The following is a 142,748-nucleotide window of genomic DNA, read 5'->3' on the forward strand; positions in this document are numbered from 1 at the left end:
GGCCTGAGAACACACACACACACACACACAAACCCACTCAACTATACAAACACACGCATACACCTCATCTATATTGCATTCCATCTGATTCCTTCTGACAGCAAATCTGTATCCAACACCTCTTTTCTTCAGCTTTCAACAGGAATTTCAGGTTTTCTGCACTGATGTTCACGCATCCCACTACTGGTGTCTGACAACATTAACACTAATAGAAAAAGCTCTATTCTATGGCAGAGAAACAAGTCTGTGTTCTGTGAAATGCAACAAAACCCCTGTGTGACGCGTCTTAACGGGTATGCATACTCCACACAGCCATTTAAAATGAATCCACCTCTTTTGTGGCAACTGGAGTCTGATGACACTCCATTTCCTCTATTTTTCATGTCTTCTCCTCTGCTCCTCCACCTATTTTCCTCGCAGCTGGAAGCCAGGAGGCAAATTTGAGCGCTTGCAGAGTCAGGTTCCCTACAGCTTAAATAGGAGTTGTGCAAGCAAATTGTGTGCATGCGCGGGTGTGTGGGTGTGTGGGGGCGTGCGCGTGTGCGCGTCACCCACAGGTGCAGGTGCGGACTCCCACACCGCCCGGAAGGAATAGATGTAGGCAGCAAAATAGGGATCCCCACTAGCATATGAATGAGCAGAGAGTGCTTGAATGAGAGGGAGGGAAGGGAGTGGGGCTGTGTGTGTGTGTGTGTGTGTGTGTGTGTGTGTGTGTGTGTGTGTGTGTGTGTGTGTGTGTGTATGTGAGTACCAGCAGGGATGAAATCCAAACCAGGGAGACAGTGGCCTGCAGCAGGACCCAGGTGTTACATTCTACAGACACATCAGACACAGGGGGTAGAGAGAGAGAGAGAGAGAGAGAGAGAGAGAGAGAGAGAGAGAGAGAGAGAGAGAGAGAGAGAGAGAGAGAGAGAGAGAGAGAGAGAAAGCTGCCTGTCTTGGCACATTGGTATGATGGAATGACACCATCTGCCGACAGGCCAAACCACAAACTCCTCTTCTAAACAGCCAGGTAGGAAACAGTATGGTAAACAGAAAGAGACAGACACACAGAGACAAACACTTCTGTGTTAACCTCACTGCATAAAGACTTGAGAGAAATAAAAACTATCCCTGAATGTCCCAGTTTTTTAGAACACATCCACCAATCATCATTTATCATAATTCACTGTCAAGCAAGCAGTTTACAACAATGTCACTTGGTTTTCACTGGTGTTGATTGTGCTGCTAACTCCCAAAAAGTCAGAGTCGTCCTTAAAGGATGGAGTCCACATCCATTTCTTTCCAAGCAGGTGGATGTATTGAATCTGTGGACTTATCGATCAGAAACCGCTGAATAAATACGCCGAGGGTGGTCTCCAGACAGATCAGTATTGTAAAGTATCGGTGTGGATCCACTGCTGTCTCAGACTTTCAGGGCTGAGAAATTAAGTGTTGACACAGGCTTGACACAAGCTTGACACAGGCATGAAAATTCAAACGTGGACCAACTCCAAAGATTTCAGTCCAAACCCAGACCAAAGTGCAATAACTTTCTGTGAACCCAATTTTCACAAGAAATTGTGCTATAGTGGTATTTTTCATCTGTTTTTGAGCCTGAATCTGGCCAAAAAATGTACATTTAATGATCAGCTTTTGGTCCCAGCCCAATCCGAACATGTTGGATCCATCGGGTTAATTGGGCACACATGTGACCCAACATGGGAAAGCAGCTTTAAATTATTGAATCCACAAAGTACATTTTGATCAGACTTTTTTCTTCTGTTCATAGCACTTGGTCAAACCTACTCATACCTTTCTTCTGGACACACACAAGCATCACTTACAAGAACAAAAATCCCTTTCCTTTCCCTTCGCTCTCACAGAAGTAAGTGTAATGTTGACAGAATGCATTACACCTCTCTAAGCATCGACATAAGGAAACAGGGTCCATCTGAGCGGAAAGGGCGAGACACCGACAGCCCCCGCTGCGCCGGTCGTCCAGGTAAACACAGTTCCGGAGAATTCTTCTATTGGAGCGGCTTCCATTAACTTAACCCAGCTGAGCGAGGCCTTGACCTGCGCACGAGGCGAGTGCACCTCAATCTGATCTGAACAATAAGCAATAACCACTGCAGTCTGTGACGACTCCACTTTTACAGGGAGAACTCCGGCTTAACGGCGAGGACTTGTTTGTTGAAATGATTGGATGGCTTTTTATTCAGAGCACCAGCGAGCATTAAGGGCACTCAAAGAAAAACAAATTACTCTTCTATATGCCTCCACACACAGCGTATGTGTGCGTGTGCGTGTGCAGGTGTGTGTTTCGTGCTACAAGTGTGTGGGACGAAAACAAAGGCAAAATATAATCAGTGCCCATGCAATTTTCCTGAAGGAGGAAGACGGAGAGGGAGACAAGGAAAGAGAAAAAGAGACTAAGAGAGGGAGAAAGAGAAAGACGAAGAGATGCACAGAGAGAGAGAGAGAGAGAGAGAGAGAGAGAGAGAGAGGGAGAGAGAGAAAGAGGCTCTCGCCTGTCTTATCACGCTGCACTGACCCAGTCTGCAGACAGGCCAAACCACACAATCACTTCCTCCATCAGCTTTTTAAATGGCTAGGTAGGAAACTGTGTGGTAAACAGAAAATAGAACGCAAATAGTTTTCCCCTCTTCATTTACTCGCCGACGCATTCGAGGAACCCTGAGAGCGTTAACCTTGAGACCTTAAAAAGATAGCTGCCAAACTGCAAAATCATAGCAATATAAAACCACAATGGTATGTTTGGCTGGAAAGAAACACTAAAACATGATAGGGAGCTCCACACTATGTGGAGAATTAATAAAAAATGCAACTTTCACGTGATCCCATGCAGCCGTCACCGATACTGGTTGTGGAAGAGGTGTTAACATCGGTTGTGGAACAAATATTCTGCATTACTTTTAACAAAGAACACTGTGATAAGGGCGTTTGTGACAAGCTGCTGTAATAATCAACATTTACTTGGCGAGCAAAATTAACAGTTAATCTCAAGGCTAATTAATTTGGCACTTCAAATCACGGAAAATAAGTGAGTTACATGGGCACGCAGCGCAGCTCTAGTGATTGAGCTTGATTCTGTCTAATTGAAAGCAACAGAGTGGTTGGAGATAGCTGCGGCGGGGCCCGCCGATCGCAGCTCTCGCCACAAAGTGGATCATTTCAAAAAGAGGAATGAAAGCTAATGTGCAACGCTGCAGTCCACAGTGTGGCGCGAGGGAGATGAAAGTAGTCAGTGACTGTTTACTGCCAAGCACACGGGTATTATACAGGGAAACGCCATGAAGACTGAAGATCCAGCAGTGAAGACAGATACATTCTGCCGTGAAAAGGACGAGCACAAAGCCATTACAGCAGCCAGTGTCATCTATTTTTATTTCAGGCATTTAGCTAAATTGACCTACAATAGATGAGAAGTTAGGGGTTCAGTGTCTTGTCTCAGTGCCACAGAGGGTCGAAAGTCTGCAGGTTTTCGCTCCAACCAAACACTACAGCAGCTGATTTGACTGATTAGTTCCTCCTCTCTGGTTGAAGGTGCACTAATCAGTGAAATCACCGGTGTAATGTTTGTTCATGTGCAATATGTCATTATACCAATATGTAATTATGTTGTATACTAACTGGTAACTGTTTGATGTTGTTTTTATTGTCTTTTTAATGCCCTTAAATGTCTTTTTTTATTAAATTATTGTTTTATTGTTGTTTTTATTGTCTTGTTAATGCCCTTTAATATCTTTTTATGCAATGATTGTTTTATTGTTGCTTTTATAGTCTCTTCTAATGCAGGTGTAGTGCACCCAGCACTTTATTTTTCATGTGTATTTGCAGTATTTTTTAAGGGGAGAGAAGCAAGGCACACGCTTTTCACTGCATTGAAATGTACGGACTGTATTTTTTTTATGCACATTACAATAAACTTCTTGAATTTGTTTATTGTGTATCAAATGTGTTGTTGCTGTGGCGATTGAATTTCCCTCTGGCATAAATGTTGACTATCTATCCATCCATCCATCCATCCATCCATCCATCTATCTCAGTTGAGGCTGTGAAATATAAACAATGAACCTACGATGCCACACTATCTGTTTGTGTGCTCTAAAGTTAATATTTCTGCTGTTTCACTCGGCAACATCTCTCTAAATGCAATATCCCCTAGCACTGAAAAAGGCCTTGGCTGTTTTCTCTCCATTCTGAAACACTACAAGAGGCACGGGCAGACACGGTGCTAGACCAATGTATTATAACCGTCTGCTCATTGCCAGTCCTCCTATCCTACCCGGCCATGTAAAAACACCTCATTTCCACCGGTAGGGCCGGCAGCGGCGGCGTGTTTGACAGAGAGATAATAGAGTTGCATCGTCTCGCTTTGCTGAGGCAGGGGAATCTCCATGTCAAATGCAGCCAGAGTGAAAAGCTTGCATTTGCCCGGCATCTCATTTGTAGGCAAAAAAAAAAAAAGAAACAGATGGTGGAACGGAGGTGTCATTTTGTACCGAGGAGGAGGAGAAGAGGAGGAAGATAATGGGGCGGATGAAAGTGCGGTAACATTAGAAGTACAATACTCTGTCTGTCAGACCTGCTTTTAAGAATGTCCTCTGTCTGCCATCTTGTAAAGAAGCACGTAGGCGACCCAGACAGAGGTGTAAATCCACAGCGCTAAGTAAAACTGGAGACAGCAACAGCAGCAAGCATGACCCGCCCACACACATACATCTTCTCACCCTTCTGTCCTCTTTGAAAAAAAAACTTGCATCTACAGTATTTCCAGATAATTAGCCTCTGGTGCAGCTGTCACCTTTGTCATACGAGGTCAGCAGCAGCAACAAAGGTTTCTCTCTTCTCTCGTCGTTCACACACCTTCTCTCTCTCTCTCTCCCTCAGTCTTCGCCTTCCCTCGCTCTCTGAAGCCAGTTGCTACTGTTGCCATTGTTGTTGTCAGTGCAGCCTTCGCGCAAACAAGAGCAACGCTGCAGGTTGAGCAGCATCCAGAAACACACCAGTTCTCCCACAGCAGAGAGCGGGATCAGGGGTGGGGAGTGTTGGGAGCGTATGATCAGCCTGCAGGCGAAGGATTACAAAGAAGGGAATAGGAGGAGGGGGGGTATGGTAGTGTGGTGCTGATGTATAAAGTGGTGAAAAACAGTCGAATACTGTGTAGTGAGTTCATAAGTGAGAAATGCAGAAGTTTTCTTGAGGCACATGTCAAGGCAGACAGGCGGGAAAGATGGAGGACTTTAAGCTAGAGGGGGGTTTTCAGAGATGATACTGCACTAAGTTAGATGCGTTGGGCTTGGGGGATCAGTGGCCCATTTTGTCAGTAGGGGAAGAATTTCTAGCAGTGGCCCTGGCAGCAGACATCATTATTCCCTTATGTTTGGCGACTGGGCAGGTTTAGATTTACATGTGACAAAGGCAGCAGCAGCCGAGGGATTGGGTGTTGACATTTAAAAAGGGATACGTGATTCTCTTGGTGGTGATTTTGGCGGAAAGACACGAAATGACACTGATAGGAACAGGCCAAAACACAACTACATAATAGGTAGAGGTGGAGCCTGGAGGTGAGAGAAGAAGTCGCCATTTCAAATCCCTGAGCGGCTGGGATCTCGGTGTGGGAAGTTAATGAGAAATACCTTTGAGCTAAGTACCTAACCTTCAGCTGCTCATTTTGAACTGCTCACTTGAGACTGTATTTCCATATGTGACAGTGTGTATTGTAACTTTCCTTCTCCCTGCTACTATTCCCCGGGGCCATTGCTGTAAATAAAAAATAATAATAAAAAAAAAAGAAAAAATTGTGTATATTTAAGTTAAATAATAGTCGGCAGTAAAAGAAGAAGAATAAACAAACTAGGAAAAAATAATTTAGCAACAGAAAACTCAAACCTCACTTTCAAGTCAGAGCTGAACTTTCAAGACAACAACTATTAGTTTCTATCAGCTGTATTAGAGTGATGGGAACTCAGATGAGGCGCATAAACAAGAATGGAAGTTTGGCACAGTTAGCGCTAAAACAAGCTAGTCAATTATAGGAATGCCAAGTGATGTTAAAATTCAATGCACACTGGGCGGACTCCTCTCGAAGCGAGTGAGCACAACTATACACACACACACACACACACACACACACACAAACATACATACACAGCCCCAAAGTAAACTGTGAAAACTTTCCTCTCCTCTCGAATATCTTTCCTCATGACTGGCCACAATAGCGAGAAGGGAACAGTGTTTGACAGCCCTTAGAGAGCGTTGCCGCGCTCCTTCACAAACCAGCTCACATGGTAATCAACCCGGGGAGCAGGCCTTTGAAACACGAAACAAAAGAACGACAAAGTGCAGCTCTCGCCCTCTCTCTCTCTCGCTCTCTCTCTTTTTTCTCCCATGGATCCCGCCTTCTCCGTTCCTCCCACACTTCAACCAGAAAGATAAGATGGAGGAGGAGACAGTCAGATGTAAGTGGGAACTTGGATGATAGGTGAGATGGGACGAGTACAGATGGAATATGAGATGGAGACAAAAAGATACGCTGCGATGATACAAGGAAGAAGAAAAGAAGTCAAGAAGGGAGGATCCACCATGCAGCTCAACCAAACAAAGTGAGCAGACACTATTGCAGCTTCACAATGGGCCCGCTGTCTGCGGGGGACCCTGTCAGACCTGCTGTGGAACAGTGGGGAACCTTATCATCACCGCCATCACATCCTTGGTGTCTTTATCCTCTTAGATATAGCCAGATGTAAGGTTTATTTTTGTCTAAATGCCACCCAGACATGTTGGTAGAGGCCCTTAAATGTCATTGTGAAAAATCTGTCAAACTTTCTCTCTCTCTCTGCTCAACTTTACTTGGCAAGCTCTTATAAATGGAGATGAATTCATATCCCACCTCCAGAACTGGTTCCATGAATGTGTAAATATTCATCACACTGTGATGAATAGTAACAATGTGCATGATAGTAAATTCAAAAGAAAACGGGGGTGAAAGGAATGCGAGTGAAGACCGTGGCTACGTGGAGGGACGGGCATACAAAGTTACGGTCAATTTACTCTCTCATATCTAGTGTATCCATTTCCATGACATTTCCACAGAGCTGTAAAACATCGGCAAAGCTCCATTAGAATGCAACCGGCATCCCACGGCAAACCACCGCTCTTCTGTCTCCCAGTTTATCTGTCCCTCTCCTCTGATCCATTCTCTGGCTTTGCTGCAAGCCAGCACGGTTCTCGAGGAGAGGTGACCTTTTCCATTAACCGCCACTACAGAAAGCTCATTCAGAGCAGCGGGGAGCGCTCAGACACACACTCTTTGATGATTGATTGAAATCCTGCAAGGTCTGGATCACTTACGGTAAGGCAACACCAGAGCCGATACAGCCCAGCGCTGCATAGAAACCCTGTGTAAGGAAATCCTCCTGCAGAGGTGGGGAGTAAAGAGCAGAGCCGGGCGAGAGCGCGGGGAAACTGACAAATCTTATCATGACAAGGATCCTGACCGCCTACGGTCGATACTCCTACCTGACATCTGCCTCTCCTGCTCTGCGTCTTTATTTCTAATTCTCTATCTCTCACTCTCTGCCTGTTTCCCGTTAAATCTCACCAACTCACTCGCTCTTTCTTCAACTCTGTTTCTGATTCACGCTCCTCTCCTCCGTCTCTCCCAGCAGCGTCTCAGTAAACTGTCCAAACTGCGTGGGCTTTTATGAGAGTCTCTACTGAGGAAATTGGTCTTAATTAGGCCGTGATGGCATTGGTTAACAGTGTGATTGCTGCATTAGTAGACACCCCTGCTGCATAAGCCGGGCTCCACCTGAATTTCCGCAGAGTGAACTGTATCCGCCGTGTACACATCCGACTGTGAACCGCTGCTCCGTGTACAAACAGAACTAAATTGATGGTACATTGTGCACCGCCAAGGGTTCGGGTTCGGGGTACATTATTAGTCCCGGCCACATCTGCCCCCCGATGCATCCTGCTGCATGACCCACCTGTTGAGTGAGAAGGGTGTCCTTCTTCTGCCCCGTCCCTTCCCTCCCTCCCTCCCTCCCCTCCCCCCCCAACCCCGCCACGCTCCCCCCCCTCCCCCTCCCCCTCCCCCTCACCCCCATTCCTGGCGAGCGTGCCAGCAGCCAGACAGTGCCATCATTCAGCCGCTTCCTCCTCTGCTCGGCTAAACACTGGGGCTAAAGTGCAGACGGCAGCGAGATTGGGGAGGCGCGCAACTCGCAGACACATGCCCTCACACACTCAGAGACAAAACGCCCACACGCTCCCACACACACACACACAAACGCGTACACATTTACCTCTCTTTTACACTAAATCTCTCTGTTTCACTCACTCAGTCTCACACACACACGGACAAATCTCCTGCGGCAAAGCCATGGCAGTGGACCAGCACTCTCATTTGCATGGGGCAGAGCTGGTACCTTGATGGTGGCTTGTTAGGCAGGCCAACACAAATTTCATTAACCCCGGGGTTAACACACTCCGGGGTTCTGTTTTCCCTACCTTTCCTCTCCCCTTCCATCCGAGCCTCCCTTCATCCCTCTATCCCTAGTATCCCAATCTGTTATTCTTGCACGCAGTGCTGAGGAGTCTAAGCGAACGCACTGTGGCTGTGTGAATGTAATACGTCCTGGGGGGTGAGGTATTTTAGAGCCGTTATAAATTCTGTCCAATAGCGCTGTGCATTCGCTGGACCACCGGCAAGAAAGCAGAAAATGCTAAATTACCAAAGGGAGGATGAGAGCGCTTCTCATCTTAAGTGAGTGAGAGAGACAGACAGAGAGAGAGAGAGAAGTGAGTATGAGAAAGACTACACATGTTCCCAAATGCATTCATGTACATGAACATGAACAAATACGCCAACATGACATGCAATTGTATGTACGTCCAAATGTGAGTGGGTGTGCATCTGTGTACGCACAAAAGGAGAGATAGAGGAAGAACTGTTTTTAACTCAATTCTGCTGTTTGTCTCTACCACCACCCCCCGGCATCTAGGACACATTGAGGATGCTGTGTGAGTTCTTACGGGGACATCCTTCATCCTAGCAGTGGAATTACCAGGGAGAGAGATTTACTGGGTTGGTCAGATAAGCTGTGGGCAAATTCATGGCTGAGCCTCCGACAGTCCCCACCCCAGCTCCCCAGACACAGACCTGCGATGGACCGACCGCCACATGTATACGCTTTTATGGCATCGCTCCTTAAATGAAATAAGACGCGGAACACTGCTTCAAATGAAATGACTGTTTCATATCAGAGGCAGTTTCTCTATATTGGTATTGTATTATCAAAACATTTATAAAAGCACAGCAAAGACAAATGCTCCGATTATAAGATTACAGTATGACGTTTTATGATCACAGCAGTGAAAACGTCGAGGTTTCTGCAGCAATAACTTCCATCTGGAAATGGAATTATACTAGAAATATGACTTATCAGAAACATACCAGCCACACTAGACCGGCCGAACAGTAAAACACTAAACAATACAAATCACAGCATTAGCGCAGGTACACTTTCATAATTCACGCCTTTCAGATTTTCCCCTGTGATGAAAAGCTTCTTTCCATTTTCATCTAATTCACACAGCTCTCCCAGGGTGATATATAAGGCACAGCATTCCTAAATGGAGGCAATCTTTAAAAGCTGCACCACCCAGCTGGGTTCACGCGTGTCCCTGGTTTAACATGCCCAAACCACTTAGCCGCTGGAGATTGCACCCACGCTGGGCTCGCTGCTCCTGTAAGAGTGGCTGAATTCAACCCTGTCAGAAACACACCGAAGATATACAACATGACTGTCTTGGAAAATGCTTCTTACTGGGTATGTAGGTTCTTTCTTCCGTCTTTGTTGTCTTTTTTCCCCCATTAACATCTGTTCTGTTTCATCAAAGGTGCTGCAAAGCACAGAGTGGCTGAATTATTCACAAATCTGAAAAAGGTAATTGATGATACTCACCGTTGCATGAATAAATAACGATGTGAAAAGGTGTGGTGTGTGTGTGTGTGTGCGCGTGTGTGCGTGTGTGTGTGTGCGCTCTTACACACACCTAGGTGGTGTCCGTTACCGTTTTGCCAGCAGAGTGGTTCTGGCCGAGGTAAAGCTGACCGACCGTGAGAACCACGAGAGCTAAAATTAGGGAGAAGTGACATCGGAGGGCATGGTTACCATGACAGCAAGCCAGCCTGAGGGTGTTGCTGCCGAGATAGAACAACAAACCAAATCCAACTTGATACTGAACTGTAACTATATCCGAGTGGTTGTGTGTGTGTGTGTGTGTGTGTGCGCGTGTGCGTGTGTGTGTGTGTATGTGTGTTTCATTAAGGCCTTCTTACCCTTCTCTCAAGAGGTATTACCATAAGACAATGACCCCGCATCCACAAACATATATTGTACATCTCCCTTGTTATTTTTAGTCTCTCAGAGGATATTCAATGCACAGAACTGTGAACGCATCGGGCTTCATAAAGTGAGCTCCGGAACATCCCACCAACCCGACACTACGCGTTCCGCTCCCATATGTTGTCTCCCTGGGCAACCAAGCAGCCAATCTGTCGAGGCTCCTGAGACTTCCTCTCTCCGACTTCCTCCTCACCACTTTGGAGTGATCTCAAGCTAAATACTGGCTTATTTATCCTGCATGATATTATGTGTATGTGTGCGTACACGTACAGTATATATGTGTGTGTGTGTGTGTGTGTGTGTGCGCGCGTGTGTGTGTGCCTCCACATGTGTAAGCATGGTTAATCAATAGAGGCCTGTATGCAGCAGCCAGCCTCCTCCTCCTCAGTAGACCTGTTGATGCAGAGAAACAGGGGGGCTGTTGTACAACTGGGTGGCCGCATAAATGTGGCTCTCATCTAATATGCACCGCAGTGCTGCCTGCCAACACACTTCCTCATTGAAATTCTGATTAAATAAGGCCACTCCGGCCAGTGCGCAATCTGCAAACTATTTAATTACACCTTTTTGGCTTTTTCCCCATCATCAAAGCTACATGAGCCGCCTTGGTTTTCCAGAAAATAAAAATACATGCCATAAAGAAATAGTCCACGCGCGGGGCCCCGTTTGAATTGTTCATTGTGCCGTGATTACACTTCCTAGACTGGCCCATTCATGGACAAGTGCCACGCAGGCTGTGTAAATGATACAAAAGTGTATGCTTACATAGGCATGTGCACACAAAGCAAACAGAGATTGTTCTGTGATGTATGTTTGTATGTATGTGCCCAAAGATGATGTCAGTGAGGAAAAGCAGCCTCTCCACACGTACAATTTCCTCTTCACAGAGGAAAGCATAGAGATGTTTTATAGTCTGGGAAGTAAGTGCACATTTTAGAGACTGAAGAAACTCTGCAGTCTGCGCCCAGAGAGAGTCAAGTGTTTCAGTCCCTCGCCTCTGGAGCTACATGTGCGCCCTCACTGGCCTTCGACTGGATCCTGACAGCTTTCTCCCCGATCTGTTACCCTCTCTACTCTCCGTCTAAATAAAGAATAAAAATGCTAAAAGGTGAGTGAACTGCCCAGTCTCATCAGTCTATAGTACGGCTCCATGGCGTACGTGGATTGAATAATTCAGTTGAAAACGATGGCCCATTTCAATACAGCCGTGGCTGCGTTACTGCTCTGAATGGTTAATGACCTGAAGACGCTTTTTATTTGATTGATTTCTTCAACCACCAATCGTAGTGTGACGTTGTACTCTGGGTATCCGTCTATGTTATGAATCTATGTTAGGTGCCTGAGGTTTGTACTGTTTGTTGGTTTGTTTATACAAAAAGAAGCATCTGCAATGTCATTCCTGACAATGCTTCACAATAAAACACATTTGAAACAATCGTAGTGTGATATTATTATATATATAGTATTATATTACCAAGCACAGCTGTGAATAACTTTTTACCCATCCTTGTAAGTAATGATGAGTTAATTAACCCTCTCTAACCGACTTTACTGTAAGCGTTTAAACTGATGCTAATCCTCCTTAAGTTACAGTAGTCATTATCACATCGACTGATGAGTTAGGAATGTCACGGCTCTTCTAGACCTAGCAAAGCCCTTTCAACACCAGCATATAAATGTCACCGACCAGGCAAGCAGACTAAGGAAACGTTCCCATCTGCAGCAACGTTGTGTGTGAAAATACTTACAAAGGGGGAGGGAGGATTACAACGCACACACATTGGTACAAAGCAACTCCCACGTGAAGCCAGTGTTGTAGTGTTGGGCACTGTGAAGCTCCACTCCACTGAAGTACCTGCAGCATGAGCGCTTTGCTCAAGGCCACTCTGACACTGGCTGTTCAGAGTGTTTCTCATTCACTGCCACACCCAGATTTTCGTCAGCCAGTCCACAGGGTTGAACGAGAGACTTTCTGGTGAGAAGGCCTCCTCTCTAAGTTTCAGGCCACTGCTGCCGCCTCGCTGTGTCGACCCAGTCAGCTGACAGGCGAGCGGACTGAGGTGAGCAGACTGCCACACAGACTGACAGACACACAGACTGTGCATCAAGTCATCTGCTGTAAACCGTCTTCCCCACGCATATCAAGCGATTATTCACAATTAGACAGAGGCATTCTCAACAGGGCCCTTCGTGCCAAGATGTTTATATTGCTCATACGTCTGCTGGTCATATGCCAATAGGACATTATCTCGTGGATGAACCACTCGCAGCAAGCTGTCTTACACTGGAGCTTGTTCGGGGAAGAAGGGAAGATGTGGCCGGGATAAATCTAATTTAGCCCAAAATAGAGACAAGCGGAATGAAAATTCGACAAATTGTCATTTCATATTAGAATGAGAGAAGACCCGGGCCAAAAATGAAATTACATTATTTCTACCTGCCCAATCTCAGCACCAGGAATCAATAAAGATTCTTGCGTGGAGAGAATACTGCCAGCCTGATATGAATATTTACACACTTCATAGAGCCCCATTTTCAGTAATGGCTACATCTCACTTAGAAACCCTTGGTGCGAGAGGGGACATGTTATTCATAAGAGGTTAAGTGAGTTGACCTGCTCAAACGGCTGCTAAATGGAAGACAGTCAATTAGACACACAGCAAAGCACAGCACAGCACAGCACAGTACAACGGCTTGAAAGCAGCGGAGTCAGACAGACAGACTATTAGTGGAATTCTTAAAATGAGGAAGGGAGTCACAGCGAAAGAGAGACTTCTGTGATTTCAGAGAATGAAAGGGATTCTTCTGCTCTTGGCCAAGTGAACACAAAATCAGCCGCTGCATTGCTGACAGCACAATCACTAAGCCTGAAAGACAACACACTGCGAGCCGCTGATATCCAGTCACTCTACTTGTCCAGGAGCATTGTGTTCGAGAATGGAAAGCAACATTTCTCCATAACGCACGGTCAGACGGGAACAGGGGAGTCGATACAGGAGGAGCACCGAAAGCAAATCAAACAGTGGAGAGAAGAAGAAGACGAAAGGAGATGGAGAAGTGAAGCGCTGCCTGTCCTTCTCCAAGTCCAACTGTGTGTGTGTGTGTGTGTGTGTGTGTGTGTGAACCTCACGTTATCTCAACATACAGACATCGCCTTCCCTGAACATGTGGCAAGAGTGACAATACGAGACAAGATTGACTCACGCCATCATTTAGTCTAAACTGTGAACTGGTTTTCTCAAGAATCCCAACATACACTAATAACTGAGCTGTAGTTACCAACGGCAACAAGCCAGTCTGGTTCAGGACTCTCATCATCAGCAAACTAAATCTAGTCTGGAGCTGGGAAAACCCCACGGCTGAGATCAGAGAGAACGAAATGATCCCTGCGTGTGTGTGTGTGTGTGTGTATGTGTGTATGTGTGTGTGTGTGTGCACGCGCGGTGTACTACACACTTCAAGGACATCCTAATCGTTAGGTATCACTTTACAAAGACAGCTGCAGAAGACACAGTATACCATCAGCCCATGTTAAAGCTGTAGTAGGTGATGGCACCATAATATCAGTCAATAGCGTTATCAATGTTTTCTATTCAAAGCTGTCGTTCCTGTAACTCCCTGCGTCAGCCTCTGTCGTTCCCGGGCCGGTCCTGCTGCACGCCGGGGACGAACGCAATCAAGCCTTCCCAATATGAAGCTTACCACAGCAGCAGCAGCAGCAGCAGGTGGTGATGTGTCCCCACCCCACACACACACACACACAGTCACACGCACACTTTCCACGTACGACTGGCATCTCATGACCTCTGAAGCCACCTTCATGAATAACCCTTTGATTATTAATGTGCAGTAGGCTTCCTGGCTGTCGACCCGGCTGGAGAACGCGGCGCCTTACTGAGCCTAGAGAAGGAAACTATTGTTAATTTATGAGACGCGCTGCCTCTCTGTGCTACTTCATCTCATGGTGGATCTGGACCTATACCCATCACACTAACCAGCCAGGGTATGCGGGGGTAAAAAAATATATTTATGTGAAAGTCAGTGGGGACAGTTGTTATGGGGGATGCACCTTTCATAAATCCACCTCATCAATGTGTAGTACTGTAATATTCCTATAGGGACTTAGTGTATCTGTAGTGTGTATTCAGTGGTGGGTTTACAGTGACCTTATCACGCTTTATGGCATTTTTTATCTCCTATGGTAACACTATAATATTCCTACAGGGACTTACAGTGTATCTGTGATAGTCAGTGGTGCGTTTATAGCAGCCTTATTATGCTTGATGGCATTTTTTATCTCCTATGTTATCACAATAATATTCCTAGAATATTCCTATAGGGAGTTGTTGTGCATCCATGGTATTCAGTGGTGAGTTTATAGTGACCTTATCCCACTTTACGGTATTTTTATCTCCTGTGGTATCACTAGAATATCCCATAGAGACTATTGCTGTGATATTTGTATACTAGCTTTTTGACAACCATCAGTGAGTTCATTTGAAAGCAGCATTCCCACAGGACGGCCTACCTTTGCCGTAGTTGAAGTGGAGCTTGATGGTCTTGCCCTGGTTGATGTGCAGGTAGGTGAACCACACGGCGGAGGTGAGCAGCACCAGCAGCAGCAGGAGCTTGAACTGCTTCCGGATCTTCTTCACGGGGAAGCGCAGCATCCTGGCTCCAACATCCTCCGGTAGCCACACCGTAGAAAGTAAAACCGGGGCCGGAAAGTAGTAGTCGGGGAGTAGTTGTAGGGGGGGGTTCGGCTGTAGAAACGGACTGCCGCTCCAATCAGACTGATGGCATCCCGGGCAGACCGACGACCCTACAGCTCGCTTGGAAACGCGGAGTGTTACTACTGCGTTAAAGCGCGCCCCGTTCCTTTGGATCCATGGTCTGACAGCAGTGCCAAACTAGCCGTATCCTCAGATGTGGGTCCAACTACCTCTGTGGCAGTCATTGCAGCCCCGGCTCTCTGTTTCCCTGGGAATAGTGCGGCTTGTAAACAGGCTTTCCTCCTTGTGCCTCCAGCCGGCGGGGCAGGGAAAGGGCTGCAGATCAAATGCCGTTAAGTTCAGTTAAGAGTGTGACCGAGGGAACAAAATAGCAGTCCGGCGATAATCTACACAAATCCCCTCTAGCTCAAGCCTTTGCTGACACCGCGACGCTGATTATTTTATCGGCTACTCAAGGATCATCCCCTGCCAGGGTTTAGCGCAAAGTATCAAAGATCTAGGAGAGAAATTTAGTTCCCACGTAGAGACCCGATCGCAGCGAGCATCTCCACAGAGCCACAGCCTGTGCCACAACACTGGAGGATCCGTTCGCGCGTCATGGCAACGTCGGTCCTAGTGGAAAATAGACAGACAGATGTATCCTGCAGAAATGACAGATTTCTTGGTCTTAATTTTCTTAATCTTTCCAAATGAGAACAGCTGAATTTTCAGAAGGGCCTGCCATTAAAAAATACCACAGGCTAGTGCCGGTGAAACCTTTGAGAGACACTGCAGAAGAAGTGGCAATAAAGGCAACCTGATCGGGGGAGGTTCAATTGGCAATCAACCAAATGTCACAGCCCCTGCGCTCCATCAATTGTTAAACACAGCTGAAACCGGGATACTGGCGTCCAATCGACGGTAACGGATTTAGTTGGAGCGCGTTTTTATTTAAGTCCCGGGAGAGGAGGGGCGATCAGCTGTCATCCTCATACTCGGGCTGGTTTAAAGCCCCCAGAGGAGTACATTTTAAACCGATGTGAATCACTAACTGCGAATGCTCCATGGTGGGTACGGGCGTAAAAAAAAGGGAGGTTTTGATAAAACCTGTTCAAATGTTTCTGTCCGATGTGAGGTCCAGGGAAGGCTGTCCTGGCTCTCGGGTGTCCATGTGCTCCTATGCTGCTCCGTTATCTCACAGCAGGTGCATTTTACCCAATTCTTCCAAAGTACCTGCGTTGTCCGAGTCCACCGAGCGTGCGTAAAAACCGTAAGCAAAACCCCGCTGAAGAATCGCATCCACGTTAAACTAATAAATAGTGTTATACGGTGCTAGCGGCGATGCACTGCCCGTGTTGTTATTCTATCATGAGCTTTTTTTCCCATTAAAACGCCGCAATAGCATCGCCCGACCCGCTTGTCACAGTGCGCACCGTGTAAAAACAGATGGAAATCTCCAAGAAAGGTGCCACGGGAAAACCAGCAGCAGCCTGTGATATAACATGGTTTTGTTTTGCTACAATGAAACACATAAAGGTGTCTCCTTGCACGGCAAAGCTCTGTACGCCCATCAATTGAGCATCTTAACGGTGCTGAGCAACCGAACTTGAGAGGAGGGTAGGTGACAGGTCTGGCATCCAATCACAATCCTCCGTTCAGAGGAGGCGGGATGACGACATTGGGCTTGACCGTTGCTTGGTCCTAATTATACTGACCATAAAATATTGTAGTACTAGTATGATCCAGCATCAAATAGTTTAACATACGGACTAAAACTTGTTAATCTTTCATAGTTTGTCTTTTTTTTTCTGAATACAAAGCCTGTAGCCCCATGTTTATTAAATAACCAATGATTTGTCTTTTTTAGAGAATTAAAAAATACAACCCGAAGAATGAAATTAATGTGGCGATTAGCTGTTATTAAACATAGCCAGCGTACAATGTAATGAAACATCGTACATCGGAATAGTCGTTTTCTTACTTTATTAGTCTAGCACATTTCATACAAACAGCAAATTCAATGTGCAAAACACAACAAATACATAATTTGTCAAGTAAAATGACATATTAAAAAAGAAAGACAGAAAGAAAGATAAAAATCGGGAGCCTAAGGATAGAAATCACAACGATCAACTCATAAAATGACATATAAGAAAGAAAGAAAGAAAGGAAGGAAGAAAGAATAGGTAAGTAACGATAATAAAAATAGAAATAAATAGTAATAAAAATAATAACACCATGAGAAGTGAATTGGAGGATGGGGGTGGGATATAGTTTTTGTATAATTCAACTTCAATCTGATATTTAGAACGTGTGATATAAAGTAAGGACTTATTTTTGGATTGGTGACTGAAATAACATTACTGAAATTGAGATTGCAATTCATCACATTACTCTTTTAATGAGAAAAGTAATAACATTACTGTAATGCGTTACTGAGTTACTCGTTCCCACCCATCACTGTCCATTACACAGCCTGCTGTCTATCAGAGGCATTACCGACACCTTCAGACGCACTGGGGATGCGCGCTCGGCTGCCGCCTTCTGGTAAAACAGAAAAGAGCAACAGTCACAGCCAGTAGAATCCGTTACTAACCACACACTGTACAATCAAGGGTGTTAATGTCCAAACCTTGTGTGTACAATATGCATCTCCATGTGGAGGAATAAAGAGCGTAATTGCATTTATGTTCTGTTTATGCCCCCATTATAAATGATTAGCTGTGGCTATGGAGGCCACTACTGTCTCCCAGTTGTACTGTTTCTTTCAGAGTACACAGATTCCTATTCATATTTCCAGTGGTACCACACAGACAATTACAGGTAGCTTAGATAATTACTCATGTTATAACCCAATGACTATTGTAGCCAAGTAATAGCAATAGCAAGAATTGACCTCTTAATTAGAATTGATTGAAAATCAAATGCAGGAGAACAGAAAACATTAAAAGGAATGTGTAAGTGAAGTAAAAAACATCAGAGGCTTTTTAACATTAACCTGAGAAAAACACATAATCTTTTTTCATGTGCTGATATCATTCACTTTAGACTGGCACAATGTATAGAGCATTATGGTTCATCCGCAGCTTAAGTACATGTCCAATCAACTATAAGCATCTACTGCAGGCTGCTGATGGCATTATAAATCTAGATAAAGGATCAAAGGACATGAAACCTGGCCTATAAGAATATGACCTCGATTTAGTTCGTCCCAGCTGTGTTTTCCGAATCAGTCAGGCCACAAGCCGTAATCCCCTGTCTCCGTGGATTAATAATGTAATCTTCGGGGCAAACACTGAACGTAAATGAAATGCTTAGGTATTCATCTGGGCACTATTGAAATGAATCACCAGTGAATGACCTGAGACAAACGCCGTTCACGCTGAAACAAAAACTTTCACCTTGCATGTGCTGTTGCAGGAACAACTGCTGGTATTTCATCATGCGTACTGGTTTGGAAAGTCATCCAAAGTGGGTAATCATTTTGGTTCCTGTAGTGCAGTTTTTTTTTTTTTTGTACTTGGCTGCAGGACGATTTCCCGGGCCTTTTGGGGTCCTGATTCATTTCCTCCTTACGTTTGATCATCTGCCTTTTATTTCAAGACAAACAAGCCTCTCCTCTACCCGGCGTACCCAATATTCTGTCTGCTCCTCTCTGCTTCTGTTTCATCCGAGGGTGGGCAAGCATCCAGCGCACAGCGGGGGACCAGCGGGCTTTTAACTCACATTAAAGGTAGAAAGGAGGTTCGCACACTGTGTACGGCTCCATTTTATTGGTGAGCAGTACAAGCAGAGGGTGGAAATTGACTCAGAGTAAACTTTTATATGATATGAGGCACTTACACATAAAGGCATGCCTTTCTCTGGCTTTTTATAACTTTCTTGTCAAACACATCTCGTATTTCCCTTTTTTACAATCTCTACCCTTCTATACTGATGTTGTTTTTCCCTCTCAGCCTCCTCTCTCTCGCCTGTGGAGACATTTGGCATCTGGGTTACAACCTCCAGGGATCTCCGTGGATGGATGAATCCAGGAGGAGGCGGGTGTGCAGCGGAGTGATATGGAAAGAGAGGGTGCTCGCTGTGTGGGGGGGCCGATACAGGTAGAGGAGCCGCTGTCTCTGGAGGTATTATGGAGGCCAGGCCCACAGGGAGGAGTGTGTGCCCAGCTGGCTGTGACAGGTGCCACAGCGCGGCTCTGAGGTTGCCATATCGCTGAGCACGGCCGAGGGGGAAAGGCGCCGCTAGGGAGTCGGTATGCAGAGAGCATCCGTTCAGCTCAGAGTGTGACGGTGTTTGCATTTTGAGCGGAGGAGATGTCACGCAGACAAGCATGAGAGGAGAAACCGTCCCTCCTGTCGAGGCTGCCGCAGCTAGTGGTCTTGATCAGGGATTCGCATGATTCAAGACCTCTGGGGAAGATCAAGTCGGTCTCCAGCGTTTTTTCAGATTTCTCTCCTTTTTCTTTTTCTAATCTAACATCTGTCCTCCTGCCTGTCTGTCGCTGTCTATCTCTGCCTGTCTGTCTCTATCTCTCTCTCTGTCTCTCTCTCTTTCCTCCAACCTGCCTTTTTCCTGGGCAGCACAGCAGCTCACAGGCTTTGATGAGAGGTCTGAGCTGAAATGTCACAGGGATTAAGGGGTTTTGCCTCCTGCATCCTGCTGGATCAGTTCTGGCTGCCCTCTGCGCCGGTGCTTCCTCCTCGCCAAACAGGTGCCGAGTGGCATTTCTTTCTGCTCCTCTGTGTCCTATTGAATTACCTTCTGGGGAAATAACACTGCTCCGTGTTTACAGATGACTAAGGAGGGAAACGGGGGATGAGGGGAGACGGAGGGAGGAGACGAGATGAGGGGAGAGGAGTGGAGAGGAGGAGAGGTGATTGGACAGGAGCAGGGATGAGGGGAGAGGAGATGATCCCGGAGGGAAGAGGAGGAAATGGGGAAATGTGGTTCCTCCATTTGAGTTTAATAGGGATATTGCTCTTTATTAGCATAGCACAGGACTGTATATAAACCCCGACCATTAACAAATACACAAACTGACAGATAGGTAAATATACGCTTATGTTGAACCAGTTGAAAAAAAAATGTAATTTTCATAATTTAGATGTTTTTGGTTGTAGAGAAAAATCATTGCAATAATTCCTACTTCCAGCTTCTTAAAACCTCCTCACACACACACACACACACGCATACACGCACACGCACACACACTAACAAATACAAACGCATACACTCATCTGCAGCTGTTTCCTCCAAATCCGGTCAGACAGATTTGAAAATTAGACGTCTCCAGAGATGTGCAGCGCAGCAGAAGGAGCGTTTAACATCAGATAGATACAGTTGCTGCCATATTAACAGCATTTTGCAGTATTTCATTTGGAGTGTATCACAATGTCAAAGCCTTGAACACACCAAACCGCATTCCCCAGTCCGGCTTGACCTTTTCCCCCGAGGGCCGCAGCTACTGGAACGCTGCCTGCCGTTCCACAAAGATCTCTTCGCCGCTGCTGCTGTGCTGTAGAGGATTCCTGAATTACACTCACCCTCTAAACTGCATTCCCATCTGAACAGGTGATGCATCTAAACACAGCAACAGTAAAAATAGCTCCGCTGCCAGTGTTACATTAGCTGTGACCATGAAATCATTGGCTTCTTTAGTTTCAAAGCATTTCTTCTGAGGACACTGTAACACGGAAGCGTGGAATATCAAAAGACACCATGAGTCTGTGATTTTTGTTGACAATTCTCTGGCTCCTCTCTCAAAGCGCGGATTGTATTCATCACGAAGCCATTGCAAAAGCTCCAACAACTGAGACCAAAGTGACTATTGTAGCGATACCGTCTGTCTTTCATCAAGACTGAATATCCATGCCTGGCCTCTTTTTCAGATTCAATGGTGACAGAAGAAGAGCAGTGGCAGAAAATAAAATCCATCCAATTCATTCATTATGTTTTGGGCTGCGAGGATGAATGCGCTCAGAGAGAAATCTAGGTCATTTCTCCATCGTTAGTATGCCAGCCAGGTGTAGCGCAAAGAGGATTAGAGGGAAGTAATGCCAATGGGGCTCTCTATGTCTCTCTCTCTTTCTTTCTCTCCATCTCTCTCTCTCTATCTCCATCTCTCTCTGTCTCTCTCTCTCTCTCTCTCTCTCAAACCAAACAATCACACTTAAGTGCTCCTTGCCGTCACCTCCAAGAGGATATCCATTGAAATGACAAGTAGCCCAGTCTAGACTTGTGACAAAACGGTCATTTATTACTCGTCTCCAAGGATGAGCTTGTCTCAAGTCCATTAAATACTGAATATTTCCTGAATTTCAATCTTGTGCCTCTATGAGAAGGGCCAGCTGGTCAGTTAACAGGCACATGAATGGCTGAACCCTTTGCCCCCTGTCTACTCCACCCAATAACACTGTTTAAAGAGGAGTTTCTGTTCCTCACTTCAGTTGAAGGTGGTAGCGCTGTTCCAATGCTATCTATTTCTGGGTTCCAAACTGTGACTCAAAACAAACAAAATCTCCTTTGCATTTTTTTCTGAACCATGATACGTTTTGAAGAGACTTTGATGTTGTTGCTCACAGAACAAAGCCTAAACTAAAGAGAGAGTCTTGTTTGAAATATTGACAAAATGAACTCATCAGGGTGTCTGTGTACCCACAAGCCGAGGAGGGAGTATTGAACCAGAATGAGAGGTGGGTTTGGGTTCGGCAAAAATATTATGACTGACTGCTAGCAAATATAGAAGCTGCCTGTGTAATACAAAGATAGAAAACATAGCACAGCCACATGGCCACTCTTTGTTGTCTGCTGTACTGTGGGTATACTTTGAATTAAGGGTGATGTGTGGTGAGCGTTCTGGCGCAAACTGGCTGCCGTGCATCACCCAGGTGGGTGCTACACACCGGTGGTGGTTAAACAGCAATCCCTCAACAGCAAACAGCAAACTCTATTAAAAGAGTGGAGAAGGCAGATATTCCACAGTATGCAACTTTTCGGAAGTAATGTTAGTAATGTAAGTCTCATCTTCCTCCCCCAACACTTGTCAATCATCTTGATTAGCTGTCTACTTTGAAAAGGCGTCGACCCTGAGGCTGATGTAACCGGCATCCGTAAAGCTGCCACAGGTGCTGCAGGAGCAGACAACGAATATAGGCAATCTGCAATTTTTAAAAAAGCGATGTTGATGTTGACCGTGGTTTTGAATCGGTCTTGTCTGCTGAATGTTTAGCTTTGCTGTGCTTTCTTTTCTTGCTGCTTTTCACCATTGTTCTTGCTGTTATGACTTCCCTGCGCTGTGGCTGCTAGCCTCACCTTGATAGCCACAACCCAGCAAACCGCTGGCCACGCCCACACCCTAAAATGTGTACATTCTAAAATGTTCCAAACAACACTTAAAAAACATTTTCAGGCAAACAGCGGGGTTAAGGCAAGTACACACAGGGTCACAGACCGACACAGACTGTTAATGCATGATTTATTTATAGTTTTTTTAATGTCACAAAAGTAGCATATTGCAGCTTTAATGTTACATTGAGACGTCTGAAACTGAGACATATAGGGAGATGTACCTCACAGGCAGAGGCTGCTAGAACCGCTCCATCACCACATGCTCCTTGGAGAGTTGTGATGTTTTAGCATGCTGGCCTGGGATGGCCCACAGTGGCCAAATCTAACTGGCCTGCGGGAGATATTAGGATGATCTATTGGTCCAACCTAGGCCGGGACAGTCTGGTCCGGCGAGCTCAGAACAGATCAGAGCCTTATTTGTCCAGAGATGGGGCGCAACAGGTGTTAGTTAGCAAGATACTAAGCTGAGTGCCACAGCCTTGGCTCATCCACCAAAAAGGAATCAAGAAAGGAGTGGAGACCAAGCGGGCAGGGAACTGCTGTGTGGGGAGCAGAGTGTGGATTAAGAACATCATCAGAGGAGACACTGAAGCTGGAAGCAGTTGAACCAGGACCCCGTGGCTCAGGCTAAATCTCTGAGAAAGTAAAGGTTTCACTGTAACAAGTAAGTTTGTGAGGCTGGCTGTGTGTCTTGCTTAGGATGAAATAATGGAGCCAAAGAGAGGGAAAAATTCCTTTGCAATTTGCTGCACTGGATGCTGTAAGAGAGAGATCAAGGACACTGAACAAAGGCAGAGGGAGAGGAAGAAAAAGATGCTCTTGTGTTCCAGCTGCAGTAAGATGGCAACCTGTTTAGCACTTAGCTTCGAGTCATTTGCTACTCCCTTTGACTGTAGAGTTAGCATCAAAGAGTTCTCTGTGGCTCCTTATAAACAACTGGGTTCCTTTGGTAGGTATCAAAGCTTACAGGCTTAATTAGTTTATTAACCTCACCATGTAGCATACTTGCTGCAAGAGGCAAAATGCATGGTTATATTTTTTCACATTCCTATTTTCCATTCAAAGACTAATCTTGTACTTAATTGTTCCCTTGGCTTGTGAAGTGACACGTAGATGCTAAAAACAGACTGGCATTGGAAAAACAAGCACATCCATTCATTCCACTCCATTTCAATACAAATATAGGCATGCCCAAGCCAGTATCTGTTTTTCCTCCACACACAATGACACATATAAACACGCCCACACACAAACAGAGCCCTCTTCCATCTTTTTCTCAGTACTTAGGTGTGCCTGAGCGTTTGAAGGTAAGTACAGTGAATGACACTCAGCCGCATTCTTAATTTTTGGATGGAGCTTAACTCCCAGCCATGCTCAGCAGCCTAAGCTTCTTCCATCAGCCGAGGGTCAAAAGCATACTGACGCTGTTGGGTAAAAACCTTGTAACCCCAATTTTGGTGATGTTCATGTTTTAACTTCAATTAAAGGATTACATGCTCCTCTGTGGGTTGAGGAAATTATACAAATCTTGGGCGAACAAAACAATTTCAAAACCAATTAGATAAAAAATGCATCATTGTCATGCAAAAAAACAAGGCTTTTCTTAGGTCCGGGAAAGTTAACATTTTTGGAGATATAAGGCTTTCATCCATCATTATGTAAACATGCACATATACACATGTGCAGACACTCGTGCAGAAAGAAATGGGGAATGGGTGCGAGGGAGGAATCCAAAATTTCAAGTAGGAAGTGGGAAAGAGCACAGTTCATCAATGGCACAAACACAGTGCTTTATCTCACATAGCAGGTGTGTGGATTACCTTTTTAATTGGATCTTTGTTTGAGCCTGGCAAAGGCAAAGGACTATTGTAGTCACTGTTGAAAGCAGGATGAGAGAGCAAGGAAAGGGCAGGGTGAGAGCAGAGGATGGGAGGTGTGTTTCAATCATCTTTGGTGCGTGCTTCTGGAAACACAAACCCAATTACCGCCGAGACAGAGGGGCGAAGTGTGTGCAACGCAAGCACGCACACATGCTCAGATGCACACACACACAAGTACACGAACACAAGCGTCTGTCTGCCCTGAACATCCTCTTTTGCTATCTGAGTACACTATAGGGTATTAGTGACATCAGTGTGTGAATTTAGAGTACATAGTTAGGATTGTCCTCTCTCCTCTGGGGCCCATTTATCTATTGGAGGTAATATACGGGGAAGAAAAACAAGACCCAGTAGAATTCAGCCAAATGAATGTTGTCTGCTTCTATTCTTCTGCCGCCTGTAATGACAAAGTTTGTTAGTCGTCTCGAAGATATCCTTTCTCATCTCTCTCTCTCTCTCTCTCTCTCTCTCTCTCTCTCTCTCTCTCTCCATGCTATCTTTCAGTATTCAAACTCCAGCCGCCCCCAACCACGACTGCCAATCACAGATCAGCACCACCATCACCATGGCAGCAGAGCTCCTCCAGGCCACTGGGGGCAGGATGGAGCAGATGGAGCAGCAGATGGGTCAGATGAGGCAGATGTCCTCCTCCTCCTCCTCCTCCTCCACCTCCACCTTCTCCATGAGCTCCACCAAGCTGCGCAAGGTCTCCCAGGGCACGTCCAGGACCATGGAGGGTAGGGACCATCCCTCCCTCAAGATCATCTTTTGTGGCACAGTCGGCTTTTCTTCATGTGCTACTCTCTCTAATGAAACATATTTCATTCTGAAATATGTGATGAATGATGGGGGTTAACCTATATGTCTTTTGTCACAATGATCACCACCATGAGCAAAAGTAACAGACTTTGAACATAATTTATTCTGATAAAGGAATAGTTCACCCAAAGATTTGTCATTATCTACTCATCCTCATGCCAGCTGAAACACAGGTGGTTTGTTAGTGCATAAAACACACAGGTAGGTTGCCAGGGTAACTCTGTAGCAGCCTTCTCCAAAACAACTGAAGTCAGTAGGCTCCAGTTCTTTAGAGTTCCGAAAAGGGCTAAAAAATAACCAAAAAATTACACCGTACAGCTCGTGCAGCATAATCCAAGTCTTCTGAAGCCAAATGGTTTCACTGTGAGTTGAAAAGACCGATATTTACACTATTATTTAGCACAAATCTTCACTGTAGCCATTGTTTAAAAAAAAAAACGTTTATGCTTGCGTGCACCCAGACCTTGCACATTCATGTGAATCTTCCCCACTTCTGTGTTTACACTCCTATGCATAGGTCTTGTCATTTGAATGTTCTGCATTGAAATGTATTCATCTGCTCTTGCTTGTTGAGGTGAAGAAGAGACAGATCAACAGCTGGGTGGAGGTTACACTGTGGGGTCTGGGAAGACTTTGAGGGTAGCATGTGGGGCACCTGAACAAATGCCAACCAACGATTCAAGACATTAATCAAATTAATTACTTAAGTCAGTACTAGGGTGCAACAAAAACTACCAGGGAAACTCAGTGCCTGTGTTGATAACCATCACATTTGTATGCTAGGCTGCTGTAACCTAGTTTACCTATTTGTCTATGTTGTGATGCTGCATCTCCTGGTGCGTTTGCTCCCTCAGAACACTCTGTGGTGCAGCGGAAGACCTCAGCTGTGGTGGAGTCCTTCAGTCAGGTACAGAAATCCCCCCAGATCCCCGGGGGAGAGTCTGTCCCAGATTTTGAGGAGAAACTGCGCCCCATCACTGCCCAAGAGGGTGAGTTTAACTGCTCCTTTCATCTCACAACACCTTGAAATTTCAAGCAACACCTCCTGCATCCCCCCAGTATCTCCCTCCCCATTACCTTATAAACAACTGTGAGCCCCTGAGACTACGAGAACTGTGCGCCAGCTAATTTTAGATCCTTGCCCATGGCTTGCCTAGAAACTCCAGATGACACCAGATAAACTCCTCTGGGAAGTAAAAGTTTGCTGCAATGTGTAAACTTGAGATATCCATTTGTCTCTCTGGGCGAAGGTTTGACTTCTACTGTAAATCCACCCTGATCAAAGAACTGAGAAAGACCTCACAAAGCACAAAGATGCTGTGATGGAGTGTGTGTGACGCCCGTGACCTCCACAGAGGAAAATCTTGGCTGCTTTTGCTGAGTACTGCCGTCTGTTCTGCATAAACTGTAGGTGTTTGAGCCTTATTCACACTGGCTCTACCTGTGAATTATAGATTAAGAGACTTGCCTAACACAACCTGTCACAATATGCAGAACACTGCGGAGTAGCCTTAGCATTAGCATTCATGGATTGACCTTGCACCTGCTGGTCCCAAGGGGAGATGGGAAAAGGGGAGACAGAGGCAGTAAATGTGACGTACATTCATTGTCATTGTTAAGATACAATTTCCAAGTCATAATAAACTGTTTCCAAAAAAATCTGTGTTAATGCGGAAAAAAGAGAAGCCGCAGTGGTTATTCTACAGCTAATTATTCTCAGGCAAATAATGAAAGTTATCGTTATCTCAACCGCAGTGTAATGGGTTTCATGGTCTCACAGTATCGTCCTGTGCCTGATCTGTTATTCTTAGGTGACAAGGCAGTGTTCAAGGCCAAGGTGACAGGGAAACCTGCGCCCAGCGTCACCTGGGAAAGGGCCAGCGGGTGCCCCCTGTCTGAGGGGACCAAGACTTTCTATGACAACATCAACAAGCAGCATATACTCAAGGTTTGCCAGCACAACCTCACAGCTCATAGAGCACCTCATTTATAACAGGATCTCACTCATAAACATATTGTGTTTCTGACCAAATCCAACCCAAGGCTGGGATGTAGGAAAAACAAGAAAGATCTTGGCACTAAATTAGGTTTATATTGATTTAGGTCTATATTGATTCTCTCCAATTTTCAAAAGGTAGAACCATTTTGTTTATTTTTGAGTATGTTCTTTCACATAATTGTACAATGGAATCTAGAATAAAGTCAAGAAATATTTTATAGATTAAGCCCACTGTATAATTGTGTTATTTCAACTGCTTGTCCATCTTGGCAGGCACACAACCAGTGTTTGCAATAAAACTGCAGGCCAAAAATTATGGCAAGCATGGCAAATGGTCTGTATTTTTGTGCCTGCATGCAATATCATGATAATACTGCGAATAGATGCATGCACTGTATGTATCAATACAGCCCATTTTCTATAAGCTGCATTCTGCTTTTCTTGGCTACATCGATTGTTGTTACTTAACCATGCCTCATTCATTTATAAGACAAATCCATCATATTTATGCTCAGATGTCATTTGTATTTCATAAAATGCGTATGTTTCGTGAGCGCAAGTGCCTGCAAGTGTTCCTTTGATGAATACACTTGGATTTGAATCCGATTGCATGTGTCGGGGCATTTTCTTTTCCCTTTGACCAAGATAGATAGTCGAATTGCGTTGCGTGAAAAGGTGAGTGCGACCGTGACAGAAGGCTGCAGAATCCCAGTGTTTCTGTACAGGCTCCCATTAAGCCAGGGGCTCTGCCATCTTGGTGCTGTCAACTCAGACAGCACACCATGCATCATGTGGAAAAGTAGATAGAAAAAAAAAAAAACCTCTCTCTGATCCTTTTATCTATAACCACTCTGGAGTGGATTTAGCGCTGTCTCTGTACCAGCCGGGGAGCTTAAGTGAAGCTTAAATAGCTATTATAAAGCAATTAACTTGTGGGTGCTGACATATGCATCTCCCCTTGCCATCTGTTTCTCCGGTGAGGGATGACTGTTAAGTTGCAGTGCTAAATGTTTACAAGGGATTCCTAGCATGGCACTGCCTCCTTCTGATTGGACCAAGTACTGCAACAACATCTGAAGTGACCACAGCTATTGCATGAGGTTTCTTGCATACAAAGATTTGAATCAGCCTCATGACAACTGACACGTATCATTTGCTCTCTCTCCTATTGTTTGTGTAGCTCTCCTCTCAATACTATGTAACACAGCAGATAAGCCGTGAAAAGCATCTTTTATATACAGACATCTCTTGTTTTTCATCAGTGTTGCAACAGGCTTTTAGCACCCATTTTAATTCAATCTTTCTAACATGCAATTCATTTCCTCCACTTCAGATCAAAAGCCTGGCCCTGGAGGACGCTGACGTCTACAAGTGTATTGCTTCCAACGAGCATGGAGATGCCATCTACTCCATATCCCTCATCGTTACAGAAAGTAACTCTGACCATTTGATATAATACATTTGTTGTGTGAAACAGTGTAGTTGTCAAAGTAATCTCTGAGTAATCTAGAGGCTTTCAGTTTAGTTTACCCTCTGTTTTTTTTCCTGGTGCCTCTGGTGAAGATGATCTCTGTCTTTGTTTCTAGATCCAGCGATGGACTTCAAAAAGATGCTGAAGAAACGGTAGGAACACAAGCCTCTAACTCAGACTCAGAAAAAAAAACAATCTGTCAAGGTGTGGGGGGACTTTCTCTGATCCACACCCGGATCCTCCTGTACCACGTATCCACAAATATCGACAGGACAAAGATCTAAAGAGATCCATTGTGTGCCGGTGTTGCCGCAGGGCCGGAGGAAGATGCTTTGAGCCGTCATCAAACATACACATATACTGTCAGACATACATGCACACACCGGCACAGAGCTCTGTATGTGCACGTACACACGAACACGCGCATGCACTCTGGTTTCCCCACTGAGGTCTTTCTTCTTGTGCAGCAGTGTGGAGAAGAGAGAGGAGAAGAAGCCACCTACAGAAGAGGAGATGCTAAAGATCCTGTCTGGAGCTGACAAGAAGGACTACGAGAGGATTTGTGCCGAGCACGGCTTTACCGACTTCAGAGGAATCCTCAAGAAGCTCAAGGAGATGAAGAAGAAAGAGGAGGTGGAGGTGGGCCTGTCACACAGAGAGCTTGTTCACATACCGCAGGATCAGATAGGGAAGAATAGAGTTGGTTAGGATATGAACAACAGCTCAAAATAGAGCAGAACGGAAAGGAACAAAACAGAAAAGAAAGTTTAATGTCACGCAGCGCAGCCATGTCGGCGAAGGGACGTCACATAGCAGCAGCCAAGTCGACTAATGGAAAGTATGCCTAAGAAGCCGGTGGGGAAATAATTATTCTCCAGTGCCGTGCTGCCACTTCTTTTTTTTGTTTGTTCTGTTTATGTAAAATCTGTAAATAAATGTTTGATGAGGTGAATTTTCTCCAGATGGTGCGTGTGCTGAAGCCCCTGGAGGACATCACTGCCAAGCCCGACACCACCGTCGTCTTTGACACCATCCTGGAACTGAAAGATCCAAACACCAAGATGCACTGGTTCCTGGTAAAACTCAAACTGTCAGCAGTCTGTGTGTGTGACTGTGTGTACGTGTGTGCACATGTGCCTGTGTATGTATGTATGCATGTATGTATGCTCGCTGTGCATTTGCATACACAAACCGCTTGTGAGTTTCCCCTCTCATCTTTTTTTATTTATGATTCAGGGCACAGAGCTGCTGCGGATCCAGTATTCTCACGGGAAATACGAAGTGAAACAGATGGGGACCAAGCACATGCTGTGCGTCTCGAGCGTGAGCCTCGGTGACATGGGCACCTACACTCTGCAGGTTGGAGACAAGAACCTGTCAGCCAGGCTCACCGTCATAGGCAAGTGCAGAGCAGAGCTCAGCTCCTTCCCACTGCTTGTAACTCAGAATAACAATGTCATCACTGACTGTTTTACTTACACTCTCTGTCACTCTCTCTCTCTCTCTTTTATATGCTCTCTTTTGCATTTGCATCCCTCTACACCTGTGTGGTGTCTCCCTGTCAAGTGCTGTGCTTTGGACTTGATCCACTGTGTGAAAGATAATGTGATGGGATTGATGATTGATCTGTCATTATGAGTGATTGATGACTGGTCTTTGTCTGAGTTGAAATGTGGAATTAATTAGAGGAAAGCAATATCCTAAATGAGACCTCCTCTTCCTCTCATGTACTTCTCCTAGACATAGACAAGTTTTATTTCAAATCAGTGTGAGATTTTTAACATTTTCTCATCATTTTCTGAAGCTCCTGAGAAACAAGCCTTGGATTCTCTCACTCTGGTATATCATGCTTCTCTGAGCTTTTTCATTTTCTTCTTCTCACACGTCTTAACATGCACTCATTCTCTTCTCAGTCTCTAATGGGTCATTAGAGAGAAACATCTCAGAAATCTATCAGCAATCTGTGAGTGTAGCCATCTACAAATGAGATATGCTTCTCTTATTTGTCTCAAGCGCTTTCTTACGATGAATGCAGATGTATATTCTCTTGTGCATCTCTTTATTGCTCCTAAATTAATACTGTATTGAGATATGCTACATTTCTCCAGAGATAAAGAAAAGGTGATGTAAGCAACAGATCTTTCCGGTGTGAATCTGTGCATCTGCCTGACACTTTTTTTTTTTGTTTTTCCTTCTCCCCTCTCATTCCTTCCAGGCGCTGCCAGTCTCCTGTCATGCCTGCCATCTCTTACTCCATCTGCATGTCTTGATTTCTAACCCTTTCCTCGCTCTCCTTTCTCTGTCTCTCTCCTTCAGATGAACCTCTGAAGTTCCTGTCTGACTTCAAGCCCATGAGAGTGACGGAGCGCCAGACCGCCGTGTTTGAGGTCCGTCTCTCCAAGAAGACCGATGCGCCGCTCATCTGGAAGGTTAGAGAATGACTCAAATAGACATATTGAAGGACTTGCCCACACTTTCACATACATATACTGTACAGTTTACCTGTGATCCCACAAGGTGAGAGATTTTAAGCATTTGCTCTCTAGGAAATAGTTCTCAGCATACATGTAGCTCAGAAGGATAGGGTACTTACAACATTGTAAGTAGAAACCAGCTCATAACCTATTTCAACCTCTATCTCTGACATTATTCCTGTCATTCTCCACTGCATTCCTTTTAAGCAAAAGCACCAGAGAAAAAACTGAATATGTGTTTGTGTTTTGGCAGGTAAAGGGGAAGGAAGTAAAGAGAGATGAAAAGTTTGATGTGTCCCTGTCCGAGGACGGTCTGACCTACACCTTGAAGATTAAGGACGTGAAAGTCAGTGATACTGGAGACTACACCATCAGCATCGGAGACCTCACCGCCACCGCACCACTTTTCATCGAACGTATGGATGAGTGTTTCAGTCGACATTTTCATAAACTTTACTCACCATCATTAAAAACTTTTTTTTTTGCTCTATGTTTTGTTATGTTTTTGTTTTGTTTTTCCCCACAAGGGCTGCGTCTTTCTGTTTTAGTGGAGTTAGCATTTCCAAGGAAACAAACCTTCCCCCTTAGACTTAGAGATGAGCAGTTTCTGCCTTTTTCTCTCCCCTGAGATTAGAGGCTTCCTTCCTTCATAGCTATGCTAAACAACATCATCTTCCCTCTATCTTCCAAATGAAGACGAATGGGTAGCATAATAAATCCTCCCTCCTACTGCTGAGTTGAAAGTAATCCAACCAAATCCCTCCTCACAACAAGCTCATTTATTACGGCTCTGTCTAACAAGATGCTTACTAGCCCAAGGTGCAAGCCGGGGCATGTAAATATCTTCACAAGGACATGTGGCTGTCCTCTGGGGTTGGAGGAACACAGGCACAGTAATTGGGGTTGTGTTAATTAAAGTTATTCATCATTAGACTCTCTTTTTCTTGCTCTATAACTTCTTCTTCTTTGTGTCTATCTGTCTGTTTCTGGTGAAATGTCACAGCAGGGACAAGGCCAAGGCCTATGTGTAGTGACAACACTTTCAGAGGGCAAGTCAGTCTCTTACACTAATTCTCAACCTTTCACTCTTTGCCCAGGGATCCCCATCAAGTTCACCCGCCCCTTGAAGAACGTGCGCGTGACGGAGAAAGGCAAGGCCCGCCTGGAGTGTGAGATGAGCTCCAAGGACGTGCACGTGCGCTGGCTGAAGGACGGGCGCAACATCACGGGGAACCCTCGCTATATCTTCATGCGCGAGGGCAAGAGGGCCGAGGTCATCATGGAGGACTGTGAGCTGGAGGACGAGGGCGAGTACGCCATCGTCTGTACTCAGGACAACGACGAGCACGAATATGTCAGTTCTGCCAATCTGACCGTGGAGGGTAAGGCTATCGATTTATCTGTCTGTTCTCATTGTCACTCAACTGGTTTATAGTCTAATATTAACAATTGGCTTTAATATCTGGTCAGTAAACAGATTTATTGATCAGTAAATAAGAGCCTATAGTTAAACACATTCGCTCTTCTTTATGTGTTGCCAGAGCGTTTCGCCACAGTGAAGAGCGGTATGTCAGATGCTCAGTGTCCTACAGGCTCCCCGGCTGAGCTGTGTGTCGTCCTGAACGATGAGAAGGTGGATGGAGTGTGGCTGAAGGATGGAGTGGAGGTAAGAGACAACATGAGACAGGATGAAGAGGTTGGAATCCCCTTTTTAGCGCCCAAATGCATCCTCCTTCTTGACTAGGGGAGGGAAAACAAATCGATCGGTCTAACATAGCTACACCAATCTTGCCATTTGAACAAATTGCCCACTTGTAAACGCCATTTCAATTAATGAATTGATCCGATGTGGCGTATAGTTCCCAGGAAAACAAATGGAGTATTCACATGCACAAGTATGATAACATTTATGGGATCTTTATGTCTCTAAGCTTTCCAGTGACTTTACTCTGATGTGTTCAATGAATGATCAGCGCATTTTGCTCTCATTCATTCAATCATAATAAAAAACAGTGTCCTGCTTTGTCTTCTGTGCCACATTTGACAGATTTCAGATCTGAGTGGGGTTCAGGTGGTCAAACAGGGAGCGGTCCACAAGCTGCTCTTCAATGGGGTGACCGATGCCCACCAGGGTAAATACACCTTCAGAGCCAAGGGAGCCGAGAGTGAGGCTGTACTCACCATTGCAGGTCAGTGTGTGTGTGTGTGTGTGTGTGTGTGTGTGTGTGTGTGTGTGTGTGTGTGTGTGTGTGTGTGTGTGTGCTTGTTTAAATGCATGTATTCATAGCTGGGGGCACAGCCTTCTCCAGTGGGGCCTTCTCCCTTTCTACTGTAACAAGCTTCCTGCCATTGTCGGGGAATCAGACACTGTGTCAATATTTAAATCCAGACTCAAGACCCATTTATTCAGCCTACAACCTGCTTTAACTCTCAGCTGAAATCTGTGATTCAATTACTTCTCCTGTGGACTGACCTGGTATTGCCCAGTGCTCCCATATTCACACATACAGTGCATGTGTGTGTGTGTGTGTGTGTGTGTGCACATATACACACACACAGGCAAAGCTCTGGACTTATTTCTTAGAGTGTGTGATGTACTTGTTCTGTTGTTTGCTTTTATTATCTTTGTTTTCATCTCTTTTTATCTTGTTCTCTTTATAGCACTTGATGATAAAAGCGCTCTATAAATAATCTTTACTTTACTTGAGTTCTCAAAGCTTGATCAGCAACCCAGCTTCACATGATGTCATTCAACTATATGTTCCTACACATCCCCTCTTATCCCAGACTAAGGTTATTATAGCAAACTAAAACTAAGACGAAAACTAAGTGTTAATGAACACTTAGTTAAAAACTGAATTAAAACAAGACTTTGGGGAAAAATTTTAACTGAACTAAAACTATCTTGTCTACTTGTAAAAAACTAAAAATGCATGTGAAATGTTTTTCATTTTTGTCCTTTTAGTTTGTGAAGGGTAAAAAAGAGAATTTTGGGCAGAGAATTTTTGGCTCTAAACTTTAATATCCCTGCCCCAGACCCTCCGGAGATTGACTCCTCTGTGCTGGACATGCTGGGTTCCCAGCCGGTGACGGTGAAGGCCGGCCAGACGGCCACCATTAAGATCCCCTTCAAAGGCAGACCCCCTCCCAAGGTGACCTGGTACAAGGACGGCCTGGAGGTTATGGAGGATGAGCGGACCAAGGTGGAGCGGACAGCCGACTGCACCACACTGGTGCTCAGCAGGTAGGGAGCAGAGAATGCTGTCATCCGTAGTTCAGTGGTTCAGTGGTTTTTATTCCCATCATATATATAATAACAGCTCAAACACCAATAAAATCTACAGTTGAATGACACTCACATAGCTAGACTACTCATATATCTAAATATCTGCACTCACTCTGCCTGTTTACCAGATGTGTAAGAGAGGACAGCGGTGCAGTTATGCTCCGTCTGAAGAGTGACTGTGGCACTGCTGTTGCCAACCTGCACCTCAACGTGATTGGTGGGTGAAAACACATCTGGCAACAAATGTTAAAAAATATGTTTCCTCAACTCAGATAAGAAATACTTAACCCAATCCCTTTTGCCGCTTTCTCTAGACCATCCTAAGCCGCCTCAGGGGAAAGTGGAGTTCCTGGAGCGGTCGAGGAAGTGCATCAAGATGAAGTGGAAGGCTCCCCGGGACAACGGGGGCAAGCAGGTGACCAGCTTTGTGATCGAGCGGCGCGTGGCCAGCAAGAAGTCCTGGATCAGGGTGGGCGAGGTGGACAGCAGCACCACTGTCTTCAACAATGACAAGGTGGAGGAGGGCCAGGCGTACCAGTACCGCATCCGGGCCGTCAACTCAGAGGGAATGAGTGACCCTCTGGAGACAGAGGAGGTGTTCGCCGGAGAGCCCATAGGTGAGAACTAGTGAAAATATATCAGAAGACTGTTGCCATCATCATCATCATCGTGATCCTACATCATCTCCCCAATCTTCAACATTATTATAATTTACTGAATAAAGACATAAAAGAAACTTGTGAGAGTGAGGAGGTGTGTATGTTTTAGGCATCCAAAGGTGAGAACTGTAATTATTCTCCTCCACTTCATTGTCATCATCACCATAATCACTATGGTTGTCATTCTACTGTAGCAACATTCTTACTTCTTCGTTTCTGCATTTGGCTATGCTACTCCTGTTTAAATCCACCCACCCAGAGCCTCCAGGCATGGCGTCCCAGCCGCAGGTGTCTAACGTCACCCGGGACACCATGACAGTGAGCTGGACACCCCCAGCCCAGGATGGAGGAGCCCCTGTCCTGGGCTACAGCCTGGAGAGGAGAAAGAAGGGCAGCAGCATGTGGGTGCAGGTCAACAAGGAGCTGCTCACCGGTCAGACACTGGGCTGTGAAATAAGCTGTCATGTCTTTTTGTTTTCATTTCCTAGCTGCTGCAGATTTGAAATAGTGTTTCACTGTACAGTTTTGTCAAATGATTCTTCCCATTCTAGGTGTAGTACTGATATGTCCACATTAGAAATCAGTGTTTTCATACTTTCACACTTTATCCTCTGGGTTCAGACATGCATGTGTAAGGATATTTTTCCATGTATGGTTGTTTTTTGCTCAAATCAAATCAAATCAAATCAAATCAAATCAAATCAAATCAAATCAAATCAAATCAAATCAAATCAAATCAAATCAAATCAAATCAAATCAAATCAAATCAAATCAAATCAAGTCATGTCATGTCATGTCAAAAATGGCTATTGGGCACAGCATCCAAACTGTGTGGTAATCAGTTCTGTATTGACAATACCTACTCCTCTGTGGTTGTATTTTTTTCTTGTATTGTATTTGTATCTGTAATACTACTTCCAGATACTAAGTATGTGGTGGATGGGCTGATGGATGATGTGGAGTATGAGTTCAGAGTGACCAGTGTGAACCGGGCTGGAGCAGGCAATCCCAGTAGCATTTCTAATGCTGTCCTGGCCAAAGACCCCATACGTGAGTCCCTCACCGCCTCCTATATAATATTATCTCAAGTATGCTCTAGAACATTTATACCCCAATTAAAATCTTGCATATGACACCGTTAACACACGACAGCATTAAAGAGTGATGTCCTCATTCATATTTATTGCCCCTCCTAGGAGCTCCTGGCCTGGTGAGGAACCTGTGTGTGTCCGACTCCTCGAACTCCTCCGTTTCTCTGCGCTGGAGCCCCCCAGACCAGGGAGACGATCCGTCTGGCTACGTCCTGGAGGTCCGCCCCGAGGACGCCAAAGAGTGGATGAAAGCCACCAAGATCCCCATCGCAGGTACCGCCTTCACCGTGGGAGGGCTTCAGGAGCGCATGAAGTACCTCTTCCGCATCCGCGCTGTCAACGAGGGAGGGGTGGGGGAGCCCGTCGAGCTGTCCGAGGGCGTGTTGGCCATGCCCCCACCTGGTGAGATGACTGCATTCTCTTCTAGTTTTCTCTATTCTATTTGATCCTGAATTAGTGTCTGAAAAATGCGTCTCTGATTTCTTCCTGCACAGCGGCTCCCAGGTTCGACCTCCAGGGGAAGCTGACGAACCAGATGGTGGTCCGAGCCGGAGCGGTGCTGTGCCTTCACCTCAGCTTCAATGTAAGACCTCCATCAGCCTACCGCCAAATTTTCTAATCCCTTGCCCCCTTCCAGGGAGGACAGAGTGCAGGCTCAGCTCCAGAACAACACATCTGGATTCAGTGTTTTGTTCAAGGAAACTTCAGCAGGTGCAGATGCTTGCTGCTAAGGGGCTAGAACTCAGTTTGCCCGGTTCAAGGACGGTCTTCTGAACCACGAGACCAACTTCCCGCCCAAATAACTCCTATCTAAGACGTCCTCACCCTTTCTTCTTCCCCCTCTCTTCCCTGGCAGGGTTCCCCTCCTCCAGTGGTAACCTGGCTCAAGGATGGCATCCCCTCCCATGGCAAGGAGGTCATCACCAAGAGCAAGAATCACTCCCAGCTCCTCATCTCCTCCTCCCAGCGATCTGATTCCGGCGTCTACCGCGCCCACCTGAAGAACGACTATGGAGAGGCGCACTATGATGTCAGTGTCAGGGTTACAGGTAAGTGGTGAAGGCACTTCTATGCTCTCTCTTTGGACCAATCACGAACAATAAGGTCACTCAGAAAATTAGATGTTTTTTCAGAACCTGTTTTGATGACTTTGTGGAACTTTACAGATCCTGCAGGGACATATTTGGAGGTCTCAGTTTTTCATCTTCTCTTTACCACCCCCCTTCTCTACTCTCCTCCTTCCCCCAGACTTTCCGCGACCCCCGAAGAACCTTCGCCTGGTGGAGGAGGTTCCAGGCACGGTGACCCTGCAGTGGGATCACACCCCGGACCTGGCCGCCGACGAAGGAGCCCACTATATCATCCTCAAACGGGACACCAGTACCGCTTCCTGGTTCACCGCCGCCGAGCGCGTCTTCAGCAACAGGTACACCGTGACCGGACTGCTTCCCGGGAGGAAGTACTACTTCCGGGTCATCGCACGGAACTCTATCGGAGACAGTGACCCCCTGGACTCCAAGGAGCCTCTGATCATCGCCAAGGAGAAAGGTAGGCGGGGAGGCATTTGACTTCAGCGTTATGCCTTTGAAATGTATGTGAAAGGAATGTTTTTTCTCATTTTTGTGTGTGTTTGTGTGTGTGTATGTGTGTGTCCGGGTCCAAGAGTGCATCAGCAGCCTCCTGTTGAAGGAGTATGCTCCACCTTCACGCCAGGTGAAGCCCTCTTTCCTCCTGCCGCTGAAGGACCACGCTGTTCGCAGGGGCCATGACTGCACCATGAGCTGCGCCTATCAGGGCATGCCGACTCCACAGGTATGGTTGCCATAGTTACTGATGTCGACAGCTGATCAGCGGTATGTAGGCGATTTGCTGATATTTTAGCATTTTGGGTGGTCGTGTGTTCATGTGCTTTTTTCAAAATAGCAGTAATAATGAGACTTCCTTATAACCGTCATAATCAAACATCTCTGCACCATCTGTACCACCTTATGAATACCATGATATATTGTTTGCACCTTCCCTGTACAGGCGTGCTGGTATAAGGGAGACTCGAAGATCTCAGACTCCCCTCGGTTTTGGCAGAGCACAGCTAACGGAGTGTGTACCCTCGTTATCCCCACCTGTGGAGCCAAAGACGGGGGAGAATACACTCTGGCGCTGGAGAACCCACTGGGGATGGCCAAGTGCTCCTGCAAACTGGTGATCTTTGGTTAGTATTGAAGGAGGGCAGATGGGATGGATTAACGGGTTAATACGAAGAGGTGAGGGCGGAGGTTGATGAATGGATGGATGGAAGGAAATAAGGAAGGAGGTTGCTGACTAATGCTTTATCTGTGTGCCATCCTGTCTTCCAGATAAGGATGACAAAGGCCTTCTGGAGAGCCTGACCAACCGTGCAAACAAAGAGAAGCTCATCTTGTAAGATGACTGCATGAACTGCTGTCTACTAGACTGCCACTACAAAAATGACAGAATATGCAGTTTAATTGGCCAAAGACCTTATGTTATGTTAGTGCTGCCATTTTCAAGAGTTTTAGTTAGAGTTAGTCAGAGTTCATCAGATTCTGACTTGAATTCCTTTTTGATTGTCACTTGTTCTGAATGGTGCCTGTATTCAATTTTCTTGACTCTGGTAATACAACAAATGAACACCAGAGGTCAGACTTGCTGCCATCATTGGTATTGACATGCTGCTCCAGGAGCAGATTCATGTGTGGTGTGGTGTGCTGGGATCTCTTTTCATTATTCAACTCACTCAGTCAGAGAGCTGGTCCTTCTTTTCTTCTCTTCTTCTTCTTCTTCTTCTCTCTCTCTCTCTCTCTCGCTCTCTCTCTCTCTCTCCCATTTCTTCAAGTCTCCCATTTCTAGACTAGACTCAAAGTCCACAATACATGCGATGCCATGCCACTTGCAATGTTGACCAAGTTGAATGGAGTGTGTGTATTAAGTGATATTAAAAACAAAAATAACACACACTTACAGTACACACCATACAGTGCCCTTCATCTACACAGACACCTTGGTCAAAGGTCAAAGGTTATCTGAGTAAAGTAGCATGCATACTGCGACTACTCAAAATTTCACTTCCCTCAGGGCGTCCTGGTGGTTTAGTTTACTAAGGCTCACACCATGTCACCACAACCTCGGTTCAGATCCGGCCTTGGACCTTTGTTGCATGTCATCCTCCTCTCACTCTCCCTGTGGTTTCTGCCACTTTCCACTGTGGACTATCAAATATTTTTGGGTAAAAACACCCCCAAAAAAAAAAAGTTAAAACAAAATCAATTAATAAATTCACCTCCCATGAAGTGCCACAGTGCATGTGAACCCTTCCCTGACAGGCTCTGGACAGGCCGTGCTTTGGAGTGTGCTGCTGCTGCTAGAAGACAGTGAGTAGCGCTCCGGAGCTGCCAGACAGGCTGAGAGAGGCTACGACCCGTCTCCGTCCTGACGTCACTCGGCTGGCTCACACTAACTCCATTTCTATAGAGCCACCAGTGGACTAGCAGTGTGACACATCGGGTTGCCAGGTTCAAATCAATTAAGCACCAACAGGCACTAAACCTACGTCATTGGCACCTTCCGCCTCTTCACTGCTCAGCTGAGGCACAATGAGGTGGAAGTAGTTTGGAGTGAAAGCCTAAATAGCTTTTTTTTAATGTGAAGGTGCAGGAAGGTTACCAGTTGGTATTTCACAAAAAAATAAAGGCTGCCAGGTCCAATGGGAACCAAATGCTCTAGCATTTCAGATCAATTACCCAGAATTGCATTGTGTTTGCATAAATAAACCTGACAGAGAGACAGGGTGAAGAACTCATTTATGGGTTTCCTAATACATCTGCTCATCACTTGAATGGAGGGATGTTGACGGGAAATGGTACAGCAGTGGGATTTATTCTTCTTTCTTTCTTCTTTCTTTCACCTTTCACATCTGTTTGGAGGTTTCAGCGTCATTTCATGGGATTTCATCATTTCAGTGGAATGGCTGACTGCGGTCACAAAGCCTGTTTTTATAAATGCAATCACAGCGGTCCGTCGTTTTAGTAGAAGAGTGGAGTTCTTTGATGGCTGGACCTTGGCTGAGAATGAATGAGATGCATTGGGAAAGGACTGGCATGGTTCCTACAGGAGTAAACTACGTGTTGTGAGTGTGTGTGTGTGTGTGTGTGTGTGTGTGCATGCGTGTGCGTGTGTGTTTGTGCGCATGCATGGATGTTTGAGAAAAAGGGAAAGAGAAAAAAGCAGACAGGAAGAGAGAAGAAGGTGAGGGTAAGACAGAAAGAGGAAGAGAGAAATCTTTATTGGTAGGAAGCTGGATGCGTTCCCATAGGGCTAAAGGCTGCTGAAAGGAGATTTTCCACCATGGCTAAACAATGGAGTGTAATAGAGCAGTCAGTAGAACAGTGCTCTCTGTTGTCCTCCATTCATTTCTGCACTAATGGTACTCTAGCTGCTGAGGACCAACAGCTTCTCCAGAGACACAATAACACTGATTTCTCCAGGGAAATAAACATGATAAAAAGGACTATGTACTGCTATAGTTGTCTTGGGCTGACAGACGTACATAGGTAACCTAGGCATACATACGTACGTAATGTAGGCATACATACGTTTATTGTAAATGGGTAGAAGCAACTGCAATTATACATATAAAGCAATTTAAATGTATGGTGAAAATTGTTCCTCATTGAACACTAATCAACAATAGTTGACATTTTGAATCACTTAGATTTTAGGAGACCCACAAAGAGGACCAGAGGACACAATGGTGAAGTTGCATTGTAATTGCATTTATTTATCCAATAGATATTCACATTCATAGCAGTTTCACTACAGGAAAGTAACAATTTCATCTCTACAGTCATGAAAGAAATAAATCACCAAAGTGAAAGTCAAGGACGAGGTAAAGTAATGCAACACAGAATAAAAGCAAGGAAAAAAAAGTTTGTAAAATGATGTCAAATGATGGCGTATTGTAACGGGCCTTAAATAAAGATCAAAAGGTTTTTTTTGTGGAAAACAAAATCTGCTTTTCCCACAGTGACCATAAAAATGGGCATTTTGGGAAGCGTTTCTGAAAAAAGAATAACACTTTTAAGGAACTACACATAAAGGCTATGTAACACTTCAAAAGCAATTATTGCCATTAAAAGAAACACTAAATATGCTTATTCTCTCACGCAGTGAGGCCTCACTTTCTTGTGCTTAAACCACCAACATCAAAACAACACTGTCTTCAAACAGTCACTTCTGTTTTCTCTCTTTAAAAGAAAAAAGAAAATGAGGAGGTAAGGAAAGAGGAGCATATACTTGAAAGGATATACAGTACACAATAATCCTTTGATAGTGGCTGGTTTTTAAAGAAAGATTGTATTGACTGGCCTTAGTCGAGCAATAGAAAAGTGCAGCACACAGTAGGTTAAGTATTAATGTCAGAAAAGAAAGCATTGCTCTACTTTCTTCTCATGAGCTCATACAGAGGTTGGAGGACCGCAAAGAATACTTTGGGAAATACTTATCTTTCAACTGAAAGCAAAATCATGGGGTCAGTTTGTTGCTGTGATGAAAACACTTGGGTGCAGTTTTCCACCTCTGTAGATAAATATTGACATGGAGGATTAATTCAAACCTACTGGTCATGCATAAATAATGACACAAACTTTACAGCTCTATGTATGAACGTCAGCCACTGCATGGTAATGGGCACGGCACATTAACAGCAAAGGCCAAACTCAAGATCACAATAAACAACGGCAAAAAAGGTATAGAGAGAAAACTTTCAATCAAGGAAAAGTGCCAACTTATTAAGAGGAGCAAGTGAAACCACGGCCCTCTTTACAACAACAACAGCTACTGGTTCCAGCTCATCACTCACAGTGTCCCGGCCTCCCACGGCCCTCTCAGGTCCCTTTGTCTGCACGCACAAAGCCCAGAACAACAGGGCTGTTGACAGGCTGAGGTAAAGTGATGCGCCTGCTGGCCTGCCATCTGTGGGGGACAGGATAGCAGCTAGCGGGCTGGATGGAAAGGGAGTCTTCCCCTGTGTGTCATATTTCACCTCCTCACCTACTTTCAGCTACAGTTTCTCCCATAACCTCCTTCCTAAGTGGGAATCCAAAAGCACACCTGCTCGTACGACAGGGATCTGTCTCTTCTGAAAAACTAAAAGTTGCTTGATACACAAGAAGAAGGCTCTAATGCTAACAAGTCTCCGGGTATTTAAACCGGCATCAGTGAAATGAGTTCAATTTTCTTTTCTTTCTTTTACTTTGAGCTTTGGTTATCTGTGCCCAAATAAAGACAAAGAGGGACGAAAAAATAAAGGGAGGCAAACTGCTTAGCCTTTTACAAGCCAGCCTAAGTATGAAAAAGATAATAACTGGTGGCTGGTTGGCCAAATCTGGGATTTGAGTTTGTTTATTGTTTGCCTACCAGGCTTCTTCCACACATCTGTCACTCTCATAAAACCAACTCCAGTTTCCAAAGTCATGGAGATTTCCCAGAGTCTGGGTTGGCCAACAAAAATAATCTCTTTTATAAATACTTGAAAATGAAGCCTGTCTTTTGGCGTGTAGCCATTAGGACATAGTAACGAAAGCTATTTTTGTGACAAGGGACAAAGAAAGTAGTGCTTGACCAATGACCACACAACGAGGATGACCTAGACAACTCCGGAGGAGACTCATTCTCGTCATTCCCTCATGCTTTCACTTGAGGCTACATACTAGGGTCGCATCTCAATCATGTTAACTGGCATCTCTCCTTTTTGCACTCCGCTAAACCCTGAATTAAGATAGTATATCAGACTAATACACATCTCCTGAAGTTAGTCGTAGGACTTCACTTCCCTCATAGTGCTGCAGTGCTGTGAGGACAAGTGGAAATATGGAACACAAGACAAATGGTCAAACAGACAGACTGACAGAACATTTCTGCCTGACTAAGCAGAAATATCGTGCTGACCAGCATGCTGCCAAAGCCAAAAGGAGAATGGGGAACTGTCTGGCAAAGCAATATTCAGGAATAGACCACTTGGGCTAACTGTCCACACGTTCCCCGGTCAACCTGAGACTGTGCGGTGTTGATGTTTTCAAAACCTTGATGAGTGTCAACACCATGGTCTGCCTGCAGATCTGACATGGTGGCTGATGTGATGCATAAACACATTTTGATGTGTGTGTGTGTGTGTGTGTGTGTGTGTGTGTGTGTATGTGTGTGTGTATATGTGTTACTGACAGCTCCAGGGGTCATTGACCCAGCGGAACGAACACATAACAGCGCTTCTGTTTCTTTTTCCATGCCCGTTTGTTTTCATCTCATTCACCTATCCAGGAATCACAATGTCACAGTAATCCCCTCAGCAGCTCCGCCTAAGACCAAGACACATACAGTACAGTTCAGTACAGTACAGTAATCATATTTGGGTGCGTTTTGACTGACAACACAGGACAATAAACATCTGCCCAAACAACAGAATGTGTCCCTTTGCTAAACTTAAGCGATTAAGCAATACAAGTACTTTCCATAGCTAGTATACATTTGTAATAATGTATACTATCTAAAAATACTTTTTTTCAGTACACTAATTGTTAGTGGCGTTATGTCCAGCAATGGAAATGCTCAGGATTAACGTGAAAGAAAACATGAATATCAATATTTGTGTGGCAATAGAAAATCCCCAGTTTGCCTCTTTTGCCAACTTAAAGAGTTAAATATCGTTATCCTTAATTGGCCACAGCTGAGCATTCAGGGGACATGATCAAACAAAGATTGTTTTGTCAAGTAAAGAGGTCACACAGTTCTGAGAAAGAGACAGGTATGAGGAATGATCTCAGAGGATTGTGAGAATACATTACAGATATCTAGTAGTAGTGTGTATGTGATGAACGTCGACTCCATACAGACTATGATGATTCACAGCATTTCTGGCCTTGAGTTGGTTTTGACTTGTCTCAAGTACACACAGACGCTCGCTCAAACATAAACAGCAGAGACAAAGGCAGTACACACACTCTCACGCACACACACTCAACGCGACACGCACACATGTAGACATGTGATGAGTTATAACTCTTAAATATTCAGTAAAAGACACTTAATTCTTAATTCTAACACAAACATGACAAAAGTGTGTCGATGGCAGAACAAATGAAAGGCGAGAGGAGAAAAGTGTGATAGAAGATAAGAGAAAAATATCTACCAAACTGTCAGGGATTAGCTGCAATGGATTTTGCTGGATTAAAGATAATGAAGTCCCCTATGAGAAGGAATATTCGGAATAATGGGATAACTGTTCCCTTCATTTGACGAGCCAGTTCCCTTGTCTCCCTTCTTCTTTTGAGTTTGTAGCAACACTTAAGAGTCGGTGCACTAGGGCAATGTGTATGTGTATGTATGTGTGCGTGTGTATGTATGTGTATGTATCAGTGAGTGCATGATTCCAGCCAATAACACAGCACTTTAAACACAACAACACAACATGGTCCCAGGCCGATGACAGCATGGGTTGAGTGAACTATTCCAGCAATAAGAACCCCATCAAATCTTTCCTAATAACCAAGGTGTAAGATGTGTGTGCATGTACGCATTTGCATGTGTGTACACTGTAAAACGCCTGAAAGCACCGGCGGGAGTAGCATGTTTCCTTTTCTAACCACATACCAGGTAACCACTCTAATGTCTACAGTGTGCTGCTGCGACTGTAATGTCTACTGTGTCCTCTGTGTGACAGCAGGAGGGGGTCAATAATAATATCTCAGCAGGAAGAATCCAGCTCCCCCGTTAAATAGCCTCCATCTCTTACCGAACATAAATGGGGTGTTCAAGTACTATAGCTACAATACAGTTTCTGCTCAGTAGCGGTTATGGCAGTCACATGACCTTTCCTCTCTGCGTTCCCACTTTATTGCCTCATTTCTTGCTTCAGTCTCTGTCAGTCTTCCACCATCCAAGGACATCCTAATACAAAAAGTTAATTTCATCCAGAGGGACCGGGTGTGAAGTTGTTGGGGGTGATAAACAGTGAGTGAAGGCAGTGTGGTTGTTGTGAGTGAAATGGAAGGGACTACACACAGTAAAACAGGTGTGGATATGCTCCTGACTTTGAGAATAGCACCCTTAATTCAGGGGAACACCTAGCAACAGAGAGTGAATAGCTGGACATGGGACAGTCACTTCACTAAAAACAACTCCCTTTTTAACAAGGTGACAGAGAATACAACAAAATAACCAACAAGAGTTGTGAAAGTAAAAAAAAAAATGGAAATTGCATTATTGGACCACGTGAAGGGGATGTGGGATGGGTCAATGTAGTGACTTGAGTCTGATAGGACTGTATGGAAAGTGGGGCAAGAGAGCACTTAATCAAACACACACACACACACACACGCACGCACGCACACACGCACACACACACACACACACACACACACTCCTTGAGGGTCCCCATGCTCCCCTTAAATTAAAACATAACAGTAAAAAGTAAAATAATCTACACTCTATAGCAGGTTAATAGCAGTATACTTGTCTCCATAGTAACTAGGTTGTGAGACTGCCATACTAGGATCAGGAGAGGCAGGTAGGACTGTTGTCAGGGGAGGTCGTAGATAATACTACCATATCTCCATGGTAAGAAGTGTGTGAGACTACCATACTAGTAGCGGGGCTGTGGGGTCGTAGGGCGATAGCCGTGTGGGGCTGCAGTGGACCGCTCGCCATGGTAACGACGACGTGGGGGTGCCACACTGAGATGAGGGCTGGGGGTTGGGGATCTGGCAGTGAGATGTGTCCATGATCACACTGGGCCGGAGGGGGAGCGGCTACCACCTTCCCAGCCTCGCGGGCCGTCGCCGTGGAGACCGCGGTACCTCACCACCTCTTCCTGGCCACCTCCGCGTCCTGGCACTCGACGGCGGACAGCGCGATGAGCATCTGGGCGGCGTAGTAGGTGGCCATGATGATGGCGCGCGAGTGGGGCACGGGGAAGCAGAACTTGTTGACCGCGATGGTGAGGTCAGACACCATGAAGAGCATGGCGCCCAGGCAGGCCGACAGCTTGGTCCAGGTCCACAGGTCGTTGGTCAGCTGCACGCCGGCGATGGCCCTCCAGCCCATGAAGCCGATCAGGCCGATGTAGACGGCCACCAGGTAGGTGAAGGGGCCGGACAGGTAGGGGTAGAGCAGGATGTAGCTCAGGGCAGAGACGGCGGAAATCACCAGGCCGGCACGCAGGTTGAGGGGCTTCATGCCAAAGGCAGACGAGTAGAGGATGTGGGTGATGGCGAACATCAGGAGGCCTGTGGGACACGGCATACGGATTATAAAGGCTACATGCACTCACACCAAGCAGCCTTCCTATAGATAAGAATGACAATGATGTGGCAAAAAGCCCACACCTGGAAAGTGCAGTAAAAGTGTGAAATTCAATTTCTATGAGCAAAACAATAAATTGACATTTTACGTGGTTGCTTTTTCTGTGTTCCAATAACTTATGTGAAATGTATATGGTGTAAATAATTTGTCGTTACCTTTTCATGGAGCATGATCATGAAAATGTTTTTTTCTTGACTCCTAACATGCCTCTTGACATGACTCCTCTCTTGCACAGAAGTTTGCTAGCTTGTCAGCATTTTGTAACTTCCAGATAATTAAATTCTAATGATCATGCAGTTGTTTGACAATGTGAAAACGTTAAGGGTAATTAACAACACCACATATATATTTCACAGAAATTATTAGAACACAGAAAAAGCAACCATAGAAAATGTCAATTTATTGTTTTGCTCATAGAAATTCAATAGGGTTTCGCACGCCATTCTTATCTATCTGTCATATAAACTATTCTGACAATGCTAGACTGAGGGATGAAGCATGACATCTGGTAGTAATAGATGGTGCATTTAATATATAAGTCACTGAGATCAGCACAAGCCAGATAAAACAAATGAGGAGAGGATAGTATGGTAGATGAGACAAAAACTTTAACTTTAAACATGAATAACTCAGAGAGTGAGGTCTATCCTCACCGTGGCTGAAGTAGCCCTGCTCCTGCCAGATGAGAAAGGCATCCCCCAGGGCAGAGAAGATGAGGCCAGCCAAGATCTTACGGGCGCTGGAATGGGCACCCAGGAAGCTGAAGCCGTGTGCCAGCAGAAACACCCACAGGCAGAAGATGGGCAGACATTTGATGAGGGCGCTAAACCAGGATGGGCTGGAGGTGGGCAGCCACAGGACAAAGTACACACAGGTTGCCTTGAAGAAGGGCACCAGCTTAGGGCCCTCGCTCTTCACCTGCAAAACAGATAAAATAATTAGATAGGTTTCAATTATCGATTGCTGGTTTAAACTTTTATCAAGTGATTCATCGGCGAGTCAGTAAAATCCTACAGTATCGTCATTCTGTCTTTAACGTCAATTTCTAGAACATTAAATATCTCTGAGGAAGCAAAAAACCTACAACAGTCAGTATTTTGTGTGCTTGATTTTTTTGTGCAATATCTCACATCTGTAATCAAGAAAGGGAACATAAGCCGCAAACTTGGTGTCCTTTGATTTGGCAATGAGGTTTGGGGTGTTGGGGCTTGATGAGAGACTCTGGCCTGTTATGTGTGGTGTGCATGACTCTGCATCTGCATCAGACATGCACGTGCTCTGCGGCTGAAGCAAAACTCGGCCCACAGGAGACACAGTAAGAAGAAGTAGGGGAAAGGCAAAAAGTTCCTACGCTGTGTGTTTGACTCCTTGTAACCTCTCTCTTTTCAACTTCTTTTTTCTGCCTCTCTCCACATCTTGTTTTTGTTTCTCTGCTCCTCCCCAGCCCCTTGCACTTCACCTTCTTCACCGTATCTCATATTCCTTGGGAACTGTCTCAGCACATGCGAGTCTCCCTTTCTCCCTCCCCACTGCGTTACCGGTCACTCATTTTCTGTCCAAATAGATGAGGCCCATCGGGGTAAAGAAAAGATGAAAACAGAACCAGAGAGAGGTTTCACAACACTCCTGGGATGATCACCTCCTATGGCTTCGAGAATCACAAGGGTTGAGGTAGAGGGGCCGTGGGGTCAGTGAGGGGAGACGAAGGGAGAGGGGACCGACTGGGGTGGGAGGTAAAGGGAGGGGTGAGGAGAGAGAGGGAGTGAGGAAGCAAGTGAGGGTTCACTGGAGCTCAGGCCACTGGTGCAGAGGTGAGGAGGGTGAGAGTGAGACAGGGAGAGAGGAAGAAGTATGGGGTCATAAGGCACGAGGGAAGGGGTTGAGAAGACTGAGCGAGAGCTTTCACTTGACGTCCCAATAGCCGTCTGAAGCCATTTTGCATCCCTCATGGACACTGTGGGGATACAAAATGGCACAAGTGAAAGCGACGCGCAATTCAGATTGTACTGCCCACTAGAGGATAAGTAAGAAGAAAGGAAGTGGGAGGGAGTGTGAGGAAGCAGAGCTTTAAGGGGGGGGGGGAGTGAGATAAGGGTTACCACCATTCAGTTGACAGTTGAATTTAGGAGGGGACAGAGGGGAGAGAGGACAAGTGGGAGGGAGAGGAGGTGAGAGAGAATGAGGGGTCACTCTAGTTCATATAGTTTATGCTCCTGGAGGAGGAGGGAAGGAAGGGGAGGCCCCTGATTGCACAACTGCTCAATAAAATAGCAGGCCAAGTTACAGTGCAGGATCAGGCACAAGGTTTCAGTGACCTCTAGCCTGCCCCGGCCTCCCTTACCAAACTGCAGGAACAATTATTTGATTTTATACACACATACATACACACACATACAAACAGTCTATTAATCTCCAAGCAGATACAGCATCACTTAATGGTCCAGTGGGCAGATGGGCTTTACTGTTTGAGAACAACCATATACACGCCCTCTTTCCTCCATACCCAGTTTGTGTGTGTGTGTGTGTGTGTCTCATTCTCTCATTGACCTTCTGATGCTTGAGCTGCCTAACCAAAGGGGCCAAAAGTCTCCTTAAAGCCTAATGTCTACTTTAGCATGTCCATTCAGTTTGACAACCTTGAGATAAGTATCAAACCAAGCTGGTTTAGCTAGGCAGACTTTACTGAAGAAAGAAGCTTCTGCTTACTTCCCTGTTCGTTAAAGATCATATCAGTCTCTTCCAGATGTGAGTAGCATGAGAGGCATTTTGCAAATGAGGCAAAACTACAACTAGGTCTATAATGTGCGCTAATGCACTCTTCTCTCCATTATGTGCTTTGACTGCTTTTATAAAGACAAATGAAGACATAAATAAAGATTAAAAAGAATCTTATGGCATAAATGTGTGTGTGTGTGTGTGTGTGTACATGGGAGTCTATCCATCCTATTAATGCCAAGTGGGTGCCAAGCGGAGGAGGCAGAGATAGTGGTTGCTGGCTCTGGCAGCACTCCCGGACTAGCCAATATCATAACTCTGTTTATCAGGCCACTGGTGGCTACTTAGGCACGGGACACAAGAAAACACATACTGACATATTTATACAGTGCTGTCAAGGATGGGCCCAAGCATTGTCATTACACAGGCTAGGGCTTATACCAGTTTAATTCTAAAATGCAGCGAAAAAATACTTTTCCTGAGATCTGGAGGCCTAGGCCAAATACCTAGAAATGATGTGAAATTGCGAATGGCTTGATTGTTAATTGTTGAAAAAAATCTCAAAAGATATGAGGATGTTCAGGTTCTGGACGGAGGGGGCGCTGGGGAATATGGATTCTAGGAAGGTGGGAGGAAGTTAATGGCTCTCATAACCTGCTGTCCTATTCATGCTGCGCTTGAGCAATAGCCTTTAATGTTATTGTTCAGCTGAAGTTTCCCTTTCCGTTGTTTCTCATGTAAACATATCTACACAATGAGAACAGCGGCTCAATGGGAGAGAGAGGGAGAGAGTTACACGCAGCATAGGTTACGACCAACCCCAGTCCCAACCATTTCACATCTTCCAAGTGGAGTTTCTCATTACTTTATCACAGATGTTAAAAGGCAGAAGTAGCGTTAAACTTGACTGAATGCTGCAGCAATGTTAAAACCAAAAATACGCCAATGCCATATGTCTCAACTTAGTTAAAGCCTCAATAAAAGGGTTTACCTTGGGTGTCTTGGACTTTAATCTAAATGATATGGATAATGCCTGCTGACAGAATATTCCTCTTTTTGTCATATCTCCTACCATCACGCCTGTATTATCTCAGCGTAATTGTTCTCCTCTCATAGATGGCTCTCTATCCAATTAAGCTCAAACCTGATACCATCAAATTGTTCCATCAAGCAGGCCTAATTGCCCTGAAATCCTAGATTTCATATACTGGCGTACAGTACATGTACTGGTTTTTATTTCTCTCAGACTCAGCCTAGTTCTGTCGTTCCATGTCTTGTAGCTGAATGAGAATGTCGGTATGTTGCGGCATGGTATCGTCGCAGCTGAAACCGACTCCGCTCACATTGATTGAGGCGTCGGTTTGTCTGAGGGACACTGAAGGAGACATTAACGATGGCTATGAGCCCTGTGTGACAGGCAGACGCTGCTGGCACAGAAGAACAGAACATACTCCCTCATTTGGGAGGCAAATGAAACTACTGATCAACCCGTTTTGATGACCGCATTACAAGTAACGTCTGTTTGCAAAAGCACCGTGGAGCACACAGTTGACAGGTTGTAAAACAGTTGCTTCTGTTCCCGGTTAAAGTATATGGTTAATGATTGATTGGATTTTGCATGGTCACTAACCAGCAATTGTTTTTCTCTTGGTGGAATGAAAAACAGGATGGAATGACTCCTTTTTCTGAATTATTCGCCTACTTAAAATCAAAGAAACCAGGGTATAAATGATTCTCAGTTGCTTTGAAGGACAGAGATGCACTGCTTCTTTAACTGTGTTAAGATACAACCCAATATAAGCTTATGACCCAGCAAATGGAGAAGAACCACTTCACAGTGTTAGCTATCACCCGCCATTTTGGAAAACAACACCACATAACGGGTGATGAATATCCTGTATTGCTTACAGCTCTGTACACCTTTGTAATAGGCCAAACTATCAGCAACTTATTTGAGATGGGACCCAGCTTGGAGCTGCATTCCAGGAAGGAATAAACAGTAATGGAAAAACTAATGGTTTCACACCAACCAGGAGCAAACAAAAGCACTGCATGCTTGATCTAATAACACCCAGCCATGACGACATCTCCTCTAGTATTCTGGGTAATATGGTAACCGAGCGTCTGAAACATGACACATGTAAGCACATAAGCATGAGCAGTCTCATCTACTCAGTTTGGCAAAGGGGCACAACAGGAATATAAACATGGCCCTGGCAGGCGTAGCTGGCATGCGAGTCATATGACAATGTTATGTGAATATAGTACACCATTTCTCACTGTCCTACAGCTGCCGTGTCTCCGAGGATAACTTAGGGTGAGCCAAGGACAAGCAGTACAGTACAACACACGCAGGGGTTCCTCCACATAAAGGAGTCCTGTTGAATCAATATAATTTCATCTCAACTGGACTGAACTCGCGTTGCCGTACAGTTTAAAGTTTTAAAAGGTGAGGGATACCGCATGCAGTAAAAATATTTTGACTCAGAGCAAATAACAGTGGTCAAAAGCCGCTCTACCATTCCATCAAAAAGCCAGCAGGAAAGTGAAATTCCCTCTGTATCTGTGGGTTACAGCAGGCCCCTAACAACAGGTTCACAGTCAGCAGCAGTTCTGGACACACTGCGGTCTGAGACTGCAGCGTGTGCTCTAGGTGGAGGGACAGAAGATGAGAACATTCACTTGCAAAACAAACAGACTAACTCTTCATCAAGTGACACAGCGACACACTGTTTATCAGATAATGTAACCCAAAACCTAGTCTAAAGTTAAGCCTGAAAAGAACCTGAATAAGGTTAAAGGATACATTTTAACCTTAACCTACTGTAATAATTACATTGAGTTGGCATCTAATGTGGGGTGATAATCACTCTTATAAAATATATTCAACTACTGAGCAGGGATGGAGGGTAAACCAACTAATTTTAGGTGGGTTCTCATCTTTTCATTTGCAGAATAGGGTTTACCTTCCTTTTTAGGCTGACCTATGATACTTTATGATACTATCAGACTGTTGAGAATAGGGTATTTTAAAAGGGAAAGATACATAGATACAATGATTTCTGTTTATAATGGTGGTTGTGATGCCTTTTGACGATCACAGGCAGCAGTCATACTTTGCCCATCTGTTTATTTACCACTACATCACTGCTACTGAGGGTGACAAGACAGCAGACAATGAATGTGTCCTCATTGCCCAACAGTTAATGGTCTCTAATGGGACGTTCCTCTATTCCATTCCATCCCATTCATGCCCATACTGGGGCCTGGACCTCGTAGAAGTTACTCTCTTATGAAACCCCAAGAGCTGCACAGCATAGTCAGTCACCAAGGCAACCTGTCTGGAAAACATTCCTCTATGCAAGCTCCTCTCACAGCAACCACATGGGCCAGACTTCAGATTATACAGGCCAAGTTACACACACCATCCGTCACCCCACTTGTAAAAAGGGTACAATTTCATAGCAGCACTGTCAAAGTAAGAGGATGCTGGGGCAGGTTAAATTATTCACTTGTCACATTCACCAAAATTGGTCTTTCAGAGGGGCTTGGGTCAAGCAGCTGACTGCCATAAAACACTGCAGCCTATGTAAAGCACAGCTACAGCAAAAGAGGTGGAAAGAAAGCCAGCCACCGCAGGACACCGCTCGGCGCATGCGTTACTGGAGGGTACAGGAAAGGAAAAAAAAAAGACAAAAAGGTCGTCACATGACAGATTTTTCTTTTTGTCAGGGGCTGCTTTTGGAAATGTGTGGAAACGTCCTGCCATCTATGGAGTATCGAGAAGGAAGAATACGATTTGCTATTGTTGCAGTATGCGAACATGTCAAGTGAACGTCTATGATGAAAATAAAAGTTCCCGTTTGTGTGTCCCCAAGATTGGATCCATTTGCATAGTGCCAAATAACAAAGCAACACGCTGAGAAAGCGTGGGTGTCCAAGGACATTTGTCTGCAGCTTTTCAAATTATCAAACAGACGTGCCTATTCATTTAAAAATAGGTCTGTAACAGCAATTTAATTCCCCCTAAAGAACATGCACTGTCCTCGAAGACACTAAAAACACAGTATGCTAAGCTAAGAACAAAAAGACACACTAAGCCTCAAACGCTGAAGCGAATAACTTGTGTACTATGTCGATAAGGACAGTCACCGACACAAACACTAAAGATGGATTATCTGTCTACCTTCGGAAGCGCACCGTTTCATTACAATGCCATTGTTGTTATTTTTGTTGAGTGTGTGGAAAACGTCAAAGCGGGCACGGACCAGATACTCACCACTGTTACCGGAGAAACCATTTTCTCATTCGGTCCGCCAAGCTGTGGCTGAAAAGGTTTGATACCTCAATCCGGTAAAAGCTTTCCTGTTTGTACTGTATCTGTCTGTGAGATGCCGATTGTTTTTGTCCTCTCTCCGGCGGGCGGTCCGACGTCAAGTGGGAGGTGAAAGGCCAACCGTAGCGTGGGCGTGGCTTCGCCGTCTGACCAATAAGCGCAGGGATTGTTCGCCGAGGTGGGCGGGGACCGACCTCGGGAACGCCCGGATAGGAGGAGTCAGCCTGCTGTTTACATATTGGAGCAGATGGCCTTTATTTACATTTTGGGGAAAAGGATCTACTTGGTTACATTTGTATCGAGACAATTTTCAGCTGTGCCCAAACAGTCCTGCATCAATGGCTCAGATCAGACCCCTAAATAGATAAACATCACCCCCACCTCCCAAAACATCCCTATAATACTAGATATTATAGGAATGGTACTCAAAAGGGAATTTATAGTGACCTTATAAGACTTTAAGGTATTTTTGTTTATATCCTATGGTATCACAATAATATTCCTATAATATTCCTATGTCATATCATATAGTTTAGCTGTGGAATTTATTTAGCATCCTCCTGAAATTTACTGTAAGATTATAGTTTTTCTTTTTACTGTTTTGTCTGATGGACCTCCATTTGAGATTATTTCTGTTAACTGGGACTCTGAGAACTGGGCAGCTGTTTGTACTGTAGATGTGTGTGTGTAGGGGGGCAACAATGGGGAGAGTGAAAGCTCTGATCAAACCAGACATTTCAATATCAATCTCTCACTGTCCTAACTTCAAATGAATGAACTAGGCTAATAGTTAAGTTAACTATTCCTGTGACCTATTCCTTATGACCCCCTGGACCCCTAAAAAGTGCTCGGACCCCACTTTGGGAGCCCCAGCCTTGAATTGAAGGAAGCGCGACAGCTGCAGTTTTTTCCTCCCTCGGATTACTACACATACAACAGATATCACATGTGGGCAAAATGAAAAAATGATCAAGTTCAATTGATGTTGAATTAATAAAAAAAGTAATAAAACTGAAGTGACAACGGCACTTCATTTCTGTACTTCTCAAAATGTAATCCTCCTTTATAGGCACAATTGTAGCGACATCTTGTGGTGAACAAACGACAAAATGTATACATTTTTTACGGATATTGCGTAGCAAGCCGGGGCCGCAGGGGTTTAGCACGAAGATGCAGGTAAAACCCGGAATGAGTTGAAAAAACGGAATGGGTTCAGATTAAACTGCTGTGCCAAAGTAAACCAATAGTCATTAACAGTACTTGTACAATTGAAACATGTCTAGCACATGTTTTTTGCAAGTTTTAGCACATTTAGACTACTACACTGCAGGCATACTTTGCATTATCGACCATTTAAGCATATACCATACTCATTCATATGTTTGAATCTGGTTTGAATGTGTTTCTCCTCCAAAACAGCCACTTGTTTCCATTAATTTCCTCATTGTACGAAAAGCATCTTGCAGAAACTTGAAATTTGCTTGAGATCGGTAATCCTTCAGTGAAGATCCTGCCCCGGGTTTACTTTTGTCAGTTACTTTGCGTGATAATTTAGTTGAAACCGCACATTGATTTGAAAAGGCTCCAGGTCTTCTGGTGCGTTCACGTGCTGAAGGGAAGCTCCGACGTCCGGGACTGCAGCCAGTATTTACCGGTAATTACCACTTTGTTGGCGCATTCATGTGCGCTCTACTGGTAATTACGATTAGACAGGATTACTGAAATTGGAACAGTAGTGCCTTACTTTGCTCCGTTTCCGTTACAGGAAAAAGTAATGTCATTACGCCCAACACTGGTTGGCACATTTGGATTGGAATCTTTCAAAGTAATTGGAATAAGGTTATGGAATGCCTTTTAGTCATTTGTATTAAAGATCAAAGAATTGTGCAAGAGAGGACAGAGGCAGGAGGCTTGTGTGAGAGATCTTAGTAATACAGCGGAGGAGGTAAAAATATAAGACAAAGCAAGTTAATTGTACACAAGAAAGACTTACATATGATCTGAGAAAAACAAAACAAAACAAAAATCTGTTGAAAATAAAAGAAAGCTAAAAAGATTAGAGATTTGGTCCAAGGGTTTTGTTTGTTTGTGTGTGTATGTGTGTGTGTGTGTGTGTGTGTGTGTGTGTGTGTGTGAGAGAGAGAGAGAGAGTGTGTGTGAGAGAAAGAGAGAGAGAGCATGAATGTGCAGATGAAAATACAAATTTTACCTGTGTTATTAATATAAGATTTTAGAATCTTGTGAGTCGATGCCTTTTGTTTTTCTAGAGGTAGCCATAAGGCCATAAGGACAAGTTTGTTCATTGAGTAGGCCTACAGTCTATGTTATCTGATTATTTGCCAGCATAGGGGGGCTCCCAGTAATGTTCTTTAGGGCCCCCAAAACTCAAGACTCGCCACTGGTCACTCTACTCAATACTGAGTTTATAGCGACTTTATTGAACTTCATGGTATTTTTTTTATTTTATTTTATTTTTTATCTCTAACGGCATTTCTATAATATAATATTTCTATAACACTGTAGAGACTACTACTGTGTCTGTCCAGAAAATACAAGAATTTATTTATGTTTATTTTAGGTGGCGCTCCCTTTTGCCAGAGATTAGAAGGCGCAATCCGGACTCCACTCCGCTAGATGGTTCAGACCTGGTTTAGACAACACTGTATTTATAAGATCAAAGTTAAATCCACCCCTCATTCATAATCAAGATATTCCTTTCCAGCCTACGGAAACCGTCGTCCGCTAGACCGGAACAGCATCTCGCACATGCGTACAAATGTATAAAACTGGATCAGCTAGCATAGCAGCTAGCTAATGCCTACAACAGCTTCACAGGAATCTTCATAAATATCCATTACTGACATCGACAGATGTAAGGCCTAATACTTCCATGATATCACCACACTAGTCATGCACAAAACAGGAGTACCTGTTATTCATTTTTGTTTACTAATTTAAAAATGTATAGGTCTCACAATGTCATCAGCAGATTACTAATAAATTAAACCTTATGGTGCTTGGTTAAATTAAATCAATCTAATACAGAAAAAAAAGACATTGGACTGGATTTGAGGCACTGTCGCTGACTCTTTTGCCAAATGGCAAAGACGGAAGTACGCGGAAGTGAACCATCTCACTTCACGTGGATACTCTCTGGTTGCCTTTAATTTTTCAGTCTTTCTCGCTGTTAACGTTAGTCATTATAATTGCCAGTTTGTTTTGGCTTTGTTTGTCTTTAAGTAGGCATCAACTAGATAGTTATTTTGAGGGGTCTGGTCTTAGTTTGGTGTTGTATGTTATTACAACAGTGCCAGTTTGTCACTCGGGCTGAGTCTTGTCGGCTGGCTGGCAAACGTTAGCTTAGCTAACGTTAGCTAACTTGGCTAGCCTTAACGTTAGCTGACACTAGCTAACGAGTTCTTACTTTGCTTGTAGAAAGCAAGCTATATGTTTTTTGCTGATAACAGCTCACGAACTTAGCTAGCTCATCTGTGACTTTTTCTTCTCACGGGCTATGTTTGAAGTGGTTTCTTTGTATCTAACGTTAACGATAAACCCGTAGCTACGCTGTTAGTCAGCTAACGTTAACTTCAGCACTCTTGGCTGAGTTTTGTTCGATCGAAACTGGCACCACCTGCTGCCAAAATGATGGACTTCGACAATATCTTGTCCATTGCCTCCCAAAACCAGGGCGTCAGCAGTATACAGGTGAGTTAAAGACTGTCTTTTCAGCGACTGACATGTTAACGCTATCTAAATTTGGCAAGATGGGGATTCGTGGACATCGTTGTGAGCACACGAATGCCAGCTCATCTGTTAGAGCGGATCTAGCTAGCTGCTAACCTGTCCCTGCATTATCCCCTTAGCTAGGCTTTGAAAACGTCTCATAATAACTTGTGTCTGCATTTCAAACAATAGCAGGATTGTGGAACAAACTTTACTTTATCAACGGTAACTTCGGAGTTTTTTAATTAACTTTTGCCTACGCCTGAGCTATTATTTGATCCTCTGTTGTCATCAAGGCCTTTATGAACTGTGGATAGTCAAGGGAACTGGGTAAGTGCTCCTCATTCAACAAGCACTGTCACTTACTTCCCTTATCTTGCCTCTCTCAGACAAAGAGATATAGCTTACAAACTGGACCACCCAAAAAGGACCCAAGGGTCAAAGGTGTGAATTCTTCGGCTGTGCAGGCGTTTCTTAAGAAGCAAGCATTGGAGAACAGACAGAAAGGTAACAGTGACAAAATTACAGTTTATGCAAATCATTCATTAATTATGCATATACTGTACAAAACACCAAAGGAATGTTTGAGTTATTGTGATTTTAATCAATCTAACTGGGTGTTTTATTCAGAAATGCAAATGAGGAAACAGAAGGATGAACTTACAGCCAAGAGGGTTGAGTTGAAGTCGGACCGTAAGGCACGTGCAATGGCTTCCAGAACTAAGGACAATTTCAGAGGCTACAATGGCATTCCAGTAGTACAAGAAGAACCTAAGAAGAGGAGATCGAAAGGAGAGAAGGTAGACGAAAAATCTAGGTATGACTCATTTGACCCAGAGGATGATGAGGACAATTTTGAGTATGAACAGACAGATTCCGAGCCGGAACCAGAGCCAGAGCCACTGAGACCGGGAAAAAGCATAAGTATTAGTGGGAGCAGTAGTAGCAAGTCCTCTATCAAAAAACTTGGTGGGCCACCCAAGCCCGCTCCACCACCCCTGAACTTTGCAGACTTACTCAAGTTGGCAGAGAAGAAGCAGTTTGAGCCAGTCGAGCTAAAAGCCAAGCCAGTGAAGAACGACGAAAGACTCCGCACAGCTGACGAGATAAGGGAATTGGAGCTGGAGCGCAAGGCCAAGAGACTGGACAAAGGGAGAGACTCAAGGCCAGAGAGAGAGAGAGACAGCAAGGCCCAATCTAGCTCTAGCTCATTCAGAAAAAGCACTGTAGAGAAGGAACAGAAGAATGGGAAGCCACAAAAAAACTCCACAGAAAAGCCCAGTCTGCCTAGTGGGTCAGGAAAGAAGTCAAAGCCAACATTGCCAAGTGATAAAGGCCACAGTTCTTCTAAGCTCTCTGTTAGTGACAGAGAAAGAGATAGACCGAAGACCTCTCATAGTGATCGAGACAGACCCAGGACAGGCATGTCTAGTTCTTCAGGTGCCTTAAGCAGTAAAGTCCCTTCCAAAGGGGCGTCCTCTCAGGTTCCAGCCAAGCAAGTGGCTCCCAGGCCCTCATCTGGCCACAAATCCAGCACCACAAGTGACCTTAGCTCCAAGAAGGGGAACTCATCATTACTTCAAGGAAGACCCGGAGGTATGTCTGGGGCAAGGCCTCCTAGCACGTCTGCAACAGGCCAAAAATGTCAGCAGGGGAGCTCCAGACAGCCCAGGCCCATTCAGGGCAGCTCACTGAAGGGAGTACCTACAGTTGGAGGCCACAAACCTGTAAAGGGAGAACCACTAAGGCCTGGAAGTAACTCCATAGTGAAATCAGGTAGTAATGGACAGATGAGACCTTCATCAAGTGGCCCACCCAAACCAGGGAGCCAACCTCAGGCAAGGCCCGGGGGTTCATTCCAGGCAAAAGCTGGTGGTGTCCCGCAGGCCAGGCCTGGTGGGAGCGGCCTCCCAGGTCGCTCTGGAGGTGGAGGAGTCCGGCCCCCAGGGAGCGCACCTGCTCGACCTGGGAATGGGGGACCAGTACCTGGACGGCCAGGCGGCAGCATTGGCTCAGGACCTGGGAGACCCAAGTGCACTGTGGTGTCCGAGACCATCTCATCCAAGAACTTTGGGGGACCCAGACCAGGAGTCCCTCCCCGGCCAGGCATGCCACAGAGACCTGGGATGGCTCCCAGACCAGGAATGCCACCCAGACCAGGAATGCCACCCAGACCAGGAATGCCACCCAGACCTATGATGAGACCGCCAGGTACAAACGAGAGAGAGGATAATGATATTACTAAGAAACTAAATATGAAACTAGGATGTGGACCTTGAGTACAAATTGCAATAATAATAATCTTTATGTATGTAGCACTTTTCAAAACAAAGTTTTTGAAGTCCTTCAAAATCAAAGACAAATTGCATAGAGCAATAAAACAGAAAGAACAATGAGGTAAAGCAATACAAATATAAAAAATAAATAGTCCCAGCCACAGGGATACAATAAGCAAATAATAGGCAAGGCAACAAGGATAAAAATTAGTAAAAGCCAAAGATTTAAAAAGGTCTTACGATAAAGGTAAGGCCTTACAAGTTTGGTATTTGGCTGAAGCTCTTATCCAGAGAGACTTACAATAAATGTGCAGATTCAGTGTCTTGCTGAAGGAGACTTTGGCTACGTTCAGACTGCAGGCAAAAGTGGCCCAAATCTGATTTTTTTGCTCATATGTGACTCAGATCTGTTTTTTTCATAACAGTGTGAACAGCACAAATCACATAGAATCTGATCTTTTCAATTCTGATTTGAGCCACTTTCATATGTGGTCCTAAATCAGATACAAGTCTGATTTTTTGCAATGCGACCTCAGTCTGAACAGTCATATCGGAATTCATGCGACTTTTACGTCACTCTAGATTGACATTCGTCACAAATCTGCGCTGGCGGGACTCTGTGAATACAAACATGGAAGACAGCTGCGATGGAGGTAGTCAGTGGAGAGACAGTGAGGTGTTAGGTGGGTTTATTATGGGTTTATTGTTAGGTGTAATTCTGTACGAGCAAAACTTGAGGGGTCATATCGTAACCGGTCTGTGTTTGAAAGCATATCGAAACAAATGGCCGAACGGGGCCACAGAAGAACATCAACTTATAAATGAAACCGTAAACGCTGACTTCAGTGGCCTCCATGTTTACTTCCGTACGACAGCGTGCTGCGTGTGACGTCTTTGTTATTGTTCTTTTGTGCATGTGGGTCAGTTCAGGACCGTGACCAGTTCACACTGGAATCTGATATTGGCCACATTTAAAAAATAAGCCAAACAAAAAAATCGGATCTGAGCAATAAATCCGAATTGAGCACTAAGGCTTGCAGTGTGAACGTAGCCTTTGACAGGACACATGGTGGTTGCGTGGACTGAGCCTGCAACCTTTCCGTTAGGGGATGGTCTCTAATCAGTAGGCCACTCACTTGATATTATCACTTCATATTATCATTATGGTATATTCTACATCCTACAAATAATTCTTTATCGTCGCTGAGTAACAAAACAAAGATGACTGAATGTGGACTGCATTTTATGTGATTTGAGATGTCATGGTAGTCAGTGAGTAGACAGCTCTACTTGAAGATGTTAAGCAACAGTCTGTATTTTGTGTGGCTAACAGCTGTTGGCATTTTGCAAGTAGCCCGAAACAACCGTGCCAGTAACACGGGGCAAAGGGTTTGTTTGCCAGACCGAATGAAGTGTGTCAGCAACACTCCACAGCCTTTGTAATCGCTCTTGGTTCAGTTCCATGTTGGAGGGGGAACAAGTTTTACGTTCAGATAAACAAAATGTAATTTCGGTGTCATTAACCTTCTAGTATTAAATAGACTTATTTTGTGTAAATTGTGTGATGCGATTAAGGCGGTAATTCTCAACACTGGCTTGCTCGCTGAACCATTCATATTTCCTACTTCCCTAAACTTAACCTCTTCATGATACGTGTTCATATAGGCATTAAAAAAATCACATGTGGACTAAAGGGCAAAGGCTTGCTCAGCATATTAAATAGTCCATCTCCAAAGTTAATTCCTGTATTTGTCGTCCAGGTACAATGCTACCGCCAATCACCTCGGCATACAAGAGGAAATATGAGGATGAGGAGGAGTACGACTCAGAGATGGACGATTTCATTGATGACGGAGGGGACGACCAAGATGAAATCTCCAGACACATCAAGGAAATCTTCGGCTATGATCGGTCCAGGTAAGGGGTTTGCCACAGTATATTCTAGTCACATTTAATTCACACAAGAGTCATCTTATTTCAGTGTATTGTAAACCAACCTCAATTCACATGAAAATAATAAGGTGTTTATGCTCTCTACCTCAGATACAAGGAAGAGAGTGACTATGCATTAAGATTCATGGAGAGCAGCTGGAAAGACATGCAGAAAGAAGAAGCCAGGAGGTAAGACAGGAGTACACCTCACACCTCGCATTACCATTCACTGTATGTCTGAGAAGATGAATTATGTCCCTTGTTTATATGAAACATCTCTCCATTTCCCAAACATACACCTATAGTATGTACTGTAGCCCAAGACCTCCTTGAGTTTAGAGTTTAGATACTGTTTTTAGGGACAAACATGGCATTAGAATTACACGCACACTACAAATACTGTGGTGGGGACTTCCAAAGCACTGATATACCTGATTCATTTTATAATGGAGTTTGGTAAAATCAGTATAATTTAGGTTCATAGTTAACCCCCCCCGTCCCAATTTTCTACCCTGCCGTTTGTGTGATTGGAATTTCTGCTAATTGATTCTGCATATGTAATTGGGAAGATGAAACACAAACACAAGTGAAAAACCATTCACATCATCATTTCGAGGCAAAGTTACATTCAAACTTTGTCACTTGTGGAATTGTTCCTGCGTAGTTCATGACCTGCCATTTTGCCTTTGGAATGACAGTGTATCAGAAGTGAAATGGGCCTCGACCGTCGTCTCATGTTGTGTCTCTCTGTGTGTTTGTGCTCTTTTCTGTGTCCCTGTGCTCTGCTGCGTCAGCCTGAGAATGGCTGTGCAAGAAGATCTGGAGGAGGAGAAACGAGACGAAGAGGAGCTGAAACAGAAGACTGCCAAGAGGAAAAAAACAAAGTGAACCCCGTTTACGTTTGAATTTAGAAATGGGGTTCCCGTGTTGACGCATGCAGGCCAGTCACTGTGTCCACCTCGTCTCGCATCTTTTGTTTTGTTCCTGCTTCTCTCCGTACTTGCTTGGGTAACAAGGAGGATGAGCGACACATGACATCGGAGGAAGAGGAAATGAAAAGGAAATACTACAGTGACAGCAAAATGGAAAAAATCAAATGACACAATGCACACAAATGATCCTACAGAAGAACATGTAGGATACAGTTAACAGTTCTCAGTTTTGCCCTGTTGCGCTATTTATTTCCCCGCCATTGAGTGTAAGGTTTGCACTATCAACAACACTTTTCTAAAAAAAAGCAGAGCTGCAAACAGAAATGTAAATATGCCACAGTGTGATTTTTTTTTTTAGACTGTAACAGCCACATACAATGTGAAATGTTGATGACATGCTATTTTTTGAGCAGAAATCAGTGCATTATTGCATATTTATCATAGTACAAATACTCTTAAGTTTTGATTGTAAATTTATTTAATTATGGAGAAGACATTACCGCTTGATGTGTTGTGTTTTTCTCTTTAAAATTATTTGACAGAAATGATTGGCTAATGGCTTTTATTTGCTTTTTATCGATTAGTTTTACATTTGTTTTCTCTGAGTATGACAATCTTGTGGGAAATTGTGACTACAAGGAAATGGAAACCACAGAAACTATATTCTACAATTTTACACTTGTAGAGAACAGTGTGACTTTGATTCATGATGAGCCATAAACTGTGGACTATATTGTTTACCTTGACCCTTAGTGACTATGTGTAACTGTTTTTGTCGCACATAGCCTCTACTAATCTCAAAATAACACTGTTTGAGTTTACTGTTACTGTGTTGCGTGGTCTGTGTTCCCCCTCGGCTTGCCGTACCTGGTGTTTCCAGTGGGCGGGGCCTGTCATTTGTCCACACCCCCCTTACTTCACAAAGTTTGCGGAAGTTTGTGTCGTTTATGAAATCATCTGTCAAGAGGACCGATTCAGAACTTACAGAAGTGTTTTGTCGTAGCGTTACTTCAATAGATGGACCTCAGCTCGGAGAAAATACAGCGGATCCTCTCAAAGGTTTGTTATTTAATTAAGGGCCGACTTTGGAAACTGAGATTTACTAGTACCGACTTATGCCGGCTAGCATAGCAGGCTAGTCCATGTTAGTGTCAGACTTCACCAACTGGCTCAACCAGATCTGTTCAGGACACTTGGCTTACTTAGCCTGTCCCGGAGAAACTTGAAAAACATGATAACATGCTACACCAAAGGTCGAAGATAAAACTGTAGTGGTTAGCTTAGTTTTCAAACCTAATTCAGTAATTGTAAGTCATGACATTGAGTTAAAAGTTACCTCAATGAGTGTAGCGACTGTACAAAATCATTGCCTTGGGCCGTGTGCTTCTTTCGTACGGTGCTGAAAAAATATTCCAAAGAGTATCCGTAGAAAGCGAATGAGTTACCTCTGCTACCCCATGCCTCAACTACTGCCAACCTGCCTTTGAGCAAGGTACTAAACACCAAGTTTAGCAGCTCACTGTGTGAACACGTGACTGTATGTGAGGCAGGGTACTGCAGAAAAAAAAATCCCTCCATACATTGACAGTTTTCATGAATTGGGCCTTCATTCATCTCAACAGTCACAGATGAGTCTTCTTCCCTCCTTGTTGGATTTAGAGAGCCTTGGACATTGTGCGTTCAGCTCAGTTTTAGAGCTAGTACCTCAGTTTTCTACAGATTTGATTCCTGTTCCCAATGAGCACCTATAAACCTAAGGACTTCGCTACTTTTTCTTAATCCACAAGAGCACTGTTACTTCTGTCTGAGTCTTATTTGCCTCTTTTATGATATCAGTACAAATTCCACGATGTTGCTGTTGAAGAGCTGCAGAAGATCCATCGCATCTACCCTGGGATGAAACCAGTCACAGGCACTTACAGTAAGTTTTCCTTGAAGAACCTGTCTGTGTTTTTGTTTCCAGTGTTTTAAATCAGTGCTTAAATCATTGCTTTCACTGAGACACGTTGGGACCTTCTTTGCAGACCTTCATATTTCCTTTACACAAGTCTAATTAGAATCTGTGTCCTGCTTTGACCTAACTGCTCCCATTGCCCATTTCAGCGTTCAGTGATGGCACCCAAAAAGATCTCCTAAAACTGGTTGGTAACATTCCTGTCAAATATGAAGGTAAGACTGACCAAAACACATCAGCTGTGAGTGTACTCCAGCTGGTTGAAAGGGCTTCGTCATCAGATGAAGCATGACAGATGATAAACACCACCTGGAACATGTCAATGTGGGATTATTGTTGTTATGTACTGACAGCAGCCTGTCTGTCCCCAGGCCGCTCCTACAACCTTCCCATTCAGCTGTGGCTGATGGACTCCTTTCCCTTCACGCCTCCCATATGCTTGCTGAGACCCACCTCCAACATGGTCGTCAGAGAGGGCAAGCACGTCGACGCCGGAGGACGGATCTACCTGCCGGGACTGCACAACTGGGACTATGTAAGGTTTTTAGGCCAGATGAGTCCGATTTTTAGAGTAACGTGGAAGCTGTTCAGCGGCGTTCTCATCCGTTTTGCTGCTGATTTTAACAGCCCAAGTCGTCCGTGGTGGGTCTGCTGAATGAGATGATCTCCAAGTTTGAGGAGGAACCTCCGCTGTCCTCAAAGAGCACAGGAGACAGCAAAGACCCCCATGCGCTTCTGGCCTTCGTCTCCAATCTCCAGATCAATGAAGGTGCGTCGCTTGATGGACAGCTGTGTAGTTGGTGATCAGTAATGGCATTAGTGGCTTCCTATTTGTAAATGAAATGTCCTTTTCAGGTGGGGTCAGACATCACGATCAACCGATCAACAAAGTCTCGGTTATTGGGGGAGGAGACTTAGGAATGGCGTCAGTGTTGAGCATTTTGGCGAAGGCAAGTCACACCGTACGTTGTTATTCAGGTATTTAGAGACATAAATACATTTAAACACCTTGCTGTTTCTCTTTTTCTAATGTTGACAGTTCACTTTTTCTCTTAATTGCTGTGTAGGGCAAAGTGGATAAACTTGTTTTCATTGATGTCGCCGAGAGTTCTACCAAGGGCGGCAGTACAGATCTGGAGATTTTCAATCTGCCAAAGGTTGAGGTGTCCAAAGGTGCGTCCTCTTTCTACACCGACACTGTAATGTTGCAGTGCATCCCAGCTGAGTCTAGCCTGGTGTCCAGCCCCTAGTCTTCAGCACTCTTTGAATTTGCATGCCGATTCAAAGAGTGCTGAGAGTACTTGAAGAGAGCTGAGTCATCACTGACGTTCGAGAGTTAAAGATTATTATAAAGGTGTCAGGATGGCATAGTGATTAGGGAGACGGTCCTTCAGCCCAAAGTCCTGGACTCAAGCCCCTGTGACTGAGGGGTTTCTGTTCTGTTCTTTTCTGAAGAAGAGGGCAAGCAAAAAAGAAAAGTCACAAAGTTGAAGCTGCTGTTTGTGGTTAGAAACAACCAACTGCCCAGGTTTTGGCTCTTTTTCTATGTGGTTTGTTGCTGCGAGGTGACTTGAGTCTAAACGCTGAACACGTGTCAGATCTCTGATCCCTGTTGACACTGTTGTCTCTCTGCTAGATTTGTCGGCCTCTGCAGGTTCCAAGGTCATCGTGGTCACGGCGAACGCGTGGAGCAACGAGCAGTCGTACGTGAGCGTGGTGCAGACTAACGTAGAGCTGTACCGGGGAATCATCCCGGGCCTGGCACGCCTCAGCCCCAACGCCGTGATGCTCATCGCCTCACAGCCAGGTCGGTCATGACGGCAAACACACTCACTGTGTAAATAAACATCCGCTGTCCTTATTACGCTTCGGTACCATCGTCTCTCTCTCTCTCTCTCCCGTTCCAGTGGACATCATGACCCATGTTGCCTGGAGACAGAGCGGCCTGCCCCCGACTCGGGTGATCGGGGCAGGATGTAACCTGGACTCGGAGCGACTTTGTCACGTCCTGGATATCAACTTGAACACTCACAAACAGGCCTGGGTCATAGGAGAGCTTTCAGACAACAAAGGTGAGCCGGATAGGAGCGATGACATATTTAGACGGATGCCTTGTCTTTGGATTAGTAGTCATGGTCAATGTCTGTCTTAAATGTCTGTCTGTAGTGCATTGCATGATTTATGTCTCTCTCACTCTCCCTCCCTCTCACTCTGTTCTTTTTTTTCACTCTTGTACATTGTTTACTTGTCCGTCTTCATTTGTTTTGAATCGTATTGGCAGAACCAGTAACGCCGCATTCTTTGCTTATCTCGTATGTTCTTTCCATTCTCAAGAAGGCTTGTAAATGCTGTGACTCATGCGCTTGTGCTTGTCTTTGTGTTGCAGTTGCTGTGATGAGTAACATTGGGCTGAGCTCTAGTCAGCAGCCAGAGATCGCTTCAGGCACCAGCTCTACCAAGCCACTGTTGGACAGGTACGGCCAGGGATTAGTTTCACTTTTGAAGTAATACTCGATTGAAGGATCGCAGTTGCATAAACTGCAGTTATGAAACATTTCTAGATGACTCGGCTGGATGCAAAATTGTGAGGGACAGCGTGGAGGTAAGTAAATGTTAGGAATTTAGAGCATTAGATGGATTAGAAAATGTACATGCCCACAATAAGGAAATAGATAAAAACCTTATGCATTGCATCTAACATTTACATGGAAGTTAATTCACAAAAGCATTACATTAACATTACTGAACAAGGTAAGGCACAAATATCAGTGTCGTGTTCTCACTGTACACAGTATCAGCACTGTAAAGTGTGTAAATTGAAAAACGGCCTGTTCGTGTGATGTTTTTGGTACATGCTACGAGTTTTTGATACTGAAAACGGTGTCCTGATGTAAATGTTTCTGTGCATTTAGAGGGTTTGAAATGATGAAGACTCGAGGCCAGCGGTCATGGTCCGTGGGTCTGTCCATTGCTGACATCGCCTGCAGTGTCCTGACAGACAAGAAGAAGACCCACTCCGTCTCCACACTGGCTCAGGTAGCACATCCCATGTCTGATTAGCAAAACAACCGTTCTCATCTGCTGGTATTCTCACCATGAGCCTCACCTCCATCATATGTCATGCGTTATATTTCACTTATTTCCCTATTTACATACAGTCAGGATTAGGTCTTAAGTACTGCTATCTCTATGTTTAACTGTATTAAGACAATAACACCAACAAAACAAAAAAAGCAATTTGTTCCTTTTGTGTAGATGACATACTATATGTACATTCAGGTGTTTAAAGGACATTTTCATGGACAACAGATTATGGAAGACATGCATTAACAGTGTGTGTGTGTGTGTGTGTGTGTGTGTGTGTGCGCTGTAGGGCTGGGGGGGCATCAGCTCAGAGGTGTTCCTCAGCCTGCCCTGCATCCTGGGAACAAACGGTTCCACACGTCTAGCCGGAGTGTCTTTGGGACAGGAGGAAGACTCCAAACTGAGGGAAAGTATCGCCTCCCTCTCTAACCTCATGGCTCAGCTTAGGATATGATCACACTCCTACAGCCCAACTGACTAACCTGGACAAGGCTGTTACGGACTGACAAGGTTCTCCAGTCAACACACCCTCAGCAGATGGACTGTGCCTAGGAAATTAAAAGTAGCTTCAGTTAGTTGCCTTTGAAAAGTTGAAAGCAGGGTTGGACAAGAGTGTATCTCAAATATGTGTGATGCAATCTTTCAGATTTGTTCCTCAATTGTCAGCTGATTTTGTGTATTCACCGTGGGTAAAATATTCAGAAACAACCATGTAGCGATTGCATTTTTGCATTTCTTGAAATTCCCATGCCTATGAAAAGTTAGTCATTTTGCATTAGTCACCTTGCATTACACAAAATCTGTAAGTCAGAACATGTTACATGAAGGAAAAAAAAAAAAAACTAAACTAAATGTACTGGTAGAATAATCATTTATGACAGCCATGAAATATTTTTTTAGAACTCTCCAAATAATACTGGTGTTTTTGGTTTTAAACATAACACTACTGCTAATATCACTAAACAATAACACCTTCTTATTTTTGTCAGTGAGAAATCAAAATGACAAAATTTACCTAAAATCTTCTTTTGCCAAAGATAAAGTTTTGTGTATGTGATCATGTAATTATGTTTATGCAGCTTTTCACGTTGGATCTTTACCTTTAATACCTCTGACCAAAACCAGGGTGTTGGTTGAAATGAAGTAAGTGGCATGTATATTTTATATGGTACAGGGTACTGGTGGCTGCATTGTCTGATTGATGGAGTACAGCTCATAATGGCCTTATCCTACTGGCTTAATGCTATTTCCATATTTTTAATGACGGTATGAAAAAGCTTATTACATGCCTTTATATTTAAAATGCCTTTGCCATCGTTTTTGTTTACTTTCTTGTGTAAAAAGACATTGCACTGCTGGAAATGAAGTGATGTACAGTATGTAATACTAAACAATTTTGTGGGTGTGCAATAAATATCTGAGACTAGATTTGTTTTGTTGTCTCTGTGGGGAGGAAAGACAACAGACACTCAAGGTTTATCTCTTTATAAAACTCAAGTAAATAGTTGCATACATGTTCATGAACTTTGGTCTGAGGCCCAACCACACCAGTGACAACACGCATGTTAGTTATTATAATATGAACAGTGATGTAGAACTGGTGATAAGGTCACATGACCGTAGGACTTGACGAGTTGATACTGATCCAGCACTGCAAAGACGCTTACATACAGGCCCAGATCCAAGTTCTTGAGTAAGACAGACCATGAATCTATGCAGCCGCCAGACCAAAGTTCATGAACAAACCATATTACAACATCTGTTAATATCACTCCCAAAATGAAAACATTTTTTTTGGCAGTAGTCTTCAGCCCCATTAGAAAAGGAACAGAATATTTGAAGAGAATTGCGAAACCTCTTGGTAATGGTGAGTGCAAAAACAACAACATAAAACTGATGTTCATACACAGTAAATATTGTAATATATAATTGAATGAAGCAACAACAGATATAAACATGTCTGACTACAGGTCCTTGTATTGTACAGTATGGCTCAACTTCCATTTCTCTTTTAAATTTTTGTTATAGATAAATTGACAGTAACTTCACTACAATGGCTCCAAAAATATGGCTGTGCATATGAATCCAACTTGCTTCCATTCATTCACTTCTCTCTCCTGTCTGCAACAATCTAGAGACTTCCTATGGCAAAGTACTGTAAGCACTGTGTAATATGGCATTTGTCCTTTTACTCTAAAGTCTGGCTAACTTGGTCATTTGACAGGTCAGTCTAGATGTAGAAATGGCACTGACAATGTACACTTGGTCAAAATAGGCATTTTAGGTAGCATGTGGATCATGTTCAGAGCTAGTTTCCCCAAAAGTATCTCATCACTGGACATGGGTGCTAAAATGCTTTTGAGAACCTCAGCCAAGAATGACTTCCACCTCCACTGTCAATCTTCCATACTGTCAATGTGTACCAGTTCTGACCACTAGATGGTGCTACTCTTCATAAATATTTCTCACAATGTTTCTCATCCCTGTCTGCATTCAGTCTATACTGTTAATAATCCTGCATGCATCAAATCCTTATATTAGTCTTACATTTTCACCTTGTTCAGCCTTTATACATGCATGTACATAAATCCTAATAAAATATATACAGTACATTATTGCTGTGAAGTCACAGAAGTGTCAAGACAAATGGATGTAACTGATACCACTGCTTTGAAATGCAAAGGGTATTAACAAATGAATAAAAACAAAAAACACAAGCAGCCCAATTCCCGCAAAGTACCCACTGCTGCTTGCGTGGAACACAAATGACTGGACCGGGCTCCACATGAATCAGCCATGCTTCAGTATTTACACCAGTGACTTATTGCACCATGACTTCATAAAAAGAGAGATAAAAGTTTCCCTGCTGGTGACAGTAACTACTTTAGCAAACTCATAAACGTCTGCATGCAAACTGCTTTGGCCTCAAGCATACCAATCCAATTTACTAACAGTGGTCCTATGTTGTCAAGTATCAGCTTAAAGATACATACAGTAAAGAAACAGTGTTGCATTAAAGGTTTCTTATGAGTTTTCACATACTGTTGTGTTAAGATGTGTGAGCCTGCTCACAGTTCACCATAAATGCAGTATTGGTATAAATGTATAGGCTTTGGGTGCTTTAGCAAAGACTAGCTTATATAACGACCTCAAAAGCCCTTGAGTTAGAGTTGCTACCCTCAGTGCACTGGGATCAGGTTAAGACACTTTGTTGTAACAGGAGAAAAAAACAGAGATTAGAGATGAAGCAATGGTGAAACGCTCGGCTGGTATTAAGATCACCTCACTTCATCTGTGTGAATGTATGACACTATCCATCACCTTGAAAATCAAATCTGGTCTCGCACACTAAAAAGAGCAGACGAGTTAATATACTCGCGATTTGTGCAGCAAACAGTAACAGACAGCAGTTTTAAATACTATAAGGTCAACACTTACAAAAAGTTAACTGCCCTTAGAAAAAAGGTGCAAGCATCACAAAAGTCTGTACATGTCAATGAAAAAAGTCCTTTCACACAAAAAACCTTTGACAGATTGAATATCTACTGGCCATGGCGAAGGCCTTTCTCCTTCACTTAATAACTGGCTTTGAATAGTAATCCAGCATAATAGAAAAGCTGGATTTTCATACTAGAACATTTCCTGGCCATAGGAAGGACTTCAAAAAGTCACCGATTTGGGCAGCTGCTGTCCCCCTGAGTGCATCCTGTAAAAATCTGGGCTGGATTGGACCAAGGGCACCCCTACTGGTGACTGTCCTGAGGGCCTGGAGTGGCCCGGGGGAGACCCGGTGTATAACAGTGGGGCTGGGAAGGCAGAATGGTCCCTGGGGCCCCTAGAGAAAGGCTGAGAGTAGCTGGATGAGGTGGCTGTGTGTGTGTCTGAATGGTTGGGGGAACTACACTGGAAGGGAGCGAGTCTGTCGGCGAAACAAGGCGGAGGAGGGGGGATGATGGAGTCCTCCACCCAGTTGTCCTCTCCTTCATATTCCGGCTCCTGAGGCAAACTGGGGAGAGCACAAAGCGAGCGAGGAAGAGCAGGGGATGGTGGGATAAATACAGGGGGTGGAGGGAGGGGGTACAGAGCGGGGTCGTAGTCTCTATCCATGGGAGGCGACGGGGGGTTGCCGTACATGCCGGGAATTTCCTCAGGCGTGGAGCCCAACCCTGGGCTGTGAGGAAGCGTAGCTGCCAGATCCATCAGCCTCTCCTGGTAGCGGTCCTCGTCTTCGGCCTCAGAGAGGTTGTCATACTGGGACGTGTTGGAGGGCCGTCTGTCTCCCACAGGCACCGGGACACAGAGAGAGACTGGGAACTTGGTTGGCTTGGGAGGAGGAACTCTGGAGGAGGAGGAAGTGAAAGCATGGGGAGGGACGGGCTTGGAGGAACGAGGTTCCTTCTGCATGAGGTCAAGGGATGTGGGCGGTTTTGGGCGTCGTTTTGGAGATGGCTTCACCGGAGTAGGACGCTCCAACCTCAGTGAAGGAGCAGAGCAGGGGGAGAGTGAGCGTTGCTGTGTCTCTGGGCCAGTCCCATCCTCTAGGCAGGGTGTTTCAGTGTCCTGGGGTGTTTGGTCGCTCTGCTCAGGGTAGCAGAATGGCGGAGGAGGTAGATCGGGAAGATCCAGAATCTCCTCCTCAGTCTGCATGACAAGAGCATCCAAAGATGGGGGCTCATAGGGTGGAGGCCAGTCCACAGGCTCCTCCTGGCTCTCTGGGTCTCCAGGCTGGGTGTCCTCTTTTCTCCTCTCCTCAGCCTGGCTAACCTGTGGGAACCTCTCCTTCACGTTACTGACCGCTGCTACTTCAGAACGGGGCTTGTCCACTGCTTTTGGTGGCAATGGAGGTGGTCTGCAGGGAGATGGTGGTGCTTGTGTGTGTACTACAACTGGGTCTGGGGAAGGCATAGAAGGGGTGTGTGCCCCAGAGAGGTTTCTGGAGTCCTGGGGGTCCCCAGGTGAAGGGGTCTGGTCTTGGGTGATGGTGTCTGGCTGTTGGGCCTCTGTATGGGGCTGGTTGTGGGGTTGTAGATTCATCTTGGCCTCCAGAGGAGAGTCAGGCTGCAGGGGCAGTAGAAGAACTGGTCTCTCTTGACCCAGAGGTTTCTTTGGCAGCTCTTCTGACTTGGCTAAAAAGAGAAGTGGGAGATAGGGGATGTATCAACAATGGAAAAAACGCAACTATGAAGTACATCAAACAGAGGGTTGAGTTTTGAAATATGTGGTTTTGGACTAGAAACTAGAGGAAACGAAAATAGAAACAAATTTTCATTAGTGAGGATGCAAAACAGATTTTTCTCCCCTTGGCAATTCATTATTGTTATATTAAACAGTCCCCACCTGGAGGAGGCAGGTTCAGCTTCTTACTGCGCAGCTCAGACATGGCAGCCTGTAGCTGCTCCACCACCACATCATCAGGCAGGAAGAAAGACGCAGCCAGATGCTCCTGAAGAAACTCCCTAATGTCCTCTAACTGAAACTTCAGCAGACGCTCTGAATGGACACACATAAGACAAACAAGAGGACAGCCAATTAACTCATGGGATGGATGTGACAGTAATCTGTGAGGTTAGAGGTCAATTGATGGGAGGTTAAAAGCTGAAACAGCTGTCAGGTAACTTCTGTGATAAGGTGAACCAAAAAAATACAAACAAGTCAATCATATTTAGTGCTTCAATAGGTGGTGTAACACGGAGGCGCCAAACCTTTCCTACTTAATTAACTTAATGATACCAACGAAAGAAGCAGCCCAACAAGTGACTTGTTTTGAGAGCAATCAACCAATCTGGTGAGGCACTCCTTGAGCGAGCATCCAATGAAAAGTAAGCATTCCATTCTTCTCCACAGCAACCCGCCACTTGCATTATGTAAGCCATCCACTTATGAGGCAGCCAACCGAGAGGCAGCGTGCGATGTAATCCACACGGTAATACTCACTGGTATAGCAACAGCAGCTATGGCTGTATCTGGGCATAAAGCTGGTTTCCCTGACTCATTTAGAGCACACGGCACAGCACGGCATGGAGGATGATGTCATCAGCCTCATCCTCATACTCACTCTTGTGTAATTTCAGGGTTGTGTAAGCCATGGCGGTCAGTATCTTCTCCCCCTCCAATATGTAGATGTCCCATAAACGCAGGGTGAGGGTGAAAGGGGTCTGTTATACAAGACACACAGCGGCACAAAGTCAATGTCATTAAAAAAAGAATAACACAACCCCAGATGTTTTTCTATTTGGGCATCAAAGGAAACGAGGGAAATGCGTCGTGATGTATTGATATTTTAAATGCAGGACCACATCTGGGACTACAGATGAACAGGAAGGGGTCCAGAGATCCAAAAGTCATGCAATTCATGTTCTGAAAGCAGCTGAGGAAATACAATGGAGACTCACTCTGTCAATGAAGCACTGCAGAAACCATTTGGTGGTGTAAATCCCGGTTGTCATCTGCTCCTTGTCCTGTGGGGGGGTTTTAATGAGAAATGGTCTCTATGGGAAGTCACTCTTCATAATCTGTTTTCAGTTTTAAGTTCCGCTCTCCAAATGGTTCTGACACTTGGACTCTTCCGTTGCAGTAATGTTTTGAACATGTGGCCTTTTGCAACAGAGATTAATCCAATTATGAGTAATGACTCGATTACATCAACTACAATTCACAACCTTCTAAGAAGTAATCAAGCCTCTCCCATTGACAGCACCATCAGTCATGCAGATGTATCTCACCAGGTGCTTCTTCAGCTTAGGCAGCATTTTGGAGAGGATCTGCTCATGGTGGGCCTGGAAACGCTGCAGCTTGGGAAACCCTGGGATGAAGAACCCTAGTAGAGTGAAAGAACAGATCAGCATGCCATAAATAATGTGTGGTGCAGGTAGAGAAATAACACATTTGAATTCATAAGCTGAGCAAGGGCAACATGAGAAAACATGAGAACAAGGTTAATGATGTCCTTTGCAGTTCAGCACCAAACAGAAAAAACAATTTACTTTTACTAAAGTGAAGGCTATGGTCTGATGTGATATCAATTTTTGCTTGTCAACCAACATGCATTAGACAGGCATCTTCCTCCACACTACCATCCTCCTTGAATAGTTTCCTCCTTCATCCTCTTTAACATGAAGTTTTTTGGTCTTTCAAATCACCCCACACTAATCAACCCTCCCCTCATCTGCCTCACCGTGCATGGCATGCTTGCTGTTGGTGAGGAGCTGGGAAAGGGCCCAGAAAGCATCTTCCTCGTTCAGGTACATGAGCAGGATGGCAGCGATCTGACTCATCCCCTGGCAGTAGCTCACCTCCTGGGGGAACACAGGAGAGCAGACAGGTTCAATTAAAACAGCACGGGGCAAATGAAGAGGAATTATTCATAACTTAATGTAGCACACAAACAGGACCAGAGACGAGGGGAGGAGGACACCTGCATGTCTGATGTGGTCTGAAGGCAGACAGTGGATGTCTGATGAGGTTCAGCTGTGCACACAGAGGAGCTATAGGCCTACGTGCTGCTACACTGTCATTAATTTAATTTACCAAAGGTTGTACAACAATTTACTGCAGTCAAAACATAAATTCTCAATAATGTCTATCATGTCTAAACCCTGTATTACTGCCAAATCTGACTCCATAATGATCTACACTAAACAAATCACCCTTGGCGCACACAGTGTACACAAACCCAAATACACATATTTGCTATTTGTCCATATTAAGCCAGATTTATTGCGCAACTAAGAATGAGCACTCACAAGTATCCTTTCATGGAAACAGTAAATTTCATTAGGGTTACAATGAGGTTAAACTAGACATTCTCCACATTCTTTCTCTACCATCACATATGGGGAAGGACAAACACCGTTTCCCCCCCTCTCCCTCCCTCTTTCTCTCTCTCTCTATCTCGCTCCCTCCCTCTCTCTCCTACTGACCCAGTTTCTGATAAGCAGTGTGAGTAGAGGGGAAAACGGAAAAGGGGAACAGCACATGGCCATTTCCTCTGGCTCAAACACCTCTACCACACAGGAACCAACTACACTCCCAAATCAGAAAAACAGGACTGGATTGTGTTTGTGTGTGTGTATATGTGTGTGTGGGGCAAAGTACATAAGCATGAGGTCTGTATTTATGTCTGTATTAAGTCAAGAAACATAATGATAATAGCTTTGTAATATATAATATGTAATAATATTTCCATCCTCTCCATTCCCCATCTCTACCTCGAAGAGACATGGGCTGATATGGAAGAGCTTGGCGGCAGCAATCTGACCTTGTAAAAATATTGATAAATACATATTGAGATATGTTAGAAATATGATGGCATGTATGGATGCATATACAGATTTACGGTATTTTAGTAAATACATGTTGACACAGATAATGCCTGCTCAGTCACAGCAGCCTCAACCCTGTCAACCACGCTGAGACAAACTCTAGCTTATGGTGGAGAAAGTACAGTGGGACACAGAGGCAGTTTCGCAGAAAAGAGATGCAGTAAAACAGAATCGTCGTCATCATCCTCATCATTGCTGGCCTCAGTATCCACAGCTGCAGTCCAAATAGATAAGAAGTCCAGAGTCATCATAAAGGGAACAGAGTTTAACGATATAAAAGGTGGTGATGAAGATAACAATGAAAATGGCTTGAAGGGTCATGAGGAATGAGGAATTGAGATATACAAAATGTCATACGCTTGCCATTTCTCTGACAGTGTATCTGAGGTAAAGAAAACCAGAACTGTACTATAGCTATATTATATTGTACCTTGCCTAGCTAGTTAAAGTAAAGTTTTATTATCAAAGGGGACAAACCGTCTCAAGGACCTGAACACTGAGTATAAAGGGTTACTGCTGGTCTGACTGCTACATTGTGTTTCTGTACATTCAGGCTGAGCCACACTTATAAATAAAAGATCTCACCCAAAGCTCTAAACGAGGATGAGAATGGATGGGTTTAGAGTGCTTGTCCTGTTCTCATCCCACTGTTTGGCCAAGCAACACACTCTAGCGCTTCTCCACATTATGTAACACACACACTTAGATATGCACACACACACACACACACACACACACACACACACTTACTGTGTTGTAGACAGAGTAGGCTGCTAGTACATGAAACAGCGCCTGCTGCCTATAGAGAAAATAGAGAAACCAACAATTCAGCTTTAAACTAGAAAAACAAGGATACAGTTCCTTAGAAAATAAGGTAACACAGCAAGCTGAAACAGAGAAAGAGTATGGGAGTTTAATAGATGAAAATTCCCCAAAGCCACATGAGCGATGATTACTCATGCATAAACCATCTCATCTCTAAACGAATCCCATCAATTAGCACAGACAGTTACATTCAAAACAGCCGCAAATAGCTCTGGAGAGGCTGTCAAACCCTGGCTAAGTCCCAACATCCTGTTAGCCTATGTATCAATGTGTGTGTGCGGATATCCTTTACTTCTATCGAATGGTCCTCTGTCTGAGCTCTCCAGCTTTGCCCATCGCAGCAACGTTTAAGTATTAATGAAGGGTGTGTGTGTGTGTGTGTGTGTGTGTGTGTAGACAGCGGATATGCCAGACCTTCCAGAGGCCTGTGATCTATTAGTCTCCCAGTGACACTAAAGCATTTCAGGGATGTGCAATAATAATTCCACATCTTGCAGTGAATGTGAACATGTGCCATGCGTATGTTTGGGTGCTGCATGCAGGGGAGTGTGTGATGGCATATTTGCAGGCATTAAAACACTCTTATAGCGGTGCAGTGGGCAGACATGCACGGTTGTGTGCTGTGCGGCTGATTAAATTTGGTGCCTCAACAGTTTCTGACAGTGAACACAAGGCAGCCAATGTGTGTGTGTGTGTGTGTGTGGTGAGGGGTAGGGTGGAGGGTGGACTCCCGAGCTGAGTGAGCTTTTTCAGGGCATTAACAGATATAATGTAGACAATTAGAGGAGATCCCCCACCCCCGAGGCCTACATAGTAAATACATGCCTTATAGACACTGACAGAGACAGGAAAGGGGCCTTAAACAGCTCTCAGTGTGTCTGTGTGAACAAGACAGCTGTTGACTTGCAGGGAAGGAGTGGGCAGCCAAGCAGGATGGAACTGTGTTTAGGTCTGTTTGGATTCAGAGGCTTTGAATTGAAGGGGACGTATGTTACCAAGGGCATGGAGAGAGAGCACTCAATCACACACTCAAAGTTAAACTGCCCGTGAAAGACCAGAATCACCAACCTAGGTGCAAATGCAATAATACATTAAAGTGTGCGCGTGTGCTTGAGGCCAAATCATGTATGTTTGATAGTTTTTTTTTTTGCTTCTTTCTATTAGCGTTATATGTATGAATGCGTTTTCTCACAGCATGTGAACGGTGTTTTTCTGTGAGCATTTCATTTATATGTACAGTGTTACTCGCACCATTTCCTGTGGGGCCTCACTCACTGACAGGAAGGCTAACAGAACACTGAGAGGGAGGAAACCACTCTTGCTTTGGTTTTGTGTGTGTGTGTGTGTGTGGGTGTGTGTGTGTGTGTGTGTGGATGGTCCTGGGAGGTTAGAGCCAGAGTTCACGCCCTGCAGGAGACTTAGCAAGGGCAGACCTGAACGCGAGAGGTCGATGAACAAAAAACAACCGGAGCTTTGGAGACCCCCCAAGCAAAACAAACCAATGAGTTGAAGACACGTTATGAAAGCTGAGCAACCCATATATCACTTACTTAACGGTGGCTAAAGGTCAGAGGAGTATTCGCATGATCCATAGGAACACCAGAAGTGTGTTTGCTGTGGGTTGCTACTGTGATTCTTAAGGGCGGCGGTGACATAACCGTGTAAAAGGAGCAATGGTGAAATCATCACATCACATCAGTAATGATTATAGATCTATTAATCATCACTCATGCACTTAAAACCCAATTTAGATGTCACAATTAACGCAATCCAAATGTGACGTGTTCTAATATTACTGTGGCATTACCTGACACAGTAATGAATGTTGTTGAATGTACATTTACTATTCAAATTCAAAATTCACAGCCTTCTGCTGACCGAAGCTGGGGACTCACTTGACTCCAAAGCGGTCCATGAACATGATGTGGTTCCTGAAGGTCCTGTTGACGTCCAAGTCTATTTGCTTGATCTCTGTGGAGAAGCTACGAGCCTGCTGCTTCATTTTCTGGAGGAAAGAGAACGGGGGAAAAATAATAATTAGAAATTGTAGACAAATGCCAGAATTGATCATTTCACAGTATCCACATTGTTGAAGGGAAACCTCAGACTGCTAAATAGTGAGCTTCATTTATAAGATTCATACCTCATATTTTCCGGCGTTGTCTTGTTTGACCTTCTCTATGTCCAGGAGCAAGGCCCAGGCTTGCCCTCTTAGCTGGAGAGGGATGCCCTTATACACACGCTTCACCATCTGAAATACACGGGACAGAGACATATGTGCAGATGGATGGATAGGTATACCCTTAAAAACAAAGAAACAAAGAAACACACACACAACCAACCAGAGGAGAGAGAGAAGGGCAGAAGGTCACTTATAAATGCTGCTTTATTTTTTTAGCACTTATGTACATGTTTCAACTGTCTAGACCAAAGAGGAGGAAGGAATAAGAGAAGGAGCTGTGGTTAAAAGGGGAATGGAAAATTATGAGAAAAGGAAATACTACATCAAATAATAGACAAATGGGAAGCGAGGGCTAAATTGAGACAGTATGACTGACAAGAATGTACTGTATGTGTGTGTGTGTCTGGGTGTATGATGGGAATCACAACTAAGTTGCGCACCTTATCACTATTCCTGTACTTGTCCCACTTCTTCACCATCTTCAGCCATTTCTCCACCCGCTCTATCTCCTGCTGTTTTTGCTGGGGAGGGGAAAAACACACATAATTTAGGCACCCTGCATATGTCATGGAGCTTAAACGTGATATGCAATGCCAAAATACAGATGCAGCAATGCTGAAAAAAAACAACAACAACATCCCCAAAGCAAATACCTTCTCCTCAACAGCACTGGGTGTTGGCAGCTCTTCCTCACTGGAGCGGAAATACACAAATACATAATGATAAGAACTGTGAGAGGATGATCTAAGTTTAACAGTAGTGTAACACATCATCATAATGTGGGAGAGAGACAGGAGAGAGAGATATAGAGAGACAGAGAGATAGACAGACAGAGAGGGAGGGAGAGGAAGAGGGGGAGAGAGAGAGAGAGAGAGAGAGAGAGAGAGAGAGAGAGAGAGAGAGAGAGAGAGAGAGAGAGAGAGATTCCAGATATGAATGAAAGGTATTCTCCAAGAATTCAAGCCACTAAATCTCCAGTGGAGGAAGCTCCAGAGTGTCAGGTAAACTTACTGCAGGAAGCCAAAGCGGTCAGTGACCTTGTAGATGCTGTAGTCAGCATCCTCCCAGGGGTCAATGCTGACGCCCTCCTGCCTGCCCTGAAACATGTATATAACCCCCATTAGAAAATACTGTAAGTACAATACATAGCGTACTTAAAAGGCAACTTAAAGAGTCTCTTGTCTGCGCTGAAAATATACAATGAAGCAGTGGGTGATGCAGACAGAACAAGTAGGATAAATGAACACACCAGGTTGAATGTTGTGATGGTCATGATGAGGCACAAATGTACACAGTCACACAGTTAAGTTGTTGTTTTTGCGCCCGTCTGCCACTACAGTCTTTAAAACTAGTTTCATATGTGGTGCTCTAGTTTGCCTATTCCTAATGGGTGCATTTGAAAGTGTTTTAACCCTCATCTGTGAAGGGGTAAAACACACAAACTCAGTCACAGGCATGCAGCTATGAGTTCATAGGTTTCAGCCACCACTCGCCAGAGCATCGACTTGCTTTGATGTGCGAGATATGCCTGGGCTACCCTTGTTTGAGGAGACATTAAGCCACCTCAAAAAGAGCTGTACAAATCAAGCTTTTACTTTCTTTTTGTGAGAGAGACGTACAGGAGCTGTCATGAACTGCCTGCCCTCCCTGACATTTGGCAATAGTGGCTTGGTACAATCTGTCCCTGAGCTCAGCTGTTCAGCTCAGGGCAATCCTCTGCTGTCTAGTCTCTTCCAAATGTCCCGTGGCAATTCATCAATTTATAAGCTACACAACCTCACATGTATCATCTCTGGATATCTGACTAGTCCTGAGTACAAATCAATGGTTAGTGAGGCCAATGTCATCAAATGGAGTTAGGTGATGATATTATCACACACACACACACACACGCGCGCGCGCACACACACACACACTTACCTTGTCATATTTAGAGATGATGTCAGCCCGTTCCTCTGCTATCAATGTCTCTATGTCCTTCTTCATGTCAAAATCTGGAAGGTAACCATAAGAATTAGCCCAAACCATAGAAAATATGCCAGCATATTAACTTTTTAACATATTGTGGCTCAGTCATTATTGATCACTTATTGAGTCACTTATTCATAAGAATAAAATAAGATGAATTCTGTTTTCATGTGATACTTAATTGATCCCCCATAGGAAAATTTAATTTTCGCTTGCCCCCCTCTACAGGGAGAAGACGACAGATGTTTAGTCCCATCTCTTATGCCACTGGATGATTAGTCGACAGTGGATGGTCAGCCAAAAGACACCCTGGCTCTGCAGTCGGACAAGCTTGGGCCTTGCCCTCATTCAACCCTGCTAACCTCATACAGCACAATCCCATACCGTAACTAGTCCACTGTAGCTCTGTGCTGTCTGTATTACCAACCTAGTCCTGTCCTACACTGCCCTACATTACCTAGCCCTGCTCTGTTCTGTGGACTCAAACAACTCACCCACACAATACTAATGTAATACTTTGTTTTGTCTCCCTCAACAGGGAGGTGAGAGTGCAGGGCGAGCTTCAGAACAAACTGTGGAGCTGGTAACGGTTTAGTGTCTTGCTCAAGGACACTTCTTGCTCAAGAAGCCATTTCACTACTCCACCCTGCTGGTGGGTTAGATTTGTTTGAGTTGCATCTACCCTAACAACGGGACTTCTGCGCAAGCCACAGAACAGACATCATATGAGGTGTTGAAACCACGGCCAACTCAAACCTTGACAGACCACAAACCATGCTGTAGCTTCTTTCCGCATTTCTCATCGCATCAACTTGCTACCCTATAACACCATGCACAGACACTATCCATCACCAAACCCAGTGGCAGCACTAACAATTTGAAACATCATATGCAAAAGCCAGAACTTAAGCTAATGGAGTAGTACTGTGTACAGTTCAACAGGTTCAAAAGGCCTACATCAATTTGGATAGTGTCTTTTACAGCTGAAGCTTAGTTTAACATTAATGCAGCCACATTAAAAGAAAAGAAGAACATTATTTATTTAAATAACATTATAATTTTAAATATCACAATTGGGCAGGTCCTTCAGAAGTGAGCTATGCAAATGTATGCATGATTTAGGCCTAGTTGTAAAGCTTTTGTAAAATCTCAAATGGTACACCAAGTGGACAGATGTAGAATGGTTACTGAGCTAACAGTGACTGTGGTTTTGAGAGATTAAATTATATTTGAAACTATAACCTATGAATCCCCATTGCGTAGTATAAGAATAGAGCACCGAGAATAGCACAAATGCATGAGAAAACAGAACTGTGAGTCATGAGTAACCAGGGTAAGGCCCTACATACTCAGGTTATGTAGGGTCTCTAAGGCTGGGGACAAAACTAGAAGACTTAATCCTAACCGATTTTGAAAACACACCTCATCACACACATAACGTATTTCACTGTTTCTTTTGTCTTTCAGTCATAAATATGCTACACTAAAAGATTGGGCAAAGACCGAGCATCACACACTTAACGATATCCTGCTGACTCCTGAAACATCGCTGACCTCAGGAACTCTAATCTTGTGGGAACTTGTGCAATCAACCATGAGTCAATGTGTATTGACATTAATGCAACATGCATCAATATGCACTGAAAAAAAACATGGAAAAAAACAAAAAGGGAATTTGGGTTAGGGTTGTCGATGCAGTCGACATGGGCTGTACACTTTTCAACAGGAGCTGGAGGTGAGTAGCCTCCATCAGAAAAAAGGTAATGCTAGTTAGGCTAGACACACATTTTAGGACCCATCCAGATGTAAGGTTGTTGTATCAAACAAGTTTGATGTGATCGGCATGGCTCAGAGTCGATTGGGATGGTTAAGACTGGATGTGTAGGCTTAAACCCCTCACACTACCAGATCATCTGTGCAGACCACATTACTTGCGACCAATTGGGAGTTTCCACTGAATGTCGGGATGGACTAGTATGGTGTCTGATAATCCTCTAGTGTGTGTTACACAGATCTATCACTCTGTGATGAAGAACCAGTCTTAGATCCTTTGGAAAAAGTGAACTGACATTGTAATGCTAGGAAAAGACAGAAATAGATTTTTTTATGAGCTTGGAGAAAAACTTGAGTCTAAATATGAACATGGGGTTATAGTACTTGACCAAGACCTAAAGCAAGTAGGGTAGATTGTGCAGACTAGTCAACTCAATAATTGTTGAAGCAAACATTTGATATATGGGCCTGAGACTGTGTGCTATTCCTGGGCTAATTGAATTGAGGGTTAATCACAAGCAGAGGGTTGAGACTACAGCAGGCCAGTGGGTCAGGACCGGGGGATATGAAGTGTGTAACAGACTCACAGTCATGGAAATTTATGTTTCTAGTTTGTGTGCATGTGTACAAGTTTTTGCCTATGTCTGCATGCACATGCAGGGGCATCGGTGCTCACTCTCAGCAGTCTGTCACATGAAAGTGACAGACTGGCCCCAGCCCGTGGGAAAAGGCCGGACGATGGAGGCCGGAGCCCTTGGCGAGACCAGAGCTCAGCTGCTCCGAGGGCCTCCTCCCCCTCCCTCCCTCTCACAGTGTCACCCCTGCCTCACCCCGGTCGTCCACTCTAAGCCTGCCGCTAGCCTTCGCTGGCCTGATGTGCTCTGGCAGCCTGGCTCGGCTGCTCAGCATTTGTCAGGGCTGAGGAGCCACCCGAGAGAGAGAACAGCCTCACCGCTCATATGCCAGATCAGCATCTCAGAATGCTGTTTGGATATGAAGAATATGCTGGCTATGCCTGGCAGGCACCCTGGACTCTGGTGTAAGACTTGCTTCATAAACTAGGGTAGTCACACCCATTGTATGTAGGCTTTACAGTATCAAGGTTAAATACCACTCTGCTATTGTCTGATGCATTACCAAAGCAGTGAGTAGGATGGCATCATTGGACAGAGATATGACAAACTTCATTGTATAGGCTAAGTCCGAAATCACATTTGAATTACTATGGAACTGCTCAGTGACCCCTGAGCCCTCTCTAAAGTACACTGGTCTATCTTTTGTCAGGTAAGGTGACACTATAGGGAAACCTACACAGACCAGCCCATTGCTTCAAATGCGGTGTGACAGCAAGGGATGCATTCACTGATGCTTGACAGCATGTGTGGCCAGCTGAGGGCTCAGGCGGTGTTCAGTATGTCTGGCATGCCTTGCCAACAACAGGTGTGGAGGCACCTGCCCCTTCAAACAAAGACCCTCTAAGTTTCCCCTACAGACCCCAACCAAACCTTACTATAGCCTCTAGTGGCAAGTCATACTCTACTCTCCTCACACCTCAAGGTTACACAATATTACAGCAGGAGTGGTTATCTGAGACCAGTTCATAAGTTAATGTAACATCCAGGAATGTAGTGGAGGATAAACCCACCTAAATTCACCTTTTTATTTACAGTTTATCCAGCTTTAGACTGACATAAATCTTAATAACGTATAGTATACATCATGGTAAGTAGTATAAAAATCTAAAGTTACATGAAGATAGGGTTTCTTTTAAAGAAAAAAAAACAAATTATGCTTTTCTGAATGTATAATTCAGTTGTTTATATTGGTGGTTGCCTTATTATGATCACAGACTGGGGGACATAGTTTGCCCACCTTTTTATATACCACTACATCACTGTACATCCTAGATCTGTTCTGTTCACCTATTTATCTATCTTAAGCTTAAGGGCCTGGTCTCTACACTGTCCGTTGGACAGAAAGCCAGCACCTGATTCGTTGATTGCTTCTGCCTCTCCTAGCTTCTAAAATATTCATGAAATTATTATTATATTATCATTAAAAAACAGTGTAGCCTTGGTAAGTCATTTCCCTTCATCAGATACCCAAGCCCTCAACCATATAGCCTACCTTATCTCCCAAAATCCATACACAGCCTCAGCAGTTCAGTCTCCTCCATCAAAACAACAGCTGAACTTCCTCTCTCCCCTTCTCTTCTCTAACAGGTGGGCAGTCAAACAGAACCATTAAACAAATGGACTCTGCTGTTCTTTTCTGTCCTTTCATTTTGTCAACTTCCCCTTTCTCCTCCATTTCAGGTCGCACTATTTTAGGTTTTTGGAGGCGTCAGCAAATTCTCCTGAACAGTTGAGTAGGCCGTCTGCGAGGTGGAGCTATTAACCCTGCCCTAACCTCGCCCATATCATAGGCTCAGGGAAAACTGCCTGACATATATGCAGGATGTATTTAAAAGGCTAGGATGTCAAGGCTAAAAAAACTGAACTTTAGCTTAAATGAGGACAAAGCAGACAAAACATTAACAATGGCAACAGATCCAGACAAAAACAGCAATCAGGCTATTTTGTTTGTTTAGACTATTGATCATCAACAACACTCTATCCCTGGCAACACATCTCATTTCACAGCTGGATGATCTCACACAAGTCAAGACTTGGGTACACAGTCTGTCTTACAGAAATTGGCAGAAATTGCCAAGACAAGAGTGACTAACTTCAAGGCCCATCCTAAAGCAAAACTGTGAGACACATTATTCTGGTTCCAGACTGGGGGTTATGAGCTGTTTTTATCATGGCAAGTAAGTCAATCAGTGTAAAAGATCTACTATGCTTCATCTCTAGGTTCCCGCTGCTTACTTCCTGTGTTGAGCCTCCAGACTGCTGATAATATTGTGTGGCGGTCAGGAAGAGAAGGAAACCAGTCACCGCCACTCCTTTAACAGCAGGCTCAACGAGGACTGTGGTGTCTAACCCTAATATACGGAACATAAGCAAAAGATGGGTCTTCGTCCAACCAAGGAAAAGGATTTCTGTCCGAAAAAGGCTCAAATTTTCCAGACTAGGCATTTGTAGTCAGCAAGAAGGCCATGAGTAATACCGCAGGGCGGGCAGGTCACATTAACACTGTTCTTATTTTGCCAGTGACTCACTAACACAGCTGAGGCCCTCCTCGATTGAGGTTTAGTCAAAGCATGACGTCTCATGGTCGGTTCAAAGAAATTTACTTTGAATGGCTCTTTTCAAGTGGTGGCTAGAAAGGTGGCTAGTTGTGGTGGGGAACAGTGTGTCAAACAGATGGAAGCTGGGGGAAAAACTGAATCAGCAGCAGAGAAGGCCACTGAGTGGGAGAGAGATCACGTCGTTAATACAGTAAAGCATCCCACCTGGAAGGAGCAGGGGGGACGGAGGGGGGGAGAGAGAGAGAAAGAGAGAGAGAAAGAAAGAGAGAGAGAGAGAGAGAGAGACAGAGAGAGAGAGAGAGAGAGAGAGGTATGATACAGTGTGAAAATGTGAGCTGGGGATTAAGTGGAGGGGCACAGTATTAGGTATTCACATTTTTTACAGAAAGAATAGGCTAATACTTAATCTACATTTTGTGGGATGTGTGAAAGCACAGGACGAGTGAAGCAGTGAGAAAGTGGTAGGTGGGGCAGCATGACAGTAGGTGGAGGGGAGTGCTAGAGGAGACAGAAGAAACTCTAGGGGAAAAAAACACTTCCCTGTATGGCCACATTTTTATAACCTGGTTGCTTGCAGGATGTAAGACTGTAAGCCTAGGGCCTAGATTACATCATTTCCTGTTATGACATAGAGCTCTAAATCTAGCTGCATATATAAGCTCTCAATCTACTGTCATAACCACAGACAGCACGCAAAGCATTCTGAGTCACATCTAGCTAAATACATGGTTTAAAACATACAGGAGATGCAGCAACTAGATCTTGTCTCACTGATTTATCACCAAAATGTCCTACTCCTGACAATGTTCAGCCACAGTATGAGCCAGATGCCCCCAAGGGACTGTAGGTCCCTCGGGGGCCCTTGCTACCCTTCCTGTATCGTGGGTATAACTCATGAATAATCAGCCTTTGATCAAGTAGCATTAGTAGGACAAGTAGTTCTATCACAGAGGCTTATTGGAAAGCAAGATTGTATGTCCATCTCTGCATGCGTACCCAGGCAGGCCATGTTACCCTGTGTTGGGTTTTGGCAGGAAGTAAACAATGGTGCAACAGACTGAGGAAAGAGAAGAATGAGATGTCAAAAACAGAGAGATTCAGATCTGCCTGCAATGTCAACGCTATACACTAGCAGTGATTCATACAGAAATGTCATCTGATGACATTAAATCCAAGTGAGATTATGTTAAATTGATACATGAAATATAAATGTACTGTTAGCATACAGAGAAGTAGCCTATTAATGGGGGTCTGGCTGGATGTTGGAGAAGCCTTTCCAAGTTTAGTCACAGGTTTGATTCCTGCAACAGCCACAGTCCATCCTTGTCAAAGTGTCCTTGAGCAAGGCACTGAAGCAGGACTTCTGGCTGCATCCTGAACGCTCCAAACTAGCAAACTCTTTCAACATTCTACAAAGAATATTCTTATACCAAACAATATGAAAAAACAGCAGACCTGTTTTTCTTCCCCAAAAATATTTTTTGTTTATTTTTTTAGCCTACTTCATTGGTCCACTTTTTACAAGTCCATTTTTGCATAACAGAGACTTTGGACGTCTTATTTCTTTTCTTATTACTTTTCCTTGATCATCTCTCTTTTGGTCTATACTTAATCTTAATCTGAGTAGCAGTCAGATTTAAAACAGAGGATTAGACCAGAGTGGAGTGATAATGAAAGGCTGAGATTATAAAGAGTCTGGCAGTAGGCGACTGGAGAGAAATACTGGCTGTAGGCTACAGTGTATGATGAAGCGGGTCATGTCAGGTGTGGATGCAGTCTTGTTTATTTTTGTGTGTGTGTGTGTGTGTGTGTGTGTGTGTGTGTGTGTGTGTGTATCTCAGTGCGCTGACTTCCTGAGCTGACATCGGTACACTAGATCAGGGTGTGTAAAGGTTATACCAGCATGAGTGTTATTGGGCAGAGGCAAGCTGAGCAGGCACTGTGCTCACCCTACCAATGTGTTGCTTGCTGTTGTTCAGAGAAAACACAAACCAAAACAGAGGCTTTCTAGGGAGATTCAGCTGCAACCCCAAGGCACAGATTTATCCAACACTGAGAATTGACCTTGATCAACTTAGTACCGACTCTTCCTTCATGGCTGACAAACAAACAAACACACACACACACAAACACACAAACCATCTCCACAAACGGCTGATTGCGTGATGAGGGAGAAGACGACAGATGTTTACTTCTATCTCTTATGCCACTGGATGATTAGTCGATGCCGGATGGTCAGCCAACCTGGCTCTGCAGTCGGACAAGCTTGGGCCTTGCCCTCATTCAACCCTGCCAACCTCATCCAGCACACTCCCTTACTGTTCCCAGTGTCATCTGTATTATCATCATCTTTATTATAAACCTGTGCACTGTCTTTGGTCTTTGCCTATTTTCAAACCTTCTCTGTATCAAAGAGATCTCCTGCCTGTTACGCTGGCTCTACAGAAAGCAGTAGTGTCAAAACTTCTGCAAACTTTTCCTTCTGTTACTCTGCTGTCTGGATGTTAACTAGCCTAATATTAGCTGAAACTTCATGTTATTCTCATGCGCTGACACATGGCACATGTGAGGCCACCAAAAAGAAAAACTGAAGATGGAGACAAAACCATCTTGTAAATGAGCAAGTTTTAAATTAAAACTCTAAATCTACTTTTCTCTTTTTTGCATGTTTCACCTAGCACCATATTCTATACACAAAATATCATTGAAACGGTTAGGGTGACATGATATACTGTAACTATCTATCCCGACTCAATACATCATTCTGTTGCCCCAGATCACCACCGCTGTCCGGACAAGACCAGCTTGCCTTGATGGTGCCTTGCCTTGTGTTTAGGTTAATAAAGGTCCTGAAATTGTGAATGTATGCTATTAAGGGAGTGGCACCCAGTGCTACATCAAGGGGTTTCACCTAATCTATCAGTTAGCCTATGGAAAGCCTTATCACATGGCCTTCATTTGTGTGAGTGAGTCTTTCTCTGGCTCTGTCTGTCTCCAGTATGACGAGTTTCCATGAGATCCACTTTTCTGAATGTGGTTGCAATGCTCAATAATATAGCAACTGTAGATGACTAAGATATAATATCACATGCTAAATTTACTACTCTTGCATTTATGGTGGGTTTCTACCAGAACTCATGACTACAGGATTCAAAGCATGGGAATAAGCACACGCTAATCATTTGAGTAATTACTGCAGTCATTACTAATACAATTTACAACAATAATCTTTAAAATTAATGCCTTGAAATGTAGTCTATTTATATTATTATCATCCCTGTCATTACATGACCTTGATGCTGCAGGCCTATGGTGATGGTTGAGATGAACAAGCATATCATTCCAGTTCAGCAAAGGAAGGAGCCTAACAAGCGACCACATGGCTCTAATTTCCACATGAAAAAGTGTGGAAGTCCCAGATGGCTACAGAGCTCCAGTTTTTAATGGGTGTCAGACACACAGTGCGTGTATGCAAGCATGCACGTGTCCAAAAGAGGCAGTAAATGAAAGAAAGCAGAGGGAGAGATAGACAGAGGTAGATATAGCTTTGGAGGTTGTTACCCCATTTACAGCAGGGGCAGTATAGATGTGAAAATACATTAGGAATTTCTCACTGGAGTTCCAGATCTCCTTCTGCTCCAGACAGACAGGGAAGCTTCTGTGCTCATGGTACAGTAGCTCCTGTTTCAGGTTCAGATAAGAGGATATTATTCCTGCTGCCACAGACTTCAGTCAAGTTCGCCCTCAACAGATCTTTTGTTCATTTCCTCTCAATACGACGTTGGTCTGGCTGTTGAAAACAAAGCCATGTTATAAAAAGGGGAGCCCCCCAGAGACTGGGAATGTCACTGTAAGTCACCCCACAGGAAATCCAAGAAGGCTGGTAAGGGATGTTTAACAGCCGTCCCATTCTTTAAGGGAAGGTATGGAATCCAGATGGGACTTCAGAGATACAGTGAAGTTGCCCAAACTTGATCACTAGAGGCTTGAGGCTCTGGATCCAGCAATAGTGATTTAGACGCAACTACGAGTGAGTGGTATAGACAAGCTTTGTAATACTGGGGAAGACGGGAGGAGGGGGGGATCAAGGCAAAGGCCTAATCTCTGCCTTGTGTGTTTGCCATCTTCAAACATGTTGCACTCAATGACCAATCGCTGAACTCGAAGCATAAACCCCAGACGCTTCAATTCCCACTGTGCCCTCCAGAGCCATAACATAACAATGATGCAAATGTCAGAGCCCCATGCTAACATGTGTTCTGCAGGTGTGGACAATAGCCAATTGTTTACCCTTGCTCCAGTGCTTCCTCTCAGGGCTTGCACTAAGTGGTCATTGACTGAGAAGAAGAACAAAGCACGACAACAGTGTGTAATTTAATCCACTGATGAATAGGGAGCAGAATGATATCAAATTAGGCCAATGTGAAAATATATCACTGCTCTGTGTGTCGCCTTGATGGCCAGCCACTAAGTTTCCTTAACAAGAAATTCCTTGTCTTTGTTGCCGTCTGTGCCTCTCTTTCCTCTGTCCCCCTCTGTTTCTCTTGTATGGATGTAGTGTTTGTGTTTATGTGTTGAAAATAGCAGCGACACAGAGACTGTGTGACCCAGGGGCGAAACATCCAGAACACAGGGACTGGGGGAAAGCACAAGGCTCAGAATAGCCTGTTGTCCCCAAGAGGCTTTTCTATGCTGCTCCGCTCTGTACCGCCACTGTCACTCTGCCTTATCGTTTTCCCAAAGCTGAGGACACAGGCCGTAGAAACTCACCACTAACACTCATCATCCCATATTCCAAAACTACCTCACCTCCTCCCCTATCTTAAAAATAGGAAATAACAAGACGGACCCCCCCCCCCTCCCCATGCAACTGACCCAGCCTGAGAACCTAGCACCAGAGTCTCCGGTCCTTGCCTTTGCCTCTCCGCTACCTAGGGGGAAAAAATGTCTAAATATAACAATGACAGCACAATCTTTTAGATGCAGGAGTGGCTGGCCAGCCAGAGAGAGGCCTCGTTTCCCAGAGTGGCAGCACGTTTTGAAGGGGTGGTAGGGGAGGACAGGAATGTCAAGGGAAAAGTATTCATAAACACTGAACCACAGGACCCCGCTGAGAAAGCCACATTCTCATAAATGGATCCTCTTCCTGACATGGATGGAGTCATAATACCAGCATCTAACAATAAAGCCAGAGGAAAACTCTCATACAGAATTTAAATAACTGAGAATAGAGGCTTTGTAAATCCTTTTTGGAGTTGAACAGTCATTAATACCTGATAAGGAAATACTCTAGGAAAACACACACTACACATAACAACTAGGCCAAAGTGATTGCTGAGGGAAGTAAGGCAACCCCATGATGATTGTCATGTTGCAATTTTCAACTTCCATTCAACTGTTTTCAAAACTATTCTCATGACAGCTCATGCCTTTCCACATCTGGATACCAAACCTTCACCACATCACCTCGGTGGAAGTACTCAGGTCATCAAGAAGTCACCCACACCAAAATGACATCTGCTACAACATCCACTGTTTGGAGACCACTACAATGCCCTCATCACACCACACAGTGCACTGCAGGTCTCTTGTAATGCCAAACAGATTAAATAATTCAACAAGGCGAAGGCACAGAGCACATGTTACCCAGGGAGAAAGGACCAGGACCAACTGAGCTGGCCTTGAGCCAAAAGCTCAGCAGAAAGACTGCTAGGTTCACTGATCCGCACTCCACTGCTTATTTGGTTATTCAGTTGGTTGTCATGCTAAAATTATGTTTGCAGCAAAGTACAGTAACAGAGGATTATGAAACATGGAAGGAGAACAGCCTTACATTGGCAGAAAACTATAATTTCACCATGATTCAACAACAGAGGAGGGGGGTTAAGTATTTGGAGCAAACTCAAATTTGAAGAGGCATCTAAGAAAGACATGAACTAGGGACAATCATGGTAGAAGGGAAATTCCAAGAAAGCCTAATTTAGCCTCTTGTACAAGTGCCCAAAGCAAAACAACTACACTATTTAGGCTATTATCCCAGTGAGCTATCACTCATCACTTCAGTTAGCGGTCTAGCAGCTTTCAGCCTGACTGACAATCTATTTACAGCAGTAGTCTGACCTCCATTTCACTAACAGAGTGTGGGGAATAGGCTTGGCTAATTTGCAGACAAGTCTGGCAAATCAAGCGCGTACAAATGTCATACAGGCTTCTGGCAGAGGCACACTAACCAGACCAAATTCAGATAACCTACACACGACAGTGCTGTACTATTTCACTTTGTGTGGCAATACTAATCACCTTCCACACACAACAAACGTGCACAAACAACATCACATAGCCTATATTCATTATCTGGTCCTATAGCCTATAATGTCACTTTTAGACTTTACCCACAACATCAAACTTACAATCTATGCATCTACTCTATGGCAGATCTTTTACAAATGTGTTCCTCTATATGAGTCAGTGACCTGAAACTGCTTGAGAAATTCTTCAGATGTGCTAAATTTGACATAGACTATGCTTGACCAAGTCCCCTGAACAGAAATCTGAAAAGACATGTTGTTTGAGAGTCACACAGCAGGCCTAAAGCCTCTCTGTCTTCTTTTTGGCTTCACTATCTGGTGCGTTTTGTGACACCCAGCATTGGGCCTTTGACGTCCATCATAAGGCAGCCATTCAGGCAGACAAAAGGGCCATTTATGCCTCTTCAGTGAAATAATATTATCAGAGCGCAGAATATCTTCAGCTTGTGAATACAAAGTACTAGCTACTGACTGCAGAGAATTGTGACAGAACGATAGCTAGTCAATTATGTCTCAGAGTAAAACATCAACATTTGGTTAGTTACAACTGAGTTCATAAGGGCTGCCATTGTTAGAACCCAAAACTTGAATTGATATGTTTTTCATCAGTGGAGCAGGCTACATAAAAGACTACAGTTCTGTTTACCTAATCCTGCCTGAACTGATTATTTTCAATGTTGTGTTTTCCCTTTTATCTGGGAAAAATCTACTTCAACACCCTCTGATACCTCTAAGTGAAATGTTTTACAGTAAAACAAGAAAAAACACAAAGTAATCACTGCCTTTGGATATACTTAAAAAGGCTAGTGATGGTGACTGAGGCAACCCATTCACAGGCATGACAACAACAGAAGGACCCCATGCTCTGCCATACACGTGGCTCATGTCCTGTTGGCATTAGGGAGGGTATTAAGCTCATTGTTTATAAAGCACATTCAAGCCTCTGTGAGCTTTCCACAAATACAAGTCTAGTTCGCACCCTTTTCTGAATGCCAAACTGCTGCTAGATCCAGCTTTTAAAAGAGCTAGCCTATCCTGCACAGCACCACATTGGGGCTTTTCCTTGAGTTGGTGATGCTGAAAGCATATAGATTAAGAAGACCATACTTAGTCTAGAAAAGAAAAGATGATGAAACTGCAGGCAACACACCGTAATCCAATGCATGCATATGAGAGGACATATCTGTATATCTGACAAACAATTTTGAACAATGTTTTGATCTGTGCCAAAAGGTATCTTGTACCATTAGTAGGGTAGAGGCAAGTGGTTGAGTCATGGGGACTTTTATCTCAATAGCTTCTCTCATCTGAAAAGATTCTTGGTTTGAATAGAAACAACAAAACTACGCGATGAGAAAACTGCCTCAGGGAGGACACTGACAGAGAGAAGATGCACAGACACGATGAAAATAAAACTGAGATGAGAGAGAAAGAAATGATAAGAAGGGTGGCTCACACTTTACACAGCTTGCCACAGCATGGGAACAGTGCAGTCACATTTCTGATGTGGGGCTTCCTCCTCAAGCTGCAAACACAGTCAAGTGTCACAGAAAGTGAACAGCTTTAGGTCTACACTAAGGCCAAACAGTAAAGAAAAACTTTAGGTCTAGCTAGGCTATAGGCTTGTGACCATAGTTTCCTAGGTCTTTAACAAAGATGGAAATCACTATACTGAGATACTGTCATTGTCATGAGAATCTTCTTGGACAGTAGTCTGCAGATCCAGGTTATTGAGTATAGACTGTAAAATTAAATGCTGCTGTGCAATTCTAACAATTACACCCAGTCACAAAACCTGATGAAAGATCTGTCTCCAGTAACTTGCAATGCCTCCACAAACAAGAATGTAGTACAATACAACTGTTCAAAAAGAGTGAGTAGGCAGCACATCCAAAATTGGGTAAACAATGACTGGATACAATACTCATACTCGTACTCATGCGTACGCTCTGACTCACCTCCATTAACGCTCCAGGCTGCTACATTGCATTCAAACACAAAAAACACAATGAGGTGGCAAATGACAGTAAAACAATGGACACCAGACAGTCAGAGGATATGATGAGAGCTAGATCCTGTTAGAGGTCTCTCACTCACACACACAATTTGTAACCTCCCCCACTCCATAAATATGAAGTGAGCCAGTGAGACGCCCAGTTAACCTTCCAAAGGGGACCACGCATGGCATGGCATGACATGCAGACCAGTTACTGGCCTACTTCTGGATACTGGAGCATCTGTGTGTGTGTGTGTGTGTGTGTGTGTGTGTGTGTGTGTGTGTGTGTGTGTGTGTGTAGGGGGCTAGTAGGGGAGGATCCTGGCTCTCATGAAGAGAACATCTATTTTTCACACTGATAGAATTAAATGCTCTTGCTCAATGACCTCCAGCAAAACTATGGTTCCTGTTGAGATACCTTCAAGATGTTAACATTTACTTTTTAGACAAATTAATTAAAATGGACAACCTTGACCAGTGGTATAGTTCTGGTTGAAGTAAACTTAATTCACTAAATGCAAGAGGGGGAAGCAGTGTTAACCTTTTGGGAAACCACTAATGCTTCCTGTGCGAAACTTCAGTGCAGTAAGTTGTAGAGACTGAAAACGGACGGGACTAGTCTTTATGAACAGACACTTCTCGCAACCAAACAACAGCTAACTTAATGTCATTTGCAATGGTTAATGAAATAAGATAGGCAGACCCCACCACATACACCTTTCTCAATATGCTAGACACAGTGTTACATGCCATTTGACCGCATAGGAAATCCCGTGCAGGGTGAGGCAAAAACAGAAATTCCCTAAAACGCTGTTTCACTATTGGACTAATGGACTGGTTCTAACCACAGTGGGCTTGCTAGGCTGCTCATCTACTCCCATAGTAAGAAGTAGATGCTCTCAGAAGCAGAGTATAATTCTCCCTTTCTACAATCACGTGTACCATGGACCACAATGTACTCACAGCTGTGCAAGCACGGCAAAGTATACAAGAATTTGATGATATTTCGTTAGATGGCTAAACACTGGTGGCCGACGGGATCTTGTTACTGCGCTCTTCTTTTATTGATTTGCTCTTGTAGTGGATTAGGCAAGTTGTAACAAACACAAAAGGAGCAGTCACAGAGACACCGGCGGCAAGCCTTTTGTGGCCACCCACAGACGTTTTCCACTGCTAATAAGTCGAAAGAGAGCCGAGACTAATCAGGAAAGGATGGGGATGCCAGCTAGCTTGCTAGCAAACTGTCGTAGCTGCTTACCTTTTGGTGTGACTTCCCTTCTGCTGCGCTGTAGAAGCAGAAAGAAAATCCACTATTCTCATTCTCTCCTTCGCTATCCAGGGGAGCTGTCACCCAGACAACTGTGAGTTTGCTGAGGGCTTTTTCCAGTCAGCTGGCTAGTTAAAAATCGATGCTGGTCAGACACATTCACTCCCCACTCTCTCTATCGGAGTCTGAGACATGCCGCGAGCTGCAGCTGTCTGGCAGCACACCAGTGACAGTACGATGCACGCGCACGAACAACCGAAGGCGCGCATCGCACGGGAAGTTTAGCATGTGTTCTGTGGTTGCTATGCAGCAGCTGACGGTGCTAAGACTTTAGAGAAGGTAAGAGACCAAGACCATCTGGACTTTTTTTGCAAAAACGCTACAAAAGCCAAAACTATGAGGCCGTTACACCACTTCCTTCTTGTTTTGCTCACCGCGGCTTAATAACAGACAAACAATTTGCTCATATTGCCAAAAGTAAGCTACATACAGCGGTTGTAAACCTAGTTGCTATTTTGACACACTAATGTAATTTAATGACTGTAAGACATACATACTAGGTAACCTAGCACGTTTGCTGTTACTTAAACCGAAGACAAAACATGATGTCTGCTACTCTTGAAAAATCTGGATGAATAAACTGTAACAAAAACTTGGTCTTCACGCGCCCTCTGTCGGTAAATAGTGGACACACACGTTTTAACATTGTGTGACTACATAGTTACAGTAGAATAAGCTTGAATTCATTGATTACCAACATTATAAGCAAACAGTAGTAAGGAGTACGAAGGACAGAGCATGTAACAAACTGTGTGTTGCATGAGAAGTGCTTAGGGAAATAAACGACCCAAGAGTCGAGGAAAAGGATAGAGTTGATTTTTGGCACGTAGTTAGGGGAATACACTCACCGGCCACTTCATTAGGTACACCTTACTAATACTGGGTAGGTATCAGCTTTCAGCTCAGTGTCAACCGGCTACCAAAGTGACATCTGCCTCAAGGTTCGACGTGTTGCATTCTGAGATGCTTTTCTGCTCACCACAGTTGTAAAGAGGTTATCTGAGTTACTGTTGCCTTTCTATCAGCTCGAACCAGTCTGGCCATTCTCCTCTGACCTCTGCCATCAACAAGGCATTTTCGCCCAGAGAACTGCCGCTCACTGGATATTTTCTCTTTTTCGGACCATTCTCTGTAAACCCTAGAGATGGTTGTGCGTGAAAATCCCAGTAGATCAGCAGTTTCTGAATTACTCAAACCAGCCCGTCTGGCACCAACAACCATGCCACGTTCAAAGTCACTTAAATCACCTTTTTTCCCCATTCTGATGCTTGGTTTGAACTTCAGCAGATCGTCTTGACCATGTCTACATGCCTAAATGCATTGAGTTGCTGCCACATGATTGGCTGATTAGATATTTGTGTTAACAAGCAGTTGAACAGATGTACCTAATGAAGTGGCCGGTGAGTGTATATGGGAATGTGGTGTGATTCAGTCGGTAGAGGGGGACGTTTACATTTAAACATACTACAGTCACTTGTGTCATTCACACCACTATCACTAGTAAGAGAGAAAATCCACTTACTAAAATAAATGTTACACTTAGGGTCGGAAAGTAACTTTTTTTACCCACAGTGATTGGTGGATTCCAAAAGTCATTTTCATCATTTTATTAGCCATAACAGATGTTTAGATTAGGCGACACTCTACTGTGGCATTCCTCTTTTTTATTGAAATGAATGAAAATAAGATACATTTACACAGTGTGACAACAGGATATGCAGTGGCGCTTAGAACAGTGACAACCCCAGATATAGGCCTACTTCATGTCATACTAAAAATAACTCAACACGGCTGCACAAATTTAAACAAGCTTTGGGGTGAGTGCAATTTTGGTAGTTGGTTTTAATTAATTTAGTAACAACAAGTTGTATGTGCAAAACAGCTACAACTTAAACGAGTAAAAATTGAACCATACAACTATGCTAATTATTTACACAAAATGTCAAACAATGACATATAATAACATCCCTTTTACCATCAATTGTTAACACAGCTTCCATGCTGTGACCCCTTAATGTCAAATCTTTGTATCTCAGAAAATCATATAAAATCCCCACTTTCCCAGGCGTTTGTGCCGCTTTATTGGGTCGTTCAACATGTAATTTAGGTATTTCATACAGCACTTGAAGGTAACAATGGGCGTCACCATCAGTTTTGTGGCAGCATAGCAATCTGAAGACTGACTACAAGAGACCTCACAGAGGCAACAGTAGGACAGTCTCATTTCATTTATTAAGTCCAGGCTGAGCCAGAGATACTCAGCCTGGTAGGATAGAATAGTCCCAAGAGCTGCTCACACATTTCCTTTATTTGTGCAGAAACTTCAAAAAGGTTCATTTGCCATCCCCTCTAAATAGCGCTTGAACCCACTGAACTCATGTAGATCCAATTTGTGGATATGAGGGTCATCAGTCAATGGTGGGGCTGATTAATATTCTAGGGAGGTTTGGAACTGCATACAGATAACTAACTCTTCGGTGCCTGGATACTTTTACTAAATAGTGATAAGTGACATCCATTTGGTGGTTTGACAATCTTCTTTTTCACTGTGCTGTGGGTTAGAGTCAGGGCCGGCCCTAGGCTTTTGGTAGCCCTAAATGAGATTGTGTTTGTGATCCCAAAACACTCCAACCATAACCACCAAATTTCTCCCACCATTAACAAAAATAACTAGAAAGGTGCATTTTCTGGAGAAAATGCGTGTGATTGCTGAGAGTGCAAATTGTGGCACTGGTGCAGTTTAGTGTGGGTACAGCTCACCCTTTCTGTTGGCTGTCTGTGACTGGTCTATCACTCTCCTCTTTCCCTCTTTCTTATCCTATGGCTGTATCTATGTCACATATTTCTGTCTGTGTGTGTATGTGTGTGTGTGTGTGTGTGTGTGTGTGTGTGTGTGCATGCGGGTGGATGTGTACGTACCAGCAGATGTATGTGTGTGTGTGTGTGTGTGTGTGTGTGCGCGTGTTTTTGAACATGACTGTGGATCGTCTGTTCAAACTGAAACGGCTGAAGCAAAGTATAATATGTGTATGTAATGTTAAAACTGTGAGAAATGTGGCAGTTTAAAACACTTCTGTGAAGGAGCTGTAATGAGTGTCAAAGTGATAAGTAATAATGTTAGAAATGTACTAAAATTTCATAATAGTAACAAGTACAAAAGTAAGAAAATATGTTGGAAGGCTTATGTGTAAAATGTGGAAGGAGATAGTAGTATTTTGTAAAATCTGAAAGGTACAAGGAGTATGAATAGCAGGTATGAAAAGTAGGTATATATTCAGTGGAAAAAAACAGAAAATATGAAAGTGACAAGTAATGTTAGAAATGTACTAAAATGTAACAGTACTAAGAAGTAAAAAGGTATAAAAATATGTAGTTGGTAGGAAGACTACGAAGGCTAACAAACTATCTGTTAGTAGGAAGGCTTATGTGAAAAGCTGGAAGGTACTAGTAGTATGAACAGTAGGAAAAGTAGGAAGGCTTATATATAAAAGCTGAAAGGTACAAGAAGTATGAATAGTATGAAGAGTAGGTATATATTCAGTAGAAAAAAACAGAAAGTAAGAAAGTGACAAGTAATAATGTTAGAAAAGTACTAAAATGTAAAAATACTAAGAAGTAAACAGGTATGAAAATATGTAGTTGGTAGGAAGACTATGAAGGCTAACAAACTATCTGTTAGTAGGCTTATGTGAAAAGCTGGAAGGTACTAGTAGTATGAAGAGTAGGAAGGCAGTGACAAGTAATAATGTTAGAAATGTACTAAAATGTAATAATACTAAGAAGTAAAAAAGGTATGAAAATATGTAAAAGACATGTTGAAATGGAGAAGAGTGAAATACGCAGAAGAGCTGCATGTGTAAGAGAGCAGCAGTGCAGCAGCAACTACTGTGAAAAAGAGTGGAACACTAGTGTCAAACAAACGTTAATATCTCAAAAACTATAAATCGCATTGCTTATATATTGACATTGTGAGTGAGAGCAGAAGTAGCTGAAGGGTTTGATGTATAATATGTGTATGTAGTATTAAAGTTGTATGAACTGTCACAGTTTAAATATGTGTGAATTTAGTAAAAAGTACAGCCTGTAAAGTCTGCTAGAGTGAATTGTGACATCACGCACTCTAGCGTAGCTCCATAGGCTGCCATTATAAAGGTTAAAAAAAGTATAAAACGTAAACTGCGATTACTCAAGTATTCAGTCGAAAAAAACAGAAAATATGAAAGTGACAAGTAATGTTAGAAATGTACTAAAATGTAACAGTACTAAGAAGTAAAAAGGTATAAAAATATGCAGTTGATAGGAAGAGTAGGAAGGCCTATGTGAAAAGCTGGAAGGTACTAGTAGTATGAAGAGTAAGAAGGCAGTGACAAGTAATGTTAGAAATGTACTAAAATGTAATAATACTAATAAGTAAAAAAGGTATAAAAATGTGCAGTTGGTAGGAAGAGTAGGAAGGCTTATGTGAAAAGCTGGAAGGTACAAGAAGTATGAATAGTATGAAGAGTAGGTATATATTCAGTAGAAAAAAAGAGAAAGTAAGAAAGTGACAAGTAATAATGTTAGAAATGTACTAAAATGTAATAATACTAAGAAGTAAAAAAGGTATGAAAATATGTAAAAGACATGTTGAAATGGAGAAGAGTGAAATAAGCACAAGAGCTGCATGTGTAAGAGAGCAACAGAAACAGAAAAAGAGTGGAACACTAGTGTCAAACAAAAGTTAATATCGCAAAAACTATACATCGCATCGCTTATATATTGACATTGTGAGTGAGAGCAGAAGTAGCTGAAGGGTTTGATGTATAATATGTGTATGTAGTATTAAAGTTGTATGAACTGTCACAGTTTAAAAATGTGTGAATTTAGTAAAAAGTAGTAGTAGTAGTTAGTAAAGTAAAGTCTGCTAGAGTGAATTATGACATCACGCACTCTAGCGTAGCTCCATAGGCTGCCATTATAAAGGTTAAAAAAAGTATAAAACGTAAACTGCGATTACTCAAAAAGTACAAAAGTTGTCAAAAAGCTGAATTAAAGTGATAAAGTACTAAAAGTGGTGACCCGTTTAAAGTTGGAATGAAGTTTCTAGCTTAAAGTATGAAAGAGTAGTTAAAGTTCAAAGAGGGCATGGTTTGAACATTCCGCCCATAGACTCCCATTATAAAAAAAAGTAGAAAAAAGTAGAATATCTTAAAAAGTAAAAGTCAAATCACTGAGAAAAATAATAGCACACCATTCCTGAAGAAGCTGAACATTTTAAAGTTTGAACGGAGTCTCTAGGTGAAAGTATGAAGGAGTTGAAACTCGGCAAAAAACGTACGGAATAATAATAATAATAATAATAATAAAGAGCGAGAATATTATACCTGTGATTGCTGGGGCAGCAATCACACAATAATTCCATTATGTGGCCATTCATCGCGGTTGTGGCCCTAAACGATGGCATGGAATGTTTACGTCACAGACCGGTCCTGGTTAGAGTCATGGATTACTTGAATATGCTTGTATTACTTACTCTAGTATTGTGATTACTTGAAAGGTAAATCACAATAATGCAAACAACATACTACAGATATACTATTTAAAAAAAATAGTGGGAACTGGTATTTTGATGCTATTTTCTAGCCTATACTTTCAAATAGTGTATAATTATGGCTATATATGATGATAACTACATTCTACATATATATATATATATATATATATATATATATATATATATATATTTTATTTTTTATTTTTTATTTTTTTTACTTTTGATTTAGAGCAATATGTTAATGGATTAATGTTACAATTTTAATAAGATAATCAGTAGGACCTAATCTTTTACAGGTTACATTTTGAATGTAACAACACTTTACCCATCATTGCCTGCGCCGACTTGGCAGTCATACACAGAGGAGGCATACTTTCCTGGTGAAGTGTTTTTAATACTTGTGGCCTCTGTGGTGCCCTCACACTGCTCTTGGCTTCTGAGGCCATTTCCTTACTGTCTGATGTCCTCGAACAACCCCGACTGTAGCGCAGGAGTCCTCAGGGGGGCGCTGGTCCGCACAGTCCTTACATAGGGGTGTTGGGGATAGAGAAAGGGAGGAAGGTGCTCTTGGGCTACTTACTCATTAGTTGCCCATTATACTGCACCAATTGCACCAATGCTCACTTGACATAATGGACGATCATAGATGTTGCTTGTGGACGTAAGATTGCCTTGGCTTCCATTACATAGGTAGGTACATACATGGTGGATGGCATCACAGCACAAGCAAGTATTTGAGGTTTTATTTTTGTTGTTATAGGCAGTGATATAATGCTTAATAAAAAGGTTGGTAACCTGAGTTTATAGGCGGGTTTACGTTACCTCCCTGGTTACAAGCCTGCTCTGTCCATTGTATGCTTTCCTTGTAAACTATACAGGCCATTGCCCTTATGAAAAAACAACAATAGTATTCCGACTATAAATTTAAAAGGATACTATACAAATATCACAGGAAAATTATAAACTATATATCATATCCTAATAGGAACGCTAACCATAGGAGATTTAAAAAAAAAAAGAATACCATAGAGTCCAACAAAGTGACTACAATCTCACTGTTGAATACCACAGACACGGAAATTATAGGAATACTTCAGTCATGTTTCGTCCCTCATCACCATTTTCATGCGTTCATTTTGGACAGTGACGTTGCAAAAGGGGCGGACTGTGTGTACAAGTCTTTCCTCCCATTCATGCAGAGCGCCTAGCAGTCCCCGCTCCCCGCCGAGAGACGAGCCGTCTCGCTGCCTTGTCAAAATACAGAAAGCGCCGCTGTCTACATTTTGCGCCGCAGACCTCCAAGTGTAATAGGAAGGGATCGGTGAGTAATAGCTATTCTTTTTCCGGTGCCTCTCGTAAGGTTTTCTTGTGTCTCTCTGCAGTTTTGGAAGTAGCTACGCCAAATATGGCTGCAGGGGTTGAGGGGGGAAAACTCCCCGACTAGACGTCTGAAAAATACCTTGAGAACTGTCTTTATCGTTGGTCGATGTCGCTTGTCAATTTATGTCAACGAGTCACATTTCTGCGTAAGAGCAGCAGCTATAGCTGTGCAGCATTTACATATCGTTTCCTCTCTTATTCATATTGGCGATAACCGCGCGGCTATGTCCTTGTTTGGCCTACAGCTGTCAGAAAGCAAGTTTCATGGGCAAATCATGGCTCGTGAAAGTGAAAATAACGTCGTATCCAAATGCCTTCCGCTAATGTAATCGCACTCCCGGCCATACTCTTGGATTTTAACCGTTGGTGTAGAAGACTTGTTGAAAAGGCCTGTACTGAATATCTATGGTAAACAATTAGTGTTATGACTTTATTTTGACTGTACTGTGACCAAATGTTGCCAGCACAAGTATTCAGGTAGCACCGGGTTGTGTAACGGTGTTGTTATTGAGATCACAACACGAATGTGGGCAAAAGTCCAAGTAAAGGTCATTCTACCTGACATTCACCAGTTTCCTCCATTAAATACTGCTTTACCATTTAGTAATTATGTACAGCACGTGCCTTCACGTGACCGTTGCCTACGATGTGTAATATTACAGTAAAAGAGGGATTCACCTGTGTTAATGTCACCTGGTAGTGAAGGTCAGTCAAAGCTGTTTCGTCACGGTGTCCTGTGCAAGAGCATCATAACCTTAATGCCTATTGATAATGTGATGAGGTAATACACGTGCATTGGTTTGGTTCCTTACATTTGGGTCAAAAATGCTGGTTATTTTAATCAATAGAAAATGACTTCTTGACTTGGCAAGGAACGAACTTAATGACCCAATTTTGCACAGACCACGTGGACAGGAGACTTAATATAATACCAGAGAAATGTAACCTACATATGCCGATCATATATTTCGGAATGAATGTATGGGGGTTGTCAAAAGGTGTGACAATGGCAACTGGAAAACAGGTTAGATGACGGGGAAATAGTTTGAGGGCGTTTGCGGTAAGAGCCATAATGCGGATAAGTGGTGGACTGTGGGGGTGTTTGACCTGATTCGTTAGTCTGGGTCTTGCATCTGCAATGATGGACATCTTATAGAAAACGGGCAAAAGCTGATTATACCATATCCAAAATACACTAGATATTCCCCTATGCCTTCATCGTAACCATCGCGGGATACCGGCACATTGTGGATTTGTGCATTTGTTGGCGGTTTTGCCCGGTGTCTGAGCGGCGCAGCGCTGCGACCTTTCCCCTAGTTTTCAGCAGCACTGGGCGGATCATGTGATGTGGGAAAACCAGCTGGGGGAAGGGAAAGGGACGGGCTGCTGAAATGCTGCTGAATAGATGCTGCCTTCAGGCGCTGCTCGTAAGCTACTTCCGTGTAGTGAAATCGTAAACCTTACTTGTCCCGCATTTAAAATACTTTGTGTCGCAAATAATAACAAAATGCACCCTAAATGTAGGTTTTACGTGCCTGATATTACATTTAAAAAATCAAGTGTAACAGCGTTACTCTGTGCTGTGAACAAAGACGAGAAACGTTGCCATTTATTTTATTGTGTGTTTTACTGAGTGACAACTAAAAGATAGAGTGAAAATGGAACCATAAACAATAGGTCTACATGTTATTTCCACAGAATGCCAAACATTACCATAATATAAAACAGCATCACTTTTACCATCAGTTGTTAGCATGACTTCCATGCGTCCCGCCCCCTAAATCCGCCAATTCGGGTATTGCCGGATATTCAGACTTTCCCAGTCGTTTTTATGACTTTGTTGGGCGGTTCATGTACGCTCCACTTGTAATTACGATATTTCCGACAGCATTTGAAGGCAGCACGAAACATGTCCAGTCCCCATATGCACCCACAGCACGTCCCTCACACACTTGCTGACTCCCAGACAATCTTCCTGCAGAAAGGCTTCTTTTCTGAGCCCCTAAAATCTTGGAAATATTAGTGATTTCATTTTGTAGGCTAACATCCATCCACATTCACTCTGGGGGATGCATTGGTTGCATCAGTCTTTCCCATGTTTATGTGAAGAACCTCCAGATATACACTGTAGATGATTATCATCTGATGATTTCACCATCATGTGAGAAGATTTGTGTCTCTTTCTCTCTTTACTGTAGGTGGGAAGTAACAGTGGAGAGAGTGAAAACCCAGAATAGACAATGCTCACAATAGACACTACCAGACATCCTCTCACTGGGCTAATTTCTAGTGAATTAAATAGTAATTAAAGTAAATTGGGAGCCCTGGAACCTGTTAAAGGAACCTTTGGGGTCCTTGGACCCCAGCATGGGAACCACTGAGTTACATCATATTAAATACTGTCATCATCTACCTTACCATTGGGGGATTAAGTATAGAGTTGCGACAGTCACCTGGTCAAACCAGCATTTTATAGAGCATAAACTATCTTGCAGATCGAGAAAGTACTACTAAGATGTTTTAAAGATAATCCGCAACAACTAGAAGAATGGAGTAACTGGTGTGTAATTACAGTACTACGGATGTGAAAAAGAGTCTATGGGGTTCATGGGCAGGAATTATTAATAATATGTAGTAGGCTCACAACTTAAAAAAAAGGCTTACTTCTTTGTGCCCTTAATGGGTTTATCTCCGCCTGTTAATTTTCCAGATGTCCATCTTCGTATTGCCTCCAGTTTCACAGAGCAAAAGCACTAATAAGGGGAACTCGAAGGCTATGATCACGTTGCAGCTAAAAGTGTCCCAATTCTGATCTTCCCCGCCTGTGTGACACAGATCTGATGTTTTTAGAGCAGTGTGAACAGAAAAAAACACACACAGTCAGATCTTTTCATTTCTGATCACTGTTGTCATAACCCTGAGTCCATTTCACTAGAAAGAAATGGAGGACAATGACTCAAGAAGCCAGTGGAGAGACAGCAAGGTCGCAAATGTAATATTTGAGATGACTCCATTCAAACAAAACTAGATATATAGACATATCGTAATCTACATCGCAAATCTTCTTTAGGATTAGGGCATGGACTGTATTTTCGGTGGCTTCCATGACAGTCCAGACAACGAGTGTTTTGTTGATGTTTGCGCATGCAGGTCATTTCAGGATCGAGGTCAGTTCAAACTGATATTGGATATGGGTCGCTTTCAAAAATGAATGAACAGTCAGACCAAAAAAATACAGATCTGTGCAAAAAATTGTAGTTGAGCACTAAGGCCTGTAGTGTGAATGTAGCTTTTCATTACAGACACGTAAGGAGAAACACCCTTAGTATTTTCATTTGCGCCACGCTGGCTGTGACGTGGCTACATCCTCGCTGTGGAGGAAATGCATTTTTCTTTTTGGTAGTAAGACGCCTGCTTCTGAAACCACAATGTACCCATGGGTACATATCTGTGTCTCCCTACTCTGCATACCTCTCACCTCCCTACTGTCTCAATTGCAAACAATGGAAATAATAATACGACTTGACTGCCAACTCCCCTTAAAAAGGTGTTAATATTTGTATTTGTATAGCATTTTCCAAACAAAGGTGTACAAATTTACAAAAACACAGGTAATTTTAGTTTAGGCCTAAATAGGTTGCCTAGCTGCGGTCTTCTTGTAGAGGAAGGACACTGTGCCATACTTGCTTAACCATTTCAGAGATGGGTAGTAGTAGTAGCCTATTCACACACAACACCTGAGTTTTCCTCCCAGTGCATCTGCTTCCCTCGGAGGCAACGTAGTGTCATCTTACAGGAACCAGTTCAGTTGTTATAGTAACTAAATACAAAACATACACATCGAAGTGGGCCTTGTAAAACGTGTATAATAGGCCAAGACCTCAGGTAACTAAATTACATTAAATATGGCAGTATGGCAATATTACGTTAACCTTAAAACACAGGTCATTGCGGTTGCTGTCCATGTTTTACTGGACATACCACTGAATAAGAGTTACTAAGAGTGGACATCTATGGACAACGTATCCATTGTTACTCATGCTATAAATTACACAAGTAATAATTACATAGGCAAATTCCCCGCTTTGCCTAGAGCTAACCTCACTGAAAAGGAAAATTTCCATGATGATATGACCTGTGAGGTGTCACACTTAAGTTTGTCCCTTTAGGCAAATAATTCCCTGAGGCCAGGGATTTCTTTAGGAGCGTTGCATGAAGCCCCAAAAATGATATCCGCAGCTTAGGGCTCGTGTTTTGCATTTTACAGTAGTTTCAGCCGTAACACTGCAGTTGAGTCTCTCGTTACTGTGGCAACCACTCCGTCATGTGCGATGTGTGACCAGGCCCCAACCCAAAGTATTTGCCTTCTAACTCCATGTAAACCCTCTTGTTTTCTAATCCAATACGAGTCATTTCCCACTCTGAGGCTGTTTTCCCAAGAGGGAATTTCATTAGATGACGTCTTAGAATTTAGTTATCCATCAGTGTAGTTGTTGAAGAATAGCACCTAATTTCAAGGAACGGTGACATAAGCTGGTGAAGGATCAATATGGAGGATTCAGCTGATAAATTTTAATGTTCAGTGTCGTTCAATAGCATCATCCACATATCAGGAAATGGTGATTAGACCTGGTTGATTAATTTGATCTCATCATTCTTGAAATCAGTATCCTTTGTTAACTTTACTCTGTGATGACATTACCAGATGACTAGATGCTTTCCAGGTACATGCAAAGTGAGAGAAGATAAAAATTATTTGTGGGTCACTATTTCTGGACCTATGTTTATGATCTACGATTTACCTTTGATATAAACTCCTTCATGCTTCCCCTCCATTAACTTGTTGATCTTGTGCTCCCCTTTCCCAGTGACCCTGCGCAGCAGCAGCCAACATGGCAGAAGCTCACCAGGCGGTGGCCTTCCAGTTCACCGTCACCCCCGATGGCATCGACCTACAGCTGTGCCACGAGGCTCTACGCCAGATCTACCTCTCTGGCCTCCACTCCTGGAAGAAAAGGTTCATTCGTTTCAAGGTGAGAGGCGTCGCACACATGGGGCGAGAGCAAAGACTGTAGGGCTTTTTTTTTTACGGGGGTAAATCTTGGAGAGCCTTGACTCGATTTACTCACTTTGTGAACTCGGTAAACAAAGGGAATCATAAGTAAAGGGAGTCATAAGTTGCTCAGTAGTGCTATCTGTTTCTTTATTGATTGCAGTCATATTATGTCAAGCTCTGTCTGTTTGTCTGGTTAAGAATTCCATTAACTCCCACTCAATGGAAGCTCACCTATTCATTGAACTCCCACAAACACAGGACAGTGACAGTAACAGTAACGTTCCTGTCTGTTCTTTGTATTCTAGCCTTTGACCCACTTATCTGTTTACACACATTGTCATAATGAGTCACCCAAACCCAAAGACCTGCTAGCATTTTCACATATAGCTCTTCAGTCATTGTTTTGATTATTATAGTTGGTAAAAACTTGCCTGTAGCAGCAGGACCCAAAACACTAATTATGTTATTAATGTCAATATCATCTATATCCTTATAGACTCTTTGTTCTCTGTGACCCCGGTGATCTTTGTAACCCTGTGTTGTTTTTACGCTTCCACAGAATGGGGTGATGACTGGCGTGTACCCGGGCAGCCCCACTGGCTTCATGGTGGTGGTCGTGTCCTACATGTCCTACAATAAATATAATCAGCTGGATCCCTCTCTGGGGTTTGTTGCCAAGCTAAGCCAACACATACCTATCGGGTAAGTCCAGTGATATCATGTGGTGCTGTCCTGGCATGCCATAGTGGGTTATTTTTCCTGGATTTTAATCAAAGTCTGGAATTTTTTGACTCTCCTGAACCAGGCTTTGGGTTCATTTTCTGATGAACACAGAAGCAGCCAAGTGCAATTTTATTCTCAATATTGAGAGGTTGGGCGTATGAAAGCACTATTAAACTGAACATAAAAACTGGATGTCTCAGAACGTTGTGTAGTTAAACTCAGACAAAAGTGAATTTCTTGTTATTGGCACTGAATGTATCTCAAGACAAATTTAGCAGTCTACTGGTCCTTTAACAAATAAAATCAAGGCTGTATCTAAAAATGTAGGCGTCATTGTCGATCCAAGATTAAACCTTGAGCAAAATGTAAACAATTGGAGAAAACATTCTTGTTTGTTCTGTCCCTCAGTGATGCAGGGACAGTAATACATGCTCTTCTCACCGTCACTGCTGCAAGGCGTTATTTACTTGCCTTAAACAACAAACCGTGGCACAGCTCCAAGTTGTGGAAAATACTGCAGCAAGGCTTTTGACCAGGACTAAGAGCAGGGATCGTATTACTCCTATTCTGGCATCCTGATATTCGTTGCCTGTCAGTTTTAGAATTTATTTGAAGATTTAATAACTTTTAAGGCTCCTAGCTACATCTCAGACCTTTTAAAGCCTTATGAGACAGAATACAGCTTTAAATCCGAGCCAGGTCTCTGTTGGCTATTCCTATGTCTAGGCTAAAGATGAAAGGTGACAAGGCTTTTGCTGTCAGGGCCCAAGGCTTTGTCCCGCTTGAGGAGCTTAGACTGGCTAAATAAGTCATCCTTTAAATCACTTCTCAAGACCCATTTGTACAAAAAGGCCTTTTCGTAACTTTCTTGCATGTTTTGCTTGTGTATGTTTGTCTTATTATTATTTCCATGCAATTATGTACATGCCAAGAGAACATGTAGGCCTCCTTTCCCCAGTGCCTCATGTGGTTGGTAGATCCCAGGTTTAATTCACTCACAGATTTGACAGTCTCATGTTTTTTTCTAACTGTCCCCTACACCTCATCTTCATGTTTGCTAGCAGTCTCATCATGTTTATGCTGATATTGTGCAATAGTTCTCAAATGCGCCCTGTCTATAAATGGCTTGTAATGCTTTTCTTATCAATAACACAGTGTGTTGTCCTTCAAGGCAAGGACATTATTTAGGGCAGTGTGTTCTTTTCACTGTACTAATAAGAAACATTTTGTTAGAGGTTGGAGCACCTGTTAGTGTCATATTTTTTCAAGCGCCGTGAAATTACAGCTATAAGCCCAGCTACCTGTTGGGTTTATAAAACATACCATCAAAGACTCTCTGGCCACACTGAGTAACCAAAGATTTTAGGTTATTACTGTTGACACAGTTGATTGATCATGACTTGGGACCACAGAGTGGCTTAATCCTCTCAAAATAAATCACATGCTTTGTTTATCAGTCACGATTTAATGTGACTTCTTTGACTTTGAAGTGGGCCAAGTCCAACAGGTACTTTATGGCATCCAGTGTCCAGTGTTGTTTTTCCAATCAATGTTCTTTTAGTGCAGTCTCTTTTTAGAGCACTAAATTGGTCAAGCTTGAAAATGAAAAGGCCTATTTTATTTTTTTGCACGCCATATCACCACGCTGTATTTATTTCCTTTTAAGCTAGAATATTAACTTGCTTGAATCACATGTGATTTTTCACAAAGCCCCACTCTGTCCAATAATGTGATTCTTGCAAGAGGGGAAGATCTGGCTTTATGTTTCCACTATGCAGTCAAATGAGCAGGTTCTGCTTTGCTGCCGTTATTTGACCCCCTCTGTGTCTTTGTCTTCTTTTCTCCTCCCCTCTCTTTCCCCATCTCTCTCTTTCCCTCCTCACAGCCGATACATGTCTACAGACAGCCAGAGGATAGCGGGGGGCGTTCTGGTGGGCACGGGCCTGTGGGTCACCATAATCTTTATCATGAGGAACGCCCTGAAGTGCCTGTTGTCGTGGCATGGCTGGATGTACGCGCGCCATGGCTCCGTGTCCTGGTCCACTCGTCTCTGGATGGTGAGACAACCTGGGGAGAAGATGGCTTAAGCCCATTCTCTGTTCTTTGAGCATAGGCCATAATGCAGTGCAACATTTGTGCCCAGAAAGTACCCTCTTGCTCTTAGCGTCACACATACTCTTAAGGCTCAGGCCAAAATGCACCACTCCGCTCAATTCATTTTAGAGAAGATTCACACTAGAATGTCCTAGTGGAATTCACTTCCAAAAGACTACAGAATGCATTGTTTGACACGGCATATGGAAGACATTTTCACAACTTATGAAAGCCAGATGTACGAGAGATATGATTTTGAACAAAACTTTATTTAATGTAGGGCTACGCAATTCTAGCTACAGAGGACAATCTCAATTATTTTGCAAGATATTGTAATCACGATTATTACTCCTGATGATTTTGGAGGACAGAAATATTTTATTTGCATTTTTTGCATCTGTATATCAACACCTTGACTCTTTCCACCTGCAGTGAATATTCTAAATGAAATGAACGTGTTGTAAATGTTTCTATATTTCCGAATTTTACCATTTATTAATTGTGGAAACTAAAATTGTGATATCCGATTATACACAATTAATTGTGCCCTTATTTCACTTGAGCTTGAGCTTCTACCAACAAGTTGTCGGTAGAATTCCGTGGAGAGTTATTAAAGCCTACTAGGGGTCGTTGTTTACGCAGGTCTCTATCAACTTCAAGGACCTCCTGTGATGGGAGAGGACCCTCCCTTGTCTTAACATATGTAAAATAAAGCAGCGCACAGCAAGGCTTTTATTAAAATAATGCATAAGTGGCGATCGACAAATAGCAGGGTTTGCTTTGGCCAACTTGGCCTAGTTGTTTTTCAGTTTAACCCACTGATTATTAACTCTTTATGTTTCATCTAGCAACCTACAGCATGTAAGGCAAAGTGCAAAGTCTAATTTTAATTCCCCCTGTGCCCTCTCCCCTCTCCTCCCCTCCCCCACGTCTGCTCTTCTCATCCAGTTATTAGTGAAGGTGTTCTCTGGCAGGAAGCCAATGCTGTACAGTTTCCAGAACTCCCTGCCTCGGCTACCTGTCCCCGCTGTAAAGGACACCTGCAGACGAGTAAGTTCCACCTGTGATGTCTGCTTCCTCTCTGAATGGCTGCTTTGTGTATGTTTCTGATTGTTCAAAATGATCCTGGGTATAATTTGAACTGGGACCTAAGTTTGCGTTTTTATTTCATGTGCTGTCTGTCTTGCTCAGACATGTGTTAGCTCATGAAAAGCCAGTAACATTCCTGATCCTTTTTTCGTGAGTAGGCAAATGTCACATACATATCTTCTGCTTGGCATCATTAAATGAACTTCCCTCTAGGGGATCATAAATAAGTAAACAGTACAGTAATTTCATGAATTTCCTCCTCCTCCTCCTCCTATATGGTTGTGCCACAATAGCCCTACGTACCTCCTATCCAGAAGAAAATTACAGATGACTTTCTATTCATCATTATTCATTGAAAGAACCAACTGAGATAAAAGCCAGTTACTACCACTGAAGTGTGTGTAAGCAGCTTGTACTGCTGCTTATCTCTGTGATCTGTGTATCCTCAGTCAAGTGTCCTATTGTGAACTGAGAAAGATTTAGCTTGAAGGAATGAAATACTACTCAACTTCAGAATGTCCCTAGTTACAGCTGAGCAGACTTCAACAAGGCTCCAAGTAGGTTTCAAATCCAGGCATGTAATTAAGCCGTGCAAAAGAAAAGCAGTGTAGGTTTTCAAATGGTTTCAGTTCAAGAGTTGCCTTAGGTCCTCTTTCTTTGTCACTTGACCGTGTTGCCCAAGGCCATAACCACTAAATACACTTCCTACCTCAGACCAGTTATTATCTGTCAAGGGAGAAAGGATAGATGGCAAGTTTTTCTGGCCAGTTTTTCTGGCCTATCTGCTCTCTCCTTGTCTAAAACCGGTGATTCGGGTCCACGTTCAGCTCTTTGTGCCTGTGCATTGTCTTCATACTATCTGTGTGTGAATGTGTTTGCAGTACCTGGAGTCGGCCCGCCCGCTGATGGATGATGAGCAGTATGAACGGATGGAGGGCTTGGCTAAGGACTTTGAGAAGAACCTGGGACCCAGACTGCAGTGGTACCTCAAACTCAAGTCCTGGTGGGCCTCCAACTATGTAAGTCAGGAAGAATTTTTATCACATCTCCTCTCGGCTGTTGTAACCAAGAAGACAGTTTAGGACACTGTCTTGGTTCATGAATCAAGTTAGAACGATCAAGGAAAGCAGTATGTATAATAGTCTCACCCCTCTTCCTTTCTTCCCCCCCCCTCTCTTTGTCTGACTCAGGTCAGTGACTGGTGGGAAGAGTATATCTACCTCAGAGGCCGTGGGCCCATCATGGTCAACAGCAACTATTATGCCATGGTAAGATCTCTCTCCCTCAGTATCTGTCTCCAGACATCGACTCAGCCTGTTGTTTAAAAGTTGAACAACAGGCTGCTAACTTTATGAAGGCTGTGACTGATTCTCTATGGGAGAAGCTTTGGAAAGACACGGCCAGCGCAGGTGCTGTCTGTTTATTTGGTGACACCTGAGTAAATTCCGGAAGGTTTCGCCCACCAAAAAAGCTGTTGTGTGAGTGTAACCCATTGCCAGTGTTGTTATTTAAGACACTGGGGAGAGTAATATACATGGCTCGATTTCTCTCTTAGTCTAGCTTGTTGAGCAAGAATTGCAGGAAAAGTGTAGCCTATGTTGCCTCTAGGCGTACCATTTTTGAGTTGAGGTTTCTTTGATACTTGACACAGTAGGTGACAGATAAGATGGGGGGGGGGGGGGGGGGGAGCACTTTAGTAACCTACAGCCATGTGATAGCTCTGACTATACAGGTTTGGCTCCTATTTGATCAGCTCAATGGCATTATGCAAAGTATACCATTGACTTTCTTCCAATAACTTTGATTTGAATGAACATGTTGCATTTATTTTGCCCACTACTTTGTATGGATAGTGATATAGGGATTTTACTGAAACAACATTTTTAGCCTTTCAATAAGTTGTTTTATGATGTTGTGCCTCTTGCCTGATCTCCTATGTGGCTGTGTGCATTGCAGACACTTTTCTTTAAACTATGTTAAATAGACAGACATGCATGAACCCCATGTATACTATGTAAGAAATAGGCTACCTCATAACACTGTCTCAGGCGAGTTCATTACAACTACAATCATTCTGGCTTGGGAGTTACTCGGCATCTTGGTCAGCATGACTACAATCGCAGCATTACACCTTGTTTGTACTTAGCTGACGAAGGGAACGCTCCAACTGTGTGCCATATTTGTGATCAGTTCCTTTGTGTATGGATCCAGTGAACTCACCCAAGATAACTAGCCACCACTGAGAGGTCTGTATGAGAGACTTTGGCACGAGCGCACAGGCCCCTCTGTGTGTTTCTGCCTGAATGAGCGGGACAGCAGACTGGACTGTTGCTGCATGGGGTCACAGGCATGGGTCACTGCTCCCAGAGACAGTCCTACTGTATGTGTCTGTTTGAGTCTGGGACATGACTCTGCCAGCACCGACTCAATGCACACTACTGTATGGTTTACACAAAGAGAGACAGCCCCTCTTGCTTAAAGAGCCCTGTTGCTAAAGACCCAGCTGTTAAGGAAGGTAGACTTGGTATGGGGGTCAGTGGAACAGCATTTGGCATGCTTGGAATAGCAGGTCAAGTTAGCAGGGCATACTGTATCTATATGTGCAGTACTGGGCCAAAATTCACATCTCAGGTTTTGGACAGGTGCACCCATATTTTTCAAGACTGTGTCATGCATTAGCTGAAATGTGATCAATTATCATCTTATTATTGATCCTCCCTCTTCTTTTCTCCAGGACTTCCTGTATGTGTTCCCCACTTCCATCCAGGCCGCCAGGGCAGGTAACGCCATCCACGCTATCATGCTGTACAGGAGGAAACTGGACAGAGCCCAGATCAAACCAGTGAGTCTCGAACATATCTCTCTATCTCTCTCTCTATCTCTCTGTTTCTCTTTGTCTCTATCTATCTATCTCTCTCTCTATCTCTCTGTTTCTTTTTGTCTCTATCTCTCTATCTATCTCTCTATCTCTCTCTCTATCTCTCTCTCTCTCAGGCTCATGTATTTCTCTGAGTTCTTTCTCTCCTTAAATGATTCACTTGAACTTTAGCTTTGATTAATTAATAATCATTGTACAAGCTGTAATATAACTACATAGTAACATGCACAGTGCGTGTTTGATCTTGTGTAAATGATTAACCTGCTCATTTATGATGTATTGATAAGAGAAAAAAATTCCTTGTTGTTATTACAGCTGTTATCTGAGAGCTGTATATTCCCCTGCAACCGCCTCTTTCTGTTACTTCAGAGTGTGTTTGTTCTCCATAATCTCGCCAGTGATTTTGTAGATGCTGCCATTGTCTTCAGCTCATTGTTTGTAACTCTGACTTTTGAATGAGCTGCGCACTGCTTTTTGCTTGTTCTGCTATAAGAATGGCTATAATTACTGGCAAAGCGAGATCATGGATGTTTTCTGCAGGCTTACTGAATAAACTGAAGGCTGATGTTTTTTTACTGTCTGTTCTCCTCCCGTACCTCTGCCTATCAGTCCTCTTCCTTCACCAACATGCATGATGCTTAAGTGCAAATTCCTTATACACGCACAATACTGACACAAATTCCTCAACATCTTGTATATATTCGCACACACACACACCCACACACACATCTCTTTTGCACACAACAAATGTCTACATCTATACAAACACAAATGCATGCTCTCGCTCTGTTATGCACTCACGTTCGGTTGTCTCTGTTTTACTGTTTTGTCCCTTCGCTGTCTCGGACGCTGCGTTAGATATACTTGCTGGCGAACAAGGTTCCTCTGTGTTCGGCTCAGTGGGAGCGGATGTTTAACACCACCCGCGTCCCTGGTTTGGAGACAGGTAAGAGGAGGGCACATCTCGACGCTGCCCTCTGACCCCTGCCCTGTGACCCTAGCCATTGCCGCGGCAACAGCCAATGGAAACCCTGGCTCCTGGACTCTGTGTCAACCAGCACAGCCCTGAATAGAACCTGCCTCTCATTGGCTTTCCTCTGTGTAATGAGGTTCCCAGTTATTGCCTCTTCACAATTTTGATTGCAAATTTGGGCCTCCATTTGACTGGGAGATATCAATTTGCTTTGATTTGTATAAGCGATCTAAATCTCTGAAGGGTATCTATATTCAGGTGCAATGTCTACTGCAAGGGCTTTGCTGGTGGCATTGAGGTAGCAGGCCACTGGTTTCTGGATCCTGCTCATGTCTCCCACCCTGGCAGCCTTCTGAGGTCCCTCCTGCTCCTTAGGACTGCTTATTAACCCAATCCTCATCCCTCTTCGTCCTCCACTTCACCCACTCTGCTGTCCCCTTAGGTGTTTGTCTGCTGCTCTCTGGGGGTTTTAGTGAATTAGTTTGTCATCTCTCTTGTGTTTGACTCTCCCCTTTTGCTTTTCAGCTCATGCTCCTACACACTATTCCCATGTGCTCATCCCAATACGAGCGTATGTTCAACACCAGTCGTGTCCCAGGTGTAGACACAGGTAGAGTCTTTAGTGGCGCCGCCTCCTCCCACACTACTCCTACTGTACTCCTCCTTGGCACGTTTTGTACATCTTCTTAAATTTAAATTAAGCTGGTCTTTATAAATAATCATGCATGTGTACTAGTCCATACACATGGCGAGTACTAATTTGCATGTGACTGAAGCCTAGCCTTTTAGTTTGAGCATTCAAAGAGTGATGGGGCCTAGAAATATCAAACTGCATTGGCCTGGCCTGGATAACCATAGTTGTTTGAAAAACCATGGTTTTGATAGGGTGAGTTAACACAAACCAGCACAGAATATAACATACCGTTAATCTTGAAACAAATCTGAGGTATTCTATATCATCTAACATTTATTGATTAGATTGTACGATTAAAAACATGCAGGTAATAAATATTACCCTCACCCTCAATACTGGGTGTAACCCATGGCTATTTATTATCTAAAGTAATGATTGATTTCTGAGAGGGCGGGAAGCCATTTTGCAGCAAGAAACAACAAAATGACCTTGTTTGGAGTGTCATGAACAGGAACTTCCTGGAACCTCAGAGTTGAGTAAAGTCTTCATAGGGAGCTAACCCATGAACATTCAGTTCGTAAAGAATCTCTACTGCATGATCTAACAGTGTGAGTTCTATATCTAAGAGGAATACCTCAGAACCAAGACTCTAATCTGTGATGTCGTCTAGATGTACAACCTGGAGCACCACCGTCAACAATGAATTGTAGATTGACTTTGTGACTTCCCGGCTGCTCTTGATGTCTTACTTCTTTTTGCAGTTCTCTCTCAAAGAAGGTGTAGATCAATGAGACATCACACATTTGGGGCCAAGAGAAACTCCTCGCTGATCTCTGGCTGTAGAGGACAGTAGTGAATGACTAATAATACAAACTCTACTGTCCTGGTGCATATGAAAACATATTTGAGCACTGAAATTCAGTGATCCCCCCCCCCCCCCCCCCCCCCTTTTTTTTTTTTTTTTTTTTTAAAATAATATTTGTGAATTTTATATTACTCTCAGTTTGATAGCGCTCCATAAAAAACAATTTGATGGCCTAAGTTTGTAGTTTTCCCCTATGTTGTAATATGTATTATTGAGGCTTATGGAGAAAAAATAATGGATAAATATAGCATCAGTGGAAAAACTAGTTTGCTATTAGAGCAGCATTGAATAGAAGATATTTCTAAAGGGATGCATCCAATCTTAATGTCATTTCCAGCTCTTCTAAGCCAGTTATAATGTCTTTGAATCTCTATGCTCAGTGCCCTTATTCACATTCCAGAGGAAGCTACATTGCTGAAGGTGCCCTTACAGTAAGAAGATGCACAGTAGGCTAAATATTACCTGGATGCGAGGTGGTTGTACTTGGGGTCAAAATGTTCCCAGTGTAGGTGTCCTCTCCCTCGTCTTGTGTGTAACTGGGTCAATGCTTGTTTGAACACTTTGAGCGTCACCAAATCAATTTTATGACGTTTTAACAAAGATAACACAGATTCACGTAAACAAAGCTTTGAATTGGATTCTCATGGTTGTGAGTGGTGCTGCTCAAACAAACATTTGGACTCCTGCCTCTACCCATTATGTCCCAAACCACTACCCCATTCCCAGATTACTTTCCCTTTTCATCTCATCTCCTGTCCTTCCCATTTCAAGCTGCTTTAGATTGTCGATTGGATATTCTCCCCCATTATATAGCTCCTTGAATTTAGTATTTTCTTATTCAAATGCATATCATTTCAAAAGGTGGATATTCACTTGAATAAAAGAATCAGCTCTCATAAAAAAATACTTTTGTTCCTAAATCTGATGTTGTGGATATCACAGAATTTCACTACTGGGACAAAGAAATTTTATTTATTAACACATACATATTGATCCTGGTATGAAATGCTGTGACATCCATACATCCTGCTCTCTTTCTCACTTTGTTTAGAAAACAATAAGTAACACCATTTAATTACATAAAGTTTTAATTATAAGCTGTACTGAGATACATGCACAACAACTGAAAAATGTACTCTCCCTCACACCTCCGCCCCACACTTTTCCCTTTGTCCTCCTTTCTCTCTTTTTTGCTCGTTTTCTCTCTCCTTACCATCGGTCCCTCCCGCCCAGACACCATTCAGCACGTGAATGAGAGTAAGCACATTGCTGTGTACCACAAGGGGCGCTTCTTCAAGGTGTGGATGTTTTATGACGGGCGGCTGCTGTTGCCACGGGAGATAGAGCAGCAGATGGAGAGGATCCTGGCCGACAAGTCTGATCCCTTGCCAGGAGAGGAGGCACTAGCCGTGCTCACTGCAGGGGACAGGTGGGTGGCATTGCAGACTCAACTGCAACTCGTGTCACACATTTCCAGCACTGATTTTTTTCTTCTTAGTCAATAATGTTAGAAAGATTAATGTAGCCAGACCACTTATAGGAAGTGATGAAATCAGTGTAGATGGACATTTGCTGCAATGATATTCTGTTCTGAGGTGTATTCTGAGGCTTTTACTTGACACTGTTGGCCAGAGCAGCATGGAAGTCTACAAGTAGCCTAGTAATATAGAAACAAGAACTATAACTAGAGAATAAGCAAAATAGTTATTATAGATGCTGTGTAAGTACTGATTGCATAGTAGTAGATTGCAGAGACAAAGGATAATTGGGCATAGATGGAGATGGGTGTGTAGTTTGAAGGCATGAGTCTTCAGTCTATGAAGGTGGGAACGGGTGGGGCAATTACCACAACTATGCAAGCATAGAAGAGCTATGAACCTGGTAGTTGCAGAGCACCTGGAGTGTAGGCTTGAAACAAGGCCTGGAGTGAGGAGCGATGCAGTTAACATGCAGCTTTCTAGGCCAGAATTAGAATTTGATGTGGGCAGCTACTAGGAGCCAAAGCAGAGAATGGAGGAGGGGTTCGACACTGGAGAGTTCAGAAGGTTGAAAACTACGAAGACAGAAGCATTTCTGTATGTTGAGCCCACATATAGAGCCCACACCCGCTGTATGCTGTCATGTCTGTTCCGCATCATGCAGTTGTCTGTACTTTTTGTAGCAGTTTTCCATTCTAAATTTGCTGTTTTGTGAACTCTGCTGCCCCTCGCAGGACCCCATGGGCCAAGGCTCGCGACACCTACTTCAGCCGTGGTAAGAACAAGCAGTCTCTGGACGCCATTGAGAAGGCGGCCTTCTTTGTAACCCTGGATGACACTGAGCAGCGTTTTGAGGCGGACAACCCAGTCAAGTCTCTGGACAGCTACGCCAAGTCCCTCCTCCATGGAAAGTGCTACGACAGGTGCGTTTGTTTAGACATCAGTGGTTAAGATGAACTTAATTCATTTTATTAATTCTTTTACAGTAGTGTATGGCACAAGCTCATCTACAAATACACTGAATGCCTTTATTCTTTGTTCTTAAGGTGGTTTGATAAATCCTTCAACCTCATAGTCTTCAAGAACGGCACCATGGGACTGAATGCGGAGCATTCCTGGGCAGATGCTCCAATCATTGGACATCTCTGGGAGGTGTGTTACTGTACTTTTCGTCTAATAAATGAGTCAGTAGTGTCTTAATGCCGGATCTAATCATGGTTTACATGTTTACATTTGCTAATCAAACGTTTTAAGACATGATAGTTCAAGAGAAATGAATGTCTGAATTAATGAATGTCTTCTATTTCAGTTCGAATTCAGTCTTAGCCTTGTTGCACACACAGTCATGTTAAAACTCTTCTCTCTGCGCTGCAGCATGTGCTTTCCATGGACCCTGTTAAGCTGGGATATACTGAGGATGGCCACTGCTGTGGGGAGCCCCACCCCAATCTGCCTGGTCCCCAGAAGCTGCACTGGGACATCCCTGCTGAGGTAAGGCACCACTAGTGTGTCTCTCCCATAGTCTGGTACCTGAAATGGTGAGACTGAGATTCGGTATTCATAGACCTTGACTGCCCTCTGCTGGTAGCTTTAGCCATGTGCATGCACCACTGTTGTGTGTATTGTCATTCAAAGATGTATGCCATATAGTGGAACAATTGTAAATATTATATATTTGAAATGGCAATACAGTAAGTGACATGTTATGAGTATGTATGGTATGGTATGAGTTTGTATTCATCTGGACACTCTTAATAAAATATAATGTAATTATGTATAACATACGGCTCTGCTACTTCCCCTAGTGCCAGGAGGTCATCCAGAGCACTCTGACAGTCGCCAGGACTCTGGCTGATGATGTGGACTCTCACATCTTCCCCTTCAGTGACTTTGGCAAGGGTCTGATTAAGAAGTGCCGCACCAGCCCCGATGCCTTCATCCAGATCTCTCTGCAGCTGGCCCATTACAGGGTAAGTAAATCCAGCTCACTGGCTTGGGAGCAAATACTTAACAACACTTATTAATACAATGATGATCATGAATCTCATGATCTTCATTGTATCAGCCACAGAAATATCTAAACTTTTTTTCTTTCACATTATCATTCATATCACAGGAATATTTTGTTAGATCTAGTCTCAGGGAGCTGTGGCTTTGACCCTTGCACTCCTTACTATTGGATGCTTGCTATGTGTGATCTGGGAATTTAAGCTTATTGCACTCAAGTCATAACTGAATGCCTAAAATGTACAGGGAGTGGACAAAATAATGGAGACACCAAACAATATATGAATACCACAGTCTGTGCTCCAGAACCTGCCATAAAGGTTTAGATGTGGTGACTGGGGTGAAGGCATTTGAATTCATCCTAGTGTTCATGAAAACACTCTTGAATTTGTATAGCTGTGTATATGGAGGCATCTTGGAATATGGAAACATCATGAGGAAACTGTTTGCACCATAGGGTGCAGCTCTGGTCCTGTAAAATCGCCTCATATTCCTTGGCCATTATATGACCATGCAGAACAATCATTGGACCTAATGACTCCCACGAGACAGCAGCCCATTCCATTACACAATGTTTAACAGACCTTGTGAGTTGAAGGCATCCTTTGGCTCTCTCCAAACACAAACCTGTCCGGATGTAGGAAGAGGTCGTAAGACAACCATATTACTTTTTTCATTGCTCGGGGTCCAGGTGTTGTGCTGCTTACACCGGGTTATGCATCTTTAGGTTTCCAACTGTCTGTTGAGACATAATTGAGGCCATAATTTTCTGGTGTTTATCCTGTTACCTGTCTATCTATCCCTGTAAGGGAACTTCAACTTGTTCCTCTTTGCCAATGCAGTTTTGTGTTTTGCATATGTTGTTATGCATTTTGAGTCTCTTCCCCTTGCCGTTATTTTGCCATTTTTGTGACCTATGTAAATCGGGTGCCACCTATTTGGCCTCTTTGAAACTCTGTTAGTTGCCTCATGTTGCTTTGAAAACTCACATATAAAAGTGATAATAATCAGACCTCTTTTAAAGCTGACTTTTACTGCTAACTGGCGTTCCAGTTACACTCGCTAGTGTAGCTGCCTTTGTAATTGTGATTTAGTTACTTCAAAGTTAGTTTTTATGTGGTTTTACTGCTATTTAGTCCATCTGTAAGTGTAAATGGAAGCCTGCTGCACTTCATTTATATTCATATCAATATGCTGAAAAATCTACCATGAATTAATTATTAGCCATTTATAAAACAACTGCCAGCAGTTTCACAGAGAGTATTGTCAGATATGCTTTTGTGTCCAGTGTATGTATTAGTGGTTATTAGTGGTTAAGGTCTGCTGTATATTGTGTTTGAACAGGACAAAGGGAAGTTCTGCCTGACATACGAAGCCTCCATGACCCGTCTGTTCCGTGAGGGCCGAACAGAGACGGTGCGCTCCTGCACCATGGAGACCTGTGCCTTCGTCCGTTCCATGATCAGAGATGAGACGGTAAGGCAGAACAGGAGCAGCACAGCTCACCTCTGATTACTGTACTACTGCTAGTCTCTAATCGTTAATCTAATATGCAGACCTTATCCATGATAGTACAACAACTTGAAGCAAAGCATTGCTGCCCAAAACAGCTACACAATCCTTATATCTGTCCATTCTTTTTTCTTTTGTGTCTCTCTGTCTGCCCCTCCTCATCTGTCATCTTTGTCTCACTCTCATCTCTTTGTTTTCTCATCTCTGTCCTCTCCATCCAGAGAGAAGAGCGTATGAAGCTGCTGAAAGAGGCAGCAGAAAAGCACCAGGATATGTACCGCCTGGCCATGACAGGGAAGGGCATCGACCGCCACCTCTTCTGTCTCTACCTGGTTTCCAAATACCTGGGAGAGGATTCTCCCTTCCTCAAGGAGGTATGAGCTGCTGTTGCAAGTGATGGAGGGATTTCTGTTCATATACTGTAATACCTGGTTTTGTAATTTGCACCACCAATGTGCACTCTTGTCCTTTTTAGTCAGCGCAGACCAGATTATGGTTTACGCAGTCTCCCACCTTGATACTTAATACAACTTTATTGTCCACACAAGGTGAAATATTGCAACAATACAAATGATATCACATGTCATGTAACACAAAAAGCATTAAAAATACAAAATAAGTAGGTAATTTTATCCTACTTGAGACAGTGCAAGTATTGCATATGCAAAAGCTGAATTACAGCTGATCAAGGGTTTAGGAGGCCACTTGTGTTTGGGACTTTCTATGGCCATTTTTAGTTGTGGTAGTGCCCCCAAGTGGGCAGCAACTGAAACTGCAGGAATAATGGGCACGAGTCATGCTCCAGATTACACAGGACAGGGGTTTCTTTCTAGTTTAAACTGTTTACATGTTGCCGAGCTGATGTCCAGATTTCTGCACTATATTGCTGGTTGTATTGAGCGTAACCACTCTTGGTGGTTAATACACCACCTAACATTTACACTGTTGTTGCTCTGAAGCTCCAAGTATAGCTGCTTTGTATCAGTGGTTGCTCTCTCCTACACACAATGATGAAAAGTGTTGAGAGTGGTCACCTGTTCACCTTTGATCATACAGTTATAAAACAGGTGCATGCAATAATTTGATAATTGGCTTCTGCTCACTTTTCTCTGATTGGATGTTGCTCCTGATCGTGTTCCATATCCTTTCTTACTATTACGCCCTGTTAACTAATGCATGTGTTGACCACTTATATCTTGTAACTCATTCTAAGTGAAAAAATTGGAAAATGCCCATTCTTGCACTTACCATTTATGTTTGACGTTGTGTGTTCACACCATGCAAGTCTAGTTTAGACTACTGACTGAAGTGCTGCATGTTATCTTTATGTCTAGGTCCTGTCTGAGCCCTGGAGGCTGTCTACCAGTCAGACCCCGCTGCAGCAGGTCGCGCTGTTTGACCTGGTCAGACACCCTGAGTACGTGTCCTCCGGAGGCGGCTTTGGTCCGGTGAGTTGTCCAATCAGAACGATTCATATTCATGCTCAGGAGTGATTTTTGACTTTTTAAGAAAGGGTGAAGAGGGTAGTGCAGTCTTGCTTCATGCAATTGAGAAACATTAAATCAAGTCATTTTAATCCTTTATGGTTTGAGAGAAGGTCAGTCATGCTTTTATCTCGTTTATCTCTATTCCTGTCTCAGTCAAAACTCAGTTTCAGGTCTACAGTTTGTTCAGAATGCAGCAGCTGGTTTTACAGCATTTGGAATAACAACTCGCCTGTCTGCTCCCTTCTTCTGTCTCTTTTTGTGTCCACCAGGTGGCTGATGATGGTTATGGTGTGTCCTACATCGTTGTTGGTGAGAACCTCATCAACTTCCACATCTCTAGCAAACACTCAAGCCCAGAAACCGTAAGTTCACTTGGTTTCCCTTCCTACAGACAATTCAGTTTCTCCTTTGTTGTTTTTCCTCTGACTCTTTTTCATCTCTTTTTCTTTTCTCTGTTTTTTTGCCTCATTGTAGGACTCCCACCGTTTTGGCGGCAACATCAGACAGGCCATGCTGGACATTCTGGATCTCTTCGAGCTTGACAAGAAAGCCACCAAGTGATTGCCCTCTCCCTGGGTGGAAAAAGCATAAGAACGTTTTTAACAAAAGATATATTCTTCCTGAAGCTTGTACAGAAAAAATATTGTTGGGTTTTATTTTAAGTTAATTAATGTTAAAGAAATAATGATGATTGAGAGGTGTTTGGAAACATTACTGTCATTTTGTTTTATTGTTGTGAGAGGTACATGTGTATGTATGGGCAATGTGAGATTCTGGTGGAATTGGGCACGGGTAGTGCACAGATCAAAATGTTTATCTACAAGACTGTATGCACCGGTGCCTTAGTGACCCACTAATGTAAAAGGACAGAAAGGGAGGAGAAAATTAGTGCCACTCTAGTACTGCAAGTTTGAGATCAAGCCCACATTAACACAAGCCTGTGAGATGAGTTGAGGCTGAAGAGTTGAATGTTCAATATCCTGCATTATCTGAATCAATATTTCAGCTTGGGTTGAGAAATGCTGCAAGTTTTTTGACTAGGTTTTGTCCCAGTTAGTCCACCCTACACAACAGCGGAACATGGGCTTGAAAATCCTGTGTCACTGTTTTTGTTTTTGTCACTTTCAAGATCAGAGCACCTGGGTCTTGTGGAAATGCGCGAGACGGCAAAATTATTTCAACAAGTCTAATATTGTTTGGTCTCTCTTAATTTCATATGGTTCATTTGAGACATTTACCAACTCTGACAGTGTCTGGTGTCTAATGAAGCCTGTCAGAGTAGAAGCGGAAGGTTTCACTTGTTCAGGTAATTCTAAATGAGGTAGTCGGTGCTGATCTGGAAAGTGACCCTGGATCAGCGCTGCTCTTACTCTGGGAAGCTTGTTGGACACCAGCGCAGAAGCCAGAGGCCCGATCCTAGCGGTTCAGTCTGAAGAATGGATCTCCATTGCCTTTCTGACTCTCATGTGTACAGCCAGTTTGTTCTTTTTAGCTGCTATGTTTTTATGACATAGCGATATGGGCAGATCATATTTGTGTGTTGTATTTGTCGTTTCCATACTCAGGTTTTATTAACTTGGCCTAGTATTCTAGGGTGCTGGCTACAGCGTTGCAAGATATGTGCTTATGTTGGCATGTGCCCGTGCAACAGTACATGAAGTTGAGATGCAATACGATGCCATGTGACACCAGTGAGCCGTTTCACAGTATAGCATTGACTTCCCTGTTGCAGCTGGGGGGACAGGGTATGTTTCCGGGGGTAATCTCACTTGCACGATGTGTTGAATTCGAAAGACGCAAAGTGTGGCCAATGGTGACTTTTTGCTGTAGTAGTTTAGCGTGTTGAAAAGGGTGGGCTCACTGTACTTTCACAATGTTGTGCACTCCATGACTGGTCCTTCAGCTCGGACAAACTAATTCCTAACTACCTTGGTAGCCTTTTGTCGGATCGCTATGATCTGATCTGTCTGTCTTGGCTTCATATCAGCCTATAATGGGACTTGTAAACTTTTATGACTGTCAAGATGTCAAATATCACTTTCAGCATCGTGGTGTTGCAGCTATTGTTATTGCCTAGTCAGATGAGATGCTTAACTGGTTGGTGGGTTGTTATGTCCCACCAGTAGGAAATCGCTGTTTCACTTGCGTCGTTCTGTGTTAGACAACTTGTAACATTTCAAGGTCTGGGAATCAGACCAAACCGATGGACAGTAATGTTTAGGAATAGGCTACATATAGTGCAAATACACAGAAGGGCTCTCATGCTTCGGAATGCATTTCTGTTTCTTGTATTATGTTCTCTGTCAGTACAGCATATTATTTATTTTTTCCATGTGTTAACCTCTTTATTCACACATTGAACTGTTCGAGACATGCATATTTACCAGCTGAGTGCAGCATATGATGAGCACTAAGTTAAGTTAAATTTTTGCTGATTTAAGAAGTGAAACGGACAAAAAAAAATTTTGATTCCTCTTTTTTTGACATGACCTTTAGTTTTGTTATCGCAGATTTTGACAATGACACGTTGTAGTTGTATGACTTTTTATCTCGGTAGACCTCATGTTTACGCTGCTGCATGGTTTTCAAGATGAAGCTGTATATGTTTGCCTTTAATTTAAAGATGTGTAAAAAGACAAGCAGCTTATATACCAAAACAAGTTTTAACACAATAAAAGTGAATGTCAGACAGCTGTACTAGCTCTCTAAGTATGTAATATCTTATTTGCATATTGATCTGTTTTAATTTGTTAATCAGTTTTTAAAAAATATCATAATTTAATATGGGGGAGCACTGAACCAAAACCAAACATGAGCCTGATTGTGAACATTGAGAACACCAAAGTTGGACATACAACAGCAGACAGTTGTATCCATAACAGCTTCTGGTCACGTTAGCTGTCCTGAAGACCAAACCTGTGACCTTTTAGTTATGAGACATTTTCTTCAACCACTAGGCCCATGTAACCAAACATCACCTGCCTAAGAATCAGTGAGACTACAGGTGAAAGATGACCTTCATCCTCACCTGAAGGACGTCTTGAGTGAGTGTGTCACAGCTGCGTTTGCCAGCCCCCTTTTAGTTCTAGCACTTTGAAAACCTCATGAAATGAGTCTGGTGTGAAAATGGGATCCTTCCTTTCCTTGGGTCAGTGTTTACTTCTCAGAGGGAAGCTGGCCGCAGCACCGGCCTGCCATCCCGCCAGGTGGCTGGGCTCAAGTGGACCGCACCGAGGAGCCAGTTCCGTCTCTGGGGGTATTAATAAGTTCCTCCGGCGCGGCTGGTCGGGGGGCTATGGACTCAAATTAAACGGGAGACGTTTAAAGGCGTCGCGAGGTGACAGATTTCCAAGGAGGGCAGAGGCAGGAAGTGATTACATGTGACAGTTTCCCTCTAGCTGCTCTCCGCCGCATGTGCACACACACACACACACACACACACACACCTCCACAATGGCACCCGATGTCACCCTGCCCTAGGCTTCCGTTAACGGGCTAACATTTCAAGGCTGCATTCCTGAGGTCTGCTTGCTCCTCATCAGCTCTGAGAACCTGCAGTTTGGTCGCTGGAGAAAAAGGATCACTTTCAAAGATGGCCCTTTGTTTATGTTTATTTTTTAGATGTCTCTATCACAAGTCTTGTGTTTCCTGGCTTCTCATTTATATTTATACATATTTATATTTGTACAAAACACAAGACAGACACACACACACACACAGTCCATACAGCATACACAACAGACCTCCAACCAGTTGGCCGCTGAACAACAAGCCTTTAAATTGTACATCTAATTGGCAAGCTGGAAAACCCATTCACTCAACAGCAGACACTGAAACTTAAAACCTTGACTTGCACTTTCTAAAAGTAGACTTTGGGAGAGGTCTCCGGCCTCTGCTTGTCACCGGTTTAATTCATGGGCTACTTGCTCCACAACACCCTCACAGAAAGTGGGGAGCCAATGTTGCCTATCCTATTTTATAAGCTGTTCATTCACGCAGGAGCTGGGATGTTCCCATTTTGTCCGCTGGTAATCACCGTTTGCTGCTAACGGAGGAGAATAACATTGTTCTCATTGCAGCTACTGTATGTAGATCATTCATGTCATTCTTGATTTGGGTTTTGGCAGGACAATTTGTTTTTCCTGCACCGTTGGACAACTTACATAAGGCTCTGTTATGCCCCTACCTAATTGACTATGTTGATTCAGTGAGAAAGGAAAAAAAGTAACTGAACCGCTGTGTCCTGCTGCAAAATGTTAGTCTAAGGATGGATGTCTTTCACCACAATGACTGGAAGGATTTCTGTTATCGTGCCGGGAATTAACATTTCGATGGACCTCACAAAGGCAATTTCAGAAGAAAAGACAAAAGAAATCAATATCAAAACACATAACAAACCAAAGTATTGTGCACACACACACATACAGATTAGGGATCAGGTATCTTTATGTGGCATTCTGCTAATAGTTCCTTTAAACAATACATGGTTGTTTTTTTTTAATGAAAACGAGGGAGAAAGTTAATGTGATGAAGGTCATTTAAGGTTCCTCTCCCAAAATGACACAACTTCATTACCCCTCCAGCCCCTCCGCTCTGCTCCTATGAAGCAAAATCCTCTCCAGCCACTGACATCTTAACTTCATCACCTCACAAACCCTGGTGCCACACTAGAATGTCTTGTGAATTTTATCTGGCTGAGAACTGTGCCCAGATTTTAAAAAGTGCCATATGAATCTAAGTGGATAAGGCGAGGGTGTAAAAGGAGAGGGCGAGCACGGCGGCTGGAGTGGAGGAACCGTGTCTGCGGCCGGCTGCACCTGTCTAGCTGCGCTAAAGGAGCGGGGCCTGGGGCCCCAAAGTGGACGTCAGCCAAGGGGCGACGAGGAAGGAAGGTAAGGAAGAGAAGCAGGGCGGAGGTTGGGGCGAATGTGATTCCCCTGAGAATCTCACCCACCGCGTGCTCACCGCAGCTATAAATAACTTTTATTAGGTTTAAGTGGAATTAGTGGAGATGTTAGTCGTCAGTTTACAGATATATAGTCATGGACTGACACAAGGAGAAGGCAGAGAGAGTGCTCATACCAAGGGGCTCACACACACACATGCAAGCAAACAAACATGGACACAGAATTGCATGCAAGTATGCAAAAATTAAAGTAAAAAAAACCTCAATTAATTTATGGCATTACATCATAATTCACTAGACAATTAAATGATAGTTTGTTGATCCCAACAGGGAAATCCTCTTTCTGTTTGCCCCGCTCCACAGAGAGGTCAGAGGTCAGGATACAGAGCACCGCCCCTTGGTTTTGGATTGAGTGTCTTGCTAAAGGACACTTAAGCAGTCTAAATGCTTGCGAACATAGGGGCTTAAACCCCGGTCCTCTGCATGAAAGCCAGTCTCCCTTCTCACCAGGCCACCCTGCTGCCCAGCTGTGAGCACTGCTGATACATAAAATCAAACATTCATTAACTAAGCATTAACTAAATGACTCAAGAGGAAGTGTGGTAAGAAAATGTAAACTTTATTGCAACTTTGTCTAAGTTCTCTGATTTACAGAAGAGAAAAAACACTTGTAATGGCACAGTCATCGTAATATGTACATTGCTGATACTGCAATAATCCGGACACGTTTGTTGTCCAGATTTAAGAGTGGGACATAGAGGCACATGGCGTCATGTTTTTGTCGGTCTGTAGAGGGAAGGAATAATACATCAAAGCTTTGCCTGCAACTTCTACGTTAACGCGCCACAGCCTTCGATAAAAGCATAAGCATGGGAACTAGAAAAGCTCTTTACATAAAGGGCTCTGTTGGGAAATCACAGTTTGTCCATTGTACATTCAGCTCTAGGAGAGTTAAGACGTTGACGTGTTCACAACACACTGCGTTGCACTAAGACATTTGGTGATTTGATAAGCTTCAGTAGACCTGAGTGTTTGTGTTGATACAGTAAACGTGTCAGATCAAAGTTACACAATCAATTAGTGGTAAGGTATTCATTGAGTAAGTGACAACACAGTCCGTACTGTTACTGCTGCCCAGTAAATCCATACGGTGAAGGCATAGCCATGATCTGACAGAGGGTGAAGTATTATAAAATCAAATAAGAGCATTGTGAACAAACTATATGTAATGAAAGAGTAACGTTTCTCTGTGGGCTGTATTGGAGTATGAGCACATCCTTTGTTCGAAACAAAAAAACAGATGTTCTGTGATCTCATTATCATCTCATCCGCTTAGAACATCCAGTCAGGATTCAAACCAACTCTGAGAAATGCTCTCGTTCTCTCATGCTACTGATCAAGCGATGGAAGTGGGTGTGAGGAAGAAGAAACTGGAGTTAGACGTAAGGGCAGAATTTCACTTGCTCATCAAGGTTTATCCAAGTGGCCACCTATAGAGAACTGCACTTCTGTCACCTTAAACATGAGGTTACGCATCTGATTTAACAATTTCTGTTAAATCTAGGGAGGCTGCGAGAGGCATTTCACACACACAACAAATGAGAGTGTCATATTATCGCATTTGGGGGGTAAGGCGCTCCTCCCCCGCGTCCGATCAAGATCTCCTTTTCGCCTCTGCGGCGTTGTCAACAAGGCTTTCTTTAGAACTTCTTCTGGCGATCACGAAAGAGCACATCAACACAACATCAGAGAGCGCTAGTAAAAAATGAGCAGCCTATTAGAAGCACTTAAAACAGCAGGCTAGGAAGAGGTTAAAATCTAGTGGATAAACTCAGATATAGCCAGAGTTGTGGCACGTTACGATGCCGCGTTACAGCGGCAGTGGCTTGGCCTCGGGTTCATCTGGCCTACAGTACTAAGGGACATTCAGATGTGTCCAATAGAGTGGTATGTTGATAAATTAAGTTAAAACTACTCTAAGAATAAGTGCTAAGGGGGTGATGGGTTGTTTGTGTCTGGTGACGATTACATTGTAAAGCAGTGAAAACTTAACTTGAGGTACATTCATCATCCATCAGCCCTTCGGCCTGGTAAGTTCAAGTAAAAGCCTTTCCAATGAGTGAGCGAGACGCACGGTACCAAGGTGCGTCGGTCTCCTTCATACGAAGCTTTCTGTGAGCTACTTTCCTTCCGATAAGCGTTTCCCTCGGTAAAACCCTTTCAAACGTCTTCCTTTGTCCTTTTTTTCATCTTCATTTGGTCTTCTTGAGAGATTCATAGATTCTTTTTTTTTAAGCAAACAAGGGGCTTGCTTTGTTCCTCCTTATCAAGAGAGCCAGCAGCAGCTAAACATTTAAAGACTGTAGAAATGCAGTATGTAAACACACAGATTTCTCCGTAACTTACATACAAAAAAAAAGAAGAAGAAAGCAGAACAGATCAAAAAAAAATCCGGAAACAAATCAGCTAAGAGGTAAGGTAAAACTGATTAACGTTTTAAAAAAAGGAAGAGAAAAAAAAAAACGTCACAAAGAAAAAAATACAAATTTGAATTGTAAAGTGCAAGTATAAAAAATATCTCTCTACATCTAATCTCAAGACGGGGTCTCGAGACACGGTCAATGGTCTTTTGTGGAAAAGTGCAAGTTGAGAACAGCACGGATCTTTAGAAAAACGAAAAAAAAATGAGTAAGATTTTCGAAAACAGTATCGGGACGAGTCAGGTGACTCGTGGGTCGGCCGCGTGCCTCAGCTCCTCCGTAAGAAAACGGCCACCTCCTCCAAGGCCACGGGGTAATCCTGCAGGAGCGTCCCCCCGTCGAACACCTGAGCGTTACGGCTGTCCTGCCACTGGAAGCCCCCGTCAGGTAGATAGATATCCCGCTGCACCGCCCCCTTCTCCACCACTGGCGCCACCAGCACCTGCAAACAGACAACACACACACACGGCCGTTAGAAAACAAGTTGGTTGTACGTCCAGTTGCAGCAGAGGGTGATTCCTATTTCAGCTGGCGAGTATATCGGTCGCTGGCGGAGGGAACTCGACCCCCGCCGACCGAGAAAGCCAGTGAGTCACCTCGTCTCCCAGGAGGAACTGGTCATCGATGGTGAAGGTCACGGGGTCACTGGGACTGAGCCACCACATCGGCCGGTAGATGGGGAATCCCGTCGCCTGCCACTCCTCCGCATACTTCTCGATCAGGGGGACCGCAAAGTCCTGGTGCCGGGCGATGTAGGCCCGGGTCAGGTTTAGCACCTACGAAGAACAGAGTAAATTCAAGAATTCAAGAAGAAATGGGAAGATGGATCTGTGGTGAGAAGAGGGGTGTTAGCGATTTAGTAGTTTTAGTATCAGCGGCAGCGGTAGTACATTAAAAGTAGAATTTTTAATTAGGTTTAACTATGTGCTGCTATGTAACTATGTATAACACTTCTGCTGGTGAGGCTTCATGATTCATTTCGTGTTTGCCCTTTACTCTTTTGAAACAAACAATTCTCTACAAATCCATGATTGAGTAATAGCTTGCCGGATCCTGCCATTACCACAGTTACCCAATGAAGTAGCCTAGTATCTTAGTATCTGGTACATCTGTCTGCCTTTCTGTACACTGTACAATGATGTGCTGTGTTTTCATTCATAATCATTTATGTCTTTTATTGATATCCCATCACATTTATTTTCAAGAAATCTAGAGCGAGGGAGTAACTGAGACGATCCGACAAAAGTCCTTTTCTAAACGAAATCATCTGCCACAAGAATTTTATGACAAGAATAATATTGACAGCAAGGTCTGCTAAAGACATTTGCAATGCCATCGCTGCACTCAGACACACAGACAGAACTAAAGAGCAGTTCATTGTTGACTTAGTGGTTTAACACCGTCCAAGTCTTTCTCCTGTCTCCCTCTGGCCAAACTACTTCAGCATTCCTGGAAGGGTCACATCCTCTTCAGTGTCCCATGACAAAAACAAAACTTGACCGCATCTATAAAAAATGTATTTTTATGAGTGGGGATTGAGAACATTTGTAGGAATGAGTTTGAAATCACAACCCGAGTGTGAGTGGATCTCTCTCTAATTGAGAAGCCAGGCATGTGTGTGGTTTTGAGGTTTTATTGCTGTTTGGTTCCAGTGTGGCCAGTGCTGTGATCTGTCTGTGATTGACTCGAGTCTTGCACACTGGAAACAAAGGTGCCACACTTAAACTACTGTACAACGACCGTACAGCATAGCCATTTATCATGGGTAATCCAGCAGAGTCTATCCTCTAAAACGTTTCGCTTCATCTGAGTTTATAAGTTGAAGGCCATGCAAGAGACCAAAATGGAAAACATTGCTGCTGTCAAATGCTAGCCGTCCAAAAGGCCTATTTTTATCTTTGTCACGCAACACAAGTCACAACCAATATATTCTGTTGCCTCAGTCTTCTCCAACTGGAAAAAACAGTCGATCTCCCCCACCCTGTCACACTTGTCAATTACACATGGAAATCTTAATTGCCATAATAAAGTCTTTTTCCAAGACTTGTCCTCAAATTCATTATCATTCCTGCCGAAGTGGCTCTCGTCGTCGTAGCCGAGAGTGAGAGTGAGCCATAAATCTCGAGGAGGGCTTGTAATTCAGACCAGATGGACTCTTAACCACAGGTGATGTCGGGAGGGGGCCGAGCAATCACTCCTACTGAGGGAAGAAGGGAAGAAGGGAAGGGCAAGGGAGGGAGGGGGGGAACAGCCTTCACCCTCTTCCTGAAACATCAAGTGCTTTTTCTGCGCAGGAACCTGAGCCCGGGTCCCACATTGTAAAACATATCAATATCTGTGACCGGACTCTCTGAGACTGCGGGCCTTGTTTTCCTGCCTTGCCTCCGCGGTGAACGGTACATTCCTGATGTCCGGCGGTGAGGGACGGGGGGGCGGGGGGGAGAGCGAAGGCCTGAACAGCGGCCTTCGTGCCCCTCTACAAACACACACAACTCACTGACACGGTGGGAACGTCTTGGCACTGACCCACGGACCCATGGAGGAGAGGCTGCCGGGTCAATAAACCCTCGCTCTCCCGCCTCTTGTCACACACACTCAAACTCAGACTGCTGTGTGAGAAGGAAGGCTAATCTCTCACTCCCTTGTAGAACATCTAATTGGCAGCGTTCACACATCGCTGGACTTGTAAATCTTCACAAGTGAAGATCTTGTTATCAAGCGTGCGAAAGAATGTGAAACTACCATGTTGTTGCTATCTAATTTGAATTACACAGCTAGAACGCAGAGAGGCCTAGTGGTTAGAGGACTTCCCTAGGGGGATCAATAAAGTCTGACGTTAATTATCATGAATATGGGCATGGTGATGTTTAAGTGGAAGGTGTGTGAGGTGCCTGAGGTGCTCGGACCGGTTTGAAGCGTGTGTGCTTGTGAGTTTCTGTGAGGCGCTGCTGTATAACTTGCATACCCGGTCCTCTCCGCAGACCCAGGGCGGCGTGTGGAAGCTGATGACGGGGAGAAAGGCTGCGATCTCCAGCCAGCGGATGAACAACTCCTCATCTGTCACCAGGTCTCCAGACAGAGAGCCGCCTGTAGAGAGACAGAGCGAGAGAGAGAGAGAGAGCGAGGGGGGGGGGGGGGGGGGGAGAGATTAAATACATTTGCAGAAGAGAATTTTGGAGGGAAAGAGTGACATAGGAAAATGATACAGTTGCAAGGTACTTGTCAAATTGGTTTTGCAGAAGATAGAATTTGTAGCATCAGAAGTGACCCTTTCAAACGACTGGTAAAATAAAAAGGGAAATTACTATCAAGGAGGTATTCATTCATTTAGCTGCCTGACGGAGCGCCCCTTGTGTCACACCTATCCACAATGGCTGATATATGGGGTATACGGGCGTAAAACCAATAGTCTATAATGTATCATATTAGTCCGAACGTGATTTGATCAGGCCATCCATTCTGTCTGTGATTGACTGACAGCTCTCTGTTTTCTCTACATCAAAGTAAATACTTGTCTCACAGGAATTTGGAATATTACAGGAATACACTCAAGTTTGTGCCAAAGCCAGAGGATGCTTCACCTCTCTGACCAGAAAATCAAAGGTGTAAATGATGAGTGCTGCTTTAAATAGTAGCTCTAATCCCCAGCTATCTGTTTTTTGAAGTTTTGAAGTGTGCTTGAAATTCCACAGTGAACAATTCTGCTCTTTTCAATTTCCACGACTGTCTCAAGGCAGAATATGAATGTACTTAATAATAACAGTGTACAAGTGATTTGTGAATCTCTGTACAGTATGAAAGCTCTTTAGGGGCATAGCAGTGCGTGATGATTTTTCATATTGATCGACCAAGCGTCTGTGTCCATCGACAGTACAAATGTTCATAGTAATGGAGAGAAAGGGATCCATAGGCCGTGGTATTACCTACTGCATCAGGAATGAGGAAGTTGTATCCCAGCAGAGTGTGGTGCAGCAGGGAGGGAATGATGCCCTTCAGGCCCATAGGGCTCCAGTCGGACTGCAGGGGGGTCATCCTCACAAACAGGGGCTTGTGGCTCGACCTGGTGGGACGCAACAAGAAGCAACCTTTAAGGACCGTTCCAGAGTGACTGGAGTTTTTGCACATTTCCTGCATTCCCCTACTGCTTTACATCACTGTTCATCATTTTCCAGTGCGTTTATCACATTGAGATATTTGCTGTTTTCTCCTTGTGGAAATAAACGCTGTCTAAATATTACGAGGTACTCCCAGTAAAGAAGATGACGGCAATTTTATGCTTTAATTGTGCAAAATCAAGCTTTATTTTCCGTTTCATTTCACAGACTATAGCTGGTGGAAGCGTCTTGATTTGGTTTGTCTGTTGGCTTGAACGGGTTGTGATTGACAGAAGGCGGGTCCTAACATAAGCACAGAGAACATTAGCTATTGTTTGAAAGTTTGATTTTGGAGAGGAAAACATGGAAGTCTTCTTTCAAAATGTATGTTTATACTTTGCAAAATGCGATTGTCGGCTTCTCGTTCACATTGACGGATTATTATTGGTTTCTATGCTGTTTGGAATTGAATGGGAATGAATGAGCCCAAGATGTGTGACGAAACTGATTTAAAATATCTTCAATAGTGGAGCAGGCATGTAAAAACTGTCACAATTAACATTAAAGGGGTGGAAAATGTACAAACTCAAATCACGCTGGAATTGTCCTTTAAATAGAAAAGCAGACTGGTGGAGCAAGAAGATCCCAGTCTACAAAGTAAACCAGACTGATTTGTTCCCTTGTAGAACAGAGATGAGGTGCTTGTTCTGGTGAGTCTTACCGTGTCCCTGCTGTCATGATGGTGGAGTCTCCTATCCTGGTGGCCAGGTCTGCCAGCAGGCTGATGTACTGGTCTCCACCCAGAGCCTGTGGCGGCCGCAGGGCCTGCTCCTCAAACACATTCCCCTCTCCCCCCTCCAGCAGGACGTACTCCATGCCCAAATGGGCCTGTAAGGACCCCACTCTGTCCAGGAACCAGCCCACCGCTCCTGGGTTGGTGATGTTCAGCTTTACACAGAACCTCCCCCGCCACTGACTCAGCACAGGGATCTGAGGGAGAGACAAGGAGGCGAGGAGGAGAAGTTGTTAGTGACTGGATTCTGATTGGATTGTGATTTGAGTGAGTGGAGTTCATTTTGCACTATTGGCATCCAGTGATTCTCAACCATAGGATGTAGTCAGTACATTATTTGTGCCTCTGCTCACAATTGCATTGATACATTTCACAGATTAGGCCATATTCACACTTTTCTGCTTTTTTTCAAACTGCCGCTGCCTTTTTTACATTAAAGTGAATGGGGAGTGGCTGCAAGGCGGATGGAAAGTGCCCACTTTGGAAAAAGCGCTGCGCCTGGTTTCTTTTTAGGCAGAGCGGAGTGCTTTTAGGGGACCGCACATGACGTGGAATGCGTTTTCTGTGAGCCGACCAATCACAGCGAAGAAGTGGGGTTTAGTACTATGTAGGGAATGTTCCCCAGAGGGTGCAGAGTCTCACCAGGTGTCCCTGAGGGGCCGAGGGGAGGCTGAGCCAGTAGGCCTCGGTGCCGTCCATGAGGGAGGTGTGGAACTGCGTGGTGTCCACGCCCAGGAAAGGGGACAGGGTGATGGAAATGTTAAGAAGCTTGACAAGCGGGAGGTCCCTGGTCTGTCTCTTGGACGTCCCCTTTTTCCTGCTGTTGAGGTAGTCATGGTCCTGCAGAGAGAGGGAGGGCAGTGAGAGAGAGTAAGAATGGGTGAAACATCATTTAACAATAATTACAACAAAAATCATTCATTAAGTATTTAAATAATTTACATTTAACAGTATGATTTCAATAGTGAATGCTATAATGGAACTATCCAAATGTTCATAAACTAAGCCCATCAACTGGCATTAATTAGCCTAGTATTCTACACTGATTGAAGACCATGCAAACATGCAGCCTGACAATCTGACCTGTCAAGACCATTTAACATACTGTATGTTATAATCCCTTGGTATTTACATGTTAAGGATGAACAGAAAGTTCAGATTACATAACTGTGGAACAAAACCTCTTATGAACACAAAGGTTGACCCCAGGAGGTGAACCCATGGTGGGAAGAAGGGGCAGACTAGCACACATTACGCAATTTCTAAGAAACATATTTCACACATTTTCTGACAAGACGCTGTTAACATTTTAACATGTTCGATTATAGACCTAAGCATTTGATTCTATTCCTCTTTTTAATTTGATTCTGACTTTTGCATATGCACATAAATAACCACACAAATGTAAACAGAGAAACTGACACATAACAATGTTAGTGGTCAGACCCTTATTTTATTTTTATGTTTGGTTTGCCAATACACTGCATTATGCAGTATCTCAGTAATAAGGTTAGAAACCTGCCAAATCTATTTATAACCCAAGTTTCCCCACACCAGCTTGTTCTAAATTATGACTATGTTGCTGAAAACTAATATGGAAACTAGAAAAGAAAGTTCATAGCGTGACTGATAATTTATGAATACTTGTAAAACTAGAATGAGAGAGAAGCACGGCTTTTACAGAGGATCATTATTGCCATTCACACTTCACGCAGTGCCACATACTTCATGGACAACTTCAAGTTCCATAAGTTTCCATGCGGCACCGTGCGCTTGGCTTATTCCTTACGGCAATTAGCGCAGGGGATTGAACGATGCAGAGCCAACAAAACTGGTGTTTAATATCTTTGATCTACCAGAAGACTTCAACTTCTGGGTAAGGGAAATTCTTGTTTAACAAATGGCATATGTTGTTCCTCTCTCTCTGTGTCTTTTCACACCTACTGAACTGGTTATGGGAACATAAGTGGTGCATGTGAGTACTGAGAGGCCTAAACTGAAATACTCTGATGGAGAGAGTATGTAGAATGAGAGTATGTACTCCTATTATATGTACCAGGGCAGATCACAGCATCAGGATCACCTGCACTAGTTAGTCTTGGCTGAGTGCCTCTTGAATCCCATCACACCCTATACTTCGCCATCCCATTGCTGCCTCACTAATAGCAACCATGCGATCTGTGAGGGAGGAGTCTTTGCTTTTCCTTCTCTCAGCCATGTTTGTTTTGCAATGGAATCGCACCAGGTATTGACTTAGATCCATTTGACAGCGATCAAGTAATATCATATGACTGGTCTTCTTTCCAGGGAGTTCCCAATAACATAAGTAATTATATAAAGTAGAAACAATCCTAGAAAGCAACAGGATATCAAAGGATAGAAGAGAGTCACTTGCCGTCTTGTATCAGAATAGTTTGATCATGGTAATAATTCAATTTTGAGCTGGAATGACACCAGACATGGACCAAATCATAGTCAAATAAATTTAGAATACTTAAAAAACATGAGATGAGCTTGATTTATCTATTTTGTAACTGGTGTGTTCAGTTTTGAGGCTGCATATTACATCTGGCAAGGCAAATCAAAAACACTTCAGTAGTTCAAATTCTGACATATAATTCAAATCTTCAAAAAACATTTTTTGCCTCTGGGAAACACATTTTTTAACAGGGTGGCAAAGCCCTAAGCCATCTTTTTTCTACTTGGTGACATTTCTGTGAACCTGTCCTCCCTCCTTTATACCCCGCCCTCCTCCAGCGCTCTGGAGATCCACTTAAGCAAACCCTTTCATCTCTGTCCCTGACCAGGACTGAGCCCCTGACCAATGAACCCTCATGTGAGAGTTTACAGCTACAAGATGCCAATGCAAAGCATGGACAGAGAGGCAGATAAAACAGAACATTTCCAGCAGGGAGGTATCGTACTGCCAGGTAGTGCTGTGCTGTAGATACTGTAGTGAATGTTCTTGACCTTGTAGCTAGATTACAAAGCGATAATAGAAAGTGGGACAGTTATAGGTTTGCTGATTGGAGCTTTAGTTCCACAGACATTTCTTGGAGTCGGCGCTGCTCTGGAAGCAGAAATACTGTCATTGGTTGAGTTAAACTTCAATGTGCAGAACAAAAGAACCACAATTTTTCCACAGAGTTAGCTGGCAAACTTGAATGGCAAAGAAGGAACTCTGTTCTCAAAATATAGCTAAAATTATGAATGGAAATGACTTCTTTTTTCATTCATTCATGACCATGGCTTTTATGATGTTGGAAGGTTAGCAGGTTAGCTAACTAGCTTACCTAGATACCTTTAGGCTAGTATGACTAGTTTGAATTTGGAAGGTCAGCTAGGCTAACTAGCTAACCTAGATAACTAGATTGCATTTTTCCAGTTAGAAGCAACAGTGCTAGGCTTCATATTGTTAGCTACCTCCTTGTCTTTTTCATTGAGCTTCACCAGCCAAATGTTAACGTTACTTAGTCAGAAAAACTGTGGCTCTTTGGCTCCGTCCATTGAGGTTTAACTCAACCAATTACCAACCAACCACTCCGGTCTGCGACAGGTTTTAGGAGAGCGACAGAGAGAATGGCACCTACCATATCAGAGAGGAGGGTGGTGGAATGTTCGTTGAGGCTGATGACTCCCTCCCCCAGCTGGTGTCTCCTCAGACGATTAGAGAAGGTCCTCAGCTCCCTCTCCACCTTCGGCCCTGAATCCACACTGGCCAGCAGCTTCCAGAATGGCAGCCTAGGACACACAGTAGGATCAGATAGGACCTGCTGCTCTGCTGCGGCACCTGACAGATTTTAGCTTCTGACTCCCTAAATACCTATTATGTTTTAGTCAGGGCTCAACTGACCTACAGATACACCACAAGATCACCAGTGTCTGTCTGTTGACTTATAGTTGTTGTAATATCCTTGGATAGGAGGCAAGGAAAATCAACTAACCACAGTGTTTTCATGTTGGGCAGCTCCCTGCTTTGCTGGGAGAGCTGCTGCACTGCTTCCTGGTGAGCGGCTTTCACGTTGCGCGCCACACACACAGTGTACTGTAGTGGGACACGCTCCATACTGGGAAGAGACTGCAGGCAGAACTGCTGTCCGCTCTCCACCCCCAGCTGCAGGGGGATATCAGGGGACACCAGCACTGCAACACCTACATGGGAAAAAGTAGGAAAGGAGAGGGTGGGGGACATTAATTCATTACCATCGTGCTTCTCTTAAAGTTATAAACCCTGCTTCAAAGCATCAGATAAATAATATAAAGTCGTAGCCTGTCCAGCACAGTAGAATAAGATCTCTGCAAAATGCTTGAACCACACTGAAACAATAGTGTAAATGCTTAAATTGTTTGTCCTTCAAATGGATGAGGTGGGCCTTGATGTGAAAAAACAAAAATACCAAAACTGTGGGGTTGGGTCACTGGCCTAAGTATGAGCTAGTCCATCACAGATTCCACTGATGTGACATAGTGCGAGGGTGTTATTGAGACCGGGACGGGTGTGAGGGATGGAGTGTTGTGGGAGGTAGAGTGTAGGCTGTGTCAGCTGATATTGCTTCACTCAGATGTGGGAAAAGCATCCCTAGAATGACATACAGCAGTATGTGGTTGGATGAGTTTACCCTGGGACTGTTTGGTATCTGCGAGTAGGGGCACTACACACCCATGACAGATTGGTTTAGATGGCAATGCCTGGATACATATTGTGAGTGACAGTGGTCGTGAAGATGAACATCCATTCTCATTCGTTTTTGTTTTTTTTTCTTCCAGACTGTATTTGCTCCAGGACGTTTCAAAACATTAAAACAATCATCAACAGTGACATCTTATCTCTCATTCTCTCTTTGTGACAAAATGAGCAGGGGGAACAAAACTAAGAAGAAGAACCAGTGTTCAATATATTTGATTGAATACCCTCAACCCAAAAACCTTCCAAAAATCTCTGGTCATTCATTCTCTCTCTGCAATATCCTGCATTTATGTATTTACAGCCTTTCTGGGACCATGTGAAATGATGAGATTATGTGAAGCAGATAATTGTGTCCGCAGATGTAGCTGCCCTGCGAGGAATGCCTCCCGCCTCTCAGGTTACCCCCACCCCCCCCTACCCTCGCCACTTCTCACCCCTCCTGACTCCCACCTTCTCCTTCCCCTCTGGCCAAGATTCACTACCTTCCTCTCTGCTCCGCTCTCTCTCTTCCGATCCGCGTCAGGTCAGAGCCCGGCCTGTATCGAGCCGAGCATTCGACCCAGACGGCGGCCCGGACTCAACCCCGTTTTGCATAATCAGCTCCAAATAACGGGGATTTTGGAGAAGGACAGCTGATCACAGAAGTTTAGCTCAGTTTAGGTACAAGATCTCTGTCCAAAGCAGGCAGACAGTCTGAGAACCCAGGCTGAGAGCTTGGCTCACTTCAACCAGCCTCTCTTATTTCAATGGGCTTACTGTTACTTATGCAAGCAAGGACCAGGACCAGGCCAGAGCGCTGAGGATACTGATGTACCAGTTTATAATCAGATTAATAGTTTCAGAGATCAGTCTACAAGTACTGCCTAGCGAAGAGGCTTCAACCAGCAAGATAATTCCCATGTGTTCGCAAAGGATAATGTCAAAGAGATACTGGTAACTCCTCGCCTGCCTCTCCCAAGGTATTAGGTCACCACACAACTGTTTATTACAAATTCATAAGCGGCAGTGAAACGTAGCTTTTCGCTTGCAAAGACACTGCTAGATTTGAACTGCGAGGAAGCGAATGGCTAAAGTGAATACGTAATCAGGTAAAGGTTCTCTGAAACTATGCATGTCAAGACTGTGCATATACAGTGGACTAAAAACTGGGGCAGTGGAGAAAATGTTATAGCTTTATGGAAGGATGGAAGTGGAATGCAGGCAGTGGAAATAGAGGCGACCGGCGTACACCAGACACCGGCTGGCCTTGTAGAATGATGTGCAGATACAGCAGGCTGCAAACAGTGTGTTTTACCAAAGTGCAGGAGGGAAGCGGAAAGTGGAGTTTCATTTTGCAACCCCGACTTCTTGAGTCATATTATCTTTTTCTGGGGCATAATAACTGGCATCGAGGTATAGGACGACCAGGTTAAAAATGACTATACTTTTAGTCCATCTTTGACTCAACAACATGCAAATTTATATATATTCTACAGTGCCTTACCGTGTTGAGAATGTATGCATATCTAGTATGGGTGGGCCCCAGTGGGAATTGAACTTCGCACCCTGGCAGTGTTAGTGCCACGCTCTACACAGACCCACATCTTTGCCTGATCAGTACCCCCAGATGCATGTAACAGACAGGAGCGGGAATCAATAACTGTTATTTAAAGAAAGTGAAGCGAGTTTTAGGCCTTGAGTTACAGCTAAGGTAGGGTGCCCAGGAGTTAAAGGGGAAGCGAGGGGGGCCCCCTATTTTTAGAACAATTCCTTAAACACTCCAAGCTTCCCCGGAATATTTTCCACTCGCTCTTAAAGAGAAAAATTGAACGCTTGACTGACTGCATCCGCTCACCTTCAAAGCAGCAGATACGGCAGAGGTAAGAATGAATGAAGTTTACCGGGCAGACGTGAATGATACGACACACACATGCCTCGATTTTACGGCCGTTGAGCTAACACACAAATCAAACCGCCTTGGACCGCCTCAAGCCTTCACACACACACACACACACACACGCACACTTTCTTTAATGGGATACCGTAGACATCCAAGAAAAACAAAGCAGGGCTTATAGGACCATAAAGGTTCTGGACTTCCTCTCCCTCAGTCTGGGCTGAGGGTTTGGAGGTGGCAGCGGAGGTGACCCCCTGCACCTTCAGAGGGGTCAGGAAGGTTTTAATGTGGCATCCAGGCCTCGGTGAATGGCTGGACCGGGGGAAAACGCTGCTGCGGACCAGATGGGCTGCACTCTTTTACCTGTCATATTTATACTGTTATTTATGACACCTGCACACACTTACAGACCTGACCGGGGTTATAAAAATGTGCATTCAAACCCCCGAATGTGTGTGTGTGTGTGCGGACGTGCATGTGAGTGTGTTCAGGCATGTATTTCCTTAACAATGGAAACTTAGTTTCTGTGCCCAACCTCAAGAAATTGATGGCCACAAAAACTGGGATCATGCCATAGTAGTAAATTTCCAATCCCACTTACTGAAATTCTGAAGAACCTTTCGCTGCACTTTTGCTCTATTCCCGTCATCACTCAGTTGATCATAACTATCAACTGAGTTACGATTTTAGTGTTTCAAGCATGAGACACTCCTTGCTGTCTTATGATGTATCTTGGCATCACAAATGTATAACAGAGTCCTTCCATCAATAGATCAGACAAGAGGACATCATACTAAGCAACTAGAAATAAGGTAATTAAGG

The 142,748-nt window shown here is 43.8% G+C and overlaps 8 protein-coding genes across 9 annotated transcripts in view; 4 read left to right on the forward strand and 4 right to left on the reverse strand.

The window, feature by feature from the left end:
- b4galnt4a (beta-1,4-N-acetyl-galactosaminyl transferase 4a) overlaps positions 1-15,091 on the reverse strand; it is a 127,782-nt gene extending 112,691 nt beyond the window's left edge. The window contains exon 1 of the mRNA XM_071895134.2: positions 14,950-15,091. Coding sequence (XP_071751235.2) covers positions 14,950-15,091 — 142 coding nt within the window. The remainder of the gene's footprint in view (positions 1-14,949) is intronic.
- Positions 15,092-24,928: 9,837 nt separating this feature from the next.
- Positions 24,929-38,584, forward strand: LOC139908430 (immunoglobulin superfamily member 22-like). The gene is made up of 25 exons (XM_071895120.2): positions 24,929-25,079; positions 26,037-26,171; positions 26,994-27,130; positions 28,515-28,614; positions 28,768-28,804; positions 29,120-29,291; positions 29,615-29,775; positions 29,855-30,051; positions 30,969-31,081; positions 31,380-31,542; positions 32,224-32,508; positions 32,668-32,792; positions 33,174-33,315; positions 34,163-34,370; positions 34,541-34,629; positions 34,727-35,029; positions 35,331-35,504; positions 35,993-36,121; positions 36,268-36,564; positions 36,657-36,745; positions 37,019-37,211; positions 37,411-37,710; positions 37,826-37,974; positions 38,191-38,371; positions 38,517-38,584. Exons 1-25 carry the CDS (start codon positions 24,929-24,931, stop codon positions 38,582-38,584), a joined length of 4,098 nt encoding a protein of 1,365 aa, XP_071751221.2.
- A 6,236-nt stretch (positions 38,585-44,820) lies between these two features.
- tmem86a (transmembrane protein 86A) lies at positions 44,821-53,619 on the reverse strand. Its single transcript, XM_071895132.2, has 3 exons — positions 53,528-53,619; positions 47,187-47,451; positions 44,821-46,457 (listed from the first exon to the last, which is right to left on the reverse strand). Exons 1-3 carry the CDS (start codon positions 53,546-53,548, stop codon positions 46,030-46,032), a joined length of 714 nt encoding a protein of 237 aa, XP_071751233.1. The 5' UTR covers positions 53,549-53,619; the 3' UTR covers positions 44,821-46,029.
- Positions 53,620-56,772: 3,153 nt separating this feature from the next.
- Positions 56,773-63,241, forward strand: spty2d1 (SPT2 chromatin protein domain containing 1). The gene is made up of 6 exons (XM_071895109.2): positions 56,773-57,292; positions 57,700-57,817; positions 57,941-59,521; positions 61,347-61,503; positions 61,630-61,707; positions 62,313-63,241. The coding sequence occupies exons 1-6, from the start codon at positions 57,230-57,232 to the stop codon at positions 62,404-62,406; spliced, it is 2,091 nt and encodes a 696-aa protein (XP_071751210.1). The 5' UTR covers positions 56,773-57,229; the 3' UTR covers positions 62,407-63,241.
- A 122-nt stretch (positions 63,242-63,363) lies between these two features.
- uevld (UEV and lactate/malate dehyrogenase domains) lies at positions 63,364-68,910 on the forward strand. Its single transcript, XM_071895096.2, has 12 exons — positions 63,364-63,509; positions 64,287-64,371; positions 64,554-64,619; positions 64,776-64,939; positions 65,032-65,173; positions 65,260-65,354; positions 65,472-65,577; positions 66,041-66,211; positions 66,312-66,476; positions 66,791-66,878; positions 67,317-67,440; positions 67,778-68,910. Exons 1-12 carry the CDS (start codon positions 63,468-63,470, stop codon positions 67,940-67,942), a joined length of 1,413 nt encoding a protein of 470 aa, XP_071751197.1. The 5' UTR covers positions 63,364-63,467; the 3' UTR covers positions 67,943-68,910.
- Positions 68,911-68,957: 47 nt separating this feature from the next.
- Positions 68,958-95,528, reverse strand: LOC139908418 (uncharacterized). 2 transcript variants are annotated; one of them, XM_071895097.2, is made up of 14 exons: positions 95,313-95,528; positions 80,737-80,810; positions 79,828-79,913; positions 79,470-79,509; positions 79,257-79,337; positions 78,778-78,885; positions 78,530-78,639; positions 76,560-76,608; positions 74,663-74,783; positions 74,211-74,305; positions 73,881-73,946; positions 73,544-73,643; positions 72,826-72,978; positions 68,958-72,614 (listed from the first exon to the last, which is right to left on the reverse strand). In XM_071895097.2, exons 2-14 carry the CDS (start codon positions 80,800-80,802, stop codon positions 71,149-71,151), a joined length of 2,541 nt encoding a protein of 846 aa, XP_071751198.1. In that variant the 5' UTR covers positions 80,803-80,810; positions 95,313-95,528; the 3' UTR covers positions 68,958-71,148. The 2 variants fall into 2 exon arrangements, with proteins under 2 accessions (XP_071751198.1, XP_071751200.1); XM_071895099.2 differs by lacking the exon at positions 95,313-95,528 and adding an exon at positions 84,685-84,766.
- A 6,027-nt stretch (positions 95,529-101,555) lies between these two features.
- On the forward strand, positions 101,556-125,781 carry cpt1ab (carnitine palmitoyltransferase 1Ab (liver)). Its single transcript, XM_071895138.2, has 20 exons — positions 101,556-101,604; positions 102,114-102,235; positions 107,163-107,327; positions 107,910-108,052; positions 109,959-110,130; positions 111,116-111,217; positions 112,138-112,275; positions 112,447-112,524; positions 113,991-114,098; positions 115,633-115,717; positions 117,840-118,035; positions 118,819-119,007; positions 119,131-119,236; positions 119,459-119,575; positions 119,890-120,054; positions 121,436-121,567; positions 121,825-121,977; positions 122,938-123,051; positions 123,360-123,452; positions 123,565-125,781. The coding sequence occupies exons 3-20, from the start codon at positions 107,187-107,189 to the stop codon at positions 123,649-123,651; spliced, it is 2,319 nt and encodes a 772-aa protein (XP_071751239.1). The 5' UTR covers positions 101,556-101,604; positions 102,114-102,235; positions 107,163-107,186; the 3' UTR covers positions 123,652-125,781.
- Positions 125,782-130,744: 4,963 nt separating this feature from the next.
- LOC139908449 (SITS-binding protein) overlaps positions 130,745-142,748 on the reverse strand; it is a 19,721-nt gene continuing 7,717 nt past the window's right edge. The window contains exons 3-10 of the mRNA XM_071895147.2: positions 139,308-139,515; positions 138,954-139,104; positions 136,006-136,203; positions 135,292-135,560; positions 134,400-134,536; positions 133,442-133,563; positions 131,073-131,252; positions 130,745-130,918 (exon numbers count right to left, since the gene is read on the reverse strand). Of these exons, the coding sequence (XP_071751248.2) occupies positions 130,745-130,918; positions 131,073-131,252; positions 133,442-133,563; positions 134,400-134,536; positions 135,292-135,560; positions 136,006-136,203; positions 138,954-139,104; positions 139,308-139,515 (1,439 nt within the window). The remainder of the gene's footprint in view (positions 130,919-131,072; positions 131,253-133,441; positions 133,564-134,399; positions 134,537-135,291; positions 135,561-136,005; positions 136,204-138,953; positions 139,105-139,307; positions 139,516-142,748) is intronic.

This window comes from Centroberyx gerrardi, chromosome 4 (assembly GCF_048128805.1).
Source record: "Centroberyx gerrardi isolate f3 chromosome 4, fCenGer3.hap1.cur.20231027, whole genome shotgun sequence".
In the NCBI taxonomy this organism is placed as follows: Eukaryota; Metazoa; Chordata; class Actinopteri; order Beryciformes; family Berycidae; genus Centroberyx; species Centroberyx gerrardi.

Excerpts from the sequence above, each read along its gene's own strand:
- LOC139908430 (XM_071895120.2), top strand. The coding sequence starts at position 24,929 with ATGGCAGCAGAGCTCCTCCAGGCCACTGGGGGCAGGATGGAGCAGATG. Across the intron at positions 32,509-32,667 it reads TGCCAATCTGACCGTGGAGG|AGCGTTTCGCCACAGTGAAG; the intron begins GTAAGGCTATCG and ends ATGTGTTGCCAG. Across the intron at positions 37,975-38,190 it reads AGGGCATGCCGACTCCACAG|GCGTGCTGGTATAAGGGAGA; the intron begins GTATGGTTGCCA and ends TTCCCTGTACAG.
- tmem86a (XM_071895132.2), bottom strand. The coding sequence starts at position 53,548 with ATGGTTTCTCCGGTAACAGTG. Across the intron at positions 47,452-53,527 it reads TGGTTTCTCCGGTAACAGTG|GTGAAGAGCGAGGGCCCTAA; the intron begins GTGAGTATCTGG and ends TCTGTTTTGCAG. Across the intron at positions 46,458-47,186 it reads GCAGGGCTACTTCAGCCACG|GCCTCCTGATGTTCGCCATC; the intron begins GTGAGGATAGAC and ends CGTGTCCCACAG.
- spty2d1 (XM_071895109.2), top strand. The coding sequence starts at position 57,230 with ATGATGGACTTCGACAATATCTTGTCCATTGCCTCCCAAAACCAGGGC. Across the intron at positions 57,293-57,699 it reads AGGGCGTCAGCAGTATACAG|ACAAAGAGATATAGCTTACA; the intron begins GTGAGTTAAAGA and ends TGCCTCTCTCAG. Across the intron at positions 61,504-61,629 it reads TTCGGCTATGATCGGTCCAG|ATACAAGGAAGAGAGTGACT; the intron begins GTAAGGGGTTTG and ends TCTCTACCTCAG.
- uevld (XM_071895096.2), top strand. The coding sequence starts at position 63,468 with ATGGACCTCAGCTCGGAGAAAATACAGCGGATCCTCTCAAAG. Across the intron at positions 63,510-64,286 it reads TACAGCGGATCCTCTCAAAG|TACAAATTCCACGATGTTGC; the intron begins GTTTGTTATTTA and ends TTATGATATCAG. Across the intron at positions 64,620-64,775 it reads CATTCCTGTCAAATATGAAG|GCCGCTCCTACAACCTTCCC; the intron begins GTAAGACTGACC and ends GTCTGTCCCCAG.
- LOC139908418 (XM_071895097.2), bottom strand. The coding sequence starts at position 80,802 with ATGAAGAAGGACATAGAGACATTGATAGCAGAGGAACGGGCTGACATC. Across the intron at positions 79,510-79,827 it reads GACCGCTTTGGCTTCCTGCA|TGAGGAAGAGCTGCCAACAC; the intron begins GTAAGTTTACCT and ends TTTCCGCTCCAG. Across the intron at positions 74,306-74,662 it reads CAGCAAGCATGCCATGCACG|GGTTCTTCATCCCAGGGTTT; the intron begins GTGAGGCAGATG and ends TCACTCTACTAG.
- cpt1ab (XM_071895138.2), top strand. The coding sequence starts at position 107,187 with ATGGCAGAAGCTCACCAGGCGGTGGCCTTCCAGTTCACCGTCACCCCC. Across the intron at positions 112,525-113,990 it reads ACAGCAACTATTATGCCATG|GACTTCCTGTATGTGTTCCC; the intron begins GTAAGATCTCTC and ends TCTTTTCTCCAG. Across the intron at positions 123,052-123,359 it reads CCGGAGGCGGCTTTGGTCCG|GTGGCTGATGATGGTTATGG; the intron begins GTGAGTTGTCCA and ends TGTGTCCACCAG.